The sequence below is a fragment of the Helianthus annuus genome, chromosome 6, assembly GCF_002127325.2.
Source record: "Helianthus annuus cultivar XRQ/B chromosome 6, HanXRQr2.0-SUNRISE, whole genome shotgun sequence".
Classification (NCBI taxonomy): domain Eukaryota; kingdom Viridiplantae; phylum Streptophyta; class Magnoliopsida; order Asterales; family Asteraceae; genus Helianthus; species Helianthus annuus.
In genome coordinates, this window is record NC_035438.2 from 18,177,652 (window position 1) to 18,321,830 (window position 144,179).

Here is a 144,179-nt window from a genome sequence, read left to right on the forward strand (position 1 = left end):
ACGTCTTTTATAATATAGACATAATACCGGGTGTACGCCTACACCCGGGTGTCAAGGTCGTGGCCATTTCGTAAAATGATGCCTAGGATATCCGGGACATGGTCATTAACCCCCCAAAGGCTTTTAAGTAACAAGACTGTTTAAATGAGCCGATCAACTTATTCAATTAACCACCTAAGCGATGGAAGATTTGATGCTCAATCAAGCGGTATTTTATATACCGTAACCCAAGCCCGTATAAGGGAAAATAAGTTAAAAGTATTTACCTTTGCAAGTATTGTCCTTAATCGGTTAAATCACAGATATCTTTTACTGGGGCTCCTATTCTGGAACGAAGGTTTTAAAATAACCTATTAGAATCCTAACGGGTCTTTATATTAGCCGTAGCCTAGACCGGTTAGTTTCGAGGGATAGATACGGTTTAATCGCGTGAAAGGCGAAAACCGAGAATGGAATGTGATTCTGACCCAACAAGTTCGGAGACTTGTTTTATACGGGTTTAATATTCACACTCTGAATCTTGGGGTCAAATGATATGGTTTGACCCGTATCGGCTAATTTATGTAAACTAGTTACATAAGCCGAACCATGCGCGCAATAGGCGCAACGGGTAACCGCAGGAGTCCTACACTGTTTTCCTAAGTCAATATACTTTAAAGAGGTTGTGGTATCAGTAGGATACCTTCCATAATGTCCGTAACGAGTTTTAGTTCATTATACGCCCCGTAGGGGTTTTCCGGTCATTTTAAAGACTTTTAAAGGGATTTCTGAGGTCTACAGGAAACCTGAGTTTCCCGATCAGTTTAATAAGTCTAAAATATCTTATTTATTATTTAAAATCAGTAGCAACTGGAATCGGGTCAAAAGACCTTGTAGAACTCAAGTTTTGGCCGAAAAGGGCATATTCGGTATTTACCGAACCGTAGCCATAACCGCAGGTTATGAGCAGGTTAAAATTAATTAAAAATCTTTAAAAATCCCAAAATATTATTTTACTACAGTGGGTAAAAGTTTTGGTGACGAAATCTTGGTTTAGGTAGGCGTTATGCTAATTGCGCCGTTTATTACAAAAGTTTCTTATAATTGCGCTATTTAGCATAATTCCCATTCTAGACCTCGGATTGGCGTGAAACTTTAGGGACATGCTTAGAATTTAGTAAGCAAGATTATGGCCCCTTCACGTGTCCGAAATACTCGTTTTATTTTAAAAAGGGCGTTACAGTCAACTTTTAAGTAATTAACGGAAATGCGTAAAGGACTCGGACAAACAACGAACCGGTCACAGAGGGTGATACCGTCACGTGACCTGGTCCTAAGAGAGTCCTAAGGCATATCTACATTGCACTAAAACGGGTCAGAACTGAAGTCAAATCAAAAGTCAAACTTTTGCGACATTCGGCTCCGAACCGGGTCAATATGGCAAATGGCCGAATCAAACGAGTTTAGACAAGTTTATATACTTAATATCATGTTTTATGAGTGTTCAAACAGGTTTCATATCATCTATATTACAGATTATGCAAGAATCGCAAAAATGACTTTCTGTTGACTTTTTAAGTATACGTTTGACTCGACATTTGAACTAGTTAGAGTGGTGATCAGGGGGAACCCTTTTAGAGGTTTATTACCCACATAAATACCAACACATAACTACTTTTGATTCGAGAATTCACTGGACCATTCGTGATTTATCGCAAAGTCAATCGTTAGTTACGACGGATTGACTTTTAGGCTAAACTAAGCAAAAACAAAGTCACAGAAGGTTTGGCTTACTTACAGAGACTTGTGCACGACTTAGGAATGCTAGAAGAAGACTTGGGAGCTTCAGAAATGAGCAGGAGGTGTGTTTTGAGGTGTGGTGAACATATGCACAATGTAGCCTATTTATAGTGAAAGAAAGGCCTTAAGATCCTTACAACTCAGCCTACAAGTGAGTATGGATGATGGGCAGGTGGCCTAGAGTGCTATGGGTCGAGTAGGGGGCACCCATACTTCATTGATTGTTCACAATTTCGTTTTGAAGCCAAATCATTGAATCTGCCCATACATTCTGCATCTGTGTGTCCCACGCGACCCGCGTTAAGGTTTCATGTATCTTGGCCGCGGGTCGCCTGAGTTCTAATATCAGGACACGTATAAATAGATGGCTCGCGGCCCGCGTTAACTTAACCATATCTCTTACGCGGCCCGCGTTAGGTTAAATTTTCAAGATTTCTAAATCTTTTATAATCATTGCGAAATCTTTGCAATTAATAACGAAATCTTTGGTAATTAATAACCTGACCTTTCGGGTTTGAAGGGGTAACTTTGCGATTTGGCCCTTGATTATTTACAACTAAGGGCCTCGTGTTATTTACCCGCATTGTTAAGTCCCCGGTTAGTTTGTTAGTTATCTGGAAAGCCTTAACTTTCATTGTTGACGCTTTTAACCCTTCTCGTACAAATTTGATCATATCTTTCTCGTTTTAAAACGGAACTTCGCGGAATTTATATAGTACATTCTAGTGAGCGTATTCTACTGTTACAAAGCCTCGGGTACGTCAAAGGGTCACTCAGAGGTATAATTAAACATGTTGACACAGTTAACCCCCGCAACTTGTAATCTCTCACTTTCTTCCGCGTTTCGCTTCCGTACGATCCATGATTTATTCGTTTGAAGGTACGAGCATCGTTTAGGGTTACTATACAGTATACTTACCCTTGTTTGACATTTATAACCCTCGAATTTACACACTTTCAAGGTTTGTCAACTTTAGTCCTTTATTTAATATTAAATGCCACGTGTAAACTCAAGACACGTGTCAATACATTATTGGACACAAAATTTTGAGGTGTTACAGAAGCCTAATAGCTCATGCTCTTACAAAGACCAGAGAGGTACCAGAAAGACTGCTACAATAAGTTGTAAAAACTCTCGAACCTCATAGTACAAGTATGGAGCTAACAGCACATGTATGGGAAGATATCTTCATCACAATCTCACCGAAGAAAATAAGGGAATGTTTGGAACTACCCTTAAATCAAGACTATGAAGAAGCACCACAAAGAGAAGACATGTTTGAACAACTTGATGCTGTAATGGGATGTAAGGCAAAGATTTCAAAAATCAATGAGTTTAAGAGGAACAAACTACCTGCCTTCTAGCAAGTGTTAATGGAAATACTGAATAAGTGTTTATCATCCAAGATCGGAGATACAGATCAGATAAATATGAATATTCTAACAATCATGTTCAACCTCATAACTGGGTTGAATATTGATTTTGGAACAGAAATATTTAAACTGATCAAAAGATCAATTCTGACCAAAACTGGAAAGATAGATTCACATCTACCATTCCCCAGATTTCTGTCCATCATAATTTCTGATGCTTTTTCTGAAAGAAATATACAAACTCCAAAATCAAAATTTATGTGGAAATCAGAAATTATGAGACCTTGGAGTGTTGCAGGGTCATGGAAGTCAGATTTTGATGTACCTGTTCTGCCAGAAAATATGATGGATCTGATACCAGAAAACTCATCATATAGAGCAGAATATCTGAGAATGTTAAGTAAACAAGCAGAAACAAAAGAAGGATTTGAAAAAGTGTCACCCATGGAGCATGATGCAGAAGAATCAAGCACACCAAGAATAGAGCAATAGGATGAATCTGATCCTCATCCAGCTGATAAAGATGTGCATATGACTGATGCAACAGCAGAACATCATGCAGAAGGCTCACATATGGGAGAAACAGGTGCAACAAAATCTAAACTCAATATATTTTATACCTCTGAAAGTGATTCTGATGAATCAATTCAAGGAAAATATGAAATTTTACAAAGAAGCACTGTTTTTTCAAAACAAAATGTGAGTGAAACAAAAGACCCATTTTCTGAGTCAGACTCTGAGGAGGAAAATATGGTACAATAGGTGGAGATCAGTCTACTGATCAAGGAAACCTGGATGAGAAAAATAAAAGTTTCTTAACAACTCATGGAGAACCTGAAAGGGTTCAAGGATATGAGGAAAACCAGGACTTGAATTTGTTTCAATTTTCTGGTGAGGGAACAGAGAATTTGGATACCTCCAATCCTCTTAACTTTAGAACATCAGAAAATGTGTTTTCTGGTGGTGTTAGAAGAGAAACATCTGTTGTTTCTCCTATTTCCCAAGAACAACCATCTATGTCCCCTGAACAAATTCATAAAGAACTTGAAGATAAAGCTGCTACTGAGAAAACAGTCATGGAGAAAAAGCTTGATCTGATACTGGAAGAAATCAGAAATCAAAAATCAGAAATCAAAGTTCTATCAGAAACTGTCAAAACTGTGCAGAAACAAACAGAAGAAAATAATGCAGCTCTCAAAGAAATACAAAAGTCATCAGAAAGCAAAGGAAGTTCATCAGAAATGGAGAAAACTCTCAAAGAACTACATGATATCAAGAAAAAGATGACTGAGATTGCAACTGCAGGAGAAAGTTCAAGTTCAGGAAGGCTTCTTGAAGAAATACAACTTCTCAGAGCCAACAACAGCAGCCTGACTGAGGCATTTGAGAAATTGATACTGGAATTAAGTGAACAAAGAAATAAAGAAGACCAGGAGTTTCAAAAGATAAAGAAGCAAGAAGAAACAAACACTCAAGCTCTTTCTAACATTCACTTGCTAGTAAAAAGATTGCAGTACAATGTTGCCACACTGGCAAAAGTCAATCTTCATACACTAAAGACTCCAATTCCACAAGAAAGACAAGCAACAGAGACAGAAAGTCCTCAACATCAACCAGAAACCATCCAACAAGAACAAATCAAGCAAACAGAAACCTTAACAGCTCAAAAACAAAAGCAGACCATGGGTCCACAACCAGATAAACAAAAGTTACCCATGGGTCCTCCACCAAACATACCAAAGCCAGACACTTCAAGAATCCAACATAAAGAATATACTCCAGCTCAACCATCTTCTACAACCATCACTGGAGAAACAGAATTTAGCATAAGGATTGACACAAAAGAGAAGAGAATAATGGAACATGAAGTGACCTCCTCAAAAATGCCAAGAAAAATAAAGAGAATAGATTCAGAAGGCAACATCAAAGAATCAGAAGTGCTGGAAGGTGATCTACACACAATCATGTATCCAGAAGAACATCTGAAGCACTACTATTGGAAAGGTCCAGAAGACAACCCAACAAGGCCGCTCTCACCAATGAGTAATGGTATTCTTGAAGAAAGAAATAATGGCAGCTGGGTAATATTGCACAACAACTTGACCAATCCAATAGTATCAATTGAAAGAGTTGATACTTTGACTACTGGAGGAGGCATATTAGGGAATGAAAGTCAAAACAAGTACACCCTTGTCAGAAAAGACAAAGATGTTCAAAAGGTTACTGATGCAGACCTGGCTGATAAAATTCATCCAATGGACATAGTCAAGATGAAGAACATCATTGATGAATGGAAAGGTGGTTTAGTAGTAATCAGGAGAGCCCTTGACAGTCTTAAAAGTGCAGGAGCGAAATTATACAAAAGAGCAGCATTAGCAGACTTCGATCTGTGTATCAATTTCGAGTATAGCACTAAAGTGTTAATACCTCCACCCAACACAATGATTCCAGCTGAAATCCCTTCAAAGTTAGCAAGAACTGGAGCAATCTTTGATATACCAGAAATATGTGCAGTCTTCAAAGATGCCCATGCAGAGAAAGCTCTATTCAGAATCAGTGAAATTTGCAGGTATTCAAACCAAACTTTAAAGTATATAAGAAACTGCATAAATGACAAACAAGAGCAGCTCAAGAAGAAAGGAAAGAACAATGAACAGCTGAGAAAGAAAATTGAAGATTGTATTGAAGATTGGATGGAAGCAAGAGAATGGTACAAATCAATGTACAAGGCAACTCAAAAGATAATTGATCACAAGAAAAAGCTGAAACCAGGAGACAAACACAGAGGTGGAGTGAAGATCAATTAAATGAATTGATGAGATATTGCTGTTTTTGAACAATGTTTAAAATTTGTTTTTTTTTTCTGTTTTTGAACAATGGTTGGATGGTCTATGCTTTAAGTTTTATGTTTTATGCTTTATGTCTGTGAGACATAGTCACTTGATCTTTCTTTTTCAAGAATTAGTTAAAAGTTGTTTACATTTGGACATAGAGATAGTTCATTTTCTTACAATAATTATGGGGAAACTGTTAGGAAACTTTATTTGTAAGTATTGAAGAAAATCTCAATCAATTGGATCTCTGAAGAAGATAACAGTCCTGAAGATCACAACAAGATGAAGAAAAACATATAGGACAACTGAAATGCAAAGTATCTACTACAAAGAATCACAAGTTGATCAAGAGTTGATTTGGATTATCAGAGAAGGTCATTTCTGATGGATCTGATAATATTTCTGATGAAATATCATCAGTTTCTGACAATTCTGATCATCAGACTTTCTGATGATTTGTTCACCAGAATTTCTGATGAAGTGGTTTATCAGAAATTCTGATGAAAGCCCCACTTGTCTAACAATCACAACTCTATCCTGCCACCCATGACCGAAGCATGACATTATTGGTTTTCATGATTACAAATGCAACTTGAACGATGGATTCAATGAATATGTCAAATTGCTACTTTACGCATGACTTATTGCATGAATAAACAATTGTTTATTCATGTCCACAGCCGTCTATAAATAGAAGGCTCGAGAGGCAGAAGATACTTGAGTTTGAAGCTTAGCATTCATATACAAACACTCAAACTCCACTGCTCTTCTCACCCACAGAAATCAAGATTCATTTGTATTAGATAATAATCTTACAATCACCTTGTTAAACTAATTTGTTTCAAAGTGATATAAACTTGATAATTCTGTAGGTCTTGTTTCTTGAAAGTCTGATTTCTATTTCCGCACATCTTTTTCACATATACTGAAATCACTTGCCATATTACGTAAAAAGAAGTTGTTAAGGCCATACTGGGTCCAACAAATCTAACACTAGTGTATTTTACGATTTGATGATGTAAATCAATGGCCAGGATTTGTTCACCCAGTTCACAAATACACTAGTGTTCACTCTAGTGTGTGTGTGTGTGTGTATATATATATATATATATATATATATGGGTTGGTTAACGTACAATTGGGCTTAACGTACTATGCATACGCTGTGAATATATAACATGTGATTTTGTTTTTTTAATCAACATGCGATTTTGTTATTCTTTTTCAACATGCGATTTGTTATTTTTTCCAACATGCGATTGTTTTTTTTAACTCATGCGAATTTACCCCTATCTAAAAAATTGCATGTTGTAAGTACAAAATTCACATGTTATATATTCACAGCGTACGTTAAGCCTAAATGTACAATACATTTCTCTCTCTCTCTTTATATATATATATATATATATATATATATATATAGGGTAATGCTAGACAAAAAACCCTCAAATTCTTAGAAAACTCTGGAAACCCAAATCTCCCCCATTTTTACCCAACCTCCCGACATTTTTTTTTTTTGAAAAAAATTACACATGTAATATACATGTTTTAGAGTGTTTTGGGCAAAAAAAAAAAACAAAAAAGCGCCGAAGGGATTTTTTTAAAAAAAAATAAACAAAATTCAGTGCCTAACATGTGTTAGACAAAAATGCTGAAAGTTGCTGAATTTTTTTTTTAAATTATCCCTTCGGCGCTTTTTTGATTTTTTTGGCCCAAAACTCTTAAAAACATGTATATTACATGTGTTATTTTTTTCAAAAAAAAAAATGTCGGGAGGTTGGGTTTTCTAGGGTTTTTTATATAGATAGGGTTTTCTATCTAGCCCTACCCTATATATATATATATAGGGAGCCGCTAAAATGAAAACCACCTCCAGTTGTAAGAACCATGAGAACCACTCTCCACCAATCATATTTTGCCAACGAAAATGGTAGTTTGGTCATTTACCCCAAATGTCTAATCTCACACTCTCTCTTCATTTAATTCATACACTCTCTCTCTTTATTTAATGCTCATAATCTCTCTCTCTCTCTCTCTCTTCCTTTTTAAAATCATCTGTCTTCTTCATTTTTCTCAAATCTCCACCTTCATCTTCATGAGAGAGAAGACTCCACCTTCATCTTCATTTTTCTCAAACCTTCATCTTCATTTTTCTCAAACCTGCAACTTCATTTTTCTCAAACCTGCAACTTCCTTTTAAGCTCTCGGTCACCTACCGTCTCTTCCACCACAGAAACCCCATCACCGCTCTCATCCGCCACAGCCCCACCCCCGTCTTTGCTCTGTTCATTTTTCATTCTCTCTCAACCGCCGATCAGATCCATCTCTCTCCTTGCTCACTTACCGGAATTCAGATGTTTTCTCAGATCTCTCTCTCCTTGTTCACCACCGGAAATCTGGTGGTGGTAGTAGGCAGAGATCGGTGATGGTGGTGGTGTGGGGTAGAGGTGGGCGACGGTGGTGGTGGTAGTGGCGTTAGGGTTGGTGGCGGTGGGGGGTTTTTTGGTGGTGTGTGGCAGAGGTGGGTGACCGGTGGTTTGTGGGGAGAAGGTGGTGGGGCAGGTGGTTGGTGGGGAGACGGTACCGGTGGTCATCGGTTCAAGGTGTTCATTGTTTTGTTTGGTGTCCATTGTTCTGTTTGGTGTTAACTGTTCTGTTTGTTCACCGGAAGGTGGGCGACGGTTGTTGGTAGCGGTGGCGGTGGCGGTGGCGGTGGGGGGTTTTTGCTGATGCTTTTGAATGTGATCTAGCATCCATTTTTTATGGGTTTAGGTTATTTTTCTGATGATTCTTGGTTCGATGGTATTTTTGGTATATGTTCTTGATTTTTGGTATATGTTCTTGATTCTTGGGGGGTTTGACTTTCTGGGTTTGATTCTGTTGAATCTGGGTTTGAATGTTGTTCATGTTGAATCTGGGTTTGAAATGATGTTATTGGGACCTTTTTTGATGCTGTTGAATTTGGGTTTGAATGATATTCTGTGATTCTTGGTCTGTGTTCATGATTTTTTCTGGGTTTAGTTGAATCTGGGACCTTTCTGTGTTCATGATGTTTTCTGTGTTCATGTTGAATCTGGGACCTTTTCTGTGTTCATGTTGAATCTGGGACCTTTCTGGGTTTAGTTCGTCTGTGTTCATAATTTTTTCTGTGTTCATGTTGAATCTGGGTTTGGTTGAGAATCTTTGTTCATGTTGAATCTAGGACCTTTCTGTGTTCATGTTGAATATGGGTTTAGTTGAGAATCTGTGGGTTTTAATACCATCGTTGGGGTGGCGATGATGCAAAAAAAAAGCGTAGATTTTGATGACGATGGCGCGAAAAGGACGGCGGAGGGTAGGGTTTTTGATCCTACAACCCCACTTTTGCAGTCTCTTGATTATCGGATAATCTGAGCCAAACCCTTTTTTTTTTCGATATACACTTTTGTTTTTTTTGTTGTTGTTGGTTTTTTATATTCTTTCCCCCGTCGATGACGATAAAAATCTATCCGAGACACCTACCGACTTTGCGATTTATGGGTGCGTTCGTCTTTGCGTAAACAAGTTTTCGTGTAAAAAAGTTTTTGTGAAAAAAAAAGTTCAACCGTAAACTTTTACATAAAACGTAAAAAGTTTAACGTAAAACTTAAAAATGTAAAACGTAAAAAAGTTTAACGTAAAACTTAAAACTTAAAAAGTTTTACATAAAACATAAAATTTAAAAACATAAAAAGTTTAACGTAAAACGTAAAATGTTTTACGTAAAACGCAAAACGTAAAACGTAAAACCGAAAAAAACGTTAACGTAAAAAACCCGGGGCGTAAAACGTATAAAACCGACACGTAAAACGTAAAAAACCGACGCATAAAACGTAAAAAACCGACGCGTAAAACGTAAAAAACCGGGGCGTAAAACGTAAAAACTGACACGTAAAACGTAAAAAACCGACACGTAAAACGTAAAAAACCGGGGCGTAAAACGTAAAAAACTGACGTGTAAAACGTAAAATAACGTTAACGTAAAAATTGGCGCGTAAAATGTAAAAAAAAAAACGTTAACGTAAAAAACCCGGGGCGTAAAACGTAAAAAACCGACACGTAAAACGTAAAAAACCGACGCGTAAAACGTAAAAAACCGACGCGTAAAACGTAAAAAAACCGAGGCGTAAACGTAAAAAACCGACACGTAAAACGTAAAAAACCGACGCGTAAAACGTAAAAAACCGGGGCGTAAAACGTAAAAACCGACACGTAAAACGTAAAAAACCGACACGTAAAACGTAAAAAACTGGAGGCGTAAAACGTAAAAAAACCGACGTGTAAAACGTAAAATAACGTTAACGTAAAAATTGGCGCGTAAAATGTAAGAAAAACGTTAACGTAAAAAACCTGTGGCGTAAAACGTAAAAACCGACACGTAAAACGTAAAAAACCGACGCGTAAAACGTAAAAAACCGACGCGTAAAACGTAAAAAACCGACGCGTAAAACGTAAAAAACCGGGGCGTAAAACGTAAAAAACCGACACGTAAAACGTAAAAAACCGACACATAAAACGCAAAAAACCGGGGGCGTAAAACGTAAAAAACCGGGGGCGTAAAACGTAAAAAAAACCGACGCGTAAAACGTAAAAAACCGGGGCGTAAAACGTAAAAAACCGACGTGTAAAATGTAAAATAACGTTAACGTAAAAATTGGCGCGTAAAATATAAAAAAAACGTTAACGTAAAAACGGCGCGTAAAACGGGCCGTATGAACGGCGTGTAAAAAACGGGACGCTAAACGGCGTGTTAAAAAAATGGCGTTAAAAAACGGCGCGTAAAAAACGGCGTTAAAAAAACGGCGCGTAAAAAATGGCGTTAAAAAACCGGCGCGTTAAAAACGGCGTCAAAAAACGGCGCGTTAAAAAAACGGCGAAAAAAAACGGCGCGTAAAAACGACGGTTGAAAAAACCCGGCGTGCAAAAACCGGCCCGCAAAAAAAATTGTCTTTTGTTAAAAAATTTTGAATTTAAAAATGTTTTTACTAAAAAAATCTTTTAAAATGATAAAAAGTAATATAATAAAACTAAAAAATAATATAATAAAACAAAAAAGTAATAAAAAATATTTTTTAGTAAAAAGACAAAAAAGAGTTATTTTACTTAAATACTCTTTTGTATTAAAATAATAAAGACATAATAAGACAAAATCTATTTAATATTAATTTTTGTTACTTTTAATCTCATCCATTAATCTTGTTGATCCAAAGGCTAGAAAGTGGTTTCCATGGTTTTTACAACTAGAGGTGGTTTTCATTTTAGGGATCCCCTATATATATATATATATATATATATATATATATATATATATATATATATATATATATATATATATATATACACACATATGCATACATAAGGGAGAGTTTAAATGAGAACGCTAAATATCGGGAGAACCGTGAGAACAATGAAAAAACCACGAGAACTTGGTCAAAAACACTTCAAATTCAAGATTTCTTTTTACACTTATCATTCTTGTTCGAATATAATGTTAGAAACTAACTTTACACGTTTAAATTTACATGAATTCGTAAATAATTTTTTTTACACATGTGGGCTTTTCGAAAAACCGCTAGAACTGGATTGGGTTTAAACTTTAAATATCATACATAAAAACCCTATTAATTTATTGGGCTTTTCGAAGTAGGTTTGTGTGGACATAAAAGAATAGTAAGACTGCGGGGTGTGGGAGGGCTTGGGTTGACAAGTGGCGAAGTGGGATCCATATTGTGTGGCTTCGCTGGCGTGACTTTTGTTGGGTGTGGGGTGGCGTGGCTTCGGCTGGCATGGCCAGCCATGTGGCACTGCTATTTTTTTTAACTAATTAAAATTTCATTTAATCAAATTAACAAACTAACTAAAAAACTACATAAAATTAAAAAAAAAAACAAGTATATTAAAAAATAATAATAAAACTTCATCATTTATCCTTGTTATATTTTTGCAAGATCTTTTTTTTCATCTCCAACGTCGTTGCCAATTCTGCGCCGCTAAGGTGATCGACGTTCATGTCGAGAAACTTCGTATCCGCAAGTTTTTCTTTGTGAGATGCCTTTGTTTCGGTTAAATGGATGCATTGTAGAGGATTAAGTAGGTTGAATTTATAAAAATATAGAGATTGAAGAAGGTGAAAAGTAGAGAAGTGGTAAAAATTTAAAAAAATAGGTGCGTATTTATAAGTTTGAAAAATAAATATATTTTTTTTAATCTAGCCGTTACCCAACGGCTATCCCAAACGGTCGAATTTCCTAGCCAATCCCAGCCAGCCACATTGTCGCCCCACGCCAGGCTTCAAAGCCACGCGAGAGGGGCAACACTGCTACCCATGCTGGCCTGGTGTGACTAAAGCGGCATTGGTTGGCTTCCCAAGCCCCAAACCCAAGCCACAACCCACGGTCTAAGCAAATGTGGTAAGTTGCGTGTAGCAAATTCAATGTTATGTGTTCATAATTTGACTTGTGATGTGAAATCGTCAAGGTTATTTCCGTTTAGTTTCGATTATTTCGGTTTTTTCTCACCCCTAATATAAGTAATTATCTATATTACAATTTATCAACCTATTTGAATAGTACCTTTTATTAACCTATTTGAATAGTACCTTGACTTTTTTTATGTTGTATTTTTGTTTTTGTATCTTTATATACTTTTATTCTCAACTTTTAGAATTGATGTTTACAACCCTTAACTTTTAAAGACTTTGTGATCGAGTTTTATGTGTTTTTTTATGTATACGTCGGTATAAATTACAGTTAATTTATGTTTCCACGTAATTTTTTTCCTGAAACGAGCCGGGTCAAATATTATATGTTCTTATGCTTATTATTGTTATGTATGTTTTTGGTTAATCTACGTTTTCGCGTAATTTTTTTTTTCTCGGAAATGAGTTGGTTCAAGTATAATATGTTTTCGTGCTTATTTTTATGTATGTTTTCAGTTGGTCTACGTTTTGATGTATTTTTTTTGGAAACTAGTCGGACCAAATATAATACGTTTTCATTAGACGATATAAATTGGATGTACTTTACGTTTCAACGTAGCGACAACGCGCGTGACAACTTACTAGTTTCATACAAAAACTAACTAAATAGTTAACGACCATAAGGTTCTTTGATTAGAGCAAACCACAGAGACGAAAACTACACTTTACTCTTTGGTAAATCACAAGAACTAGCTGCGTAATTCACATGATTTTTCTTTTAAAATTATTTTTCTGGCTGAAGAGTGTGGTAATAACCCTCATGACCCTCAACATAGGTGTCGTGTCACCCACCATCCTAAACCACTATCCTAAGGGTGTGATTATGATCCAAACCATTATCTCTTTTATTATTTTAATATATTTTTGTCTCAAAGTCATCAAACGGAAGGCCGTGTTAATCGTGGTTTAATCCACGCCAACCACTATCAATCAACGAGGAGGCTGGTATAACCTTCCATTCATATTCCTACATGGCGAATTATGTTCCACCCATTACTCTCGCACCCTTTAGCGGTTACGCATGTGGACGAATAAATACAAAACCGGGTAAACAAGGATCATTTCATATCCACATCGAACGGTTACCACTCCTGAAATTCAAACCGTGCGAACAATACATCACTACACCCTGTCGTATATAAGTAGGGCTACACACGCATATCTCCACCTACCTCTGCTCCGCCGTTTCCCTTCTTACACCACATTTCTACAACCATAATGGCGGCGGCAACAACCACAACAACCTTCTCCACCTTAGCCCCCACCACCTCCTCTTCAACCACCACCGCATCTCTCAAGGCCGCTCCCAAAACCCTAGGGTTTAACGTCGGACTTTTATCCTCCAAAACTGCATCCAAAACCCTCAGAGCTCGCTCCAATGGCGGATCTGGATCTGCTCTCGGAGCTCGTATGGTTTCAGCTCCAGCAATAACCAAACCTACGCTTCTTGATTTTGAAACCTCCGTGTTTAAGAAGGAGAAGATTAACCTTGCTGGTCATGATGAGGTTATTAGTTTTTATTTCTCTTTTTGTGTGTATATATATATATGTATGTATGTATCTAATATATGTTTCATTGATTGTGTAGTATATTGTGAGAGGAGGAAGAGATTTGTTCCATTTGTTGCCTGATGCATTTAAAGGTATCAAGCAGATTGGTGTTATTGGTTGGGGCTCTCAGGTTTGTTATTTATATTTATATATTTATATTAAGCTTGTTAATTTAGGGCTTGAACAAATAACAGTAATAAGTTCCTTTCTTTTATGTAGGGTCCTGCTCAAGCTCAAAATCTTAGGGATTCACTTGTAGAGGCAAAGTCTGATATTGTAGTGAAGGTAAGTTTGGATTTTTATTTTTTATTTTTTTGTAGTGGTAGATTGCAGGTGTTGTGTGTTGACTGTTATTGTGTATTGTGTTTTGGAATAGATTGGCTTACGAAAGGGTTCGAGTTCGTTTAACGAGGCTCGTGCTGCTGGATTTACTGAAGAAAGTGGAACCCTTGGAGATATTTATGAGACCATCTCTGGCAGTGACCTGGTTCTGTTATTGATTTCTGATTCAGCTCAGGTTAGTCGATTCGGCCCGTTTTGACTGTTGTATAGTATGTTAAGTATACGGTCGTTGTGCTAATGTGATTTTGTTGTTATTACAGGCGGATAACTATGAGAAAATCTTTTCACACATGAAGCCAAACAGCATACTCGGACTGTCCCACGGGTTCCTTCTCGGTCACCTGCAATCAGCTGGTCTTGATTTCCCGAAAAACATTAGTGTGGTTGCTGTGTGTCCCAAAGGAATGGGTCCATCTGTCAGGAGGCTGTATGTTCAGGGAAAAGAAATAAACGGAGCTGGAATCAATGCAAGTTTTGCCGTTCATCAGGTTGGTTTTCTTCCCTCATTTTGTACATATGTTGTAACATATTTAAAAAAAAAAGAAATGATTTATGAGTAGTCAAATGTATATGTGTGCAGGATGTTGATGGAAGAGCCACTGATGTTGCTCTTGGATGGTCGGTTGCTCTTGGTTCACCCTTTACATTTGCCACCACACTTGAGCAGGAATACAGGAGTGATATCTTTGGGGAGCGAGGTGAGCGTTTTGAAAACCAAGGTCTTGACAGTTGACATATTCAATATGATAAATATATTTTCTTTATGTGAATATTAGGTATTTTACTTGGTGCGGTGCATGGTATTGTGGAGTCTTTGTTTAGAAGGTATACAGAAGGCGGGATGAGCGAAGAATTGGCGTACAAAAATACCGTAGAGTGCATAACTGGCATAATATCGAAGACAATATCGACTCAGGTTTATGATAAAATAATCGAACTTTAAGCTAGATTATTTGCACATTTATGCGGCTTACATTTTTGTTTCTTAAAACGTCTATCTAAACAGGGCATGAAGGCTGTATACGATTCTTTAACAGAAGAAGGCAAAAAAGAGTTCTTGACCGCATACAGTGCGTCTTATTATCCTTGTATGGACATTCTGTATGAGTGCTATGAGGATGTACAAAGCGGCAGTGAGATACGAAGTGTTGTTTTGGCTGGGCGTCGATTTTATGTAAGTTTGTTTTATATAATATTGATTTTTTTTGTTTTCCCATAACAAAGAAATGATGATGAAATAAACGTTTTGATTTCTCTTTTTCAGGAAAAGGAGGGTTTGCCAGCTTTCCCTATGGGAAAGATTGATCAGACCCGGATGTGGAAGGTAGGTGAACGGGTTCGTGCTACCCGACCCGCAGGCGATTTAGGCCCGTTATATCCTTTCACCGCTGGTGTCTATGTTGCACTAATGATGGCTCAGGTGAGGCTAACTTGAGTGTCTAATACATACAATCTTAGTGATCGTACAAATCTTTTCTCTTATATAAAACAATTGGTTTAAACTGACAGATTGAGGTGTTGAGGAAGAAAGGACATTCTTATTCCGAGATCATCAACGAAAGTTTGATCGAGTCAGTGGATTCCTTGAACCCGTTCATGCATGCTCGAGGAGTGTCGTTTATGGTTGACAACTGCTCAACAACCGCACGGTTGGGATCAAGGAAATGGGCACCACGTTTCGATTACATTGTTACCCAACAAGCTTTAGTTGCTGTAGACAACGGGACCCCGCTAAACCAGGACCTCATTAGCAACTTCTTTGAAGACCCGGTGCATGAAGCTGTCAAGGTTTGTGCAGAGCTGAGACCCACGGTTGACATCTCGGTGCCTGCTGATGCTGATTTTGTCCGACCTGAGTTGCGTCAATCTAGCAACTAGAGATGGTGGTGGTTCATATGCAGGTTTGGTTCTATGATAGTTTAAGATCAGTGCAGACACTATGTCTGCTTTGCTAGAGTGTTATGCAAAATGTTTGTTATGGATGTTGTGATCGGATTTTTGGTGATTTTGAATAATGAAAGTTATTAGGCCTTGCGGTCATTATGTATGAAGTGGTATTCCCATGTTGACCAGGTAGAACTTGGCTAGTTTAAACGGTCCGGTTCTTGGTCCTGATAAACTAGGTTAATTGTTTTTGGGCCGGTTCTGGTCCAAAACCCGATGGCAGCCCATATAACCCGACAAAACCTGGTTAAAATTCAAAACCCAGAAAAGTTGCAACTTATATGCAAGATCCTGGGTTGACATGAATCTCTCAGCATTATAAATTTCTTCAAAACCCCTGAAATGTATCGTATCAAAGGTGGAAGTTCAATCAAACCAAGTTCAATCAAACCAAGCCAATTGACCTGTTGGTTTAGTATGGCTCGACATGGTTTGAAAGTTATGCTGTTCGAAAATGGGTCATGGTTCTAGTTCCGCTAACCTTTTATTCCCTTTGCTCCCAACGATCTCTGGCAGCACACGAGTTGCACCAAGATGGTTAGCAACTAAATATCGCATTAGCAATCTCATCATACCCGAGTGATATTAAACCTAAAAACTTGAATTAAACATGGAAAGGTAAACTTGATTAATCGATCCAGCCCTGTCCCGTGAGGAACCTGACTCGCCGAATCTGTTAAACCTGGGACCGAACCATTGACTCCTAGTCCAGTTCTCGGTTATCAGATTTGCGCTTTCAACCTATTGACGGATCAAACCAGGTTCGGGTCAGAATGGATTCGGGTCGACACATGTTCTGAGCAAAGTAATTCAGGTCAAATTTGGTCTAGCCAAAAGGGAGCCGGGTTGAAATGAGCCGTCTTATATTAAATTACCAAATAGGTTCACCTGTTGTATATTTGTTATGGTGGCAACAGTGGCGGTGGAAGATGGGGGCGGCAATAGCGGTGGTTGACGAACCGGTGGACAAGGTGACAGAGAACATTAAATTCTCAACTGTTCTTGTTTTGGGAGTTTTGTTATGTTTTCCTCTTTCTGCTCTTGTTTCTTTGTTTTGTCCAGTCACGACCCAGTTTGGTTTTTATAAAATGGTTCTAAATACGAAAAATATGGTTACGCTATTCCATTTGGACAATGGGACTCTTTTTATGCTAACTAGTTTTATAACAGTTGTCCATTTTGACCCGTTAACTAATTTAAGTAGAACCAAATCTACCAGCTGACTAATTTGAGGTGACCCAAATGAACACACTGTACACACATACATTTTTCTTTCCCAAATTAATTCATTCTTTAAAGAGTTAAATGCCTGGTTGGTCCCTGTGGTTTGTGAAAATTGCAGACTTGGTCTCAAGGATTCACTAATTACACATTTGGTCCCAGTAGTTGCAATTTTTAAACTCGGGTGGTCCATAACGCTAACCTATGTTAAATTTCTCAGTTAAGTGCGTGTGAAATGATTAAATTACCCCTTAACTAAAAAACAAAAAATACCAATAAAATTATCATCCTCATCTTCTTCACACTGCTATCCCATCAGAGAACTACCCACCGTTGCCACCACAATCATCTTCTTCACAGTGCTCATTTATTTTGGACGATGTCATGTGTATATTTTGACTGTTTTAGATTGGTTTGTTTGGTTACGTATAATGTATAATGTTATAATATCACACATCGTGAATACGTCAACATAAAAAATAATACAAAATTACAACTACGATACGACACGATGCGCTACAATACGTCACGATAAAATATTAAAAAGTTAAAAATGTGATACGATACACCACTATACGCTATAATACGATACGTAACGATAAAAAAAAATAAAAATTTTAAAATTCATTAAAACAAAAATAACCAACAATAAACACCAATAACCAAACCCAAAACACCAAAACCAAACCCAACACACCAAAATTCAAACTTAAAAAATCAGGACCTCAATACGGATCGTATAGCCCTATACGATCCGTATAAATCAGCCGCCAGACATACGTTGACCCTGTCAGTCTGCCATGTATTAACTTTATCCAATACAGATTGTATAGGTCTATACGATCAGTATTAGAATGTCAAAGTGTCAGGATAGATTCCCCGGTGTGCGAATAGAACCTCCCGGCTCAGAAACACATGATGTGTGCTCTTTGGCTAAGTAATGATTATTGTTGACAAGAAGGAAGAAATAAGAGTTCTTTTTGTGTCAATCAAACGTGTCCAAGTTGTCTTTGTCTTATCATCAACAATAGTAAGACAAAAATTAGTGGGGTGTGGTGTCTTATGTGGACCCCACAAATCCATTGATATCCTTTTTTAGTGTTGCAATTGTTAATATGATTGGCAAATAACAACATAGTTGGTCACTTGTTTCTTGTTTGGCCTATGCAATATGTCCAATTCATTGTCGGCAAGTGATCCGTGGACCATATTTATTGAGTTAGTGTCATTGTTTATTATATAGAAAAAGATGGTGTATAATAAGGAAAAGAGTGAATTGCAAGGATTGTCCTTTATCTTTATACCTATTTGCAGGCGTTGTCCTTTATGTTTAAAATTGACGAGTTTTGTCCTTTATGTTTTCAAATCATACACGTTTTGTCCTTTAGCCCTAACCCAGTTAGTTTTTTCTGTCAAATCTGGTCATGTGCAATGCACATTGTCTTTTCACCCTATTCTTTAAAAATACATAAAAAAGAAACAAATATTATCCTTTCTCTCACTAAACCTTCCTCATCTCTCACTAAACCTTCCTCATCTCTCTAACCAGATCAAACGACACCCAACCCATGAAATCATCTTTCATAAGATCTTTATCCTTCACAGCAACCTCGAGCATCGTCGACTGGATCCTATCTCGAGAAAAAGCAAACACTTGGTTCCACTCCGGGTTCGATCTGAGTGCTTCTAGCCCGTAATCAAAAAGTAAATCAAAACCCTAAATTAAAAACACACAAAACATCAGAAAAATACTAAATTTCAGCTAACTAAATCAACCCACTAGAAAAAAAAAATCTTTTTAAAATAATAATAAAGAAGAAAACCCTAGAATCACAAGAATGCATGAATCTTTAAAGAATAATAAACTTACACATATATATTCAAGAAAGAATATAAACAGAATGTGTATATACTATATACCTTACTGAGAACAATAATGAAAGAGAGATCCCAAGATAGATCTGAGTGGATTCTTGATAAGATTTATAAGTTTAATCTAGTTTTTTTTTTTTTTTTTGATTTCTTGAGGGTTTAGATTCATGGGAACATGGCAAAGATTTGAGAGGAAAAAGGTGGAATTGTGACAGATGTTTTTAAAGAGAGAAACAAGGTTCAAGAGTGAGAGAAAAGCGGAGGAAGAGGGTGGTGGTGGGTATGTCTATCTCTGTTCTTGTCTCTTTAAGGAAGAGTGTGGATTTGGGGGTAAATGATGGTGGTTCGGGAAGTTAGATCTGGTTAGAGAGATGAGGAAGGCTTAGTGAGAGAAAGGATAATAATTTTTTTATGTATTTTTAAAGAATAGGGTGAAAAGACAATTTTACCCTTATGTGCATTGCACATGACCAGATTTGATAGAAAAAACTAACTGGGTTAGGGCTAAAGGACAAAACGTGTATGATTTGAAAACATAAAGGACAAAACTCGTCAATTTTAAACATAAAGGACAGCGCCTGCAAATAGGTATAAAGATAAAGGACAACCCTTGCAATTCACTTTAAGGAAAAAATATGTTTGTATGCAGTAATAAAAGACCACTAATAAAGCCTATTTTTTGTTTTTATTTATTGTACATAGAGCCTGGTTAGATAAACATCAAGTGTCTTGTTATTTTTGATAGATTTATTTATTTATTTATTTATTTTTGTACAAATCCTTGATTATTTGTATTTTGTCAATATTTAACACAGAGACGCTTACAGACGATTTTGTTCGGGTTTGAAGTTCCATTAAGTTGTACGTATAGGCTTTTTATTATGTATAGTTAGTTATGTTGCCTTTAACAGAGCTAAGGTTTAAGAGAATATGTATTTGGAAATATAAACTTTAAAGTTAAACCGTTTGGGTTCTTATGCGTTAATACGTATGGTGCTTCCTTAAGTTAAGCCTATTCCGATGAAATAAAACAACCTATACGATCCTTACTATGTGTTCAAGTGTACAAGTCGTCTTGTACGTTTATGTGTGACTTGAAGTTACGTTTGAAACTCAAACACGTCGTGGTAACAACGATATCTTGGTGCTTCCTCTAAAACTCCCACCAGATTCAAATTATAAAATCTTCAAATAAAGCATTTCAACCACTCTTTATAATGATCTCAATAAACATATAATAATAAATTAACAGAAAAACAAAGACATTGACCATAAAAATTGACAAAAATATTTAAGTTGAAAGTGGGCAGCCATTGAAAAGATAAAAACCACCAAAATCACACACATTTCCATCACAATAACAAGGACTCACCAACCATTTCTCTGCAGCTTCTCTATATGCATCACTCCACTTCACTGAAATTAAGAACCATTGATTAAACTCACACCAACTAATTAATGACCAATTTGACTTTTTAAAATCAAACCTATACATCTTTGACTTAAAGACAAACACTTGTATCAAAATATGAACCACCTACCTCTGCATTCTCGATCTCGCCACCAGTTTTAGTAGCTCCATCTTGCTTGTGTGAATCATCTGTAAAACGGAAAAACTCGAGTCAAAGTTGCATAACTAATGGTTACGCAAATCACATAACCGAATGCTTACCTCCTTCCTCGGGAATATCAGAGGTCCACAAGGTGAGATTATCCCTTAGAAGTTGCATAATTAATGTACTGTCTTTGTATGACTCTTCATTCAAAGTATCAAGCTCGGATATCGCTTCATCAAACGCCTGTTTGGCTAGGTGACAGGCCCTAAGCACAATAAGCAGTTAAGTGCATGTTAACTAATATTCAAAAACAATGTTGGTACGAATCAATTTAAGTTGAGCAAACCTTTCGGCTGAATTTAGAATTTCATAATAGAACACTGAGAAATTTAAAGCCAGTCCTAGTCGAATAGGGTGTGTCGGAGGCAATTCAGCTTCTGCTGTACTTGTAGCTGCCTGAAAGCATTACAAAATAATGTAGATATAAGTAGAGTAAGAGAGTGTATCTTGAGTGCCCAAAAATGGTGGATACATAGCTTTATTCACATCTTTGACCAAACAGTTGAATATTGTCTAACCCGTAAAGACTTGACATAACCTCAAATAATAAAGGACCAACATTTACTTTTGAATGGGTTGATGTCGGTTATGTTTTAGCTCTAACCGGTCAAATGAGTAAAATAAAAATATCTCGCTTTAAATGCCTATACCTCATACGCTTTCATTGAAAGATCTGCAACCTCTTTCTTGTCATTACCAGACTTAAATTCTGCCATATATCTATAATAATCCCCTTTCCTGCAGAAATAAAATCGATATCAGAATAACCATATTACAAAATCATTAATATGCAAGGATATGCAGCAGTTATCAAGCATGTTTTTTTTCTTTCTAAAACTACTAAAATCCTTTTCTGCCTTTTCATTTCAATATTAGCCTTTGTTGATCCGTCAAGCATCGCATTATATATTTCATCGCATGTCTAATCTAAACATATAATCAATAACCGGTCTCTTTACCAAGTTAGAAATTAATTATGTAACTGTTAAACTCACATCTTGTAATAGAACACATTCGCTTCACCAGAACTACCACAGGACGGAATGAGATGATCATCAATCACACTCATAATATCACTGCAAATAGTATCGAGCTCTGATTCAACCTTCTGTCGATACTCCTTGATCCGCTTCGCATTTTGATCATTCCCTCTCGATTCCTCTTTCTGCTCTATGGATGACAAAATCCTCCACGAAGCTCTTCGAGCACCGACCACATTTTTATACCCAACGGATAACAAATTCCTCTCCTCCACAGTCAAATCCTCACCTATCTTTGCAACCTTCTTCATTGCTTCCACCATCTCTGTCAATATCAAGCATAATTAGTTAGATCACAATCTCGAAAGCCACTTGTCAACTTTAATATATCACATTAATCAAATTGTTATATTAAAAAGGAGAGTGCTGGACTAATCTTGTGTAAGTTTGGGTAAAAAGTGACCGACTTACAAAGTTCAGGTAAAAAGTGACCGAATTACAAACCTATGGATTTTTTAGATAGTTTTTATCGTAATTTGAATCAAATAGTTTTTCTTGGTGATTAAGTTGTGAGACTCATAAATAGAGGATTTATTTGTAAACTTAATCGTACCAATTAACCGATAAGAAGCGAGTTTTTGATTCTATCGTTTGTTTACGTGCGGAGCCAGTTCTAACAATCGATGCAGTTAATGCGGTAAGTTATCGGATATCGATTGAGGACCGATATTTGAAATATAGGTTATCTCGGTGAGATATCGGTAATTTTAATATAATGCAGAATTTATATATAGCAATTTAACACCAATAATTCAGTGATATATCAGTGATATATCGGTCAAATATCGGTTATATTGGTCAATATCGCCGATAATATCGATACCGATATTTTTACTAAGGGACCGATATATCGCCGATATTAACTGCATAGATAACAATTAGTGCTCTAAACTTTCCATCTACCTAGGTATTTGATCAACAGGTATCACAAAACACATTAAACACAAATCACTAACAGAATAATCGAACTATATACACATAATCCGGATTATTCACTTAGCCGAAGTAAGACAATCAACCAGTATTAACAACTTTCTTATGCTAATTAACTAAATCATGCAACAATCAAGCTTTTGTCATCTATTACTTAATATAAGCAACCTATCAATATTAAAAAAAATCAAATTAATCAAATCAGTACATTATAAAACACAAATTTGAAATCGGATAATCGAATTATATACAGTTAATCTGGATAACTCAATTACGATCCGGAATAAGACGATCAACAAGTATTAACACATTTCTAAAGCTAATTAACTAAATTATGCAACGAGTAGTAACTAGAAATGACTAGATCAAGCTTCTGTGATCAAATTACTTAATAAGTTTTATTGTATCAACTGGAAATGAATAAAAGTATATAAAACGCAAATGTTATGTGAGAAAACTGTTGTTGATAGTGCGATGAGCGGATAAATCGAAGGAAAAAGGTTGACTGACTGACTAACCGTCGTAACGTTCGGCTTGCTCGGCGAGTTTAGCAGTGTAGACGAAGATCTGACGATCGGAAGAAGCCATGGGGATGGATCTGTGAGATGTGAGGAAGATGAAGTGGTTTTGTTAGGTATTTGTGAATTGAGAGTGTGAAAGAGAGACAGACAACAATTCGTCAGCGCACAGGAGAGAGACGTCGTGACGGCCATATTTATGAATTTTCTACTTTTGAAGGTTTGGAGGGATTTTCTTTTTACATTTTTAGTAGTATAAAAATATTATATTATATTGATAATTTTATTAAAAAGTACGTATTGTGATGAGTGAATTGTCGTGTTTTGCTATTTTTTCATCTTTAGTTCTCAACTTTTTAAAATAATTTTTTTTGTTTATTTGCTCACTTGTCACTCGGGTAGTCTCTAAATTGGATGATTGTTTGTTCAGTTAGTTTGTGTGAAATGTCGTAACTACCCTTTATATATATATAAACAAAAATTTAATTAATAAATAGTGTGGGGCCTACCATTATTTATTAATCAAATTTTAGAATAAAAGAATGTATATTTAAAAGATATATATTTTCAAACTTAAAACTGGTTAATAAAAAATGGACTTTTTAAACTTTTTTAGTTGAAAAATCCATATCAATATTTATATTTTTGATATCATATTAAAAATTAAAAAAACAATGAAACCTAATACATCACATTGATAACATGATAACCTCATAATTACAAAGCATTAATATAAAACTTCAAGAATTTTAGGGGATGACAACACTCAACGATTTGGGTTTCGAGTACCCCAAGTTAGGTAGTGGGTTAGGGTGGTTGTTACCAATTGAAAACTTGTGTGGGAAGGAAGAGATAGAGAGAGTAGTGTTTAGGGAGTGAGATGATAGTAAAAAAACGTCCTTTATGTTTACATCATGTTGCAAACTATGTCATTTGTCTTTAAAATATGCTAGAAACATACTTGATGTTTGCAAATCCTTACATGTTTATTTTTATTGTTAAATTAGGTCATGTGTCCTTTAGCCCAAACCTTGTTTTTTTTCATTGTTAAATTAGGTCATGTGGCCCCCACGTGAGGGCAAAAATGACTTTTTCCACCCCAACCCATATATGTTTGATCTTTTACCCCCTCTCTCTTATCCTCAACCCAACACCACCAATCACCACTTATCCTCTACCCATCACCACCAAACACCACCCCTACCCACACCTTTTTATCCTAAGATCTGGCGAGCACCAATCACAACCACAACCACACCCTAAAAACAAACTTGGCTGTACAACAAAGGTTACCTTCAACGAAACCCTAAAAATGAACTCGGCCCTTTAATTGGGTACTGATGCTCGATGCTCGAAAACACCACATCTAAGCCGTCGTTGGAGATACTACATCCAAGCCATTGTTCTGCAGATCCAAGCCATTCTTCTTCCAGATCCAGATGGAGGGTGGCGATATGAACCAGAAGGTGGAGATAGAGGGTCACCAACAATGGAGGGTGCGAGCTAGGGTTCCGCCGCATAATTCGACGACGACAATCATAGTTGTAAAACAAGGTTTCCAAGGCCGAGTACTCCCCAAGTAGTCGTTACAAGGTAGGCTGGCGAGGCGAATTTCTCTGACTTCGCCTAATTACTCGGAATCGATCAAACGCGGCCAACCTCGGCCAAAATCAGATCTAGTAGGTCAATTTGGGCCGAGTTTGACTTAAAAAATAATAAAACATAATTTATATGAGTATCATATTAAATAATGAATATCATTTTTACGTATTTTGTTATAAACATTAGTAAATTTATGCTATTAGACTTATATTTAATTTCCGAAAACTAATTTCTTTATAATTTAACATGTCCGAGTACTCCCCGAGTACTCTCCGCCTATGTCGAGTACTCTCAACTCCCCGGTCGACCGACTAGGGAGCGCCTAGCGACTTTTGCAACCATGACGACGATTCAGGATGCCACTAGCAATGGACGGGTGGGCGTGGGGGTTCTTGGTCCCCGGGAGTTTGGCAGTGGTGCTTTACAGGAGAAAAGACTGGGTGTGGCAGGTCAGTGGTGATAGTAGGAGTAGGTGGTGATGGTGGTGGTTGTAGTGTAGTTAGAGATGGAAAGAGAGAGTTTGGGGTTTATATACGTGTGTTGTTTGTGTATATATATTTATAAACGTAATTATTTTTTTATTAATTTTTAGATTAGATTATGATTATTTATTTTAGTATTTTGGGTAAAATGACCAAAACACACTTATGTGGGGTCTATTTGGTTAGATTTAACAATGAAAACTAACTGAGTTGAGGCTAAAGGACATAACATGCAAAGATTTGCAAACATCGAGTACGTTTCTTGCATATTTTGAAGACAGAAGATATAGTTTGCAATATGGTGTAAACATAAAAGACAATTTTTGTAATTTACTCTAGTATAAAAAGTTGGGGTCCATGGTTTACTGTAGTGGTGCAACTAATAATGTGTTTTGGGGTAGTTTAGGGTAAAAGTGAGTTAAGAACGCGTGATTAGTGGAATTTCGAGTACATTCGGGTTCTGCCCCGACCCTCTTTGAGAAACAAAAAAGTTTTAATGACTTAATTTGAACCGTTAACAAACTTGATTACATTTAACAAACTTACCCACTTATTTTATTTTAGGGTTATTGGATTTTATCACCCCCAACTATTGGCTATTGGCCGCTGCCACCCTCAACTATCACTTTGACGCCCGTCACACCCAACTTAACACTTAGTGTGTTCTGTCACCACGCCGTTAACTGATCACTAACTTTTGATCCTGTTTTTATACTTTTGGGGGTGTCATAGGGATCTTAGGAAAGTTTTAGAGATCTTTGGACACCCCGAAAAGTATAGTAACAAGCTCAAAAGTTAGTGATCAGTTAACGACATGGTGACAGAACAAGCTAAGTGTTAAGTTGGAAGTGGCGAACGTCAAAGTAATAGTTGGGAGTGGCAGCGGCTAATAGCCAATAGTTATGGGTGATAGAATCCAACAACCCTTTATTTTAATACATGCTTTTTGAATATTTCTCCCATGCCTTATTGCGATTCTAAGTACATCATCAGTCAAATAATTTAGAAAAGTTGGATAAACAAGAATTAGTATTCTCCCAAAATGGCAGGACTTTACTGTGTTTTTAAATTAAAGAGCATAAAGTACGTTTGAAGCCATCCTATCATCCTATGTTTGTGAAGGGTGATGGTATCTACACATCCCCTAAAATTTTTGTACATCCCTCAATAGAAACCATATAGGCCAATACGCTTCCCATAGGGTTTGAAGCATTAAATGCGACACCAATAGGAAGCGTATTGGGCAATACGGTTCCTATTGGTAAAATATTCTCTGACGCAAAACTATACAGGTCTAAAAAATGACCCAATATGAAGTGTATTGCCCAATACGATTCCCATAAGTTTAATAGGAAGCGTATAGGGCAATACACTTCCCATAGAGCTTGGGTTGGTGAACACATTAAATCAATAGGAAGCGTATTGGGCAATACGATTCCTATTGGTATAATAGGACCCAAAGTATAGGAAGCGTATGGGGCAATATGGTTCCCCTAGAGCCAATGTATAGGAAGCGTATGGGGCAATATGGTTCCCCTGGTCCCCTAATCTGAATCCTTTTTATAAAAATGTGTCAAAAAAACATTTATACATTATTTGTATAACTTAAATTCTTTTCATTTTAAATTTGCAGATATGGCGTTAGATGATGAGATGGATGGCGCGTAAGATTTCGATCCATGGGCCGGTGACGATTGTTCACGATATCCATATATGTAGGTCCGTTTTTGGAGGATCGATCACGAAACCAAATCACTTGTTTATAACAAACACAGTCACGAGTGCGGAATCCTCGTGACGATGGCAAACCAAACACATAATATATAACAAGAACACGAAGTAACCAACGATTCACACAGTCTATTGATTAAAACAGATGAGAACAAGCATCAAACACATACACACAATGTTTGAATGTAAACTCACAGTAGGGTATGCTCTCATATTTCACACAGAAACCAAGTGTGGTTTATATAGGCAGCCCAGCCCAAGTGTCGACAAAAGACACAATGGGCCTGACGAAATACCAAGGTCGACGAAAGACAAGGTCTTTCCTCTGTCCGACCTTTCCATGCAGGTATGTTATTTTGTTTTATTTCATTTTCTACGAACAATTTTAATGTTATGTAATGAGTATTTTGTTTGAATTTTTTATACGCTCCAGGCACGTCCTACACCCGGCACAGCCCATCACCCTCTACTAGGCGTGGCCCGAACTTTACAGAGGAAGAGCTCACTGAGTCTGACGAGGAGTCTGACGAGTATTGATGATGATGGTGATTTTTATTATCATATTATGTAGTACTCTACGAACAATTGAATTTAATTTTAAGTATTTGTAATATTTGTTTAATTTGGATATGTTTAATTTGTTTGGATTGCTTAATTTCACTACGTCTTTTATAAAATTTATAACAAAAAAACTAACATCATTTTATAACAAAAAAAACAACTTAATTAATGTTTAAAAAAATAAAGTTCAAAAAGATACTAATAACAATATGCTGTTCTTGCAAAAAAAATTCCTCTAGGGAACGTATGGCCCTATATGATTCCTTGTCTTTTGAAAAAAAAAATCATTAAGGGAGCATATGGCCCTATACACTTCCTTTTAGCTGACCTATCTTTTGAAAAGTTTGGTACACATATAGGAAGTGTATTGCTTAATACGCTTGGACCCATAGGAACAGTATTGCCCTATACGCTTCCTCTGGTCTCCTAATCATTAGCTGACCATCTTCTGAAAAGTAAGTTTGTACTTCAAGTACACATATAGGAAGTGTATTGCTCAATACGCTTGAACCCAGAGGAAGCGTATTGCCCTATACGCTTGCTATAGGGTTCAAGGGATGTGCAAATAACCAAGGGGGATGTGTGAATAACCAATCTCTTGTGAAGACATCCTTGTTGTCTTTATAAATACTCAAAATAACTTTTTTTTAACCTTTTACTTACTTTATTAAAATATTCAAAATATAAAGAGTAAGAGGATGTTTGGCTAAGTTTTTTCACACCTTCTTATAACTTATTGACTTTTATAAAAAGTTAATAAGGAAAAAAGTGTTTGACAAACTCAAAATGACTTTTTAAAATGACTTATTGTATAGAGAGAAAAAATTAGTTTTAAAAAGTTAGAACATTGTGACTTTTTAAACCTCCTTAAAGGGTGTTTGGTATTGCGTTTTAAAAAAAACAACTTATTGACTTAGGGTCTGTTTGGTATGGCGTAATGGAATACATGAGGGAATGGAATGGAAGAGGTAATGGAATGGACAAAGGAATGAAATGGATCATTCCATTCCATAGTCTTGTTTGGTTACCACGCAGGAAAGGAATAAATCATTATCTTGTGTTGTTTGGTAGGTAAGAAAAGATGAATGAATTAAATCGGCGATGGGTGGTAGCGGTGATCAGTGGCGGCTAGTGGCGGTGGCAGTGATGGGTGGCGGTGGTCGGTGGGTGACGGGTGTTAGCGATGGTAGCGGCGATGGTCGGGGTTGGCGGTGGTCTGCGGTGGCAAGTGGGAGCAATGGTGGTGGCGGCGACGATGGGTGGTGGTGGTCGACAGTAGCGGGTGGTGGGCGCGGAGGATGGTGGCGGTGGTCGGCGGAGGGTGGCGGTGTTCGGTGGTTGCGGGTGGCGGCGATGGGGGTGTCGACGACGACGGTGGGTGGTGGTGGTCGACGATAGCAGGAGGTGGCCGCAAAGGGTGGTGGTGGCCGGCGGAGGGTGGCGGTGGTCGGTGGTGGCGGGTGGCGGCGATGGTGGTCGATGGTGGTGGCGACGGGTGGTGGGGGCGGCGACGCCGATGGGTGGTGGTGGTGACGGTAGCGGTTGGTGGCAACGGAGGATGGTGGTGGTGGTCGGCAGAGGGTGGCAGTAGTGGTCGGGGTGGCGGTGGTTTGCGATGGCGAGTGGCAACGGTGGTAGTCGATGGCGGTGGCGGCGGGCGGCTGAGGACAGTGGTGGTGGTTGGTAGGAGTTGGTGGCGGGTGGTGACGACAGCAGGTGGTGGTGGTAGATGGTCGATGTGATGTGCGGTGTTTGTGATGTAGGCTGAGAGAGGGAATGGAATGGAAAAAAAAACAGGGGGAGTGGATGGAATGAATTTGAGGGAATGTAATGACTTATGTAATGGGTGATTCCATTACGTTGACCAACCAAACACACTTTTTTTCATTCCCTCGTAATAGTTCATTCCATTCCACCTCCCATTCCTGCATACCAAACACTACCTTATTGATTTATTGGTTTTTCCTATCACATAAGCTAATCCAAACATTTTTTTTTAAAAACTTTTTTTCAAAAAGTGATAAGTCAATAACTGCTTTAGAATTGAAATCTTAGGAGTCAAATCCATAATTTAACCCAAATCATATTGATCACCCATGTAATTTGCTCAAATATGATTATATGATATATATTTTAATTTGCTCAAATATGATTATATGATATATATTTGGTGAACTTTTTAGTTTTACATTTCCTCACTAATTTTTAACACTTTGTTTCTTTTTTTATTTACCGAAATTTCTTTAAAATATGCAAGATTTTGTAAAGTGATCTTTTACCATATCTATTTTCTCTTTATTGATCTTGTATCTCTTCACTTGTTATGTCACTTTTTTTACCAGATCTCTTTTCTCTTTATTGATCTTGTGTCTCTTCACTTGATATGCCACTTTTTTTAGCAAGACTTTTTGTTTACTTTGTTAAACAAATTGAAAGTTTGAAGTTTGAAATTTTATCTTGGCAAGACATCTACAGTCAAGCCATAAATAGGCCGTGTTGCTTTGTTCTTTGTTTCTTTCAAATTAGCTTAATTTAGAGGTGCGATCGTCACATAGCCAATCATTTCATCATGTGAACGTCTTATCTGCATTGTTTTGTATTAATGTTTAATTCCTTAAAATCTAAAAAATAGACTCCTAAATTATGATGGACCCATCCTGAGATCCAATAGGAAATAACCATGTGTTTAAAGAGTCTACACATACTCTATATTTGTTGATGCGACTGAATTTAGACTCTACAAAGTAAATGCGATGAAGAGTCTATGGAGTTTAGACTCTGCATCTAAACTTAGCCACTTCATTTTATTCCATAGACTCTACATGATTCAATTTGTAGAGTTTAAATTCAAACGTATCAACAAAATAGAGTATATGATAGCGTTTTTCCTCTTATATTTTCTCATATGATTTTTAAACGGGCATAACCTTTTCATACGCTAATATTTTCTTTTAAAAATATTACACCAAGTTAAAAAGAATAGATTTAAAAAAAGGGTCTACATATTTACACACCTTATTGCCTATTTGGACACCCTTCAAGACGCCTCGTATAGACCTATACGAGGCGTATAGCCTTTTTCAATTTCCAAGAGAATCTCTGATTATGTCATATTTTGTCTTATTTGCTTCGTATACGCCTCGTATAGGCCTATACTGGGCGTCTAGGGGAAAAAAGACCATTTAGCCCCTGATTTAGGCCTATACTGGGGGTAAATTGGTCTTTTTTGCCTCTCTTATATGCCTAGTATAGGCCTATACTAGGCGTATATAAGGGTTTTTTTTTTTTTTTTTTAACAAACATTTTAACAATATTAATCGTTTTAGCAAAACTTTTATACAAAAACAAGTTTTTTTATTTTAAATAATTAATATTAGGACCCCTAGTTGGTTTTTTTTTAGTTGAAAAATGGATGTTTTGGTAGGGTAATTTGATTGTTTTTGGAGGGTGATGTTTTTTGAGTAAAAAAATGGGTGTTTTGGTGGGGTAATTTGAGTTGTTTTTTTAAAAAAAGTTTTATTGTTTTTGTATAAAAGTTTGCTAAAACGATTAATATTGTATAAAATGTTTGTTAAAAAAAAAAAAAAAAAAAAAAAAAAAAAAAAAAAAAACCCTTCAAGACTATACGAAGGGTCCAAAAGACCATTAAACCCCTGAATTGCCCCCAATATAGGCCTAATTCAGGGCTATAATGGTCTTTTGGACCCCTCGTATACGCCCAGTATAGCCCTATACTGGGCGTCTATTATTATTTTTTTTTTCTTTTTTTAATATTTAAAAAGAAAAAACAAAAAAAAATAAAAATAGACGCCCAGTATAGGGCTATACTGGGGCTATACGAAGGGTCCAAAAGACCATTAAACCCCTGAATTGCCCCCAGTATAGGCCTAATTCAGGGGTATAATGGTCTTTTGGTCCACATAGACGCCCAGTATAGCCCTATACTGGGCGTCTTGAAGGGTTTTTTTTTTGTTTTCTCTTTTTAAATATCAATAACACTAATATTAACTATAAAAAACTCATATTAATTATAATAACACTAATATTAATTATAAAAAAACTCATATTAATTATAAAAAACTCATATTAATTATAATAACACTCATATTAATTATAATAACACTAATATTAATTATACGATGCCTATACGAGACTTATACTATACTATACGATACGATACAACACGATAGGCTTATACAAGACCTATACGAGACTTATACTACACTATACTATACGATACGATGCGATACAACACGATACTATAGGATACGATACCACATCCATAGGCCCATACAATGCCTATACGAGATTTATACTACACTATACGATACGATACGATATGATACGATACAATACAATACGATACTAGACTATTGGATAAGATACAACACTCGTATAGGACTATAGGTGTGGTTTAGGTCCCGTTTAGGCCTATAGGCTTATACAAGACCTATAGGGGCCATATACTAGACTTATACTATACACTATACGATACGATACAACGCCCGTATACGTCGATAGGCCTATACAAGACCTATAAGGGACCTATACTACACTATATGATACGATAGTATCGTATTGTATCGTATAGTATGGTATCGTATTGTATCGTATAGTGTATAGTATAAGTCTCGTATAGGTCCCATATAGGTCTATAAAAGTTTGCTAAAACGATTAATATTGTATAAAATGTTTGTTAAAAAAAAAAAAAAAAAAAAAAAAAACCCTTCAAGACGCCCAGTATAGGCCTATACGAGGCATATAAGGGGCAAAGGGTCACATATGAGGCCTATACGAAGGGTCCTATACGCCCAGTATAGGCCTATACGAGGCGTCTTGAAGGGGTCAAACCAGAAGTGACATGAGTCAGGCACTGATTTTGATGTAACCCTATACGCCTCGTATAGGCCTATACGAGGCCTATACGAGGCAAAGGGTGTCTAAATAGGCAGATAAGGTGTCCAAATAGATTGACCCTAAAAAAAATGTTATCATATAAAAAAGTTATGTCTAGTTAAAAATCGTTGAAGAAGATAAAAGAAGAAAAGGCTACACAGACTCTTCCTCCATGTGATGTTTATATGTGTAGACGTTTTGTATGGTGATTTTAGGCAAGTAAATATCTATTTTGGAGATTTTCCGAATTTCAAAATGTTAAATACCAAAATTCAAGAATTCAAACAAAACAAGAAGAGCTGTTGCATAATAGAAGAACGATGCATACCAAATTAATATCAAAATATAAATCAAGACAAAAAGCAAAGAATCTCATAACAAGATTGAAGCCCAAACGGCCAAACCTGGCTCAGGTCTAACTAAAATCAAATGCTGAAGAACAACAAGTCAATAAGTAAATAATATGCTTGTGTATATATATATGAATAGAAAAACAAAAAATGGATCTTTAAAGAATGTTATATGACAGATAGCCGGTGCAGCAGCATGGACAAGGCCACTGCAAATGCATGTTGACATTACCCTTTGAGTAGTAATGGTTCTGAACAAAGACACATTTTATTTATAACACTTTTAAATGCACTGACCACAGTCAACCAACTCGGTCAAACCCATGATCGACCACCTCCACATACATGAACATAATGCTCTGAATATATAGATTATATATGTATATATACACGCATACATATCGAGTCACATGATCAGTCGATATAGACAAGTCTCAAGTTATTGTTATAAATGTGACAACTCATTCACTCATAATACTTTTCATTAACTTCATAGCATTTACTTTCTTTCTACATATATTATAATTCAATCCATGTTCATAAAACCATTAATCAGTATTATTTTCACTGATAAAATATTCATGGCAACAACTGATGTGACATGTATATCAATATCAGTACCTAACTCAATAATGCTGAAAATATATATGCATATAGTTATTGTGAAGTTAATCTACTAGTAAGTTTGCATGCAAAACTATGTAGTTAGTATCATAAATAAGGTTTGAGATCTTAATTATTCTCATAAGTTTACGGTTCAAATCAAATAATCAACTTCTTATACATAAATCCAGTGTTTTACAACTGGACTGCTAATCAACTCGCTGGTAATACCAACTTGAAAAACCCCTAAGATTTAAATATATATTTTTCTCTATATGCAAAAACGGTTCTAGATTTTTATCTAAATGACTAAATATGTGTGTATATATGTGTCATTTTACAATATTACTTACAACTACCTTGACATCACTTGAATTATACAAAGGATTTACTTTGTAAAACTAACCATCCAAAAACCAATAAAAACTTCAAAATTACATCGAGATAGAAGGTAAAGAGGCAATAAGTTGCGTTGCTACCCCTTTTTAAATAGCAAAACTAAGTCTTTTAAAAACTACATCAATAGATATCGAGGTTATAACATTACTACGCATGACCCCTTTGAACTCGACTAAGCAGGTCCATAGCCTTGACTCAAGGAAACCACACATTTACAAAACACTATTTTATCATTTGTTATAAATTTGTATTATTAATATAACATGCAACCACAAATAAACAAAAACAATGAGTATGAAGTAGTAAAGAAATCACTAAATGAAATTTTAAAAGAAAAAAACTTGAAATCCCACCCAGTATAGCGATAAGTGATAATTGAGATAGTAAGGTGGTGTTTGTTTTTCTAAAAAAGGTCTGTGCAGGTTCTTCTATCTGCGCCGTGCAGATCACGCGCATGCATTGCTATCTACAGACTGTTTGTTTTTCCGAAGACGTTTCATTAAAAAACGTTTACACGAGCTTTTCTTGGAACAGACTTGGCCCAACCACTTTTAAGATCTTCTAAGGTCTACAGAAACACCACAACCCACCACCACCGTCCACCACCCACCATCATTACTAGAAAAGATCCCATTTTCCTATAAATTTTCTACGAAATTTGGCGTAGGAAATCCAACATTTTTCTAATAGTGCACCGTCCACGTCCCCCACCCACCACCACCACCGACCAGCACCACCATCCACCACCCACCACCACTGTCCGTACACCTTCACCAGTTTATTTTAAAAGTCTACATACGTTAAAAAAAACAAACCAGTCATCTTCTTGCAGACTGCAGAGGTTTGGTCTATCTCTTCTTCTACAGATGTCTGCAATATGATCCGCATATACCTCTAAAAAACCAAACAACACCTAAGTGGACTTAACCGAACCGGTTATATTGTTCCGATCAAGTCCGATCGGTTGGCTCTGAATTTACAAATAGTAATTAATCTGAATTGAAAGTGTCAAATTCAATTTCATGCTTACAGGAAATTAAACCTTTTTACATTTAAGATATTTTTCCAATTAAATTTAATGTCTATGACATCCATGCATGATTTTTATCGACAATATTGTCCGCTTTCTTTTGGTACATAAAGATATATATATTTTAGACATTTTTTAACAATTGCAAAAAAAAAAAAAAAAAAAATTATTATTATTACCTACTTCTAAAATCAACGTAAATTTATTTAAAATGTTCACATCAAAATACATTTTCATCCACTCATTCATAACAACTATCTATACTGCAAAAGAAAGAGTTACGTTTCATTACATAGCAGATTAACCAAGACATTTGACATAGAATTCATGTAAAATATATAAAAGTGGACGACAAATAATGGGGACATAAGAAATTTAACCTCGAGACACATAGTCAACAAGAAAAAAAATGCATAACAAACACATAAAACCAGTAAATACTAACACTCAATTAATTAACTGCAAAGACACAAATGCTATATAATATATTAGACTCTAAGCTTCATATGACCCTCATTAGCAAGCTTGAACACCCTAGCCTGAGCCGCGGCAGCCTTGTTGGAGCCGACTGCAGCCACGAAACTGTCTTTCACATGGCTGGTTGAGTAAGGGAAGTTCTTGTTGACCATTGAGTTTAGTAGTGAAGCAGTTCCTTCCCTGTAGAGTGCACCGAAGCCGTCGGTTCGGGTGTTTGATAGTGCTTGCAGCAAGTTGAGTTGTGATCCGGTTCCGGGAAGTGTTGGTGTACCGAATGCTGAGCCCATGGTTGTTCCCCACCACCCAAACAAACCCCATATTATCCCTGGGTGGTTCCTCCAGAAGCTGCAGTTTTACAACAAAAATGTGTTAAGAAAAACTCATGACCACCGTTTAAAGGTAGTGGGAGTGTGGGACTATGACATAAGCCCTAAACTTTAAACTTCCGTTCCACGAACCCTCAAACGGCAGTTTAAAAGTAAGGGCTATAACGTAACCCCTAATCTTTAAACGGCCGTTTGGTGAGATCTCAAACCGCCGTTTGAAAATGTGTGGGATTAGATTGTCAGTATCGTGTCTAAAGTAGACACTAAGAAAATTTTCATAAAACATATATATGCATGTTAGGATATTACTATATTAGCTCAGTTGAAGTGAAAATATAGCAACTTACTCGCATGTACCACCAATGGGGGGTGTGTTGGGGTCAAATGGAGGTGAGCTAGGAGTGGTGGGAGGAAGTACGACTGGTGGTGAATAAGAAGGGACAGTGGGAGTGGGTGGTGTGCCACCACTGGATGGTGGGTTGTAGTGATATCCACCGGTTGGAGGAGATGGTGAAGGGTTGTGATGGTAAGGAGGAGATGGTGAAGGGTTGTGATGGTGAGGAGGAGAAGGATCAACATGCTTGGGTGGTGTAGGGTTTCCACAGTTGGAAGGTGGGCTTCCTCCATGGTGATGATCACCACCATGGTGAGGTGGTGAATGATGAACCGGTGGTGGGCTTCCTGAGCCATGTGTAGGAGGTGGATAAGTGTAGCCACCTGCAATATATCATGCAAAATAAAAGTGTCAAGACTGACACTGACACGCATAATTACAATAAACCCTAACTAATATATTATATCCGAGACATACCTGTGGGCGGAGAAGGGACAATAGGCGGAGAAGGGACAATGGGTGGTGAAGGGACAACGGGTGGTGTTAGGGTAACCGGAGGAGATCCGGGATCGATTGGAGGAGTTCCGGGGTCGATTGGGGGAGTTCCGGGGATGACCGGAGGGAAGTAGAAGAAGTTCTTTTGATCATGAAAGGATGAAGAAGAGACGGGTAAAAGCAAGGTTTGGGAGATCAAAGCTGCAACAAGACTCCAAACAAGCAAACAAGGGGTTTGAGTTGTTGTTGATCTAGCCATGATTGTTGAAAGAGGAAGATGGAGATGGTAGTGAGTGAATGAGTGAGAAAGGGTTTGGGTTGATTTATATAAAAGATTTTGGAGTTATGGATGAGTGAGAATGGGTAGTTGATGTTTTGCAGTATGCATTTACGATCCCATTTATTGCTCTCCATGAAAATTCAACTAATGTTTTCCCTTTAAGTTCTCATGTATTTCATTCACTTAACTATTCTAGTTAAATGGTTGATTTTGTTGATTTGACTAGCTAGCTAGTTAGAAATCAAATCATATTCGAGTCGTAGTCTTGCTCATACAAGTCACTATATGGCGCATGCTATTGTCTGTTATTAGCTATTTTACCTTTTTTTTTTTCTAACGAGAAATTTGGACCACTAACGAACCACTAGAGTATTATCGTGGCACCAGCAAAACCACCCGATCATATCCATCTCCACTAGCCATAATGTATATACACCAATTCAGGAGGAAACCCAATAAATATGGGAAAACTCACGTGTTAGCGGGTTCTGCAGGTGAACGGGTCGCGGGTCAAAGTTGCGGATCTGTTCACGGGTTTAACATATTTTAATATTGTTTTAGTTCACATGTTTTATTAGAGTTTTAATGGGTCAAAAGTCGTGGACTTGTTTCTCTAGCATTTTAGGCTATTCACGTAGGTAGGTTACCTTTCTTTAGGATCAAGTTTGATTGTTTATTATTTAACATAAACTTTGTAATCAATGAGATACACCCATATGTTCATTCGACATAAAGCTTTCACCTTCATTGTTACTATTTTCTCGTTTTGCAAGATTACATCCATAACATATACCTGAGTTTGTGTATTGAGTGTGTGTGTTGCAAGGGGCCTGGACCAACATTTGGTATCAGAGCCTAGGGCTCCTAGGAAGCGGGTTTGAAGATCGGAGGAAGCCTCCGCCACCGGCGGGTGTGTCAGTCGGTGGAGGGCAGGAGTGAAAGAAGGGATGTTCGCCACTGTTTTACAGCAGAAAACGGAGACCGGGAGGTGTTTCGGTTTAACCGTTGTCGTGGTGGAAGAACTGTTTGAGATGACGGGTTGACCGGTGATAAACATAGGCAGTCCGTGGCTGTTAGTGGTGATCAAAGGAGGAAGAACGGGGTTGTTCAGTTGTCAGTTGCGGGTTTGCGCAAATGGTATACAACCGGTGAAAGAAGAAGGTGAGAACGGGTGCCTTGATCGGCTTGGTTCGTGATAAGAGGAGACCGGCGTGGTGCGTGAATAGTGGGCATAAAGGATCCGTCAAAGCAGGTGACTTTGGATTCGTCTCGTTTGGCAAGGCGAGAAAACAGAATAAGCAGATGGCTTTGTTTTCTTTGTCGGTGGAGTGGCCTCTTGGAACAGGTGAAATCGGAAGAAGGTATGGTTGTCAAGACAAGAAGAGGATGGAGAAATTACACGATATTAACATTATGGCGTTGGAGTTCAAATCGGGTGGCTTTGGATGTGACCGGGTAGAGGTTGTTGATCCGTAATAAGTCAAGATGTGAATGAACGGTTCCAACGGGAATGCATGTGAGATGTTACAAGTGTGGTGGTTTTAATTCGGGCTGAACCGGGAGACTTTGGACGTGATCGAGGTAAAGATCGGGTGTCCGGTAGAAGTCAAGATGGTTCAGGAAAAAAACAGTGATTCGGGTGTCGTAAATGAGTGGTGTGAAAAAACCGATTAAGGGGGTGATTGTTGGATTAATCGGTTGTTTACGGTTCACGGTTCACACGGGTCACGTGTTAGCCAAGAACCTTCTAGTTTTGGCACTGCCTTGCTCACATTGGCACTGCCTTGCTTCATTTATCTGATCACGACCTTGTTCTTAGACATGTTCTAGTTGTTCTGGATTAGCTAAGAACCTTCTTCCGGTTGCATAGTTAGTCATTGATCACCACATTGTTGTCGTTTTCTCTCATTTTGGATTGTGTATTCAGACCTTAGCTAGACAGCTTCTCCACCACACACGTGGTAGTTCACATCAGTTGTACTGATTGTCTATTTTCATTTCTTTTCTCGTGAGACTTGGCATTCTAGGCTAGGTCATCCGTCTGATGATGTTTTGTCTAGATGTTCGTCTTTACAGTTGACAAACAAAACAACACATAAACATTGTAATGCTTGTAGTGTTTCAAAATCGACTAGATTACCATTTACCTATGTGGTATCACATTCCATTATGATTGTTTGGGTGCCTCACATGTTATGTCCAAAGATGGAAACTGATATTTCATTACTTTCATTGATGATTTTTGTCGATTTACATGGTTGTATCCTTTGACCTATCGTTCTCAAGCGGTTTATTGCTTTCGGCATTTCAAACCGCTTGTTGAGAACCTCCTCTCATGTACCATCAAGAATCTTTTATGTGATGGTGCTCTTGGGCTCATTCGTGGTTCTATGGCTCGTTTTCTTACAGATTCTAGCATTGCTTATCGCATTTCGTGTCCCTATACTCCCTAACAGAATGGGCTTGCTAAGCGGAAAAACCGCCATCTTTCTGAGGTAGCTCGAGCTTTATTGTTTTATGCTTGGTTACCGAAGAACTTCTGGCATGATGCATATGCCACCGCTGCTTTCCTTATTAACCAGTTACCAGATGATGCCTTGTTTTGATAATGTTTTGAATTTATTACTTGTGTTAATGGTTGTTAATTAAAGATGCCAAAATGGATGTATGCTAAATACATGGCACTTATCACTTAATGATTCAATGATTCACATAGTATCAATACCACTATATACAAGGTTCGTCAAGTTTAAAGATCAACATGTCTCAATGGATAAACCAAGACTATGATGATCAAGATTGGAAAATGATTTAGAAAAACTTATGAAGTGCAACATATCACCACTTAAAATAATTATCAAGTTCAATTAATCATCAAGGGCAACAAATCACCAAGTGTAACATATTGTCAAAAATTGTCATTTGCAAAGTTGAAAGACCAGAGCAACAAATGATGAAGATTCAAAGTCTACAAGTTCAAGAATGAAACAATCTTCAAAGATCAAAGAATTATATATCAAGAAAATTGATTGGGGGGTTAGAGATATAATTAATCAAAACTTAATTACAAAATAATAAATTAATCTTTCTAATCTTTACTAGCAAAATCCCAATTGAACTAAACAAGTTGATAATCAATTCGAGGGATTTTGAATTTTGAAGATGGAAGAGTTGTTGGTTTCTTTTCATTTGTGGGATGTAATCATGGTGGGAGACAAAAGTTACAATAAATGTAAAGAAAACGACCATGCTTTACCGAACAACCGTCATGCTTTGAATTAGAGATTGAAGATTAAAGATCAAGAGAGAAAAAAAATAAGTTGTGGTTCACTAGTGTGATTAGTGGTATATATATTTGTAAGGGGTCTCACCTATTGATTGGTGATTGTTGTAAAACATTACTTAGAATATAGTATTGGGAGATTGTTCACCATTGTGATAGAATGGTGTTTAAAACCGTAAAGCTGGTTACTTGGTGTAGCTAGTGAAGAAGGTGAACGCTACCTTAGACTAGTGAAAGAACGTAAAGTATAACAACACTCGGTAAAACCGACACCCTCATAACAGTTCTGACACCCTAATATATCTTTAAATGTATCAATATGTCTTTATATGTACCCCGTATGTGAAAACCGAGCCCAAAATAGATAAAATAAAAATAAAATAAGTTTATTCAAGTTGAGGCGGGCCACATAGACCCACCCCAACCTTTTACGCGGGCCGTATGAAGGTGTAACCGGATTCCTTTGATTTCTTTAGTTTAGGCGGGCCGCGTAAAGGTAATTGTTAGTTGATGCGGGCCGCGAGTGTCTCAAATGGTGGCGCAGCCCGGTGATGACACGTGTCATCATCGTGGCGGACCTACACGCTGACCCAGCCAAGCTATGCGTTGACGGGATGTTGACGCGGGCCGCGTAAAGCCTTGCCTTATCTTACGCGGGCCGCGAGAAAGTCAAGATCAGACCCTATAAACAGAGGCCATCGGCTTCAGTCGACAATTCGTTCACAATTCACTTCTTAAATCACAATTTCTGTAGTGGCGTTACTATACCCGGGCATTATACCCCCTAAAATAGCGAGGTTCTGCTATGATGTAAGTATTATAACCCCTGGAGACGTATTAGATACGCTGCTCGATTGATCTAGGGTTCCGTAACGGCTGTCGTGGTTCTGCCCGACGTAGTCGTTGGAATGCCGTCTCGGGGAGGGTATTACTAATGTTAAAATGGGTTATTATACTAACACATGTGCATTTGTGTAAATTATAGATATTCACCAGGAAACCCTAAAGAATAACCTAAAACAGCAATGCGAGTAATCTCCTTTTTGCAAACTGTTTTTACAAAACCTTAAATACCTTTTCATGCGAATGACAATTATTGAGTATTTGTAAGAATACAATTATCGTGGGTATGTTGGGGTTTTGTATACAAAATTTGTTACAACCTGGTTAAGGAGTAACATTTCCACAAGTCGGGTTCGACAGTACCAACGGGTGATAATTGATATAACTTGGAAACAAATGTAATTGCGGGATCGCCCTCAATACTGTTCACTGTGAATTTTATTTAAACCTGATTAAACTGGGATTCACTCACCAGTATTTCCCACTGACAAAATGTTTTTAAAACGCGTTTCAGGTAACAAAATGTGAAAGCCAAATAGAAGGCAGCTGGACAGCACTGGAGGCTTGGAAAAGTGGCAATAAAGTTACCTAAAAATAAAATGGATGTTTTTATTAAATAAATAGGATTTATTCCTATGAAACGTGTGTATTGAAAACTTGGGTTTTTACCCATATGTTTAATGTTATAAAACATGGTGGTTTACTCTGATTAAATATTTCCTAACTACGGTCCTGATGAAAATTTCCGCTGCCAAATTGGATAAATAAATGTGATACCACCGAAACTGGCTTACGGCCGCCCGTTCCCGGGAACTAGGGACCGGGGGTTGTGACATAAAGACATACTATAGTGATAGTGGGTTGAAGAAGGGGACCACTACCTTGAATTAGTGAAGGAAATTGGTGATGTCTTCCATCTAAGATATGGTTTTTTTAGCGGAAAAACTCTTGATGAGAGGACGTAAAGTGATTTGTTAGCATCCACCTGAACCTCTATAAATTGGTTTTGACTTTCTAACCCTTAATTCTTTACTTTCGTTGTTAGGTTTCAAATAAGCGTAAACCGGTTAAATTAGTGAGTAATCGAAGAATACCTATTCACACCCCATTCTGGTTTTTCTACAATTATTTTCTGCAACCAAAACCCAAGTCACTGACACATTTTAAGTCTTATTATGGCGCATGAGTATACCATTAATTTTACAAATGTCTTTAACACTAAAATAATAATTTGCTATGACCTAATTTGAGTTTATGCAATCAAAACCAACTTAATCACACATTTTGAGTCCATGGCTCATTAGGAAATGTGCAACAGTTAAATTCACCAAATCCAATAAATATATAGGAAATACGTAATGGTGTAGGTTTGGACCCATGACATGCCACTAACAAGTATATGAGTGATCAACCATTAGACCAAAAAAATGTTGGAAATTTTGTATAGGAAAATGATTTTTTCCTATTTTGGACTAGAAATAAACATAATAAAATGAGCGGGTTTTATATATTTATTTGTGGGTTTGTGTTCTATGTCGGAAGAGCTTCGCAACGAACTAAACCACGTCCAAAACGGAGCTAAGATGAATGAGATATCGATGCTCAAATTTGGTGTTTGAAACTTGAATGCTGAAAATGTGGGAAAGTGGCACCTTGTCCCACATCGGATGAGAGATGGAACTAAAAGGGGTATTTAAGTAGGATCTCTTCATTCTTATTGTTTCATGGAAGCACTCACTAGTATACTCGCGAGCACTCGCACACACGCGCGCGCGCGTGGCGTGGGCGATGAGGCGCAATGTGTCGCTTTGATGGCGCACTTTGCACTTCGCACGCTCGCATCGCCGCGAGCCGCTTGAGAGCCGCCTTTGTATTTTTGACCGCGCGCGCGTGGTGAAGCACAAGGGTTGCAAGGACCAAGTGGTTGGTGATGTGGGATGCATGCGCATGACGTGGCAGTCATGCGCGCACGCGCACGAGTACACGTAGGCGCGCGGTTGCGCGCATGGTGCATGCGCACTGAGGTGACGTGCGCGGCGCACCTAAGTGAGCCAAAACGCCGTGACTGTGTGGCGTGCTCGTAGAGGCTCACAGGTGACGTGGCACACGTGCGCATGCGCGCATGGACCTGAGTGAGTATGGCGCACGCGCGCATGACAGTGAGCCAAGTGGACGCACCGCGCATGCGGGTGTAGACCTGCGCGCGCACCAGTGTATCTTGCGCGCGCGCACGCGGAAGCTTTCTGCTGCAGTTAATGCTAGTGCAGTTACATTCAGCGTTTGAAACTGACGAAGTTAATGCGTTTGACTGAGAATTAAGTGACGAATTAAAGTGCATTAAAGACGTCTAATGCAGTTTAATTTTCCATTTAATTCGTTTTTCAGTTTCGCCTAGACCTGCAACTATAAATAGGGTGCTACCCTATTGCAGAAATAACACCGAAAACACAAAAAGCTATCTTCTTCCTCTCTCACAAAAATCTATATCTTCTTCAAGAGTTCGAGGTACACCTTCGGGTTGGAGTCAAGACCGGCAGTGCAACTGCTTGCGGCTGTTGTATCCTGGAAACAAACGTGTTCTCCTGGGAGACACGAAATTTGTTTTAAGGGACCCGTGTCTAACACGATCCTCAGCCAAGAACAGTTTTTCTGTTCGAGTTTTCTGTCTTTGTTTTTCCTTTTTTCAGTTGTAATTGTATTTACTTTCAGTTGTAATTCTGTTATTGTTCTTGTATTTCAAGTTAATAAATTATTTTATTTATTTTACGCGATCGGATTCCTATAATCTTAAAACAAATTTTTTAAAAACACCGTTCGTGTAGAATCACAAACATATTCTGCTGTGAATTCGAACCAGTTTTGAATTCATACAGTTGTGTTTTAAAAAACAGATTTTCTTTTCTCTGTTTTGATTCAAAGTAGCGACTTTGTCAAAACAGAACTCTGTTTCTACTCCTTTCTGTCGCTGAGTTCTAAAAACCTATTGTTGTAGTCTTCAAAGTTGGACTTAGAAGCTACACGGCTGGTTTTTTCGCACTCATAAAATAATAAATTAGTGTATTTATTATTTTGAAAACAGTTTTATTAACTTGTTTTCTTGGAACTTTTCAGAATGTCGACTGAAAACATGAATACCAGCAACACTAATGTTGTCGTTGGAACCCCTGCCAACACTGTGGGAGCGTCCACAGTGGCAAATCATGCTGAACGACCCGAGAAGTTCTCGGGTCTCCACTTCAAAAGGTGGCAACAGAAGATGTTCTTCTAGTTGACCACCATGAATCTTGCGAGGTTCTTGACGGAGACCGTTCCCCAACCTGTGGAAGGGGAGACCGATGCTCAGGCTCTGAGCGCGGTAGAGGCGTGGAAGCACTCGGACTTTATATGTCGAGGCTATGTTCTCAACGATCTCTCGGATGCATTGTATAATGTGTACTATAATATCAAGACTTCCAAAGAATTATGGGAGTCCTTGGATAAAAAGTACAAAACGGAGGATGCGGGAACAAAGAAATTTGTTGTCGCCCGTTTCTTGGACTTCAAGATGGTTGATAACAAGACTGTTATGAACCAAGTCCAAGAGTTACAGATTATAGTTCATAACATCCACACTGAGGGTATGGTACTCAGCGAGATGTTTCAAGTGGCAGCCATGATTGAGAAATTACCTCCTGCTTGGTTGGATTTTAAGAATTATCTTAAACACAAGCGGAAGGAAATGACGATTGAGGAACTTGTCGTCCATCTTCGTATAGAAGAGGACAATAGGGTGGCCCAAAAAGGCACCATTTTGCAAGCTTCGGCTAAGGCAAACATGGTGGAAGTTGGGGAGTCCTCAAAGGGCAAGAAGGGCAAGGGTAAAAACAACAACAAAGGGAAAGCAAAGGTTAACAACCTTGGACCGAAAAAGGGGGCTGTGAAAAAGAAGCCTGCGCCTTTCCAAGGTACTTGTTACAATTGTAACGAGACGGGGCACCGTGCTAACCAATGCAAGAAACCAAAGCGTGAGCGTGCGCATATGGTTGATGAGGATGGTATGCCTCTGATTGCAATGATAACCGAGGAAGCGGCTATGATTGAAGAAGTCAACGCAATGGGTGAAAACCCAAAAGGATGGTTCGTTGACACGGGTGCAACCCGCCATGTTTGTGGAGACAAGGCTCTTTTCTCTACATTCAAGGAAGCGTCGGGTGAAGAAAAGCTTTATATGGGAAATAAAGCTACCGCTAGCATCAAGGGGGAAGGCACTGTCATCCTGAAGATGACGTCTGGCCAGGAGCTTACTTTGACCAACGTGCTTTATGTCCCAGAGATAAGGAAGAATCTCGTGTCGGGATGGATGCTCAACAAGTTTGGATTTCGTCCAGTGTTTGAATTGGACAATTTTGTCTTGTCTAGACGTGGAATGTTTGTTGGAAAGGGTTATTGTCACGACCCCCGACCCCATCCTGGCCGGAATCGGTGCCGTGAGCAGTCCAGTGGTACCGGTGATTATTTTGAAAAACATTGCAGCGGAAATTTCATCAGGACCGTGAGTTAGGAAAAATATCAGAGTTTAGAAACACCGGATTTTATTTAAAAAGATGGAATAAATTCCATGTTTTACAAAGGTAGCTTTTAATAAAAACAATATTTCTTAATTTGAAAATAAGCCACTTCTTGAAGTCCTTCAATGTCGGATCCAATCCTTACTCCAATTTATTGTAATTACCTGAAACGCGTTTTAAAAAGATTTTGTCAGCGGGAAATACCGAGTGAATCATTCATTTTACTAAAACGACACATTAGTTATAATTTACAGTGTTAAGATCTTTTACAATGTTTCTGATATCAACCAACTACCCACAGTACTTTACCACTCGACCCATTGGCCCACCTGTCTAATGGTGTCTGTGATTATGGTCATATCACCCAATGGCTGCCCCAATGGTGAAGATTATCAAGTAATGTGCACAATACCCCACATACCGGCTGTAACTTGGTGATTACATAAACTTAATCACTGTAAGTTATAATTCTGAAAATAATTTGGAGTATTGTAAACAGTTAACAACTCACAAACTGTGAGAAAAGAGTTTATAAAAGAAGAATAACTCACAAATCAGCATGCAGGATTGAGTTAACAAACTTCCTGATTCTACTTCTTTCGATAATTAGGCATGCACTTTATTATTCTGGATCTTCTGATGATTTTATAGTTTGTTTGATTGTAAGGGTGTAGTTGGGAGTATTCTTGGTAGTTTAACAGAATGGAATACGTATTGGTGCAAAACCCAAATCAAACCTTAACGGTAGTCATGAGATTCGAACCTTAACGAATTTCACAAAAACCGGGTTAATGATCAATACAGCTTTTACGATAACTCACGAGATCAAGTTCTCACAACGAACGACCAAGTGCGATACTTAAACTCATTCATCGAATTAACGACGAACGACAAAGTATAATACTTAAACTCATTCATCGAATTAACGACGAACGACAAAGTATAATACTTAAACTCATTCATCGAATTAACGACGAACGACAAAGTATAACCCTAATGTGGGCGGTACTTAAACATCCATTGGATATATTGATCACTCGGAAAATGAATCGTAATAGCGATTGAGTGATTATTGGCTAGAACACCAACGTATAGAGAGAAGAAGAAAAGAAATGAGCAAAGAAAAATGAATCCTAAGCTTCTTATTTATAGCAAGCAGGCAAGCACCTCAATTCATATTCTGGTCGATAAGTTGACGTGCCTACCTACCTGCTTGACGTGCTAGCTAGCTTGCTTATATATATTAATTCAGCTGCTTCACTCGTTTTTCTTGCATAACTTTTAAAATATAACGTTTTATAAAACGACGAATATGTCTTTAGAACGAGCATATTTTTATCTACGTTTTAACCTAAGTTTCATTAAAAACGGAGTAAGGAAAAAAAATAATATATTTTATTATTAATATTAAACGTTCTTATACGACCCCATATATATCTATTTTTAATAGACCTTACTTAGCTTAATTAATCTTGTTAGCTTAACTAATATCGATTAACTGATTAATTAATCATACTAAACTTAATTAGGGTTTCCTTATTGCATAATTATCATACTAAATATTAATTTTAGTGAGGGTTGTTACATCCTCCCCACCTTAATAAAAATCTCGTCCTCGAGATTTGAACTATGATATTTTCTTGGGGTTATGTTTCTTCTTTTAATTAAGAGGAATAATGTAGCGTGGAATGGAATTAAAAGATATTTTGAGGGGTATGAACATTTTTAAAAATAAAAATGATTTATAGAAACAATTGGATTTAATATTCAAAATGAACTTACTTTAATCAATTGAGGGAGATTCCGATTCGATAAATATCTATTTGTGAATGGGAGTATGGAAAATGATTTGTTAATGATTATCCGAAAATCAGTATTGTTTACTTAAATGGTACTGGACAACAGGATTTAGTGTATTGTAATCTGAGTACATAATTGTACCAAGAATATGACAAATCAAACGAATGACTTATGAATAGGGTTTAACATAGGCTACAGCTCTATTCGGATGCTACAAAGTTTTTGTAATGATTGAAAGAATTCAATAATGATGACCGAATAAATTCACCGTTTTCGAAATTGTGAGTTTCAAGGAAGCGAATCTAGATATTTTAAAAGATGAAATGTTCAAACGAATGAGATGAAATGGTATAGTTTTTCAAGGTGATTGGGTTCAAGCCAAAAGATATATGATCTATAGAAAAATGAATGTGAAGAACTTTTTTTTTTTTGGAATTAGTAAAATTCTTTGTCAGAAGAAAACTTACCTTGATTGGTACCTAAGGAAGACTTAAGATTGACCGGTTCAAAATGAAATGAAAACATGAAAATGATTCGTCAAATATTTGTAAGAAAATCAATGTGTTGCGATGGGTGATTTGTAAGAATACATGAAAAGACAATAAAGTTAGAGAATTTTTGTTTTAATACACAATTGTATTCAGATCAATATGTTTGATTAAAGATAGGTGATACTTTGATTTATTAAATTCCTTTTCCTTTTATGTTATCATAAGATGGAATAATAAATAAATATAGATAGGTTTAAATATCAAAACCCGTGGTAACTTTGACAATATACTGATATATGTTTTATAAATTGGTTTACCCAATATTCTATAACTTACGATTATTATTTTTAAAATCAAGTATGTTTAACTATAAGATTTTATAATAGGGTATTTTAAATCATAAAAGTAAAATAATAAATGTTTACTCTAATATCAAGCATACTTAAATATTGGGTTGCGTAAATGACATTTGATATTTTAATATGTATATATTATAAAAGAATATTTCTATAAGTATTTAATAGTTGTGAAATATTAATCAAGATAAAAAAAAATTATTTATAACATGTCTTGGTTATGAATATTTAGACGATTATTTAGATAATTTTATTCGTTCCTTTATTTGTTTTATGAAAATATGTTTTCTCTTTACAGTACGAAGTATATATATATATATTTCTATATATAGAAAATATTTTTACATATAATTGAAATTTATTAACTAAGTATGATGACTTAATTTATATATATATACTAAATAGTTATTATCATGGTTGGATATTGGTTAGTGCTGCCTTGTTTAAGCATAGGTGGCCAGTCCATGCCTAACTAAGGCTAGGCTATTCAATACATGCCCCTGATAATAACTCTAGTATCTAAAAATAATATTAACACTATTACTATTAATATATTATTACTAATAATAAAACTAATATTAATTATCAATAATAAATGCATAAACTTAAATGAGAATATACTTTAAACAAAAATATAATTTCTTTTCCTTAATGGTTTTAAAAAAAAAAAATTTAATTACAGAAATACTATATTGTAAGTTTCTATATATAATCAATTAAGTTTATACAATGTTTTTCGATTAATGATGATAAGGTAAGAAATATCACGAAAGACTCGATTGGTTGTAAGGACTACGGAATTTAGGACATGAAATGGTGGATCATTATTTTAGCATATAATTGTGTTAAGATTGCTTTTATAAAACAAATCAATAAAGCGGATTCAATATAAATAAATAAATAATTAAATCCTAGATTAGCGCAATCTTCAATTTTGTGAAAATGTCATTTACAAAGTGATCGTGATTAAAGAAATAATTCAGTGAAGTCGAAGGCCAAGAAAGCATGTTATGGTTCAAGAGAATTGAAGTGCTTGTCGGGACTATTTTGAATATGATGGCTTCAATCCATCATATGGGATTTTGAATTGAATACGTAATACGAGCAAGTTCAAACAATTGAACTTGGTGTAAACAAAACGAGTTCATGTATTAATAAGAAATTTTGGATATGGTTACAACAAAACCCATGTATGCTAAAGGAAATTGAGTTTTTTAAGAAACTTATTGACTCGATATCAAAGAGTCAACGTTTTGCAATAACCGTGGTTTATAAATGCAAAGATCAAGTATAGTAATACGATATTTGAACTTTTGATAAAAATAATAATTTGGAATGAAGCCCTCCAGTGGTCTTTATAAATCAAACGAACCATATGCGCAACAAATAGTGCATGTGTAAAGTGTGGATTTACCAAGAAATGAAATAGATCAATATTTGCTATTATGAAAGAATTCTTTATGGTATGATGACCATTAAAAGAACAAGAAAGTCAACTTATTATAGGCAGAAGTTAGAATTGCAACGAAAGAAATATAAGAACTTTATCTGAAATCTCGTGTGATAACCGTTGTTACGTGACAGTACCAAGGAATGTCGAATGAAATGAAATGAAATGAAATAGGGTATTTGCAAAACTATATGACTTCTTTTGTAGTGCTAATAATTATGACTCAGGTTAGACTATGCACTGATGTTTGTGAAATATTGTACCTCAGCGAGATTTTGATCGGTTATAAGATCATGTGGCAAAATACCGCTTTTTGATTAGTAGTACTTTCACCGACGAAATTAATATTGGTGTCATCGTGCCTAATTTATATTTTTCAAAGGTCTTGCCTTGGAAGTTTGTGTGTGATAAACTTTGACGTCTGTGGACGTATAATTTAAGTTTTATGTGTTTTCTTGTGCATTAGCACAACTTTACATGCTTCTTACTTGCGTTCATAATTTATGGCGTTAATAATTTATGGTAACGCATTGGTAATTCTTATATTTTTGATGGTGTCCTAACTTAATGGGTTTCCATTTATTATTATTGCTCGAGTTACGAGGTAGATGATCAAACAAAATAATGTTGGATATCGATATAGGTAAGAGATTTTTGATAAAGGAATCTAGATTTATTATTGACACATATACTTGTGCTTTATCCTTAATTATCAATTGTTATGGCTTTTGAAATTTCTTATAGATATACATATCTATATAATCATATATTTCACATGCTGTAATATACATACCCTTTATAAGGTTAATGTATTTAACAGATTCTTATTTTCAAAAACAAGTCTGATATCAGCCCATGATACTTATTTAGGGAAATCTTGTCACTTGTTTGACATTTTATATACCCCATCTTACCCGGTTCGCGCCGGAGAGGTAACCTCAGTATATCCGGACAAGCTGGAGAGTCTGCTACTCTATACCCAGTTTTGCCGGAGAAAATTTTCTATTTCCCATAAATAGTATCTTTTCAAGATTTTAAAAGTGCCTCTTTTATTAGGGCTTTTATCCAGAATTAAGAAAATTTGTATTCCCATAACATATCTTTTATTCTTGACCAAGTAATACCAAGAAACAAGAATAAATAGCAATTAAATGCTATTGCCTGCTAGTCGTTATTCTTATTGAATACCAATTATAATTATTTATACTTACATAAGTAATTTTATCTTGAAGCTTATATTAAGACAAAATTCTTAAGTTCGAGTCTAAATATCATTCAGAGTGCTATCAGATAATATTAAGTTTCTAACTTTCCGTTTAAGCTTAGGTATTATTAACACCTAATTGCTTTAAACAAGTGGCTTAGCTTATACTAAAGCATCTTTTCTTATGTTCAAGTCTAAAGGCTATCAGATGTGCTACCAGTTAATAGCAATCTCCTAACTCTTTTATTTAAGCTTAAGTATTGTTATCACAACACTTATAGGCTTAAAGCAGTGGCTTAGCTCTGATACCACCTTCTGTCACGACCCCCGACCCCATCCTGGCCAGAATCGGTGCCGTGAGCAGTCCAGTGGTACCGGTGATTATTTTGAAAAACATTGCAGCGGAAATTTCATCAGGACCGTGAGTTAGGAAAAATATCAGAGTTTAGAAACACCGGATTTTATTTAAAAAGATGGAATAAATTCCATGTTTTACAAAGGTAGCTTTTAATAAAAACAATATTTCTTAATTTGAAAATAAGCCACTTCTTGAAGTCCTTCAATGTCGGATCCAATCCTTACTCCAATTTATTGTAATTACCTGAAACGCGTTTTAAAAAGATTTTGTCAGCGGGAAATACCGAGTGAATCATTCATTTTACTAAAACGACACATTAGTTATAATTCACAGTGTTAAGATCTTTTACAATGTTTCTGATATCAACCAACTACCCACAGTACTTTACCACTCGACCCATTGGCCCACCTGTCCAATGGTGTCTGTGATTATGGTCATATCACCCAATGGCTGCCCCAATGGTGAAGATTATCAAGTAATGTGCACAATACCCCACATACCGGCTGTAACTTGGTGATTACATAAACTTAATCACTGTAAGTTATAATTCTGAAAATAATTTGGAGTATTGTAAACAGTTAACAACTCACAAACTGTGAGAAAAGAGTTTATAAAAGAAGAATAACTCACAAATCAGCATGCAGGATTGAGTTAACAAACTTCCTGATTCTACTTCTTTCGATAGTTAGGCATGCACTTTATTATTCTGGATCTTCTGATGATTTTATAGTTTGTTTGATTGTAAGGGTGTAGTTGGGAGTATTCTTGGTAGTTTAACAGAATGGAATACGTATTGGTGCAAAACCCAAATCAAACCTTAACGGTAGTCATGAGATTCGAACCTTAACGAATTTCACAAAAACCGGGTTAATGACCAATACAGCTTTTACGATAACTCACGAGATCAAGTTCTCACAACGAACGACCAAGTGCGATACTTAAACTCATTCATCGAATTAACGACGAACGACAAAGTATAATACTTAAACTCATTCATCGAATTAACGACGAACGACAAAGTATAATACTTAAACTCATTCATCGAATTAACGACGAACGACAAAGTATAACCCTAATGTGGGCGGTACTTAAACATCCATTGGATATATTGATCACTCGGAAAATGAATCGTAATAGCGATTGAGTGATTATTGGTTAGAACACCAACGTATAGAGAGAAGAAGAAAAGAAATGAGCAAAGAAAAATGAATCCTAAGCTTCTTATTTATAGCAAGCAGGCAAGCACCTCAATTCATATTCTGGTCGATAAGTTGATGTGCCTACCTACCTGCTTGACGTGCTAGCTAGCTTGCTTATATATATTAATTCAGCTGCTTCACTCGTTTTTCTTGCATAACTTTTAAAATATAACGTTTTATAAAACGACGAATATGTCTTTAGAACGAGCATATTTTTATCTACGTTTTAACCTAAGTTTCATTAAAAACGGAGTAAGGAAAAAAAATAATATATTTTATTATTAATATTAAACGTTCTTATACGACCCCATATATATCTATTTTTAATAGACCTTACTTAGCTCAATTAATCTTGTTAGCTTAACTAATATCGATTAACTGATTAATTAATCATACTAAACTTAATTAGGGTTTCCTTATTGCATAATTATCATACTAAATATTAATTTTAGTGAGGGTTGTTACAGTTATGCCCTAAATGGAATGTTCAAAATGAATGTAATGGTTGTAAACCAAAACAAGAAAATGAATGAAATTTCTACTTCTTCTTACATGGTTGGTCTTCTAATGTTTGGCATGGTAGACTAGGACATGTAAATTTTAATTCATTACGACGTTTAATTAAATTAAACTTAATACCAACATTCCATATCGAGTCCAATCACAAATGCGAGACATGTGTTGAATCCAAACTTACGAGATCATCGTTTAAATCGGTTGAACGAATAACCGAACCCCTTGATTTAATTCATACCGATGTGTGTATTTAAAAGCGGTTCCCACGCGTGGAGGAAATAAGTACTTCATCACGTTTATTGATGATTGTACGAAATATTGCTACGTGTATTTACTTAAAAGTAAAGACGAAGCAATAGAGAAGTTTATCTTGTACAAAAACGAAGTTGAGAATCAACTTAAAAAGAAGATAAAAGCTTTGAGAAGCGATCGAGGAGGTGAATATGTTGCACCTTTTGCGGATTTATGCGCAAAAAGTGGCATTGTACATGAGTGTACACCTCCTTATTCTACACAATCAAATGGCGTTGCGGAACGTAAGAACCGCACATTGAAAGAAATGATGAACGCCATGTTGATAAGCTCGGGAGTGAACCGAGAAATGTGGGGGGACGCCATTCTCTCAGCAAACTATCTTTTGAACAAGATACCGTTGAAAAATAGGGACGAAACTCCATATGAGTTATGGAGAAAAAGAAAGCCATCGTACAAATACTTGAAAGTGTGGGGGTGCCTAGCTAAGGTGATTGTACCACCTCCTAAGACTCTTAGGATAGGACCCAAAACTGTTGATTGCATTTTCATTGGATATGCACATCAAAGTAGTGCGCATCGTTTTCTTGTACATGAGTCCAAGAATCCCGATGTACACAAACACACTATCATGGAGGCAAATCCTAACATCGTCTCATATTTTGAAAATGTGTTTCCTATGTTAGGTCAAACACAAGCGACTTCATCAACAGCGGCTGATGAAACGGGTCCAAGTTCCTCTACATGGTTAGATGAACCAGGTCCAAGTTCATCTACATGGGTAGATGAGGCAGGTCCGAGTTCGTCTACGAGATTAGATGAAACTCGTGAACGACCTGAGGTCGAGGAGGGTGAGTTTAGATGAAGTAAACGACAAAGGGTTAAAAAATCTTTTGGTCCAGACTTCATGAGCTATATGGTTGAGGGTGAGCCCAATACCTACCGCGAGGCGGTTACCTCCGCAGAAGTACCTCAATGGCAAGAAGCAATTAAGAATGAAATTGATTCTATATTGCAAAATCATACTTGGGAGTTAGTAGATCTTCCACCTGGTTGTAAACCACTTGGATATCGTTGGATATTCAAAAGGAAGATGAAAGCTGATGGAAGTATTGATAAATACAAGGCAAGGTTAGTGATCAAAGGATTTAGACAAAAGGAGGGTCTAGATTACTTTGATACTTACTCGCCTGTAACGCGAATAACCTCTATACGATTGGTTCTTGCAATTGCGGCTCTAAGAAATTTGGAAGTTCACCAAATGGATGTAAAGACCGCATTTCTAAATGGCGATTTAGAAGAAGAAATTTACATGGAACAACCTGAGGGTTTTTCCGCCCCTAGAAACAAGGGTAAAGTATGTAAATTGGTCAAGTCTTTGTATGGCTTGAAGCAAGCTCCAAAACAATGGCACCAAAAGTTTGATCATGTCATGATTGACAATGGTTTCAAAATAAATGAGTGCGACAAGTGTGTTTATTTTAAAGACACACCAAGAGGTTATGTGATTTTATGTCTTTATGTAGATGATATGCTTATCATTGGGAGTGATGATAATATGATCAAATCAACAAAAGACATGTTGAAAGCAAGGTTTGACATGAAAGACATGGGTCTCGCGGATGTGATTCTTGGAGTAAAAATCACTAGAACCCAAAATGGTCTTGTGTTGAGTCAATCTCACTACGTGGACAAGATCCTTGGGAAATTCAATTCGGACGATACGAGTATAGCTCCAAGTCCAATTGATAATACCCAACGCCTAAGGAAGAATAGAGGCGAGAGTGTTTCTCAGTTAGAGTACTCAAGGATCATTGGTAGTCTAATGTATCTAATGACATGTACTAGACCCGACTTAGCGTATGCTGTGAGCAGGCTAAGTAGATACACCAGTAATCCGAGCGAGGATCATTGGAAAGCTATCACGAGGGTGCTCAGATACATAAGATACACGAGAGACTATGGATTCCATTATACCCGTGATCCAGCAGTGATCGAAGGATACACTAACGCGAACTGGATATCGGATATAAAGGATCACAGATCAACAAGTGGTTACGTGTTTACACTTACTGGCGCAACTATAGCTTGGAAGTCTTCCAAGCAAACGGTTATAGCGAGATCCACGATGGAATCCGAATTCATCGCTTTAGATAAAAGCGGGGAAGAGGCGGAGTGGCTACGTCAATTTGTGGAAGATATTCCAAGATGGCCAAAGCCGTTGACGGCGATCTGCATACATTGTGACAATCAGTCTGCTCTTGCTAGAGCACAAAGCATGATGTACAATGGCAGATCAAGGCACATTCGACGTAGACACAACACGGTACGACAACTTATCTCAACGGGTGTTATCTCAGTTGACTATGTGAGGTCAAATGAGAACATTGCGGACCCGTTAACAGAAGGCTTAAGCACAGATAAGGTGTATAGGTTGTCAAGAGGAATGGGACTAAAGCCTATAGATGAAGGGAATATGAGGGAAACCTAACCTAGTTGACTGGAGATCCCAAGATCTAGGTTCAATAGGCAAACTTAATCATAAACCCAAAGGGAGTCACTGTGGGGGGTGCCCCAAATTTCAATAAAGGGAGTTGTATACTTCCTAGTCCATTCCAATCAGTGACATGAAAGAAAGGTTAAGCATGTTGAGGTAAAGGATTTTGAGGAAATCCAAATTAACCATGATGCTTTTAATGATCTAGAGGAATCACCTATGTTAGAGAGAAGTGGGGTCGCTTCGAATGGATTTGTGGGGAGGCGCAAATCCTAGAGCTCTCGCGGAACCAGGAACGTGTTCCATGACCATGAACAGACACAACCATGAGGTCTTAACTCGACTAGGGAGAGTATTGTGTGAATGTATATTGTCGCCTACATAAATGGGGGATTGTTCAAGGACACCGCGTCTACAAGACCCTAGGAGGCTAAGTATGCTTCACAAAAGGAGGTTCAAAGGTTACACCTACCTATCTTGCAATGCTCAACTGTTGAACGTGTATCGTTGAAACTTGATAGATCGATTTCTATTCATGTGGGGGATTGTTGGAAATTTTGTATAGGAAAATGATTTTTTCCTATTTTGGACTAGAAATAAATAAAATAAAATGAGCGGGTTTTATATATTTATTTGTGGGTTTGTGTTCTATGTCGGAAGAGCTTCGCAACGAACTAAACCACGTCCAAAACGGAGCTAAGATGAATGAGATATCGATGCTCAAAGTTTGGTGTTTGAAACTTGAATGCTGAAAATGTGGGAAAGTGGCACCTTGTCCCACATCGGATGAGAGATGGAACTTAAAGGGGTATTTAAGTAGGATCTCTTCATCTTTATTGTTTCATGGAAGCACTCACTAGTGTACTCGCTAAGGGTGCGGAGCACCCTAACTCGCACTCGCACTCGCACATGCGGGAGATATTTTTCCCAGCTGTTGCCGAAATCGATAACACATGCCCGAAGCATGTCTTCAAGAGTTTGAATAGTGCGCTCAGACTGCCCATCCGTCTGAGGGTGACAGGCTGTGCTCATGTCTAATCGTGAGCCAAAAGCTTTGTGCATTGCTTGCCACAGTTCTGAAGTGAATCGTGCATCACGATCCGAAATAATAGAGGTTGGCACCACGTGCCTTGAAACAACTTCCTTGAGATATACGTCTGCTAGAGTGGAGAACTTATCCGTTTCCTTAATAGCTAGGACGTGTGCAGACTTCGTGAGTCGATCCACGATCACCCAAATAGTATCGTTCCCACGCTGAGATCTAGGTAGGCCAGTAACAAAATCCATGAAAATTTCCTCCCATTTCCATTGTGGTATCTTTGGTTGCTGAAGTATGCCTGATGGTTTCTGATATTCTGTCTTAACTCTCGCACACGTCAAACACTTGCCAACGTAAGTTGCTATGTGGGCCTTCATGCTAGGCCACCAATACATAGTTATGAGATCGTGGTACATTTTATCCGAACCTGGATGTACCGAGTAGCGAGACTTATGAGCTTCGTCCATTACAAGCTCGCGTAAGTTGCCATAAAGTGGGACCAAAATACGCCCTGTTACATAATAGGCGCCGTCTTCCCTTTGTTCTAATCGTTGCCTTGAGCCGCGTAGGGCTTCAGCCCTGACATTTTCTGGTTTCAATGCTTCGACCTGAGCATCTCGTATATGTGCAGGAAGACTAGACTGAATAGTAAGTTGTAGCGCGCGCACGCGTCTAGGCGTAGTGTCCTTTCGACTGAGGGCGTCAGCCACAACATTGGCTTTGCCTGGATGGTACTTGATAGCACATTCGTAATCATTAAGTAGCTCGACCCATCGAAGTTGCCGCATGTTCAATTCCTTCTGCTTGAAGATATGCTCGAGACTCCTGTGATCGGTGTAAATAGTGCACTTGGTACCGTACAGGTAGTGTCGCCATATCTTAAGCGTGAAAACAACAGCTCCCAGTTCTAAATCGTGCGTAGTATAGTTCCGTTCATGAACTTTAAGTTGCCGCGAAGCGTAGGCAATGACTTTATCCCTTTGCATCAATACACAACCAAGACCCTGTATTGATGCGTCACAATAATCCACGAAATCGTCTGTGTCCTCTGGCAATGAGAGGATAGGTGCGCTGCAGAGTCTATCCTTTAAGTGTTGAAAAGCTGCTTCTTATGTATTACCCCATCGATAAGTAACACCTTTCTGTGTCAGTAGTGTAAGCGGCTGTGCAATCTTTGAGAAGTCTTTAATGAACCGTCTGTAATAACCCGCCAAACCCAAGAATTGGCGTATTTCCGTTGGTGTACGTGGTGCAGGCCAGTTCCTGATCGAGTCTACCTTGGATGGATCAACATGTATCCCATCCTTGTTTACCACATGGCCTAGAAAGTGGACTTCACGGAGCCAGAAGTCGCATTTTGAAAACTTGGCGTACAGTTGTTCCGCTCGAAGAAGTTCCAAAATTAGTCGTAATGCTGCTCGCGTTCCTCCTGACTCTTGGAATAGATCAGGATGTCGTCGATGAAAACAATGACGAACTTGTCTAGATAAGGCTTGCACACTCTGTTCATAAGATCCATGAAGACTGCCGGTGCGTTTGTTAACCCGAATGGCATGACAAGAAACTCGTAGTGGCCGTAACGAGTTCTGAATGCTGTTTTGGAGACGTCCTCATCCCGGACTCTCAGCTGATGGTAGCCTGACCTCAGATCTATCTTTGAGTAGTAGCTCGACCCTTGTAACTGATCGAACAAATCATCAATACGTGGCAGAGGATAGCGATTCTTCACAGTCACCTTGTTCAGTTCGCGGTAATCTATGCACATACGGAATGTACCGTCTTTCTTCTTCACAAATAGTACTAGAGCTCCCCAAGGCGAAGAGCTAGGACGAATAAAGCCCTTATCCAAGAGCTCTTGCAATTGTTTGGACAATTCTTCAAGTTCAGTGGGAGCTAAGCGATACGGTGCATGAGTTATTGGTGCTGCTCCTTGAGCTAGTTCAATCTGGAATTCGACCTGGCGATAAGGCGGTAGCGCAGGTAAATCTTCAGGAAACACCTGAGGAAAATCGCGTACAACTGGTATGTCCTCTAGTCTCTTTTCTTTCATCAAAGCGTCTGTAACAAGTGCCAAAATGGCAGTGTGGCCCTTTCGCAAACATTTCTGAGCCTTCAAAAAGGAGATGATGCCAACCACGGAACCATTCTTGTCGCCTTGAACTTCGAGAGGTTCTTTACCAGAACGGGGAATACGAACGATCTTCTCCTTGCATAAGATCTCTGCTTGTTGCTGGGATAACCAATCCATACCAATGACGATGTCGAAACTACCCGAAACTATAGGAATGAGGTCGATGGAGAAAGTCTGACCGGTTAAGACGATGTTACAACCTTTGACTACATGTGTGGCCTCTAAACTTTTACCGTTGGCTAACTCTACGACATGTTTGGTGTTTAAGGGTGTTGGTGTACGTCTTAACATTTGACTAACTTTTAGAGACACATAACTGGTATCCGCACCCGAATCAAACAATACAGTAACATAAAAGTCGTCGAGAAGAAACTTACCCATAACCACGTTAGGATCATTCCTTGCGTCACCCTGCCCCAGCACGAACACACGACCCCTAGCATCGTTGCCATTATTATTCCCCCCATTGTTGTTCCCGTTGCCCTGATTGTTGTTATTGTTGTTGTTCTGGTTCTGGTTTAACTGGGGACAGTCACGTTTGAAGTGGCCTTCAGCACCACATTGATAGCATCCTCTGTTGCCACGCTGTTGTTGCTGCTGCTGGTTTCGTGGAACAGGTGGTTGTTGTTGCTGGTTCTGATTCGCAGGTCGTGAGCTCCTGCAATCTTTAGCCTCATGACCCATCTTGAGGCACCGCTGACAATGACCCTTGTTGCACTGGCCGTTGTGGTGCTTGTTGCAAGTGTTGCACCTTGGGAGGTTTCCTCGATATCCACCCTGTCTTTGGTTACCCGAAGATTGTTGCCCAGGGCTTTGGTAATTATCAGTCTTTCGCTGCTGAACCTGAGACTGAGCTGTAGCTGAACCTTTGCTGGAATCCCCATCCCATTTCCGCTTGTTGTCACTGGGAGTAGCGGAAGTAGTAGCATCGGTAGCGCTGATACATTTAGGCAGCCTGTTCTGTTCCACTGCCTGATCTGTGAGGCGATGAGCAAGACGTTAAACATCCTGGATATTATTATGGTTGGCCGATGTCACGTGGCTTTGGATTTCTGGTGCCAGCCCTTTGAGATACAACTCAATACGTCTGATAGGAGGGTTTGCCATCGTTGGACACAGGACGGCCAGCTCGTTTGACCTTTTAGTATATGCCTCAATTTCCGACCCAGTCATCTTCAAATGAAAGAACTCCACCTCTAACTTGTGGATGTCGTCACGTGTGCAGTATTCCCGTTTGATCAGTTCCTTGAAATCATTCCAAGGGGTGGCGTTAGCAGCTGCCAGCCCTAAAATCTGAACTTGCGCATTCCACCAAGTCAGCGCAATGCCTTCCATAGTACCAGTGGCATACTTCACCCTGCGAGCCTCAGGGCATTCACACATCTCAAATACTGACTCGAGCTTTTCAAACCAATGGATGAGTCCCACTGCTCCCTCCGTGCCACTGAACGTGCTTGGACGACAGTCCATGAAATTCTTGAAAGTGCAAACAGGTGGCTGAGCGGGTTGACCTGTTGTATCAGAATAGGACAAGGTTAAACACAAGAGTTGGTTTAGGAGTGTAGGATCTAAAGATCCTAGTGTGAGTTACGACTGCAGGGTATACCTCCTGCTTGTGCGGCTGCAAGTGCCGCAGCAACTTGTTCGTTAATGAGAGCCGTCAACTGAGCTTGTGTCAAGTTAATGCGTCCAGCCATGATCTTCATAGCAAAGGTAACTTAAGTGAGAGAGGTTCGCGAATAGTGCGATGACAGAAGAGAGTAAGCACACAAGTGTTCTCAAGCAATAACGAATAGTAGGCAATGTAATCTAAGCATACCACGAGCAAAGTTCTATGTAATCTAGCAAGTAGGCAATGTAAACATGAATAGTAGTACCTAGTGTTGAGTCTTGCACGTGGAGCGAAGCGTCGTTGTGGATCGTTGAGCATTGTGCTGGTTATAGTCTGGTTTTAATAAAAACGTTCTTTCCCTTATTAAAACCAAGTTCTCTATAACCAATGGCTCTGATACCAATCTGTCACACCCCCAAAATCCACACGCGGAGTATTACCGCATGGAGGCGTGACATGACCAGGATCAAGCCACCAATCATATTGAACAATGTAAATAGTAAATGTAATTCAACCAAACCAATATGAAAGGTGTTCAAAACATAAATATAATATCAATGTTTAGCGGAAGCATAAAAATAAATCCAACATAAGTATGAGTATGAAATGTCATAATGTTTAATCAAAGCATTCACGATCCTTGTCCACAACGACCGCGCCTCCCAGTGCAAGCTCCAAGTGTACCTAACGACCTGCAAGGCATGTAACAGAGGGTCAACAACTAGTTGAGCGAGTTCACTGTGGGTTGTTTAGTAATAGTGTTCATTTCGTAAAACGTTTGTTTGTTTAGTAACCCATGTATATTTTATAATTACATCGCGGCCCTCCAAGCATGTTTGCGAAGATTAGTGGGGGTTTCCCATGTATTGTAGACTAGTTTTATTTGTATCGCGGCCCTCCAGGCATGTGTGCGAAGTTTAGTATCAGTATCGCGGCCATTCCAGGCATGTGTGCGAAGATCAGTATCAGTATCGCGGCCATTACAGGCATGTGTGCGAAGAGTAGTGGGGGCTTTCCCATGTATCACTAGTCTAGCAGTATCTATAAGTGACCTTTCCCAAATGAGGTCAGTAGTGCGTAATTCCCATAACCATGTAGGTACAATCAGTCAATCAATCCCATTCCCTACCCCGGGAATCCCATGCCTTAGTAAGAGTGTGAACTCACCTTGGTTTGCTCGGCATGCTAAGTTAAGTGCTCAAGTTAATCAATCAAGTCCTAAAGTACGCCTGTGTACATAATCAGTTTGTATTCACGAAGTTTGCACATAAGTATAATCACAGTGGACAATGCATCAACAATCACCGAGTAGCACAATGCACGAATGCATAATCATACAAGTCATGCACAACAATTAACCTCAGTTAGTTAATTCAGTTAAGTCTTAACAGAATCAAATCGAATTAAGTCACTGTGCAGTTTACCCATTCGGCGAAACACCCTCTGTTTCGCCGTGAATTCCCTTCGACGAAACACCACTGTTTCGTCGTTATATTCCTTGGCAAAACACACATTCGTTTCGTCATGACAGGCCTCGACGAAACACCCCCTTGTTTCGTCATATTCGTTTCGTCAGGATGTGCGTTTTGTCTACAAATGTCAGTTACGTCGCCAACATGTCAGTTACAAACATTAACACAGAAACCCTAATTGTCGTCATCATCAAGTAGCAATCATACGGGAATCATTAGCACAGAAATCATCATCTAATCATCATGAAATCATAATCATACTAACGTTTATCATGATTCCTAGTTTATGAGTACCACAAAACGATTACCATACCACATCACATCAACGAATTCTATTAGCATACTATCATGCATTCAGATTACACTAGAAACATTTAAACACGACAGTTCCCGGACATCGTACAATCTAGTTCATCATTCAATACAATCCACGTTTCAATACATAGAACTTGTAACTGATTAAACCATACATTACGAATCCAGAATCATCATGCACCTCTATTCATATTCATTCCAGAAATCAAGCATAACACAACATGTATAAAGGAATCAAAGGACAAAGAAACTGATTTAACGAACACGCACTAACCGAGATATCCGGGACGATAGTTTGATCGCTAGAGAGGGCTTGGGAGAACACAGAGCTGCCGACACACTTAGGGGTTTCTAGGGTTTCGACTTTTGCCAAAAGGTGTGAAATAAGAAGTCGTTTCACGTTAAATATCCGTCGTTACGTATTGGGCCCGAACTGGGCCATGGCGAAACTAGGCTCGGCGAATCACCTGTTTCGTCGGACATGCTTATGACGAAACAACTCTGTTTCGTCAGCATGGGGTATGGCGAACCACACTTCTGTTTCGTCGTATGGGTTATGGCGAAACACACTTGTGTTTCGTCGAGTTGTTCAAGTCTTAAACAGTTTACAAGTTCACAAACCAAAACACTTTATATAGATCACATAGCATATCAAACAATCATCTGAATTATAATCCAGTGTATAGTTACAAAGCAAACAAGTCAAGCAAGTAAACAACTAAACAGTCAACGTGCAATAAATGCGAGAGTGGAATCTCGGAAACTCGAGTTGTCACATGCAGTTAATGCTAGTGCAGTTACATTCAGCATTTGAAACTGACGAAGTTAATGCGTTTGACTGAGAATTAAGTGACGAATTAAAGTGCATTAAAGACGTCTAATGCAGTTTAATTTTCCATTTAATTCGTTTTTCAGTTTCGCCTAGACCTGCAACTATAAATAGGGTGCTACCCTATTGCAGAAATAACACCGAAAACACAAAAAGCTATCTTCTTCCTCTCTCACAGAAATCTATATCTTCTTCAAGAGTTTGAGGTATACCTTCGGGTTGGAGTCAAGACCGGCAGTGCAACTGCTTGTGGCTGTTATATCCTGGAAACAAACGTGTTCTCTTGGGAGACACGAAATTTGTTTTAAGGGACCCGTGTCTAACACGATCCTCAGCCAAGAACAATTTTTCTGTTCGAGTTTTCTGTCTTTGTTTTTCCCTTTTTTCAGTTGTAATTGTATTTACTTTCAGTTGTAATTCTGTTATTGTTCTTGTATTTCAAGTTAATAAATTATTTTATTTATTTTACGCGATCGGATTCCTACAATCTTAAAACAAATTTTTTAAAAACACCGTTCGTGTAGAATCACAAACATATTCTGCTGTGAATTCGAACCAGTTTTGAATTCATACAGTTGTGTTTTAAAAAACAGATTTTCTTTTCTCTGTTTTGATTCAAAGTAGCGACTTTGTCAAAACAGAACTCTGTTTCTACTCCTTTCTGTCGCTGAGTTCTAAAAACCTATTGTTGTAGTCTTCAAAGTTGGACTTAGAAGCTACATGGCTGGTTTTTTCGCACTCATAAAATAATAAATTAGCGTATTTATTATTTTGAAAACAATTTTATTAACTTGTTTTCTTGGAACTTTTCAGAATGTCGACTGAAAACATGAATACCAGCAACACTAATGTTGTCGTTGGAACCCCTGCCAACACTGTGGGAGCATCCACAGTGGCAAATCATGCTGAACGACCCGAGAAGTTCTCGGGTCTCCACTTCAAAAGGTGGCAACAGAAGATGTTCTTCTAGTTGACCACCATGAATCTTGCGAGGTTCTTGACGGAGACCGTTCCCCAACCTGCGGAAGGGGAGACCGATGCTCAGGCTCTGAGCGCGGTAGAGGCGTGGAATTGTATTTACTTTCAGTTGTAATTCTGTTATTGTTTTTGTATTTCAAGTTAATAAATTATTTTATTTATTTTACGCGATCGGATTTCTATAAAAAACTGGTAGTGTTAAACTGTGGTATCCGTAGCCGGCTTTTTTGTAGGTGCTATCGTTTGGAAATACATGACGGCACTTGACTATTTGATACAAAAAGCACATACATTATCTTTACTACTGTTATGTGACGTTGTCACCTAAACGTATGTATGCTCAATTTGGTCTCTCTCTCTCTCTCGTCGTTTCTTTTTCTAAATGTGGTGCACGGTGGGTTCTAGGATAGAGGAAGGAGTTAAGGTGGTGGAGATGTTGATGGTGGCGGAGGAGTAGGTGGTAGCGGCAGATTGTAGGCGGAGAGAAAAAGAGAGAGAGAGAGAATAGTCTAAAAGGATGTTATTTTAACCATAGGTGCATTTCACTCTTTAAGTTTAGTCAAAATTCTGCCCCTCACTAGAATTGATAGGTGACTTCACCATTTACTTTTACATTCTCATAATAAGCATGATTATGAATATTAATAAACGTGTTATAAATAAATAAACCAGAAGATAAAAGAAAGTTACATACATGAATGACTGTAATAAAAACCAACATGCACATGAGTTATGTCAAGATTTTCGCAAGCAAAATTTGTCTTTTCTTTTATATTTCTTGAAGGATTGTCGGTAATGTATTACGAGGTGTTCACTCATACGAGATCTATTGATTTTCACATTCATATCACTAGCTAGTATATATTGTCTGTTACACTTTTATCATTTCCTGTCTTGGTACTTCTTGTGTCTGATCATAAAAGGTCATAGTAATTACCTCAAACGCGTCAATGACTACAACATCTATATTTATTAGTTACAACTATATATTGTCACATTTGCTGGTGGGCATGAAGTGAAATCAAACGGGTGGGTTTCATTGTTATTTATCATAATCTTATTATTTTGTTCTAACACAAACAATCATCAATATTAAATATTACTCATAATAAAAGATCTAGTTTCAATATGATATTAGTTGATAGCCTTTTGGTCTAGTGGTATTAGGTGTTTATCATCATCGAAGTGGTGCGAGTTCGAGTCTCATAAATTAGGTAATGAGTGAAATTTAGGAGTAAATCTTAGAGAAGATGTGTTCGCCGTTAAAAAAAATATATAATCCGTAAGAGTATCAAAACTTCTAATATCAAACTTTTGTACATAATTATTTCAAATCGAAAAGTGGAGTTTTTATTCTAAAACCATGCTTATGGCTAACTCGGTGGTAGAGGCTTTTGTCTCTTGGTGAGAAAAATATGATTCAGTTTCTAGCATAGAGTAGATTGGCATTAGTTGATGTAATTTAGGAATAAGATTATTATAAAGTTAAATTTTTTTAATCTAAAACAGATACGAGCCTCAGGCTAAACTAAACAATGTCAAATTCAGAGACTTTTCTTTAATAGGGCTACTCTTTGAAAATGTTCCATAAACCACATCAAAAATGAAAATTGTTGATTAATATATAAACCCATATTTGTGTGCTTCGATTTTATTAATACTAGTCAATATATTTCATTGATAGGTTTCTGAATTATTAATGTAGTACATCTCCTCAATCATAACAATTTTTAATAACTAATTGGCACTGGCCTTTCGGCCTTCTACATTATTGATAATTATCCTATTTATTTTTTAGTAAACAATTAAATTAACTATTCTATTATGTTATGCAAGATGTAGGAATCATGGACCACCTACCACGTTTCCTTTCATAACTAGTACACAAAAGTAAGACATGACAAGAGTAAATGCCTTCTCACATTGCTACCGACCACCAAGAAACAAGCAGGAGTGGAGGACCTAATTAACTAGCATGCTAAAACTCAAAAACAAATTAAAGGTCAAGATTTTTCTTTAATATGTAGCATATAATTGAAACTTAGAACTGAATGTACGTCAATCATTCGTGACAATGTTGGCGTGGTTTGAAAATAGAGAAGGGTGAACGATGAACAAGAACGTAATGTGACCTTTTGAAGTTTATGAACTTCACAATTGTGATTGAAGGTAATTGGTATATAGTGTAATCAACGAGTCTCACAATGAGATGAATGAATCTCAAGGAATATGTAAATGCGACTTACAAAACATGAGGAGAGATAGAAATATTGATATAAAGGTTAATGAGACTACATTAATATAAATATAATTGACGGGTGATAATGACCCTTTTGTTGATGTTGCACAAATGCTAAGATGATATGCATTCATTTGTTAATGAATATGGATTGAATAGCTAACACATGGCTATATGTTCTTTTTTCTATATATGATTAGTTATATTGAGTATGTTGTATTGATTAATTAATGAGGGTGAGTTTGGGACTATTTTGTACATGAAAAACACTTAAATATTTGTTGCTGCCTATGACATTATAGTCAAGTGGTATTTTTGGGTGGGATTAATGTTGTAGAAGGCGTTAGGCGCTAGTCGGGCGGTGAGGTACCGCCTAGTGATTAATCGGATTGGACTTTTTAAGTATAATTTTACAAATTTATATATATATATATATATATATATATATATATATATATATAGAGATAACTTTATACTTTTTATTAATAAATTTACAGGTTTAGGAGATAACTTTATATTTTTTATTAATAAATTTAAAAGTTTAGGAACCATATGTAAACTAGTGAAAGATAGAAGGGGTTAAATGTTAAAATACCTAAACTTAATATAACCTAATCCCTACCCACGTTCATTATCAGCCGCCTCCTACCCCCATCTCATGGATGAAGGCGGAACTGGTGGTGTGTGGTGGTGCTTTGGATGAAGGCGGAGCTGCTTGGTGGCTGGTGGTGTGCGAAGGTGCTTGATGCGGCCCGATTTATCTTCTAGGAGCTGGTGGTGCACAATAGGTTATAACTAAAATTGATGCGTCGGCTGTAATGTTAACGATAAAATAGGTTTATAACTAAAATTTGAGCTTTAAACCACGGGCCAGGTTTCAAAAATTGGGTTTATTGGGTCAAAAAACATGGGCCCGATTAGTCCGATTTTGACCGACTTTTACCGATTTTGACTTTGACCGATTGTTTTGACCGACTTGGATAAATTTAGGCGTTAAGTCACCGATTAGCGCCTAGGCGCCGATTAATCGGCCGCCTAGGGCGATTCTGCAACCTTAGGTGGGATAAGTCTTAGAGACCATTAGGTTTTGGGTTCGTTCGATTTCCATCAGGGGTTTTCCCCAGATTTATTGGATTTCCTCCAGAATTTGTGTATATGCATTATTGTCTAGTGAAGATTGATATAATCGAGTGGTTCCACTGGTGACACGATAATACTCCAGTGGTCTGTCAATGATCTAAATTTGTCGTTCAAAAAAAAAATTTGCTACAGGAGCAGTCGTAGTATACGTCAAATGGAACATTATAAAAAGGTTTACGAGAATTCGTTGTTACATGTCACATAATTATAAACTCGTGGTGCGTAGTCATATCACAAATTTTGTAATCTTCACATTATATATTTCGCTTCGCACTGGATCCGTCCTCTCTCTATATATACATTTACAATTATTTTATTCACCATGAATATGTTATAATATTTAGTGGTTCTACAAGTAGCAATACATTATAGTTCTAGTAATCCATTATAGAGTTATATTTCAAAGGACATATCTAGTGGTAAGTTGTCTCCCTTCTATTCTAGAGGTGATACTCTTTATAAGAGGACACGGGGTGGTTCCGTTATACCACCACATCACTCGTTGAACTATCACGGAACACCGCCGCCGGTGCCCCCATAACGCGTGAACAATAAAACGCGTTAATGTTTGAAAAATTCGACCGTTTGAATGCATAATTTGACCGTTTATGTAACGCCCTGTGTTTTGTACTTTCTATTTATAGCTTGTCTTACTCGTGTTGCTAATTTTGGAAGCTTTGTATCATTGTACTCGTTCCTTCTAGTACTCGTTGTAAACTCGAGATTTTGATCATGAATGAAAACTTGCATTTCCTTGTTACATACTATACATACACCATAATACGATTAATCATGAGATCATTTGATACTTCTTTGTGATACTTACAAACATGTTACATACTTGTACATTACACTTTTTGCCTAGTTAAATCATGTTTTATTTCATATTTCACCTTGTTACAAGTTAGGGGAAACATTGTTGCATATTATTACACAACTTAACTAATAAAATTACTCATTATAATGTTTTAAAAAAATAAAAAACTAAAGAAACATGGCAGCCCAAATTCAGCAAAATTCAGCCCCATATAGTTGGGTTTTGTGGGCTAGTTTCAAGGTGTAACCCCTTCTAAACACTTCCAAAGCCCAACCCATTGAAACCCTAATCCTTCCCCCTATAAATACCACTTATAACCAGCCTCCCTACCACTTTTGCAACACTAAAAACTCTCAAAACATCCTCCAAACCGTAGCTGAAAGCAAAGGTTCGAGTAGATTGACACCCCTTCACGAAAATGAGCATAACTCACTCAATTCTTATCCGATTCACTCGATTCTTTTTCCTACTTGCTTGTATAATCATGGGGTTCGATTCCTAGACTTCTCCTTGGAGAAATCAGACCTGGAAATGCCCCGAAATAGTCCATAAACTTTCTGTTTGTTTTTATGTTCATCAAAAACTTGTTTAAATCTATGCAACTTGTGTCCAACACATCTCATACCTATGTCCTAATGCTTACAACTTATCCCATGGTTGGTTAAGCTTAAAAACAAGGTTGAGACATCTAAATCAGAGGTTAAAACCTCATAAACTTTCTGTTTTTAATTAGGGTTTTACCCACAAGTAATGTTCAAGTGTGAAACTTGTTGAATGTGTGATGGTTGGATTAGCTTGGGCTATCCTTCATAAGAATCCACTCATTACTTGATGTTTTGCTATAGATTAGTTGTTGTTAATACCTTGATACTTGTATGTTCATGACCCTCCTTGTTGTTTATAACAACAAGTGTAGTGGTGAACAATAGAGGTGCCTAAATGGAAGCTTGTTCTTCCTACCTCATGTATGTATTCTATGACACAAAGAGGTACCTAAATGGAGACATTAATCTCCTACCTCATGCTTGAATCATAAGACTTGTAAACTATATAATATCTAAGTTATTCTATATGTATACATCTAAGTAACTAAGACTTGATGATGACTTAATAGTTATTTGTTAAGTGGACGTTACATCATCTATGACCATGCCCTTGTTACGACTCTAATGGATCTTAGAATCCATGAAATCATACCAACTCTTTTGAGTTTCAATAGTGTCAAGAACAAGAGTTATGCGTACAAGATGATTATTTTCACCTATGTTACTTTCTATATATTAAAAACTCCGAATCTATAATCTTCCGTTATACGCCAAACTCACACACCTACGTTTCCTTGTGTAGAAGGACAAGGTGCTCCGAACTAATTCATCTACAAACTTGCTCTCGGAATTTCAAGTCACCACTTGTAAACCGTGAGTATACTCGTATTTCCCCCTTTTTTACTTTTACCACTTTTGGGGTGTAACATGTTTACCTATTAACTTACACATGAACACTTTGTTAAACACATGAACGTTCCTATAACATGCTTGTATACGTGATGACTTGATACTTTAAACTTGGGTTATTCTTATGTGTTGAACTTATCATTAACTTCGTACGAGCCAAACCTTGACATATGTAGCGCTATAGGATTAACGACCCGCCCGTAAACTTGAGGTTATGTCTTGAGCATATTGCGTTTTCTTGGTTTGATATGTTAGACACATGCCATATTTAAGGTTTATCTTGAATCATATGCTTGCCATGAGGAATTGATCACACTTTTTAACTTATGCTATGTACGTACCAAACTTGTATACTCGCCTTTGCTTTTGCATTGAATTGTATTTTTAAACATGTTACAGGTTGATGATGATGAAATGAAAACGGATAGCAAAGATGCCTAAATACTCACTTAGACGTTTAGGTTTAAAGTGTTGTATCAATTTTGTTTATGTTATGTTGAACAATGTTGTTATTTGCTTTTCTTGTAATGTTTTGACATTTATTTTGGAAATGAAATTTGGATTATTAAATTATTGTCACAAATAGCGTTATGATGTCTCGAGCAATCTTCACACTTCGTCTCATCCCGATGTTTCCGCCATTGGTTGGGGTGTGACAGATTGGTATCAGAGCCATAACTATAGGGAATTAGGAAAATTGCCATGCTTTTGCCCTAGTCTATAGTTTTAGGAACTTTGTCTCTTATTTGTTGTTTAAAACATTTGTGCTCTATCTTACATGCTTCCTAGCTACACTTCTTGTTAATAAATTTATGTGCCTTTCCTAAGGCTAACACGAATACACTTTTGCTATTTTATACTCTTGTAACATCAACGAGACAACTTTACCAAAATAGGCGTGAAACCCACAATTTGGTAAACGACTCTCACTCTACCTTTAATCTATTTTTGCACGAAATTTCACCATTAAGCTAGGAGTGACATCCACAACTTAATGGTAATTCCCATTTCAACTCTAGTGGACCCTTGTCAAAGTGTCAAAATTTTATTTTGGCCGACAAGTACCAACCACATTTAGGGTACGAAATCGTCAAGTTAGGGGTGAAACCCGCATCTTGTCGATTAAGTCCCATTCCTTGATTTTTTTTATTCTCGCCAAAGTCCCGAATGTTCCAATCATTTAGAGATGTGTAGTAACCGGAAGGGTAAGATACCGTTAATCGCTTCTCGACGAGAGTATCTTACTTATAGGCCAAAGCACAATATCTCTAAATCGAAAGGACTTTCGACCCACTTTGGAATTGTCGACGTTTCTCTACCCGAAACATTCCTATGTTTTATTGAGCCTCTCTTTTATGTATCTCAATTTATATGTGATTTTATACTTGAACGTTCATTCATTTCGAAATGTCGTTTTAATCATGTCGCACATTATCGCAATCACAAACAATAATAATTCTCATGAACCAACTAAATTTATATTTTCCTATTCGCAACTTATGTGCTATACATGTTGAATGTGTGTTGGAAACTTATGCTTTATGTGAACTTTACTTGGTACTTGAACATCTACTTGCTTTGCATACACAAACCTTGTTTTCAATTAATGATCAAAGTCTCATCCTTTCCCTTCTCTTTCAAATCTTTTAGATGTCTTCTAGTTCATCCAAGAAACTCAAGTCAAAGAAGGGTTCGACCTCCTCCGCCATGTCCCAAAAGGATTGTATGAAGTTTATGGCTAAACAATTTGCAAAGGTCCTACCCGACATTGTTAGCAAGATCCAAACCGATTCACCCCATGGTTCGGTTGACTCAAAGGCCGACAAACCCAAATCGACCTTCCAATTTAAGCACTTCATGGCTTGTAAACCCTTAGAATTTACTGGCAAGAATGGCGCTACCGCCATGATGAACTGGTTTGATGCCATCGAGCTTACCTTCTTGCAAAGTGGTTGCCCTGACGAACTAAGAACCTTGAATGCAACCGGTGTGTTTCGTGAAAAGGCACTTGAGTGGTGGACAACTGAGCGTAACAAGAGAGGAAACGAGGTCGCACACGCTATGCCGTGGGACGATCTCAAACAACTTATGAAGGATCACTTTTGTCCCCCTCACGAACTCCAAAAGTTGGAAAATGAATTCTGGAACCTCACGCAAAAAGGGAGTGACATGGATGGTTTGATTACACGCTTCAAGCAGCTTAGTGTTCTATGCCCTGGTCAAGTAGAAACCGCCCCCAAAACCGTGGCCAAATTCATTCGTTGTGTTGCACCTTCTTTAACAAACCATCTTGCATCTGCCAACCCTAAAACCATTGAAGACGCGTACCGCATAGCTACCGAACTTAACAACAATTGTGTTCTTCATGGAACCTTTGACAAGGTTTCAACAAAGAATGCGCACCAAGCCACCATTGACTCCCCTAATGAGTCTAAACCCTCCCAGCAATCTAAGAGAAACCAAGGCAAGAAGCGGAAGGCTTCAAGCCAAAACTGCGCGGTCGTCACTCCGCCAAACCCACAACCCCTTCAAACTGTGCCTGCTTTCGATGGTGAACGCAAGGTTTATACTGGAACGCACCCAAAGTGCGACAAATGCCGATATCATCACCCCCCAAACGCTCATTGTCGAAAGTGTGACAAGTGTGGCCGGTATGGGCATCTCTCGCCATACTGTCGTATCCCCCCACAGGCCTACCAAAACCAAGCTCTTTTGGCTCCAAATCAAGTCGCCCCTGTGCGAGCATGCTTCACGTGTGGTGATACCAACCACATGGCCAATGTGTGTCCTCAACGATATCAACCACAACAACCTCGACAGCAACAACCACAGCCACAACCCCAACAACAACAACAGGTTCAAGAACCCGCTAGGGGTCGAGCTTTCCTTCTCACCACAGCTCAGGCTCAAAATGCAAACGACGTCATCACTGGTACGTTTCTCATTAACCATGTCTATGCTTCATGCCTATTTGATACTGGTGCCGATAAAAGTTTTTTGTCGTTAGAATTCGAGTCTTTGCTCAAGTGTAAACGCTCTAAGTTGCCAAAATCTTTCGCTGTTGAAGTTGCTAATGGTAAAACCGTCAAAGTCAATTCTGTTCTCTCCAATTGTTCACTAATCCTTAACGATCATACGTTCTCAATCGATCTCATACCTATGCAAATGGGTAGTTTCGACGTCATAGTAGGTATGGACTGGCTTAGGCGAGTTCGTGCTGAAGTTGTCTGTTCTGAGAAGTTTATTCGCTTGCCTCTTCCAAATGGTGATTCTCTACACGTCTATGGTGAAAAGCCTTCTCAAGGCCTTAAGCTTATGTCATGCATCAAGGCAAACAAGTGCTTACGCAAGGGTACCTTCGCCTTTCTCGCCCACATCGTGGAAAAGAAGGATAAAGGCCCAAGCATAAGTGACGTTCCTGTTGTACGTGACTTTCCGGATGTATTTCCCGAAGACCTTCCTGGTCCTCCTCCTGCTCGTTCTGTCGATTTTCGCATCGATTTAGTGCCTGGCGCTACGCCTGTCGCTAAGTCCCCCTATCGTTTAGCACCCTCTGAGATGCAAGAGCTCTCGAGTCAACTTCAAGAGCTTCTTAACAAAGGCTTCATACGCCCTAGTACTTCTCCTTGGGGCGCTCCCGTTTTATTCGTCAAGAAGAAAGATGGGTCCTTTCGTATGTGTATTGACTATCGTGAGCTCAACAAGCTTACTATCAAGAATCGATACCCTCTTCCTCGCATTGATGACCTCTTCGATCAATTGCAAGGCGCAACCTGCTTTTCAAAGATCGATCTTCGTTCTGGGTATCATCAACTTCGAGTACTCGAAGAAGATGTGCCTAAAACCGCCTTTCGTACGCGTTATGGTCATTATGAGTTCGTGGTCATGCCCTTTGGTTTGACCAACGCACCTGCTGTCTTTATGGACTTAATGAACCGCGTGTGCAAAGCATACTTGGACCGTTTTGTGATCGTCTTCATCGACGATATCCTCATCTATTCCAAGACGCAAGCAGAGCATGAGCAACACTTGCGCCTTATTCTTGAACTCCTTCGTACTGAACACCTATATGCCAAATTCTCCAAGTGTGAATTTTGGTTACAAGAAGTTCAATTCCTTGGTCACACTGTCAACAAACTTGGTATTCACGTTGATTCCGCAAAAATCGAAGCTGTGAAAAATTGGGTCGCACCTAAATCTCCGTCCGAAATCCGTTCGTTTCTTGGTCTTGCTGGTTACTACCGTCGTTTTATCTCCAACTTTTCGAAAATCGCTGTTCCTTTGACCTCCTTGACTCAAAAAGAGAGACCTTTTGTTTGGGGTCCCGAACAAGAAGAGTCTTTTCAAACGCTCAAGGACATGCTTTGCAATGCTCCTATCCTAACGCTTCCTGATGGTAACGATGATTTTGTCGTGTATTGCGACGCTTCAAACCTTGGTCTTGGTTGTGTCCTTATGCAACGTGACAAAGTTATCGCTTACGCATCGAGGCAACTCAAAATTCATGAGAAAAACTATACTACTCACGACCTTGAACTTGGTGCGGTCGTTTTTGCATTGAAGATTTGGCGACACTACCTTTATGGTACTAAATGTGTAGTCTTCACCGACCATAAGAGCCTTCAACACATCTTCAATCAAAAAGAACTAAACATGCGTCAACGTCGTTGGGTGGAATTGTTAAACGACTATGACTGCGAAATCAAATACCACCCGGGTAAGGCGAATGTAGTAGCCGACGCCCTGAGTCGTAAAACTCACGTCCAAAGTATCCGTTGTTTCCAACTCGTCCACGATCTTCAAAATCGCATACGTAACGCCCAGTATACATCCGTTAATGAGGGTAACCTCTACAACGAAATGCAATGTGGTGCTGAGAATAGTCTTGTGTCCAAACCCGATGGTATTCTATACTATCTCAATCGCATCTGGATTCCCAATCGTGACGATCTTCGCAATTTCCTGATGAAGGAGGCCCATAACACGAAATATTCTATTCACCCTGGTGCCGATAAGATGTACCATGATATGCGTACTTCCTATTGGTGGCCTGGAATGAAGAAGGATATAGCCACCTTCGTTTCTAAATGTCTTACGTGTTCCAAAGTAAAAGCCGAACATCAACGTCCCTCTGGCTTGCTCGAACAACCAATAATTCCCGTTTGGAAGTGGGAGAGCATTGCCATGGATTTCATCACTAAGCTTCCTCGCACTACAGCTGGTCATGACAGCATATGGGTCGTCGTTGACCGATTGACCAAATCAGCTCACTTCCTCCCCATTCGTGAAGACTTCAAAGTCGAGAAATTGGCTAAGGTCTACATGAAGGAAATCATCTGTCGTCATGGGACGCCCATTGATATCATTTCTGATCGTGATGCTCGTTTTACGTCTCGTCTTTGGGAAACTTTTCAATCTGCTATGGGTACTAAGCTTAACCTTAGCACCGCCTTCCATCCTCAGACTGACGGTCAAACCGAGCGTACTATCCAAACCTTAGAGGATATGCTTCGTTCATGCGTAATAGATTTTGGTGGCAACTGGGATACATACTTGCCCTTGGCTGAATTCTCGTACAATAACAGCTATCACACGAGTATCCAAATGGCTCCTTTCGAAGCATTGTATGGTCGCAAGTGCCGTTCGCCTATTTCTTGGCACGAGATTGGTCAAGCCCAAATCACCGGTCCCGAGCTTATACAAGAGGCTACGGACAAGATTTTACAGGTTCGAGACAACTTATTGAAAGCCAGGAACCGACAGAAGAGTTACGCTGACAAAGGACGCAAACCTATGGAATTCGAGACAGGTGACAACGTGCTTCTCAAGGTATCCCCTTGGAAAGGCGTGGTTCGATTTGGCAAGAAAGGGAAACTCGCACCTCGCTACGTTGGTCCTTTCAAGATTCTCGAAAGGATTGGCAAGGTTGCGTATAGACTGGACCTGCCTGAAGGACTCAGCAATGTACACCCTGTCTTCCATGTGTCCAACTTAAAGAAATGCCTAGCTGACGAAGGACTCCACGTTCCTCTCGAAGACTTGCAAGTCAACGAAACACTTCACTTTGTAGAAAAACCGGTCGAAATCATGGACCAAGGAACCAAGCAATTGAGGCGCAGTCGAATTCCTATTGTCAAAGTTCGATGGGAAGGAAAACGTGGCGCTGAATTTACTTGGGAGCTCGAAAGCGAAATGAAATCGAAATATCCTCATCTTTTCCCTGAGTCTTCCTAAATTTCGGGACGAAATTTCCTAAAGGAGGGGAGACTGTAACGCCCTGTGTTTTGTACTTTCTATTTATAGCTTGTCTTACTCGTGTTGCTAATTTTGGAAGCTTTGTATCATTGTACTCGTTCCTTCTAGTACTCGTTGTAAACTCGAGATTTTGATCATGAATGAAAACTTGCATTTCCTTGTTACATACTATACATACACCATAATACGATTAATCATGAGATCATTTGATACTTCTTTGTGATACTTACAAACATGTTACATACTTGTACATTACACTTTTTGCCTAGTTAAATCATGTTTTATTTCATATTTCACCTTGTTACAAGTTAGGGGAAACATTGTTGCATATTATTACACAACTTAACTAATAAAATTACTCATTATAATGTTTTAAAAAAATAAAAAACTAAAGAAACATGGCAGCCCAAATTCAGCAAAATTCAGCCCCATATAGTTGGGTTTTGTGGGCTAGTTTCAAGGTGTAACCCCTTCTAAACACTTCCAAAGCCCAACCCATTGAAACCCTAATCCTTCCCCCTATAAATACCACTTATAACCAGCCTCCCTACCACTTTTGCAACACTAAAAACTCTCAAAACATCCTCCAAACCGTAGCTGAAAGCAAAGGTTCGAGTAGATTGACACCCCTTCACGAAAATGAGCATAACTCACTCAATTCTTATCCGATTCACTCGATTCTTTTTCCTACTTGCTTGTATAATCATGGGGTTCGATTCCTAGACTTCTCCTTGGAGAAATCAGACCTGGAAATGCCCCGAAATAGTCCATAAACTTTCTGTTTGTTTTTATGTTCATCAAAAACTTGTTTAAATCTATGCAACTTGTGTCCAACACATCTCATACCTATGTCCTAATGCTTACAACTTATCCCATGGTTGGTTAAGCTTAAAAACAAGGTTGAGACATCTAAATCAGAGGTTAAAACCTCATAAACTTTCTGTTTTTAATTAGGGTTTTACCCACAAGTAATGTTCAAGTGTGAAACTTGTTGAATGTGTGATGGTTGGATTAGCTTGGGCTATCCTTCATAAGAATCCACTCATTACTTGATGTTTTGCTATAGATTAGTTGTTGTTAATACCTTGATACTTGTATGTTCATGACCCTCCTTGTTGTTTATAACAACAAGTGTAGTGGTGAACAATAGAGGTGCCTAAATGGAAGCTTGTTCTTCCTACCTCATGTATGTATTCTATGACACAAAGAGGTACCTAAATGGAGACATTAATCTCCTACCTCATGCTTGAATCATAAGACTTGTAAACTATATAATATCTAAGTTATTCTATATGTATACATCTAAGTAACTAAGACTTGATGATGACTTAATAGTTATTTGTTAAGTGGACGTTACATCATCTATGACCATGCCCTTGTTACGACTCTAATGGATCTTAGAATCCATGAAATCATACCAACTCTTTTGAGTTTCAATAGTGTCAAGAACAAGAGTTATGCGTACAAGATGATTATTTTCACCTATGTTACTTTCTATATATTAAAAACTCCGAATCTATAATCTTCCGTTATACGCCAAACTCACACACCTACGTTTCCTTGTGTAGAAGGACAAGGTGCTCCGAACTAATTCATCTACAAACTTGCTCTCGGAATTTCAAGTCACCACTTGTAAACCGTGAGTATACTCGTATTTCCCCCTTTTTACTTTTACCACTTTTGGGGTGTAACATGTTTACCTATTAACTTACACATGAACACTTTGTTAAACACATGAACGTTCCTATAACATGCTTGTATACGTGATGACTTGATACTTTAAACTTGGGTTATTCTTATGTGTTGAACTTATCATTAACTTCGTACGAGCCAAACCTTGACATATGTAGCGCTATAGGATTAACGACCCGCCCGTAAACTTGAGGTTATGTCTTGAGCATATTGCGTTTTCTTGGTTTGATATGTTAGACACATGCCATATTTAAGGTTTATCTTGAATCATATGCTTGCCATGAGGAATTGATCACACTTTTTAACTTATGCTATGTACGTACCAAACTTGTATACTCGCCTTTGCTTTTGCATTGAATTGTATTTTTAAACATGTTACAGGTTGATGATGATGAAATGAAAACGGATAGCAAAGATGCCTAAATACTCACTTAGACGTTTAGGTTTAAAGTGTTGTATCAATTTTGTTTATGTTATGTTGAACAATGTTGTTATTTGCTTTTCTTGTAATGTTTTGACATTTATTTTGGAAATGAAATTTGGATTATTAAATTATTGTCACAAATAGCGTTATGATGTCTCGAGCAATCTTCACACTTCGTCTCATCCCGATGTTTCCGCCATTGGTTGGGGTGTGACAGTTTAACAACGGTTATATTGATTAAAAAAAAAACCCTTTCAAACCATTTATCTATTTATATATCTACATTTTAACCATTTTACACACATCAATCTACATATTTTATACCAATTTAAACCCATTTCACACAATTTTTATATCTTTCTCAAATGGAATTCCCTACGGATTCGACGTTTCCGATGTCTAGCGATACCGATTCCGAGTCGTCTTCCGACAACGACACGCTAAACTATTTTGTGTCGGTGTATAACGAGCTTGATGCCGAGTCGTCCCGCCCAAAGAAGAAGATGGTCGACCGTGATCGTATACGTGCCAACGAAGTTTTGATGAACGATTATTTTGTGGAAAACCTGCTATACAATGCCGAAACGTTTAGAGATCGGTTTCGTTTACCCAAAGAATTATTTTTAAAGATTGTTGGAGACATCGAAGCAAGCGAGGAATGGTTTCAAGAACGTTACGATGCGAGGGGCAAACCAAGTTTCATGCCGATACAAAAATGCACGTCCGCCATTCGCCAACTAGCGACAGGTAACCCACCCGATCAATATGATGAATACCTAGCTATGTCTGAAAGAACTTCACGTGAATGTTTGCAATTTTTTTGCAATGCGGTCATTAAGTAGTATGCTAACGAGTTTTTACGTAAACCGACGAGCCACGACATCTCACGTATTCGGACGAGGAGTAGGTTTTTTTTTTTTTTTTTTTTTTTTTTTAAATTGTATGTTTCTAGTATGTTAAATTGAAGTAGTATGTTTTAAATTTAAGAGTTAATTGCTCAGATGGTCCCTGTGGTTTCATGTTTTTTCACGTTTAGTCCCCACCTTTTGAAAATAGCATGTATGCTCCCTATGGTTTGTCATTTTGTTACTCAGATAGTCCCCCAACATATACTCTGGGGACTATCCGAGTAACAAAATGACAAACCATAGGGAGCATACCTGCTATTTCCAAACTAACTGACATCTACTCAGGGATTATCCGAGTAACAAAATGACAAACCATAGGGAGTATACCTGCTATTTTCAAAAGGTGGGGACTAAACGTGAAAAAACGTGAAACCACAGGGACCATCCGAGCAATTAACTCTAAATTTAATGAAATTTTTAATTTTAGTGTTTTATTGTTAACTTCTAATTTAAAATAAAAAATTAAAAAAATTAGTGAAATTTATAATTTTGTTTTAAAATAAAATTAAAAATTTCTAATTTTAAAATGAAAATTAAAAAAAAATTGAGAGTGATAGAATTCCATCACTAGTGATTCCACCCCCCCTACATTTCTATCACTAGTGATAGAAATTTGGTTGATGACATGACATGATATTATTGGACAGTGAGAGTGATAGATTCCATCACTAGTGAACCACCCCTCCTCCCCTAAGAGGTGCCGGGGTCGTACGTGATACTATCACGGGAACACTCCACCACGCGTTAATGTCCACCGCCACTAAAACATATAACGCGTTATATGTTAACGAAAATCCATTTTCGTTATATTTTCAACGCGTGATGGGTTGGTTTTGTGAGTGGAATTGTTGGTTGGGGGAAAATTGTTGGGTGTGGTGATGAGTGATGACCAATTGACCTCCCCCACTAAAAAAGGTTGTGAGTAACGGAAAAATGGTCGATGACATGGTGGAACTTGATTGGTGCTTGTGAGTGATAAATTCTATCACTAGTGAACCCCCTCCCTCCCCTAAGTAGGTTAGTTTACCGTTAAAAGAATACATTATAGTTCTAATATATAATAGCGATATCCACATGATACACTTGTGTTCTGTGTACTCTTCCAGTTTCCCACCCGCTATGTTTTTGTTATAACAGATTTTGCCTTACAAAGAAAACATAATGCACTTGTACTGGGAAAAAACTCATCTTGCATGTATACACGCAAAATTAAAAATATAACGAAAAGTTGGCTCAGCACAGTGGTAATCTTGCATCACCTTCTGCTCCTCACTACCTCACAGAATCCAAAATATATATTATTTTTACGTATCAATCCGGTTAATTCGGAATATACACGTACAACCATATGAATAGAAACAAAAATAAAAAATAGAAGGATGTTAAATAGGGCAGGTAAGTAGGAGTGTGTAGTGTACGCTGGCAATGGTATTACTATTGCAGGAAACTTCATGTGCCCACTGTCACTATATTTTATAATAGCTCTGAAGCTGAACTACTTTTACTGTTACAGGATTAATGTTTTGTGTCGAATTCAAACAAGCTCTCTTTAATTGCCCCTTGGTCTTCCAGAGGTCCCATATATATAGAGATACTCATTTCCATTTACTCTCCCACTTCCCCAACTACATATATAAAACTTCATAAATTAATCTTATACTTATATTTATACATTGAGACTTTATATTCAGTAGTGTATATTGTAGTTGCAAAGATACATTTTTTATAGCTTTCATATTAAAGGATGTGATTCTCAAATAAAATTAAGAAAAAAAGAAAAAGCAATGATCTTAACAACATAGTATAATGTTGTTTGATGGTTTCTATATAAAAGGTGAAGGGCATTAAAAGAAGGAAGATGAGAATCAAAATTCCTATGGAAAACCTACTGTGTTTATTCAAACTGCCAATCAAATTAAGATGCAATCAATTCTCCAACAACGTTTTCTCATGGTAATTAAGAATTATATTTCTTAAACTATCCTAAAATAAAGACCTTTTTTAATTAACACTATGACACCCATATGATTATATTTCATAATGAAAGGACTTCAATACAAGAACCAACACAGATTAATAGTATGTGTAAAATAGGAATGAGATGAAATTAGCGGGTAAGCCGGCTAGAATCGAGAATATCACAAGCGAGATCAAGGCTTTAGGTTTTTTATGGTTCTCCAATAGGTCGAAACATAAAAATGTTATGTGAGAGAGTTGGTGTAAATTTGTATTTAATGTAGTTGTCTGTTGTGTTGGTGCCGGCCTGGTTTTGGGCCGGTTTGTTTATAATGAAGTTCACTTTTCAAAAAAAAAAAGTATGTGTAAAATGATTTTGACAAAAGACAGAAACGGGTTTGTAAACCCTAGACAAATGTAGAAGAAAGAGATAAAAAAAATTGAGTTTTAGAATTGTTTTCTCTGGTCTCTTGACATCTGAGATGAGCACCATCATTGTATAGTTGATGAACACCGACTTTACTCAAAACACTCTTGGAAAGAACCAATCAAAGCAAGCTAATGATACGTACCCGCAATGTTTACATCGATCTCATTCATACAAACAACTCCATGTGAATGACACATGTTATTTAATTGTCATGTTTTATTATTTAAGTATTTTGTTTTGCAATTTGTAGGACTAGTTGATGTTCCATGATCTCAAAATAAAGGAGTAGCGGGTATCCATGATTCCCTCATTCCAATTTCATGGGTAGTCGGTTATTTGATTTCATGTAATTCCTATTTAAGTGGTTTTGTTTTGGTAATGAGGATATGCTGAAAAAATAATCTAATATCCCCTTTAAATTGCTTTCTTTTTTTTTGAACGACCAACAAGTTCTCCAAATAGGTTATTAGCGAAATTCTGCGCTGTTTTGGCCTTTTTAAATAATTTGTTGGTTGACCTCCCTTAGGCTACACGGTATGGGGACGTCCCCACCCTGTCGAGCCCCATCGGCCCCTAGACGTTCAAGCCGTTGTCACTATGGTGGACGGTGGTGGTGGGTGGTACACATGGACGGTGCGTGGTGGAGGTGGACGACGGTAGTGGGTGGTAGACGTGGACGGTGGGTAGTGGTAGTGGGTGGTGGACGGTGGTGGTGGGTGGTGGACGGTGATGTTGGGTGGTGATATTTAATCTTCTGCAGACCTTAGAAGATATTAGAAGTGGCTGGACCAAGTCTGCACCAAGAAGAGCTCGCGCATACGTTTTTTAATGAAATGTCTTCGGAAAAACAAACAGTCTGCAACTGGTAATGTCTGCGCGTGGTCTGCACGGCGCAGACAGAAAAGCCTCTGCAGTTTTTTTTTTTTAGAAAAACAAACACCACTTTAGTCAACATCATGCACACATTTACGTGGCACACAACATAAACTTTTTTTGGTAAATGAAATCTTGGAAGAAAATATAATAAATTTTAAAAGTCAGCCAACTTCCCAGTACAGATCATTGTTTGAACCAGTGCACCCGATAACCACCCAGTTCAAACTTTGGCTTTGGACATTTATGCATGCCTAAAATGTTATCCAAACTATTATGTTTATAGTAGGGTCTACATATTTACACACCTTAATGCCTATTTCCACACCTTTCTAGACGCCTCGTATAGGGCTATACGAGGCGTATAGGGTTGCTTTTCCCGACCAGCTTTTGCACCTCGTACGTCACATCAGTCACATCAGACGGGGAGTCTAGGCCTGTACGAGGGACCAATACGTGGGTGTTTAGACGCCTCGTATAGGCCTATACGAGGCGTCTTACTGACTGATTTGACTATGTGTCTGACATGTGACTTAAAGGCATACGGGGGGTCTAGAACTATACGAGGCGTCTATATCTCACATAAAGTGCAACATACAATGCATTCTTGGTCCACACCCGAGCATTCAACAAACACACATTCTGTTTGTTCTTGTATTTATTCGAAAGACACTCTTGTTGTTTGCATTTGCGTTCTTATCATCCCGGAGTGTTGAAATGTCATCATATTGGGACGACAACTATGTCTTCGGGCAGTATTCTAGCGACAACTGGGTGCACGAAAGCGTTTCGGTAACAGTTATTAGCTTAAATGTGTTAATTACTTGTTGTTTTAGTTTATTATTTACTAATGATGATACGATTGTCTATTTTGGAGGAGTCTGGCGTTCCCGATTGTAATGAGCAAGAGGAAGTTGTGTCTAGTATACAAGGAAAACAAAACAGACTGTTTCTAGATTTGAACACGCATCCTCTGTTGATGAAACAACCCTTGTAGATGACTCATACCATGCTGGTGGATACGGAGGAAACGGTGGTGTACGTCCACAGATCTTTTTTTCTTTTACTGTTTGTTATATAGGAGGCCGTGCGCACTAGCACACGGTCTAGCCCAGTACTACGCCTCCGCACATCACCGACAGGAGCGCGGATTTTTGTATGGCGGCGCGTACGTGATCGTCATTGCCCGTTCTTTGGGCATCGAACCGGAGCAGGACCCACATCTACGGACGCCGCTAGTCATGCCGACGCGGATGGGTTTTCCATCGCTGTGGGGGATGATGCTGATCAAGAGGTTCCCCGTTGGCCCGCGGTTTAAAAACCGCAACGGGGGCATATGGAGAGAGGAGGCCCTACCAGAGCAGTTTGAGCCAGTGTATCCTCCGGTAGATCCTGCGGATGCAGTGCCCGTGGAGGGCCCTCCGGTGGATTTAGACGGTGCAGCGATTCCACAGCCACCGCCACCTCCCGGGGCGCCTCAGTTTCCACGTCACGTTATTCCAGGTCATGCCCCAGGAGCTGCGCTACATCCGGAGGTACGAGCCGAGCTTGATAGGCTCAACGATTTGGTAGGTTGGTTGGTTCGGGAGGCGCAGGATAGACGAGAGAGAGAGGGGTTACCCCCGATACCGTTTCCACCAGCTCGAGCACCACATCAGCAGTAGCAGCCGCAGCAGCCAGATCCAGATTCGGATTCGGATTTGGATGCATAGACCTTTTGTTGTTTTTATTTTTGTTATGGATGTACAAACTTATCTTATATATTTTTGTTATGGATGTACAAACTTATCTTATATATGTCATATGTATGTTTGTTTTAAGTTATTCGGTTACTTAATGATTGTTGTCTTAAATTGATATAATACAGAAACAATATATGTTTTGAATATAACATGGAAACATTATAACCCCTGAATATAATACGGAAACAATATTTGAACGAGATAAAATTTTAATCGGAAGAATAATATTTAAAAAAAGTAAAATGTTAAAAACATTATAATATTTAATCGATATAATATATTTAAAATAGTTGTTAAAAAAACAAAACTTTTTTTAAAACAAAAAAAATTTCGTTAAAAAAAACACATCCTAAAAAACTATCAAAAAACCATACCAAAACCCACCAAAACACCCCTTATTTCAACCAAAAAAAAAAACCTAAGCCCTAGATGCCTCGTGTAGGGCTGTACTATGCGTCTAGGGTTTCTTAAACTTTGTGCCTGACACCCCCTGAAGACCCCTTGAATTCAGTGCCTAGACGCCTCGTATAGCCCTATACGAGACGTCTAGGACACAAAAAGTGTGAAAATAGGCGCAGAGGGTGTCCGGATAGTCCAAGCCTTATAGTATCCATTCATGATTTTAGTCACAACATGTTTTAGTATTTAATATTCTTTTTAAGTAGTTCAAAATAAACCGTCTCATTTATATTGAGAAGACGATTATTTACTATGAGTTGATTTCCAATGATAACATTGATTAACATTTAATATAGTTGGTATTAGTCTACAATTTATTGGAGTAATGATAATTGATACATATCCTTAATAAATGAATTTAATCTATTGAATGTTAATTATATATTATCTTTTTCTTTCTTTCATATGAACCTAACTAAACTTTTATCTCGCCACAATCTGCAAGATGAAGACACAAACACATACAACCCCATATGTACACCAGAACAAGAGCAAAATAAAACCAAGAGCTACAAAACATCACCGAAAGCAGTTTACAATCAAACTTTCGCCACATCTCCCACGTCAAAGCTCTTGCGCCCGATTGATGTTTGATCCATGGAAAACTTATTGTCACTTTCACCTCCTCTATGATACTTGACGCCGCTACCCAGTGGCGGAACTAGAACATTAACTCAGGAGTATCCAATTTTTTTTTTTTACCGTGCAATCATACGATATTAAAAAAAACAACAATAAATAAATAAAGTAAAACAAATACCTAATAGGTTTTTCATCTTTTTTTCATAGCTTGAAATCATTCTATCACATCGTCGTCTTTTACTTCACGTAAAAAATCCTTTTTGACCGCACAAACCATAGCATTGTTCAAAAATTCCAGGCCGATTCGATTGCGTAAATTCGTCTTGACAAGCTTTAATTTCGAAAAACGTCTTTCAACGGTTGCGGTTGCAACCGGTAAAAGCAAAGCTAGCTTACCCGATAAACTGAAGGACAAGAACTATGCGTTCCCGTTTCAACCATAACACGCGCAAGATCACTTATTCCATTCAAGTTTTCAAAGTTATCATCATCGCTTATTGTGTGACGAAATGACTCAATATCGCCCAAAACAGTCCCTATTTCTTGTGTAGTAAAATCATCCGGGTACATCTTAGCAAGTCAGCAAGCAATCGCTTGTTTGTGTGGAGTCTGGACATCGACAGCAGCAAGCAAAACTTCTGTCGACCTTTGATATCCCCTGAATCGTTCAATCTAATGCGCCTGCCGCCCATTCAATCTAATGTATTACTATTGGGCTATTATTTAACAGGGCTTATTATTGGTTTGTAAAAATTTTTTTGAGGGGTGTCCTCGTAGTTGTTTAGGGGTGTTCTTAGTATAAAAATCGAAAAAAATAAAAAATTTTACACTACCAGAAAAAAGTTGAGCCGTAGCCCGTGCTACGCCTGGACCTTCTTTAGGTCCGCCCCTGCCACTACCGCGCATCATGATCCTACTTGTCCTGGGTTGATACTATTACATGTGTAACGTGTTGCTTACTTGCTTACTTATGAAATCTCTATTACTGCCTTAAGCAAGTTGGACACAATTTCACTTAAATGACAATATGTATATGAGGACACATATTAGTACATAATCATTTTTAAGTAAACAAACACATATGTACTTGTAAATAGTGCTTGACATTTATATTGAAAGTTAGAAAGAGTGCGCGATACATAGTTACATAGTTGATTTATGCATCAAATTTAGGGAAAAAAAACTTACAAGTATTTCGGCTAATAAAGAGGCTCCTGTGAATTTTCTTACGGACCACCCTATGAAAGGGAGATCTACTCTGTGACCAGCGGATCTGCTCGTCATTGGTTGGGCTAGCGGGAAACATGCTTGTGTGGACTTCACGGGGGTTTCCCCTCTGGTTGGTCTAAGGGAAAACAGGTTCGTAGCTGGACAAGCAACAAGAAATGCAGAATCGAAGAAAGTTGATAAGCACGCTAAAGCTTGTGTAGAGGACCGACATGTTTTTGTCCCTTTTGCCTTTGACACATTTGGTTCCCTAGCGCCACAAGATATCCAATTCCTGAACAAGGTCCAACGGGTTATCCACAGCAATTGTTCAGCCTCATGGGGCAGGGTTTCGTCTTTGGTGGATTAGGGTTTGCAATTCAGAAAGGGATGGCGACGCAACTTGTTGCCCGTCTACCTTCTGTTTTGATGTAACTTGGCATGTATTTGTTTTTTTCCTCACAATTCCCTACTTAATTGGTTATGCAATGAAACAAGTTAATTTGTACAAATCAAGAATGAAGATTAAATAAATATTGTGTTTAAGATTAAAACAAAAATTTAAAATAATTATCTAACTCTTTTTCTAAATATAAAACGATCTAGAAAGGGTCTATAATTTATGAGCAGGAAAAAAGATAGTAGAGGATTTAAGTCCCGTTGGAATAAAAGATGTAGATTTAGGAGTGGGATTAGCATGTGTACGAGTGTTTTCTAAAAAATCCCCCTTTATTTGTATTTTTTTAACTTCACCCATATGACACATTATGGCTAAAATAACAACCCATATGACACATTAAAAAGTAAAGGGGTCGACTTACAATGTGTACTACAAGATACTATATGTGAGCACACACAATACATTAAAACTTAAATACTTACATCAGTCATGCCATTACATCATTTACAATGTGTACTACAAGATACTATATGTCAACCATTGAGTATGTGGAGTAGAGTAGTCAATTTCAAACTCTTTACTTATGTACGAGTTGAATTATTATATATTTAATCTCTAGCGAGTCAAAAAGGTACCTCTTGTACCCTAGCCATCGCAAAGCAGGAAATGATACAGTTTCTATGAATCTGACCTCACCGTTGCAAAAGTTACCTATTTTGAGTTGAACCTTTTTAAGGACTTAAAAAAAGCTAGTAAAGGAAGAATTGGTTACCAACTTTTTATATGATGAATGCATTCTCTCCAAAAGTCGAGGTTTGTTGCACGTATTGGCTGTAGAATTCTTATGGTTATCTAAGTAGCAAGATACCATCAAACAGTTTATACTAAATCAATATTTGAAAAAAAAAAATAAATTAAAAGTTAAAAAACTTGGTGCTTACCACGCTATTTGGGTATTTACCCATCTGGTTAATCAATTGGGCTTGTTGAATTCGGATATAAGGAACCACAAAATGGTCTAGTTTCTCCACACGTACTTGGATTCTCTTCACACAAGCCCATTTTCTTCACACTTGGGCTCTTACAATACACTATTTTTGGGGTGGATCCAAACAAACTAATTAAATTTTGTTGTTTAAAGATCGGACCCATGGACTTGATTTTATTGTAGGCAAAGGATCTCTCATTAAGAGATTTGACCTAACATATTGATAAGGCTAGGAGATCTGGTATACAGCTCCTGCCACATCAGCTCCGTTGGCGCCTTTTAGCGCCCCCACCCCATCCCTGCGCGCCAAAGAGGGGGCGCCATCGTTGCTCCGCCAGCCCAGTAACGAGCGTTAAAAGGAATAGCAGGTAGGGCTCATTCTTTTCAACCAATCAAATCTTTTTTCTCTTATTTAATTTTTTTGTATTTTGTTTAATAAGGGGCTTTAAACCATTGCATGCAAGTTTAAGGAGCGCTTTAAAACCCCCTATGTGACATGACACTGATTTGATGCTAATATGCCGTGATAAAGACCCTAGGGGCTTTATACCACATCCTTCAGCCCAAGTGTCATCTAAACCCACTAAAATTAGATTTATTAGGTTTGAAAAATGCGAGAATTCATTTAAAGTAGCACAAGAACAAGCAGGTAGCCTAAATAATGCATCAAATTAACTAACACCACATAGAGATCAACTTCTGGTAATACTCAGGAGACACATAGTTAACTTTATGGTGAAGGTTAAAAATCACAGATCCATCAATTTTAGGCTGTGGGGTATGGGGCGGGGGTTTGGGCGTGGGTTGGGAGAAAACGCCCAAGCCACCACCCCGGGTGGGCTTGGGTTGGGGCGTGGCCCTTGGGGCCTGGGTTTCAAGCCGGGCGTGGAGCGGTCTTGACAAACTAACATGGCGGGCTCTCAATGACCAAACCAAAATAGCCGTTGGCCAATGGCTATGTTAAAAAAAAATTATAAACGTTAGGAATTTTTTTTTTTTTTTTTGTAATTTTCTTGGAGATGAGAGAAGAGATAAAAAACAAATATAAACGTTAGGAATTTTTTTTTGTAATTTTCTTTATTTAAAAATATTAAAAAAATTAAATTTGTTGTTTTAAAAAATATTCAAATAGCTCAGCGGGTCAGCCCAGCGAAGCCCACCAAACCCACGCCCCAAACCCCCACCCCACCATACCGTGTTGAATGTGGGTCAGCCCATGTCTGCCCCCCCCCCCCCCCCAAGCCACGTGTCAACTCATGCACCAACCCAAGCCCAACCCCCGCCCCACCATACACCACGTTCTTACTGTAGCTTTCTTTTAACTCTCTGCACATATCAGCGGCATTTTTAGAAAAAAATTGACCTTGATATAACTCCAGGACAACAGAATAAAGTTACACCTATCCCATTGATTTGCCAATGCTTCATTATTAGTTTGTTTTTAATTTGTAAGGCAAGAATCATAGCATTTGACCAAATGACAAAATTTTTTAGTTCCAGTCAGTTTCACACTAATAATGGACACATTAGTAATATGAGAAGGATGCAAGTAGAACGGATTACCAAAATCAAGATTACTAATTAAAATATCATAATGTAAACTAGAGGGACGAACTATGTAATTTAGTAATTTACTCTCAAACAAAAAAAATAATAAATAGTAATAAGAAGTATGCTGCATTATTAGGGTTACAGAAAATAATATTATATACTTTGTTTGGACGCCAATGGCCATGCTGTGGAAAAAATCAAAATCAGCGCTTCGATTATGTGATTCATGTTCTATTAGTAATTCAACAACAAGAAGTTTTCTTGTGTCGATCGTGGGGAAAACAGAGGATGAAAGGAAGGCTCTTTTCGAAGCGGATAACATTAGAAAAGGCAGATCCTTCAAGACCGTTGAAGAGAAGGTGTTGAAACTTTATACTATTGGACCTGTCATTCTATTGGGTTGTATGTTGGGCCTTATGATGTGGGCTGTTTGTTACTAATAGTTGAAGTTGTTAGTCTGTTGTAACAGATTGATTGGGCTAGATATTTTGGAGGATGCATGTTGTAACTTCCAGGGGTTGCGATCGTCATTCAGAGAACTTGTGGTGCAAAGTGTAAATTGTTCAGTGTTGGGATATAAAAGGCTTTCTCTCTCTCATAATGCAGATCATTCATCACACAAGTTGTTCACATCTTCTTCGTTTAGATCTAGGGTTTCTCTGTGAGAGTTTCAGTTGTATTTGTTCTTGTTGAGATCTCTCACTTGTTTTTGAGAGATTATTCATACGGTTTGGTTGGTGATCATCATCTGTAGATGATCATCAGATTTGTTTTGTACTTTTGTATTCGTTAGATCTTACTATTGTAAGATCAGTTGGGTTTTGGGGGGTAATCTTTTTGGTTTGGGTTAAATAAGATTTTGTCACCGTTTTGTCGCTAGATCTGTGTTTGATTATGTTGTGTTGTGATTGAATCATCTTCAAACCATGATTGTTAACATGGTATCAGAGCTTTCAAGCTCCTGTTGATGGTTTGTTTGTATATCCGCTGCATTTGATCTTATCATTTTTGATTGTTGTTTTGTCTTTTTTGTCTAGGGTTTCTGTGCTCGGAAACTCCTGTTGATAACAGATCTGATTAGATCTGTTTATTATTGGTGGTGTTGGACAAAACCCTAGCTTAGGGTTGCTGGTTGTTGGTCTTCCTTGATCAAGACTTCTGTGTTGGTCTCTGAATCCTTAGAAGATTCAGGGCAAACTAACCAGAAAGGTTATCTTGTGGTTTTCTTCTTTACCAGATCTTGTAGTTCTTGAAAACTACAGATCTGGTGTTTGTTGAAGATATTTGCACCCGCTTTAAGATCGTTCTATTCTCTCTATTTTTTGTTTCTGTTGTTGGATTAGTTGAAGTCGGGGTAGTGAGGACCGGCACTTTTATTTTGTTTGTGATCTCTGTTGTTTTCTAGGGTTAGAGTGGCTCCTGAGTAAAGGCTTGTCCAGGCACCTCTGAGTGATGAACCTGGAATCTGGTCCCTGACTCAGCTTCGCCCGTTGTTGATTGCTATTCTGTGCATTATTTGTTGTTTGCTTGTATTGTCTGTATTATCTGCTGGTTTTTTGTTTGTTTGCTTGTCTGTTGTCATTATGACTGGTGGTGAGGGAACTTCTGTTACCCTTATCAGTAAGTTGGACATAGGAGACCCTCTTTACTTGCATCCCAGTGACTCTAGTGCCCTAACTGTAGTTAACATAAAACTGAAAGGTACTGAGAATTATTCTGTGTGGTCCAGTGCAATGAAACTTGCACTGGAAGCAAAAAATAAGTTTGGTTTTATAAATGGTAAATGTGAGAAACCTAAAGATAATAGGTGCTAGCTGGTCAATGGGATAGATGCAATTCTGTGGTGTTGACTTGGTTGTTGAATTCTGTAGCTGAAGAGTTGTTTTTAGGGCAGGTCTTTTCCAAACTCGCTTCTGAAGTTTGGACAGATCTGAGAGAAACTTATGACAAGGTTGATGGTTCTGTTGTCTATGACTTATATAAAAGGATTAATTGTATTTCTCAAAATGGTACGTCTGTGGCTGAGTATTATAATAAGTTGACAACTATGTGGAAGCAGTTTGATGCTATGGTGCATCTGCCTTCATCTTCTTGTCAAGCAGCCAAAGACTACAATGATTTTTCTACATTAATCAAGTTAATGCAATTCCTCATGGGTCTTGATGATGTTTATCAACCTGTGAGGACAAATCTGTTGACAAGAGAACCATTCCCTTCTGTTAAGGCTGCATATACCTTGATTTCTAGAGAAGAGTCACATGGACTCTCAAGTAGTGGGTCAAAGGGTCAGTCTGTTTCATATGTGGCCAAGACTAACCAATCTAATCAAAACACAGCTAGAAGAAATTTTAGAGGACCTAACTCAAACTTAAAATGCACTCATTGTAACATGTTAGGTCATACAATTGATAGATGTTTTGAAATAATTGGTTATCCTCCTGGTATGAAAAAGAGAACTAGTGGGTCATTTACTAGAAACAACAGTGGAAATAATTCTAATAAATCTAGTATGTCATCTGGTCCATCTAGTTCTGCTATGTCTGCATTACCTTTTACTCCTGAGCAGATTGCAAAATTAATGAGTTTAGTTGGTGAAAAATCTGATGGGGATCAAGAGAAGTCAAATATGGGAGGTATGTCTGCTTGTGTGTCTGAATTTGTTAGTTGTTCTAGCAGTGTGAGTTTTAGTCATGATTATAACTGGGTTGTTGATTCAGGTGCTAATCAGCACATGATTAAGAGTGATAAAGATATGTTTAATTGTGTTGATGTTTCTGAATGTGGTTTAAAAGTTGGTCATCCTAATGGGACTAGTGTTAGTGTGCTAAAAATTGGTGAACTTAGGTTGATTAATGATGTGGTTATTAAAGATGTGTTCTATGTTCCTGATTACAGTGTTAATCTTTTGTCTGTTCACAAGTTAGCTAAAGATAATAAAATACCTATGTTGTTTAATGAAAATAATTGTATGTTACAGGATTTGAGGTCAAAGAAAATCCTGGTGATTGGTAAACAGGAAAATGGGCTGTATTTTATAGGTAAAAATGGTAATAATGTGAATATGTGTTTCAATAGTGTTGTTAGGTCAAATTTATGGCACAGTAGGTTAGGCCACCCTTCAGATCAAGTTTTGGCTGTTTTAAAAGATAATTTGGGTGTTAGATCTATTGAACATGAACCATGTGAGGTATGTCATAGGTCTAAACAAGTTAGAGTTCCATTTCCGTTAAGTGAACACAAGTCTAAAGAATTAGGTGACTTAATTCACTTAGACTTATGGGGTCCTTACAAGGTGACTAGTTATGAAGGATATAAGTATTTTTTGACTGTGGTTGATGATTTTTCAAGGTCTGTGTAGTGTTTTATGCTTAAAAGTAAAATAGAAGTTTTTGAAAATTTAAAAGAATTTTATGAACTTATATTAACTCAGTTTAAAAAGAAAGTTAAGGTGTTTAGGAGTGATAACGGTACTGAGTTTATAAATAATCAAATGTCTAAGTTTTGTAAGGAAAAAGGCGTAATACATCAAACTTCTTGTGTGTATACCCCACAACAAAATGGGGTTGTTGAGCGTAAACACAGACATCTTTTAAATACAGCCAAAACTTTGATGTTTCAGAGTGGCCTACCTCTAAGATTTTGGAGTGATTGTGTGCTAACTGCTGTTTATATTATTAACAGGCTGCCGTCATCTGTGTTAAATGGGAAAAGTCCATATGAGCTTATGTTTAACTTTAAACCCTCATTGTCTCATTTTAGGAATTTTGGGTGTCTTTGTTTTAGTACCATTGTTAATGAACTTGATAAATTTGCTTATCATGCTGATAAGTGTGTTTTAATAGGTTACTCAAATGTGAAAAAGGGGTATAAACTTTGGAATTTAGATGAAAGTAAGGTGTTTTTTTCAAGAGATGTTAAATTTTATGAACATGTTTACCCTTTTAAATCAAAACAAATGAATAATGATGTTGTGCATGATAAGAGTTTAAATCTGTTAAACTTTTTTGATTTGTATGAAATAAATACACCTGAAGTTCCTTCAATTCCCAATGATGAAGAGGGTGCTAATATATCTCATGGCATGGTCAGTGATGATCAGCAGCCAGCTCCCTCTGCATCTGCCACTCCTGGACATGCTGACTTAGGTCATAGTGTAGGATCTAGTGTAGAAGGTAGTGATAGAGAGGAGTCTGGCGAGGCAGAGGACACTGTCATGTTAGAAGATGAGATTAACCCATCTGAGGGGACCACATTAGGTCTTAGAAGGTAGAAATGTGTCTGTTCCTAAGAAGTTTCAGGATTTTGTGTTGAACAGTAATGTGAAATATGACATTAATAAAGTGGTGAATTATGCATTCTTATCTGCTGATAATGTTAGCTTTATTAGTAAACTAAGTAAATCAACTGAACCAAGTAGTTATGTTGAGGCTTCAAGAAATCCTAAGTGGGTTGAGGCTATGAACCTTGAAATGGAAGCCTTAATGCGAAATAACACTTGGGAACTTGTTGATTTACCTAGTGGTAGGAAGCCTATTGGCTGTAAATGGATTTACAAGATTAAATACAAATCTAATGGTGAGATTGAGCGTTATAAAGCAAGGTTAGTTGCTAAAGGGTATAACCAACGGGAAGGACTTGACTTTGGTGAAACCTTTTCACCAGTTGTTAAGATGGTTACTGTAAGATGTATTCTGAGTTTGGCTGTTCAAAACAGTTGGTCGTTATACCAGTTAGATGTTAATAATGCGTTCTTGTATGGGTCAATTTCAGAAGATGTATATATGTCTCTTCCAGAAGGTTATTATAGTAAAAATGAATCCAAAGTTTGTAAGCTTGTCAAATCTTTGTACGGGCTGAAACAGGCCCCTAGAAAGTGGAATGAGAAGCTTACTGATGTCTTACTTGGTATAGGGTTTGTTCAAAGTTCTTGTGATCATTCGTTATATGTGTTATCTAAATCTTCTGTGTTTGTTGTGTTACTCGTGTATGTTGATGATATTATAGTTACTGGTAATAATGATGCTGAGATTAGCAAAGTGAAAGGTTTACTTAGTAATAATTTTCAAATCAAGGATCTAGGGATTCTTAAGTATTTTCTTGGATTGGAAGTTGTATATGATAAGATTGGGTTGTGTTTAAATCAACGAAAATACTGTTTGGAGTTGTTAGCTGAATTTGGGTATCTTGGGTGCAAACCTGTAAATACCCCAATTGAGCTAAGTCATGTTGTGAATAAACGTACTGATAGTGATAGGGAAGAGTTAATAGATGTTACCAATTATCAAAAGTTAATTGGTAAGTTAATCTATTTGTCAATAACTCGTCCTGATATTAGTTATGCAGTGCAGTATTTAAGTCAGTTTATGCATAAACCATTGACTGCTCATCTAAAAATTGCTCTAAGACTATTGCGATATCTAAAACTTAGTCCAGGGAAAGGTTTGGTGTTTAAAAGGAGTAGTGATTTTGATCTATCATGTTTTGCGGACTCTGACTGGGCTAAGTGTATAGATACTCGTAAGTCGGTCACTGGTTTCTGCATATTTTTAGGTGAAAACCTTGTTTCGTGGAAAAGCAAAAAGCAATCCACTGTTTCAAGGTCAACCGGGGAGGCTGAATATCGTGCTATGAGTTCAGCTACATGTGAACTTGTTTGGATTGTAAATGTGCTAAATGAATTAAGTGTAGCATGTAAACTGCCTATTCAATTGTCTTGTGATAGTAATGCTGCTATGTCAATAGCTGCAAATCCTGTGTTCCATGAACGTACAAAGCACTTTGAAATTGATTTATATTTCCTGAGGGAAAAGGTGTCAAATGGTTTTATAGTTACAAAAAGGGTTGAATCTGAGGATCAAATGGCTGACATCTTTACCAAAGGATTAAGTGTTACCCAACATAATGATTTCTGTAAGCAGTTGGGCATGTTAGACTTGTTTAAACCCAATTGAATGAAGGGGGAGTGTTGAAACTTTATACTATTGGACCTGTCATTCTATTGGGTTGTATGTTGGGCCTTATGATGTGGGCTGTTTGTTACTAATAGTTGAAGTTGTTAGTCTGTTGTAACAGATTGATTGGGCTAGATATTTTGGAGGGTGCATGTTGTAACTTTCAGGGGTTGCGATCGTCATTCAGAGAACTTGTGGTGCAAAGTGTAAATTGTTCAGTGTTGGGATATAAAAGGCTTTCTCTCTCTCATAATGCAGATCATTCATCACACAAGTTGTTCACATCTTCTTCGTTTAGATCTAGGGTTTCTCTGTGAGAGTTTCAGTTGTATTTGTTCTTGTTGAGATCTCTCACTTGTTTTTGAGAGATTATTCATACGGTTTGGTTGGTGATCATCATCTGTAGATGATCATCAGATTTGTTTTGTACTTTTGTATTCGTTAGATCTTACTATTGTAAGATCAGTTGGGTTTTGGGGGGTAATCTTTTTGGTTTGGGTTAAATAAGATTTTGTCACCGTTTTGTCGCTAGATCTGTGTTTGATTATGTTGTGTTGTGACTGAATCATCTTCAAACCATGATTGTTAACAGAAGGAGAATGTTTTTCTGACTTGGAAGTGTATCAGGCTCATTGAACATCCAGACCCCAACGATAAGCTAGCCTACCGGAACCTCCAAGTCCGAACCAAACGGTAAAGTTTGATAATAAGAAAATAGAATAGAGAGGTTTTGGGTCTAAACTGCTTAGAGCTTCAAATGAAATCACCCATTGTTGACATCAAACCTCAAAATCTCAAATCATAGGAGTCAACATTTTGATCATATTTACTTTTAATGTGGCTTGTTTGCGTTATTATTTGAGAAATTATTACCATCTATTGTGATCTGCATAGCTGCTTTCTTTGTTTTCATTGCAGGGTTGATCAGGATTGAGATGACAGTTCTTTGGATTCTCAGAATATGCTTTGGACCTTAATTTATTTTCGTTAATGTAAGACCCGACTAAATAAAACGAGTTTAGTGACACAAAAACTAGCATTCCCGAGACTCATTTAACAGGGGGAGGGGAGGGAAAAGAGATGAAAATATGAAAAACCATATTCCCGAGTTTCATTTAACAGGGGGAGGGGAGGGAAAAGGGAAGAAAATATGACCATATATTCATCCTCCCAAATTGGAGAGATTAGGAGAAAATTTTCCTTCCCCTCCCCTCCCCCTGTTAAATGACTCGGGAACATACAAGAATTTACGAGTTTACAAAAATCTTCATGGTTTTAAGACCTTACAAGGTCATAATATTCAAGTCATCATACTACTAGTTAACTTTTAAAACATAGTTTCGTGCGTTTACATATTACTAAAACAAAATAGACAAAATGCGGAAGCTTCATTTGGTGCGTTCGGTTCTTGATGTATGCTTGATCACCATCCGGGTTAGGACCATCTTCACCTACGGTCAAAACCATTAAAAGTATTAGTTTGACACTTTAAAAGTCAAGTATAAGCAAGTTCCATATTCAAACAAGTCAAAAACAAACAAAATTTGAGATCTGATGCGATCGCGCCGCGCGACAGGGTTCGGAGACGGCCGTCGCGTGCCGCCACCACCGTCGCGTCGCGCGACGGTGTCTTCGTTTGTCCGTGGTGTAGCGCCAGCAAGTGATTTCGACAGAAGGTTGTTATTTGGAGCTGCAAATTCAGCCCAACACCATTTATCTAAATTCCAAACTTTAAATTGGCATAACTTTTGACTCTGGCGTCCGTTTTAGCCGATTCTTTTTCCTACGCGACCGTAATTTAATTACGGACGCGTTTGTCAACACGTTTTGCATAAAAATATCATTTCAAAAACAGTTGTCCTATAATTTGTCTCTTGTTTATTTGACCCATTTGTTTACAAGTTCCACAACATGTATTATTATCATCATAAACTTTTAGGCCAATGCACCCGTTTCTACGTTTACCAAATATGAGCTTTTGCTCCCCTCCCGAAGGATGCTTATGCAATAACCATCATGCTTATTTCCAAGAATTTAACCATGCCTTTCGGAATCATTTGACGAGCGAATGTTCCGAACAATAATCCCTCTACAAGGGCTCATGCTTTTGCAACGGATTTGCGTGTCCGTTACACGACCTACGCTTGATATATAACCAATCACAAGTGATGGTTATTAATTTCTATGTTTGTAACACAACTTGCTTTGACCCGTTTGGATGCCGAATGGGTGTCTCCATTGCTAAACACATCCAAACTCAATTTCTAACTCATGTTTTGACCCGTTTCACTTATCTAAGGCACTTTGTCACTCCCGTGACTTAACGGTTTTCCTTGTTTACCAAATTTCAATGTAACAAAGTAAGACCAACAATTAAACATAATGTAGCGAAACTATAAGTCGCGTACCTTTAAAGCGCACCCTTCAAGCGTGTATCACCTCCGGCTTGTCCTGTAACACCCCAGTGTTTCGAAAGTCAAAGTCAGTCAAGATTGAAGTCAAAGAGAGAAAAGATTGCTAATTGCAATCTGTCTCTCCTTGCTCAATCCCTGTTTTGACTTCTTTGACTGTAGATAGTCTATTTTATGTTTTACGTTAGTTGTATTATGTGGAGTAATTAATTACAATCGCAGTAATCGCATGTTTATCGCTACGAACCGCTTTACGACTATGAATGATAGGAAGTAACAATGCGATAAAGTTAACTAAACGCTAAATGAACTAATCTAATCAACATCGCGCTCGCAACTCGAATTACGCAATTTGGTGGTTGTTATATGTGTGTATGTGCCTTATGTGTTACTTGTGCATGTTTATTTATGTTATGTGTGGTAATCAATCGAAACGCAATCGAACTCATCGCAATCGAATCGCAATCGCAATCGCAAACCGAATACAAAATAAGGATGAGTGTATGTTGATATAGTACGATAATTAGTGGAGAAGGGATAGTGCAAGATATGAATAGTTGGGATTATAAGTAATTTGAATAGTAAACTCTATCGCATCGCAACGCTCGCAATCGAAATCAAAACAACAAAACTCGTTGCACCGAACACTCAAACCAGGCAACCGATCGATCCGCCAACCAGCCGATCGACCAGCCTTCCGATCGACCAGCCGTCCGACCGGACAGGCTGTCCGATCGAGCTGCCTGGCCGATCGGCCAGCCCTTTCCTCTATTGGAACTCTATAAATACTCCTGTCACTTTCATTCTTTCTACTTTTGGAAACTCTCTGACCGAACAGCACGCTCTCCTCACCTTTTCTCAGATTTCTCTCGATTCCGGTAAGATTTCATCCAAAATCTTGTACTTTCTTGATCTACACGCACTCCTACACCTTTCTATCTTTTGAATCTTAACTTTTAACCGTGAAATCACTAGATTTGAGGTGTTCTAGGATGATTTCATCATGGTGTTCTTGAAGAACTTCATGTTTTGGCCTCAACCCACCAAGAACAACTTAGATCTAACCGATTTCCATATAAACAACGAAGATCTTTCATAGATCTAAACATATTCACGGTGAAAAAGGATTGAGAGAATGTTTCTAACCTTCTTTCAATTCTTTTACAGTCAATGCCCTCAAAACCAATAGAATCGGAACTTGTGCCGACTTACTGCTGTCCGAACGGACAGCCACCCGAACGGCCGGTCAGCCGAACGGCTTGCACTATGGGACCCACACTTAACCAACTTCATCTAAAGTTTGAGTATTGAACGAACTGCTAACCGATCGGACTGCTATCCGATTGGATTACTCTTCGGATAATCGGATCATGAGATACTTGAGCTTTAACACTTAATCGATTTTCAACATGTTCAATGCACTAGGAATGCCACCCGATCGAACTGTTGTCCGATCGAGTGACATCCTGCTGAGAACTTGTTCTCGCTGAAGTACCAGCCGAACGGGTTGCTGACTGATCGAACGACCGTCCGATCGACCGACCTGAAAAGTAAGGATACTTCAATGTTTTCAAATGCTACAACAAAAACTTCAAAAGCTAAACCATCATACACAAACACATCCTACTCAAAGGAAGAAACAATCCACTCGAACAGTCATCCGATCGGACTACTGTCCGACCGGACAACTGTTCGAACGGACTGTCACACGCACGGCCAGCCGACCGCTCGGACAGCTGACCGACCCATCAACACATGTTTCCGTTTTACGCATTACTTATCGATGTACCATCGAACTATTCAGGCTAACCTTACTCTCAAGCGCTCTCTTCAATCCATCAACCGCTGTGAGTATACTCGATCCCTTTTTGCTTTAGGCACTTTTGGGTGTTACATACGTTACTTATACAAAATCACAATCGAACACACTACACAATACTTTAAACGCTAACCGTTACCGCATGTATTACTTGACTTAATGAATGCTTGTTTGTTATGTTTACACATGGAATGCCGTCTACCTGCCTTAACGACGATAGTACTATAGTTTGGACTCAGCACCCATTCACACGGGTAGGGGCGGACCTAGCATTCAACCAGCCCAGTCACGGGACAGGGCTCAACTTTGAACCGGTAGTGTAAATTTATTTATTTTTTTTTGATTTTTATACAAAGGATACCCATAAACAACTACAAGGACACCCCTAAGACCACCCGTAGTGGGGAAGAAGAAGATGATTTTGGTTTTTGATAAATTACACATTCACCATTTTTGCAGGTTGTTACAGAAAGGAAGGTTGAGGAAGATGAACTCTTTTTCTTAAACCAAAAAAAATAATTATTTATTACTTAGATTTGTTTTTTCTTTCTTGAAAGTTGGAAACCAACCCACGTGGCTCACTATTATTCATTCGTTTATATATATATATATGTATATATATTTTAAAGAAAGCTCTCTTGATGTATGGAGACAACTATTCTTTAGGAGATTTTTATTTTATTTATTACTTTCAGTTACAATAATATTTATTAATTTATTTATTATCTACGCCAATTTTAGAAAAATGTCCATTTTAAAAAATGATTTCAAGCTATAAAAAAGAAAATGACAAATCTATTAGTTATTTGTTTTATTTTATTTATTTATTGTCGTTTTTTTAATATTATATAATTGCACGGTGAAAAAAAAATTTTGGGACACCCCTGAGCTAACGTTCTGGTTCCGCCACTGCACACGGGGGTTGTTAAGGACAATTATTTGCATGGATTACGGTGGTGATCATGTATTACGAACTGCCTTGGGCAGTCAACCCGCAGTTATTAGTATCGATAGATCCATGTCGATAATCAAGATGCTTTGTTTTCCTCTGTGTACGTGCTGGTTATGCGTAAACTATTTCGAACTCTATATGCTATTATCAAACTTGTATGCTCACCTTTACACTATGTGTATTGACTTTTATTTTAACGTATGTGACAGGTGTTTAGGATGCTTATCTGCTAGGAAAGCGAGGCTATAATAAGTTTCTAGAGGCCAACAAATAGTTGTCTGTACTAATATAATCAGGAGTCTCTAGAAGCAGATAAACAATTGCTCTATTTGAAAATCTGAGTTGTCGGAATAGAACTATTTGCCTAGAATTTGTCTGTAATAATTTGTTTACCTTTTGAGGCATGGTATGGGACATGTTACTTTAAATTGATTGGTAATGATAATTGTTATGGAAACTTCTGGACAATTTGTTTCGCTCAGTGCCATGCCCCGATGATTCTGCTATCGGTTGGGGTGTGACAGATTGGTATCAGAGCCATAACTATAGGGAATTAGGCAAGACTCGACCTAGTCCGGGCCGATGTCTTAGAGACCTAGTCTATAGTTAGGACCCAATAAACCGACTCATGCATGTCCAGTAGGGACTATGTATAGGCTTACTGTTATTCTTCGCCATTCTCGCCTACGCTACACTATCACTTCACTCGAATTTTCAATAACGAAGAAGCGATAAAGTCGAGATTAGGTGTGAAAACCGCAAACTCTCGACTAAAATTTGCTTGATTAAACCGCAATTTACTTATCAACGAGGAGAATTATGCCAAATCAGGAATGAAATCCATATTTTGATGAATAATCTCCTCTATTCTATTAAAAATAGGAATGAAGTTGTTAAGCCAGGGGTGAAACCCTAACCTTGACGACTTGTTCCGACCCTTATTTGGTTTTTACAAAACTCTCACCAAAGTCTTGACGGACTCCAACGACCTGAAGTCACGATATGGCCAACAGGATGCGTGCCAAATGCCCAAGAATCGAGGCAGGAGCACGAACCTGAAGGTCAAAATGTGTACAACAAGTCTTTGAGAATAGTCGAACCACTTTGGATAGTCAATGTCTAATAGCCGCAGACGATCCACTTCCCGATTTTTATGTGTTTCGATTCTGAGCCCGCAAACTGCTGACTCTGATGACTCGTTGATTTTTATGTGTTTATGTGCATTTACCTGTTTGTGTGTTTAAATTTTGGAAACTTGTTCGATTTTTGCTCCCACTACGATCGGCACGCACGAGCCGCATTGCTCTTCTATCTCAAAACGTTAACAAATCGTTACTGCTATAAGGAAACGTTGTACGTTATGATGCTCACCATACTCTACGCTTATGCTATACTAATCGCTGCGTTAAACGCGATCACTATAATCGAACAATCACAGGCCATGAATGATAGGTTTCTGTATTCTGACTGCATCTAGTGACTAAGTGCGTATGTGCTTCTGTGTTTCTATACCTCTGTGCCCTACGTGCTTACGTGCTTATTTGCTTATGTGCTTACGTGAATTTGTGGTTATGTGCTTACGTGATTATGTGATACCTATTACGCTGTGTTCCAAAGCTTTAGTAAGTATTAGACGTGTGAGATGAGATCTGATTATGATGTGTCTGAGACCTATGACGATGTCTGTTGCAGACAATGTCAATTGGACCGTCATTAGGATCCCGTCACCCACTTTCTCGCCAAGAAAAGAGAGACAGACGTCTTGCTGCTATCATCGCTAAACAAGTAGCAAAAGTTGTGAGTGATGTCTACGAGAACGTCAGCAAATCATCCGAGGAGTCAAGAACCGAAGCTCCTAAAGCTGCCCCAAAGCTGCCTTCAGTTTCAAGCAGTTCAAGGCTTGTGGGCCAAAGGAATTCACTGGCGACGAAGGCCCTACAGCGTTGTTCCAATGGTTTGATTCCATTGAGGTAACTCTACGACAGAGCGGTTGCCCTGACGATCTCCGCACTCTAAACGCTACCGGCGTCTTCCAGTCCCGCGCACTAGACTGGTGGACGGCCGAGAGAAACAAACGAGGGAATGATGCAGCCTACGGTCTGTCGTGGGACAAACTCAAGGAGGTCATGCTGGAAGAATTCTGCCCTTCTCATGAACGCCAAAAGTTAGAAAATGAATTCTGGCACATAAAGCAGAAGGATGGAGAAAACGCTGCTCTAACTGCTCGATTCAAGCAGCTCAGCATCATATGCCCTAATCAGGTGAAGTCTTCTGACATGGCAATCAAGAAGTATATTCGAGCCCTGCCTGACTGTGTTGCAGATTTCGTGCAAGCGGCTAAGACTAAGACGGTCGAAGAGACCTACTTGCTGGCCGCTGAAATCAACGACAAGCGGGTCAAGGCTGGTGTCTGGGATAAAACTTCGAAGCACCTGCATCAAGCTACCACCGCCACTCCGACTACCGAAACCGCCGCCGCTCAACCGTCAAAGTCCTCACGCCGAAAGAAGAAGAACAACAACAGCAGCTCCAGCGAACTGTGCTGTCACTACCACTGCTGCTCCTCTCCAAGCCTTACCGGCCCAGCAGCAGCACCATCACCGTCCAGCACCAACTACTTATGCACCGCCAGCAAAACGTGCATACACAGGCCCCCACCCGGTTTGCCCAACATGCACTTATCATCATCCGGTGGGTCTTGCCTAACGTTTCTGCACCCACTGCAACATGTACGGCCACTTTACTGTCAACTGCCGTACTGGTCCCCGTAACACCACAGCTCCTGCCACTACTCATCAAGCTCTGCTCCCAGGCCTGCAAGGTCATCAAGCGGCTCAAGCACCCGCGGTCAACGCCCGAGTTTGCTTCGCATGTGGTGATCCTAACCACTTTGCAAACATGTGCCCGAACAGGGTCGTGAAGCAAGAGCCCCAGCAGCAGCAGCAGCAACAGCCTCAGCAGCAACAACAAGCCGCACGCGCCAGAACTTTCAACATCAACGTGCGCCAAGCCCAGACTGACAACAATGTGGTCAATGGTACATTCCTTGTGAATGGTATTTATGCATCATGTCACGGCTCCCGACCCTACTCTGGACGGAGCCGGGGGCCGCGGACCAGATTTTAATGGTACCCGTGGTATTATTATGCGACAGCGGAAGTCTTTTATTACAGGATCTTTTCACCGGAAAATGCTCGTTATTAATATATTACACAAAGTTTAAGGGATAAATCCCATAATTTACAATAAGTTGATTTCACACAGAAATCTTTATTTTCCAAAACACGTTTTATTGATTTATTCACACTGAGCCACTTTTCTGAGCTTGATAGTGCTTTACTGCACTTTTCCTGGATCACACAGATCACCTGAAACATGTTAAAAAAAAAGTTTTGTCAGCGGGGAAATACTGAGTGAATCATTCAGTTTTCCAAAACGACCTGTTATTTATAAATTACAGTATTAAGGGCGATTACAATGTTTTTATCAACCAATTATCAAGAATGGGTATTTGTCACTCGACCGGATCTGTGACTGTGGTCATACCACTATTGGGTCCCGTCGCCCCAATAGTGACGAATATCAGGCTCACTCACCTAGAGTGATAAAAATAGTAATGTGCACAATACCCCACATACCAGCTGTAATTTGGTGATTACAAAGACTTAATCCCTGTAATTATAACCTTTAAAATAATTTGGAGTTTTGTAATACTTACTCACAAACTGTGAGAAAACAGTTTAAAAAGAAGAATGACTCACATTGCAGATTAACGAGCAAATAGATAAGCCTACTGATTTGCCTTGATTATACCTAGTTTAACATAATGCACACACAGACAGGTTAGTAACTAATACAGCAGTTACGTCAATTCACGAGATTAAACCTTCACAACGATTAATCAGTGCAATACTCGATAATTCAATCGGATTCACAACGAATAACAGAGCATAGTCCGAATTCGAACAGCACTCTAATATTCAAGTCGAAATCACGACGAATAATCAAAGTACAAGCTCAATTGAGCAGCGCCCGGACTATCGTTGGATAGTAATAATCGATCGGACGTTGAATCGTAATAGCGATCGAGTTATTACCCTGATTGCGGCAGTGTTTCGTGATCGTGTGTGTGTGATTGTAGTATAACAGTGCTATCTCGACGTCTACAGAAGCTATTTACGTCGTTGTAACCTCTCAGTTTTCATGCCAACTCCTTACGGTCCGTAAGGGAACCCGGTCTGCTTACGGTCCGTAAGGCTATCCCTTTACGGTCCGTAAAGGGTGCAGCCTACTTCCTAGCCTAGCTGAGTTCGGTTGTAGCTTAGGTGATTCAACAATTTTAACAAATCAGAACTGAGCAACGAATTTATTAAGATAATTACCAACGAGGTTTTGCCTCCCTCGAGTTTTAGGGGCCCTGATCCTGATTCCGATTATTCCGGAAATTTCAGGGTTTATGCCAAACTACTTGGGTGTCTTAATTAAGGTTTTCTTATTGGATAATTATTATCCTAATTACGGGTTTTATTGACAGTTGTTACATCCTCCCTACCTTAAGAAAAATCTCGTCCTCGAGATTTACTGGAATAGATGAGGATATTTTCGCTTCATTTCTGATTCCAGCTCCCAAGTGTATTCTGGCCCTCTCTTTGAATTCCACTTGACTTTGACTAACACCAGTCTTTTATGCTTGAGGAATTTGACTTTTCGGTCTTCAATTTCTAATGGTCTCTCTACGAATTTCAATTTTTCATTTACCTCTACTTCCTGAAGAGGGACTATCAGGGATTCATCTGATAAACATTTCTTGAGATTGGATACATGAAATACATCATGTACTCCAGCCAATTCTTCTGGTAGTTGTAACCGATAAGCTACTGGTCCTATTCGTTGAATCACAGGGAATGGTCCAACGTATCTCGGACTTAGCTTTCCTTTCTTACCGAATCGTACTATACCTTTCCAAGGAGAAACTTTTAAAAGTACTTTATCTCCGACTTGAAATTCTAAAGGTTTGCGACGATTATCTGCATAGCTCTTCTGACGATCTCGAGCTGTTTTCAGTCTTTCCTTGATCTGAGTTATTTTGTTAGTAGTTTCTTGTACTATTTCAGGACCTGATAATTGACTTTCTCCGATTTCTGCCCAGCATACTGGAGTTCTGCATTTGCGTCCATACAGTGCTTCGAATGGTGCAGCTTCGATGCTTGAATGATAACTATTGTTATAGGAGAATTCTATTAATGGCAAATGGCTATCCCAATTACCACCAAAGTCAATTACACATGCTCGGAGCATGTCTTCTAATGTTTGTATTGTCCTTTCACTCTGTCCGTCTGTTTGTGGATGATATGCAGTACTTAGATTTAGTCGAGTTCCCATTGCTTTCTGAAAACTTTTCCAGAAATGAGAAGTAAATCGACTATCTCTATCCGATACGATGGAGAGTGGGACTCCATGCAGGGATACTACTTCGTCCACGTACAATTGCGCTAACCTTTCCATGCTAAAGGTTTCTTTCATTGGTAAGAAATGAGCTGATTTGGTTAATCGGTCTACAATTACCCAAATTGCATCATTACCTCTTTTGGTTTTGGGTAACTTAGTAACAAAATCCATTGTTATGAGTTCCCATTTCCATACAGGCATTTCTAACTGTTGAAGTAATCCTGATGGTTTCTGGTGTTCAGCCTTAACTTGTGAACAAGTTAAACACTTGGATACGTATTCGGCTATATCCTTTTTCATTCCTATCCACCAGAAATTATTTCTTAAATCTTGGTACATCTTATTGTTTCCTGGGTGCATGGTATACCTAGATTTATGAGCTTCTTCTAGAATCTTATTTCGTAACTCTCTTTGTTTAGGTACCCAAGTTCGTTTCTTATGGAATCTCCAAATTCCATCATTTCCTTGTTCTAGTTCTTTCAGGTAACCTTTCATTCCTTCCGCATCATCTTTGATTGCTATTTTCTGAACTTCTTTGATTTGTGCCATTAAATCTACTTGTAGATTCAACCTCAGAGCACGGACTCGTTTCTGCTTCTCATTGTACTTACGACTTAAGGCATCGGCAACTACATTTGCCTTTCCTTCGTGATATTGAATATCACAGTCGTAGTCGCTTAGTATCTCCATCCATCTTCTTTGCCTCATGTTTAATTCTTTTTGCCCAAATATATATTTTAAACTTTTATGATCTGTATAGACAGTAAACTTACTTCCGTACAGATAATGTCTCCAGATCTTAAGGGCAAAAATTATGGCTCCTAATTCTAGATCATGAGTCGTATAATTTTCTTCGTGCTTTTTCAATTGCCTAGAAGCATACGCAATTACCTTCTTACGCTGCATCAGCACACATCCATAGCCTAATTTTGAAGCAAATATACTTCAAAGTCTTCTGTTCCTTCGGGTAACGCTAAGATTGGTGCATTTGTCAACCTATGCTTTAAAATCTTAAAAGCTTCTTCTTGTCTAGGTCCCCATTCAAACTTAGCAGCTTTACAGGTTAACTTGGTTAAAGGTACGGCTATCTTAGAAAAATCTTGGATAAATCGTCTATAGTATCCAGCTAAGCCTAGAAAACTTCTTATTTCCATTGCTGTTTGTGGGACTTTCCATTTAGTAATTGCTTCTATCTTAGCAGGATCTACATGGATACCTTCTTGATTTACCACATGTCCTAAGAATTGTACTTCTTGCAGCCAAAATTCACATTTCGAGAATTTGGCATAAAGCCTTTCTTTTCTTAACAAGGTTAAGAGAACGTGTAAATGCTCACAATGTTCTTTTTGGCTTTTGGAGTAAATAAGTATATCGTCGATGAAAACGATTACAAATTTATCCAAGTATGGTTTACAGATTCGATTCATCATGTCCATGAATGCTGCTGGGGCATTCGTTAATCCAAAGGGCATGACTGTAAACTCATAATGACCATACCTAGTTCTAAAAGCAGTTTTAGGTATGTCTTCTTCTTGCACTTTCAATTGATGGTATCCGGATCTTAAATCTATCTTTGAGAAATACCTAGCTCCTTGTAGTTGATCAAAAAGATCATCAATCCTAGGTAATGGGTATCGATTTTTAATCGTAACTTTATTCAATTCTCTATAATCGATACACATTCTCATCGATCCATCTTTCTTTTTCACAAACAACACTGGTGCACCCCATGGGGATGAACTAGGTTGTATGAATCTTTTGCTTAATAATTCATCTAATTGCTTTTTCAATTCTAGCATTTCGGTAGGTGCTAATCTATATGGTGCTTTAGCTATTGGTGCAGTACCTGGAATTAAATGAATTCTAAACTCTACTTCTCTATCAGGTGGTAACCCAGGTAATTCTTCTGGAAAAACGTCTGGGTATTCTGACACTACCGGGATGTCCTGAAGTTCCTTATCTTTAGTGTTAATGATTACCGAAATCATGTACACCATTTCCTGCTTTCTTGAATAACTAGCCAATTTCATTACGGAAATGAATTTCAGTGGCTTTCAGGGTTTATCTCCAGTAATTAAAATTGTTTCTCCGGAAGGTGTTTGAATTTCTACAGCATTTTTATCACATAGGATTCGAGCATGGTTGGCTATTAACCAATCCATTCCTAACACGACATCGAATCCGGCTAAATTCATTGGTAACAAGTTTGCAGAAAACTTATGGCCTAATAGTTCTATTTTTCCTTCTTGCCAGACTTTATTTATTTTCACAGAATTTCCTTCTGCGGTTTCTACTGTGAAGATTTGCCTAAGAGTGGTTAAAGGTAACTTAAGATCTTGACAAAATGAAGTATTTATAAAACTTTGGTTCGCACCAGAGTCAAATAATACTTTGGCAAACACATCATGTACTAGGAACGTACCAGCTATCACATCTGGAATGAGTTCGGCTTCTTGAGTGGTTAGCTGGAATGCACGCGCATTTCTCTTGGTTGCTCCTTCAGCTGGTTTGGCTTGGTTGGCTACAGGTTTAGCTAATTTAGGACATTCAAATTGGAAATGTCCCCTTTCTCTGCAATTATAACAAATTCTTGTTTTCTTCCTGCAGTCTTCTTCCCGGTGACCTTTTGTCTTGCAAAAATTGCAAACCATGTTGCATTCTCCATAATGCTTCTTTTTGCAAATTTTGCAGAAAGGAGATGATGAAGATTGCCCCGTTCCTCTTTTCTTGGTATTACCCACACGAAATCCTTGGGTAATCTTTTGAGCTAATTCCTTCTTGCGATCTTCCTCTCTTGTGCGTACCAACTCATCCGTTAGGATATTAGCTAATTCTACCGCATCATCAATAGTACGAGGTCTCGCAGCTTTAACGATGTTTCGGATTTCACTAATTAACCCCCAGATGTAACGAGAAATAAGTACCGGTTCTGGCGAAGCCAGTGTTGGCACCACCCTTGCGTATTCAAAGAATGTCGAAGTATAGCCCCGGCAATCTACCCCTGTCATACGGTGACTTAGGAATTTGTTTGCCATTTGGTCTTTTTCATATTCGGGACAGAATTTTCTTTCTACAAGACTCTTAAATTCTTCCCAACTCATGACATAGGCTATCCTTCTTCCTTTTGCCTGGAGGACCGTGTTCCACCATTCTAGCGCTTCTTCTTTGAATAGATTTGATGCATACATCACCTGATCCTCTTCAGCACATTTGCTTATTGCAATTACTGCTTCGGTTTTCTCTAACCAACGCAGTGTTGCAGTTGCCCCTTCGTTACCTGCAAATTCAGCGGGTTTGCAAGCAAGAAACTCTTTGTAAGTGCAACCAGACGTTGCAGCTTTTATTCTTTTTAGAAGTGGGACTTGTTGCGGATCATGATCGTTATGATTGCCACCTCCATTTATGCTGTTACTGCCGTTATCTTCCAGAGTACGTTTACTAGGATTTAATTGTTGTGGTTCGGCAGGTTTATGAACAGCAGCTAAAATTGCTGGAATAGCCTGGGCTATCCCTTGTGCGATAAAATGCTCGATATCTTGTCGAGTTATATATTGATCTTCTTGTTCTTGCTCAGATTGATTTACTTCATTAATTGGTTCATTGTTAGCGTTTTCCATCTGCTAATTGGTAGGAATTATTAGTGTCTAACTTATTACTAACAAAATTAGCACGGATGAACACATAAATTATTACATCATACAAACATAACCAAAATTGTCGATTTCTCGACTTTCATTTTGTCATTGTATATTGTATATGCCTCCGTACACACCGTATCTTACAGAGTTTTATTGCCCATTTTACAGAGTTTTAAGTTACTATTTACACTAGTATACAATACGGGTCCCTGCCTTTTTCGTTAGTTTGACTGACAGTCCTAATAACGATGCTCCCTCTCGTCGTACTTCCAAGTTAGATGCTCTCCCATTTCCTTGATCCTATTACCCGTACCTATCAGTTCTTCACCGAACTGACGGAGTTCAGCCAGGTTTTCATTACTCATGGGAGGATTCGGGATTGGTTCTGGGTCAAATTGTGGAAGGAAAGTATAAGGACTATTGACTATGTTTTGGAATTGCCAGTCGTTTGTCCACCATTCTTCCAGTTCACCTAGTGGTCGGGTGTGGATTAAAGGTTCAGGAATAGTTGGTGCTACGTTTAAGGGAAATTGGACTGTAGCCGGGTAAGGATACAAATTAGTACGGATTGGGCTTATGACTTCACAGTTTCCTAATAGACGGTCTATGTCGTCTTGGAACGTGATTTCTTCTGGTTGTTTAGAGCTTTCGCCAATTTCTATACCCTTTTGCTTAAGATCTATCCCTATTTCCTTTTCTGGTGGTTTCGAACTTTCTCCAGTTTCTATTTCTTTTCCCTTGCTCATGATCACAGGATTTTCTATTTTAGGGAGTCTCCTAGTTGCTGGTTTCCTACGGCGTACTTTCCTCCACCCTACGTATCTTCTCTTCTTTTTAGGTTTGGCTTTTTCCAGCGGTGGAGCTTGGAATTCCACAGGTTCTTCTATGTCAGCAACATAACCAGTAAAGTCGTAAGAGACTTCGATAGGCACTGGATATAAGTTGAGATTCTGAAATGCTTCCGATATCTCACTCATGCTGCATAGTATATATGCAAAAGACAAAATGCACTGTTAAAACTTTGGAACAAAGTTTAACAAACAACACTGAAGTTTTATTGCATACCAATTTATACAGAAAACAACGGAAATAAACACACTGGGATTTTATTTATTTACGGGATAGTGATTTTTCTATTAGACTCGATTCATTGGAAATTTAGAGGTTGGCATTTTCTGCTACAGTAGCTAGCATATAGAGATTTGCCCATTTCCCGTCTATTTTATCTTCCCACGGTGCACTATTACCCAATTCTTGGACTTCTGGTTTAAACCTAACTCTCTTGGTTCGGGGTTTCTTGTTCTCCTGACTCTTTTTAAATATCGAATCCCTTTTCTCTGGGGAAAGAGGATTCTCGTAGTTTGCCTTGCGGACAAAGATTCCTTCTTCTAGGTTTACTGGGGTTTTAGAAGAAGACGCAACATCTAGTTTGTGGTAGATAGTAGACAGCTTTTGTTTACCCATACTGTAACTAACAAATAATCAATTAATAAAACATATAATTACAGAATAACAACTAGTAAAATTAAGTATTTTGTCAAATACTTAATTTAGTATTAGGCTTAATCAGCGGCTCCATCAGTGGCTCAATAGTTATTAATTCTTAGCTCTGATACCACCTTCTCTGTCACGGCTCCCGACCCTACTCTGGACGGAGCCGGGGGCCGCGGACCAGATTTTAATGGTACCCGTGGTATTATTATGCGACAGCGGAAGTCTTTTATTACAGGATCTTTTCACCGGAAAATGCTCGTTTTTAATATATTACACAAAGTTTAAGGGATAAATCCCATAATTTACAATAAGTTGATTTCACACAGAAATCTTTATTTTCCAAAACACGTTTTATTGATTTATTCACACTGAGCCACTTTTCTGAGCTTGATAGTGCTTTACTGCACTTTTCCTGGATCACACAGATCACCTGAAACATGTTAAAAAAAAGGTTTTGTCAGCGGGGAAATACTGAGTGAATCATTCAGTTTTCCAAAACGACCTGTTATTTATAAATTACAGTATTAAGGGCGATTACAATGTTTTTATCAACCAATTATCAAGAATGGGTATTTGTCACTCGACCGGATCTGTGACTGTGGTCATACCACTATTGGGTCCCGTCGCCCCAATAGTGACGAATATCAGGCTCACTCACCTAGAGTGATAAAAATAGTAATGTGCACAATACCCCACATACCAGCTGTAATTTGGTGATTACAAAGACTTAATCCCTGTAATTATAACCTTTAAAATAATTTGGAGTTTTGTAATACTTACGGTCCGTAAGGCTATCCCTTTACGGTCCGTAAGGGAACCCGGTCTGCTTACGGTCCGTAAGGCTATCCCTTTACGGTCCGTAAAGGGTGCAGCCTACTTCCTAGCCTAGCTGAGTTCGGTTGTAGCTTAGGTGATTCAACAATTTTAACAAATCAGAACTGAGCAACGAATTTATTAAGATAATTACCAACGAGGTTTTGCCCCCCTCGAGTTTTAGGGGCCCTGATCCTGATTCCGATTATTCCGGAAATTTCAGGGTTTATGCCAAACTACTTGGGTGTCTTAATTAAGGTTTTCTTATTGGATAATTATTATCCTAATTACGGGTTTTATTGACAGTTGTTACACATCATGTTTGTTTGATACTGGAGCCGATAATTGCTTTGTGTCGTTCGAATTTGAGAAGCTCCTAGTCGTAAGCGATCCTATCTCTCCTCGACATTCGATGTTGAAGTTGCCACTGGAAGAACTGTCGCCGTTAATTCTGTTCTTCGTGATTGTACTCTTGAGCTCAACAGTCACATCTTCCCGATCGACCTTATTCCAATGCAACTCGGAAGTTTCGACGTCATAGTAGGCATGGACTTTCTTCGCGAAAACCATGCTGAAGTTGCATGCTTCGATAAGATGATTCTGCTTCAAAAGGTCTCAAGCTCATGTCATGTGTCCAAGCTAGCAAGTATCTCCGCAGAGAATACAGAGCTTTCTTGGCTAACATTGTAGTAGCGGAGGAGGAAAAGAAAAGGAAGATTGAAGTAAAAGACGTCCCTGTGGTCCGTGAATTTCCTCAGGTGTTCCCTGATGATCTTCCTGGTTTACCTCCAAGTCGTATATCGACTTTCGTATTGACCTCATTCCTGGAGCCAACCCTTTTGCCAAAGCTCCTTACCGACTTGCACCGTCCGAAATGCGTGAACTCTCGAACCAACTCCAGGAATTACTTGAGAAAGGCTTTATTCGCCCGAGCACCTCTCCTTGGGGCACGCCAGTCCTTTTCGTCAAAAAGAAGGATGGGTCGTTCAAGATGTGCATCGACTATCGGGAATTGAATAAGCTAACCATCAAGAACCGCTATCCCCTGCCTCGCATTGACGATTTGTTTGATCAGCTACAAGGTGCTACGTGTTTCTCGAAGATCGATCTACGCTCAGGCTATCACCAGCTACGCATTCAAGAGAAAGATATACCCAAAACCGCTTTTCGCACTCGCTACGGCCACTATGAATTCGTTGTTAGGCCTTTTGGTCTAACCAACGCACCCGCGGTTTACATGGATCTGATGAATCGCGTATGTAAGCCATTTCTAGACCGTTTCGTCATCGTGTTCATCGACGATGTCTTGATCTATTCAAAGTCGAAAGCCGAACACGCGCAACATCTACGTTTGGTTCTCGAACTACTCCAGGGGAATCAACTCTATGCCAAATTCTCCAAGTGCGAATTCTGGCTGGAGGAAGTTAATTTCTGGGTCACATCGTAAATAGTCAAGGTATTCATGTCGACCCCGCGAAGATTGAAGCAGTTAAGAGCTGGATTACGCCTAAGAACCCGTCTGAAGTCCGTTCTTTTCTCGGATTAGCGGGCTATTATCGACGATTTATTAAAGGATTCTCAAAGATCGATGTGCCGCTTACCGCTCTCACGCATAAAGACAAGCCTTTTGTTTGGGGAACCGAACAAGAGTCTGCCTTCCAAACCCTCAAGCACATGCTCTGCAATGCTCCTGTTCTCGCATTGCCCGATGGAAACGATGGCTTCATTGTCTATTGTGATGCTTCCAACCTTGGTCTTGGTTGTGTTCTTATGCAACGGGACAAGGTTATAGCTTACGCAACTCGTCAGCTCAAAATCCACGAGAAGAACTACACAACCCACAATCTCGAGCTAGGCGCGGTTGTTTTTGCGTTAAAGATTTGGCGACACTACCTATATGGTACCAAGTGTACGATCTTCACCGATCATAGGAGTCTATAACATATCTTTGATCAGAAGGAACTTAATATGCGTCAAAGCCGATGGGTAGAACTTCTCAACGATTACGACTGTGAGATTCGTTATCACCCAGGCAAAGCAAATGTTGTTGCCGACGCGCTCAGCAGACGGAGTTATTTGCTCAGCATCCACAATACCCAAGCCCAATACGATCTCGAAACTTTCATCCGTGAAGCCCAGCATGCCTGTTTTAATGAACGCACCTTGAAGAAGGAGAGAATCCATCACGATGGAGCTCAGCTCGTAAGTAAATCCAATGGGATTTTCCATTTTCTGGACCGAATTTGGATCCCTAAGCGGACCCAATCGCGACAGATTTTGATGGACGAAGCCCACAAATCCCGGTATTCTATTCATCCCGGCCGACAAAATGTACCAGGATCTTCGTTACAAGTACTGGTGGCCGGGTATGAAAAGGGATATTGCTCTCTACGTTGGGAAGTGCCTGACTTGTGCTAGGGTCAAGGATGAACATCAAAGGCCCTCTGGCTTACTCGAACAACCCCCAATCCCTATGTGGAAGTGGTTGAGTATAGCTATGGACTTCATAACAAAGCTTCCGCACACGTCATTAGGTCACGACAGCATTTGGGTTGTTGTTGATCGTTTAACCAAATCAGCCCACTTTTTGCCAATACGAGAAGACTACAAGGTAGAATGATTAGCCCGAATCTACACCGACGAGATCATTTGTAATCATGGGACGCCTTGCGACATCATCTCTGACCGTGATGCTCGGTTTACCTCGCGACTGTGGGAAACGTTTCAAGCCGCTCTTGGTACTACGCTTAATCTGAGTACCGCATTCCATCCTCAAATCGACGGTCAGACTGAGAGAACGATCCGTACTCTTGAAGACATGCTCCGTTCGTGTGTTATAGACTTCGGTGGTAATTGGGATAAATACCTGCCGCTAGTCGAATTCTCGTATAACAACAGTTATCATACCAGCATCCAAATGGCACCATTCGAGGCTTTATATGGAAGAAGATGTCGATCGCCTATTGTATGGCACGAGATCGGTCACTCGCAACTAACCGGTCCTGAGTTATTGCAAAAAACGACCGATAAAGTCCTCCAAATTCGAGACAACTTGTTGAAAGCTCGAAGTAGACAGAAAAGCTACGCCGATAGACGATGCAAGCCCCTTGAATTTGATGTTGGTGACTACGTATTCCTAAAGGTATCACCTTGGAAGGGTGTGGTCAGATTCGGCAAGAAAGGGAAACTAGTGCCTCGATATGTTGTACCTTTTAAGATTCTGGAAAGGATCGGAAAAGTCGCCTACAGACTCGAACTACCGGAGGAACTCAGTAACGCCCACCCGACTTTCCATGTGTCAAACCTCCAAAAATGCCTGGCTGAGCATGATTTAATTGTACCTCTCGATGACCTTCAAATAAACGAAACACTACACTTCGTGGAGAAACCCGTCGAAATCATGGATCACCAAACCAAGCAGCTCTGACGCTCACGCATTCCTATTGTGAAAGTCCGATGGGAAGGCAAATGAGGCGCAGAGTTCACTTGGGAACTCGAAAGCGACATGAAGACGAAGTATCCGCAGTTGTTCGTTACGGCTTCAGCCTAATTTCGGGACGAAATTCCCTAAACAAAGGGAGGGCGTAACACCCCAGTGTTTCGAAAGTTAAAGTTAAAGTCAAGATTGAAGTCAAAGGAAGAAAAGATTGCTAATTGCAATCTGTCTCTCCTTGCTCAATCCCTGTTTTGACTTCTTTGACTGTAGTTAGTCTATTTTATGTTTTACGTTAGTTGTATTATGTGGAGTAATTAATTACAATTGCAGTAATCGCATGTTTCTCGCTACGAACCGCTTACGACTGTGAATGATAGGAAGTAACAATGCGATAAAGTTAACTAAACGCTAAACGAACTAATCTAATCAACATCGCGCTCGCAACTCGAATTACGCAATTTGGTGGTTGTTATACTTGTGTGTGCCTTATGTGTTACTTGTGCATGTTTATTTATGTTATGTGTGGTAATCAATCGAAACGCAATTGAACTCATCGCAATCGAATCGCAATCGCAAACCGAATACGAAATAAGGATGAGTGTATGTTGATATAGTACGATAATTAGTGGAGAAGGGATAGTGCAAGATATGAATAGTTGGGATTAAAAGTAATTTGAATAGTAAACTCTATCGCATCGCAACGCTCGCAATCGAAATCAAAACAACAAAACTCGTCGCACCGAACCCTCGAACCAGGCGACCGATTGATCAGCCAACCAGCCGATCGACCAGCCGTCCGGCCGGACTGCCGTCCGATCGGACAGGCTATCCGATCGAGCTGCCTGGCCGATCGGCCAGCCCTTTCCTCTTTTGGAACTCTATAAATACTCCTGTCACTTTCATTCTTTCTACTTTTGGAAACTCTCTGACCGAACAACACGCTCTCCTCACCTTTTCTCAGATTTCTCTCGATTCCGGTAAGATTTCATCCTAAGTCTTGTACTTTCTTGATCTACACGCACTCCTACACCTTTCTATCTTTTGAATCTTAACTTTTAACCGTGAAATCACTAGATTTGAGGTGTTCTAGGATGATGTCATCATGGTGTTCTTGAAGAACTTCATGTTTTGGCCTCAACCCACCAAGAACAACTTAGATCTAACCGATTTCCACATAAACAACGAAGATCTTTCATAGATCTAAACATATTCACGGTGAAAAAGGACTGAGAAAATGTTTCTAACCTTCTTTCAACTCTTTTACACTCAATGCCCTCAAAACCGATAGAATCGGAACTTGTGCCGACTTACTACCCGATCTGTGGTCATGTTCGCTCAAGATCCGGATCCTATCCACGAGGTTTACCGATCTCGGGTTAAACGTGAACCACCGTCTCGAACAGTTCACTAATCGGATTTGGGTGATTCCTGTCCGGTCAGGAGAACAAAATATTGACCAGGTTCCGCTGTTTTGACTCGTTATCAAAATGCCTCGATAAAAACGACAAGCAAATGCCGTCCGATCGGACTGCTGTCCGAACGGACAGCCACCCGAACCGCCGGTCAGCCGAACGGCTTGTACTGTGGGACCCACAACACTTAACCAACTTCATCTAAAGTTTGAGTATTGAACGAACTGCTAACCGATCGGACTGCTATCCGATCGGATTACTCTTCGGATCATGAGATACTTGAGCTTTAACACTTAATCGATTTTCAACATGTTCAATGCACTAGGAATGCCACCCGATCGAACTGTTGTCCGATCGAGTGACATCCTGCTGAGAACTTGTTCTCGCTGAAGTACCAGCCAAACGGGTTGCTGACCGATCGAACGACCATCCGATCGACCGACCTGAAAGGTAAGGATACTTCAATGTTTTCAAATGCTACAACAAAAACTTCAAAAGCCAAACCATCATACACAAACACATCCTACTCAAAAGAAGAAACAATCCACTCGAACAGTCATCCGATCGGACTACCGTCTGACCAGACAACTGTCCGAACGGACTGTCACACGCACGGCCAGCCGACCGCTCGGACAACCATCCGATCGGACAGCTGACCGACCCATCAACACTTGTTTCCGTTTTACGCGTTACTTATCGATGTACTATCGAACTATTCAAGCTAACCTTACTCTCAAGCGCTCCCTTCAGTCCATCAACCGCTGTGAGTATACTAGACCCTTTTTTGCTTTAGGCACTTTTGGGTGTTACATACGTTACTTATACAAAATCACAATCAAACACACTACGCAATACTTTAAACGCTAACCGTTACCGCATGTATTACGTGACTTAATGAATGCTTGTTTGTTATGTTTACACATGGAATGTCGTCTACCTGCCTTAACGACGATAGTACTATAGTTTGGACTCAGCACCCGTTCACACGGGGGTTGTTAAGGACAATTATTTACATGGATTACGGTGGTGATCATGTATTACGAACTGCCTTGGGCAGTCAACCCGCAGTCATTGGTATCGATAGATCCATGTCGATAATTAACATGCTTCGTTTTCCTCTGTGTATGTGCTGGTTATGCGTAAACTATTTCGAACTCTATATGTTATTATCAAACTTGTATGCTCACCTTTACACTATGTGTATTAACTTTTATTTTAACGTATGTGACAGGTGTTTAGGATGCTTACCTGCTAGGAAAGCGAGGCTATAATAAGTTTCTAGAGGCCAACAAATAGTTGTCTGTACTAATGTAATCAGGAGTCTCTATAAGCAGATAAACAATTGCTCTATTTGAAAATCTGAGTTGTCGGAATAGAACTATTTGCCTAGAATTTGTCTGTAATAATTTTTTTACCTTTTGAGGCATGGTATGGGACATGCTACTTTAAATTGATTGGTAATGATAATTGTTATGTAAACTTCTGGACAATCTGTTTCGCTCAGTGCCATGCCCGATGATTCTTCCATCGGTTGGGGTGTTACATGTCCGCTTGACGATCCGGATTCTTTACCTAAAGAGTTCCATTCACAATCAATTTAGAACTCTTTTATAACCAACAACGGACAATTCATTAAGATATTAAATCTGCGTTTTTGTCCGATCTTTAACTTTTTATTCCTCACTTAGGCATTTTAGCAAACACCTAGCGGGTCAGATTTTTACATAATCATTACTAGGTTCATGATTTGTTATTTGCATCTAAATCGACTTCAATTTAGCAAATCTATACTAAATTTTAACATCACTATTTCAGAATTTACCACATAATTCAGATTTCACTAGAATAAGAATCATCATCCTAGTTTTTATTAGTTTCTACAAACTAACCTATCACCTACAATGGTGATCACAAACCCCACAAGTATGATGCAAGGTTTTTACAAGAATCATCTAGGGTTTAACTCTAGACATCATATTTCTTCTAATCTCATCCATGCATCATATATTCAAGCTCAATTTTTAATTTTCTCAATTAACCTAAAACTGAACAAGAATCAAAATACCAAAATTTTGCATACCTTTTGATCCCTACAACGAGGTGATCACTAATTCGTGTTTGAAACTTGATTTAGAGCAGATTAGAGGCTTCAATTCGTGAATTTTGTGCGAAAACTAGGGTTTGGGGGAAGCTCCTGGTCGCCCCTGTCTTCTGTTCGATCCAAGCAGACACACAAGTGTGTGTTTGGTGTGTTTGTTTACTAATCTAGCAATTAAGTTTCAGATTTGACTAGTTTGGTCCCTCAACTTTTATTTAACCTTAAGTTTAAGTGTTTTAACCCTATTATAAGTTACTTCAAGACTTGTAGCTAACTGGGTTATAGGTTCCTAGTTAGTTGATTCTTGTTTGATTAATACTTTATAATAAAATATAAAGTTTTATATTTTTGGGGTGTTACAAGTCCCCACCCCCCTTAAAAAGGGTTTCGTCCCCGAAACCGAATAACGTACCAAATAATGTAGGGTAGAGCCGTTGCATCTCCTCTTCGAATTCCCATGTGGTATCCGAACCCTTCTTGTGTTCCCATTTAACCTTTACTTGATTGATTTTAAGGTTTTCACTTTACGATCCAAAATCGCAATCGGTTTCACCACATAGTTAAGGCTATCATCCACCTCGATGTCGTCGTAGTGGATATAGGTTGTTTCGTCCGCTAGACATTTCCGAAGATGTGACACATGAAATGTGCTATGAATTCCGCTTAATTCCTCCGGTAGTTCAAGGCGGTATGCTACCGTTTCTACCTGTTCGACAATCGTAAATGCCCCAATAAATCTCGGGCTTAATTTTCCTCTCTTTCTAAACCGGATAACCCCCTTCCATGGGGATACCTTAAGCATGACCTTGTCGCCCACTTGAAACTCAATCGGTCTCCTTCTTTTGTCCGCATACGACTTTTGTCTATCTTGAGCCGCTTTCAAGTGTGCCCGAACCACATCAATCTTTTCATTAGTGGCTCGAACTATATCTTTATGGCCGAGTTCACGTGGACTGATGCGTGTGTAGTGCGATATATTTTAGATGTATATTTAAGCCCTTTTTACACTTTTAGCCAAGTTTTAAATTTATAAAAACATGATATTTACTAACACTAAACACACATATGGGCAAGTGCACCCATCGTGGACGTAGTATAGTGTTGGTAAGATACCGAGGTCGTCCAAGGACACAAGAGCTTTTAATACCGGTTTATCCTCAACGTCTAATCAAATCAAAAAGTGAGAAAAATGTTTTAATCTAAGAAAATAAAAACTAACTAAATGCTGAAAAATAAAATAAAATAAAAACAGATAGACAAGATGAATCGCTTGGATCCGACACGTGTATTAGTATAACCTTTGATTATTTTCGCACTTTTGCACTTGTTTAAGAGATTATCTTAGTTATTGTAGTAGGCCCCTCTTTTGAAGGCGACGTTACCCTCAACCCAGTAGTTTGAGTCAGCAAGGATACAATCCTAAAGGGTCGGATTATTGAAAGATAATGAATTAAGTTATTAATGCAAATTGTGGTAGGCCCCGCTTTTGGCGGTGACGTTACCCTCGGCTAAGTAGTCTGAGTCAACAGGGATACAGTCCTAAATAGCCGGGTTATAGTATTAATAGTAGTTAACTTATGAGGGGGTCAAAGAGTTTGGATCCCCGCCATCCAATACCTATGGGCATTGAAGGAGATCCTACTAAATTTGACCCAGGTCCCAAGCAGGACCTCTAAACGCTGAACAAGGGCAAGACCCTTACCAAACCGTTCCCTTAACCCCCGACCAGGTAGCCAACATACCTCCATATAGACCGTGGAGATATGAATGGTGAAAATCTTTTATTTTATATAGACAGTAAAATAACGCCAAGACACTACGGACAAACGATAAGGAAAGATCACCTTCAACATAAGTAACTAGTTATTAAAGTCATTAATACAAAACCAAATAAAAAGTGCAAAAGATTAAAAATAAAAAGTATTATACTAAACACTTGTCTTCACCAAGTGATGTAAGAGACTTAGGCAAACATGGCCTTGATTGTCAAGAACTCTTACGATCAATCTTGGATCCCGAGACGACTCACACACTCTACGATGGACAATGGATGATGGCGGTGGATGATGGTATTATGGTGGTGGTGGGTGGTGGATGAAGTGTGAGAGAGGTGGTGTGCCAAGGGATGAGATGGAATGAAACCAAGCACTCCTATTTATAGGCTGAACAGAAGGCTGGGCACGGCCCCGTGTCCGCTGGACACGCCCCCGTGCCCGTCTGACACTCTCTCTCCTCATTAATTGTAATTCGCAATTACAATTAATGCGCCTGCTGTACTTTCACCACGCCCCCGTGCCCGCTGGACACGGCCCCGTGGTGGGCAATGGAAGCTTCTATAGGTTTGTCTTTTATGCTGCTTCTTGGGCACGGCCCCGTGTCCGCTGGACACGGGGCGTGTTCAGTCTTCTGCTTTCTCTTCTTTGCCTTGGAGGATGCCGTTGAGGGTCCGGGCAGTCTACTTTTATTCCTTTTCTTGTATTTATGCTAGAATTAGTTGTCTTTTTGCTTCTTTTGTGAATTTGAGCTCATTTCATCCTGAAAATACAAAAGAAAGACAAAAACACTCTTTTTCCAACATTAGTACTTAAAAAGGGTTAGTTTTATGCCTTAATTGATGTGATTTATATGTTGCATTTTACACACATCAAATACCCCCACACTTGAACTTTTGCTTGTCCTCAAGCAAAACTCTTTAAATGTGGCTTACACTCCCAAATGGAATGGGTAGAAGAGAAAGTTTTTGGCTTGTCCTAGAGTGTCGGGAATCCAAGATCTTTGTAAGTTTTATTTTTATTTATTTACAATCCTATTCGTTATGATTTATTTAGAACGTTTCATAAGATAAATTACTTATTCGGGCATAGCATGCCTTATTAAAATTCCATTTATATACAAGTTCACATACCTCACGGGAGATCACTCAACACTCGGCCGAAGGTGTAATTTTTAGTGAATCACTCGAGAGCGGCATGGAACTTACGCCTTCCATAGGCTTGCCAAGCAATCAATCCTCCTCCTTTTTAACTTTTTACCTTTGTAAATATCAAGAGGACTTTTTGGGCGAAGGGTTAGGCTTGGGTTAAAGGTGGGTGGTTGGGTTAGTGGTTAGTAAAAGGGCGGAAATCGTAAAAAGCTTCGGTTTTCGTGACATACCTTGTTTTTAGTGACTTTTTATTTTGAAGTATTTCTCCAAACAAGCTTTTATATAGCTTTTGTTTGTTTTTGACTTCATCATCATTTTTTTTAAGTCACATAAAATGGCGAGCTTACGAAAAACCGAGCTTGTTACTAAAATAAAGGGTGAAAAAAATAAAAAAGGTTTTTGGTGGGTGAAAAGGTTTTGGGGTAATGAAATGAAAGGTTTAGGCTCAAAGGGGCTAACTAGGGGGATTTTGGGTAGGTGGTAAAAAAAATGAAAAATAATGGTGTAGAAAGAAAAATATGGTTAGTCCTAATGCCTCCATCACTTACTTACTTGGGTTTAAGTTGGTAAGGACCGGGAATGTATCGTCGTGGCAAGTTCTAGAGTTGTAAGAACCAAGCGGCTATTCACACAAGAAAAGAAAAATGAGCATTTAGTCTAAAGATGTATATTTGTATGCTCAATAAAGGCTCAAAACTCACTTTTGTGGGAATGGGTTTTTAATGTGATCAAGTATATATAATCGAATTTTTAACTAGACTTGTTATGCCGTTTCGTAATTTTCTTATATTGGTTCTTTATTATCACGACGCTATCGGTTGTAAATTTGTAAAAATATAACCTTTTTAGAACTTGTTATTTCCAAATCAAACCAAGACAAGCAAATAGTAAAAAAAAACGAAAAGTTTTTGAAAAAATTTGGGGTGTTTAGCGGTTCCAATAGAGTTTTGTGTAAGGCTTGTAATTAGGATTTGCAAAATTCAAGGTTTTAGCATCCCCCCCCCCACACTTAAATTACACATTGTCCTCAATGTGTCCCAAAAATAATATTTTCGGTTGATTAGAATGTGTAAAAGTGGGTTAAAAAGCAAAGATTTATGTTACTGGCAGTCTGGACACGGCCCCGTGGCGAACTGTCAGTAATGAAAACTTACAGAAGATGAACACGGGGGCGTGTCAGTTGGACACGGCCTCGTGTCTTGCAAATAATTGCAGGTCAGTAACCAAACAGCAGGTCTGGGAGATGAACACGGGGGCGTGTCGGTTAGACGCGTCCCCGTGTGGACAGTCTGTGATCCTGAAAAACAGGTTTTGTCTCCCGGTTTCTCCATTTTGGGGCTGCAAGTGCTAATGTTTAACACTCTAACCCTTGCATTGTACCTGTTTAATCACTCAATACCACACCAAACAAACATAAACCATCCTAATTTACCAACGTTAGTTGTCTCCAAGCATAAAGTGAAAATAAAACGAAAATAAAAAACAGTTAAAGAAAGTAAATTGTTCAACAAGCGGCACGCAGGCCGTAAATTGTTCGATAGAGAAGGGTGCTTAAACCTGTGGGCTCATCACCAACCTGCCCCTTGTTCCTTCAAACGTCCATGTCTTCACCGCTATCATCACCTCCATCCCCATGCCCCGCCATGTACTCCCGGATGCTACCGATATCATTTTGTATATCGTTGATGTTGCGCTCAATAGCTCCAACCCGGTGGTATGTGTTGTTGGCGAGGTTGTAGGTGTTCCTGGTACACATGAGGTTTTCCTGCAAAAGATCATGTAAGCTTTGAAAGTTAGGAAAACCGCCTCCTTGTGAGGAGGATTGACCCGGATCGCCATGGGGTTGGTACTGATAGTGGGGAGGTGGTGCATGAAGAACTAGAGCCTCCTGCGGGTTCCATGCATAGCCTTGTGTTCTTTGAAAGCTCACCGTCCCGTCTTCCGCCTCGTAAAGTAAGTTCATGGCTCGGCAAATGTGGTAGTCAACTCGTCCCGACCATGGACTCCTTTCAAAGGACCTTGGGATTCTCGTGAAATGCTTGAAAAGACGGTACACCCATCCCCCGAAGAAGATAGGCGTAGGAGCGTGAGCAAGGCGATTGATGTGCATGTTTCGTAACAAGAGATATGGAACATCGAGAGGCTTCTGGTTGTGGATGCAGTGAAGGACAACCAAATCTTTCAACCCTACAACACCACTACTGTCGTGACGCTGGTTCAGCGAGTAGGTGAGGAGCCTGTGAATGTAGCGGTAAAGCGGGTCCCTCAGTTTGGTACTCTTGGTGCTGCTAGGGTTGTAAATTCCTTCACCGATCTGAGCCCATGCGGCTTGACGTTCAGTTGCATCCAAGTCTCGTAATCCCCCGGTATTCTCCTCATTCCCCGATTCTTCTTCCCCGTACAGTCCTATTATAGCTCCAAACTGTGCCATGGAGATCGAGTACCTTGTCCCGCCACATCGAAATGCAACCCCTTCATTGTCAAACGGGTCACACCTCGAGGTGAAATTGAAAGTACTGTAGAACTCCATGGTGCATTGATGTACCGACCGAAGCCGAGTGTTCAATGCAACTGCTAGTGGCCCTGTCACGATGTTGTTGAATCGGTCAAGTTGATTCACCATGGTTAACAAGTCGGTACATGCCCGCCTAGGGTACTCCTCGGGTCTTGTTTGGAGTGTCTCATATCGTGCCCTAGCATCGAGTTCGCTTGCGTTGAACCTTGTGAACTTTGACATCTGAAAGAATACTCCAAAAGTTAGTACGAAACAAAGATATTTGGGGTGAAACTGCAAACAGTGGGCTGGACACGGCCCCGTGTTCAGCGGACACGGCCCCGTGTCCAGGCGTCTGTAACCCAAAAAGTTCATTTTTCGTCCCGGTTTCGAAAACCTGAAAATTTTTAGCCCAGTAGTAGCGGTTTCCCCCGAAAATGAAACCCTAAGTGTCGTTTTTCCCAAAATAAACCGTTTACCCTTTCAATTTCGTGTTTTTCGGTTCAAAAACAAGGGTTTGGTGTTTTAGTGGGGAAATCGAACGAATCTATCAACAATACATGTTTATTTACTTCCTACTACACTAATCTAAACTACTACTAACAGATTTCATCAAAAATTTGAAGTTCGATCCGGATGAACATGAAGAACCCTAGATTTTTCCCCAATTTTTGATGCTTTAACTGCATGCAAGTAACTAATCTAACTACTAAAGATGATAGAATCATACCTTGATGTTGTTAAACTTGGTAGTGACGTCGGAAATTTGCGGAAAATCGCCTGGAACCAGAGCGTTTTCGGCAATACGGGGCGTGTGGAATGAGGTAACTGTTATGAAAAGAGGGTTTTATCCCGACAGTTGCCTCGACACGGCCCCGTGTCCAGCGGACACAGCCCCGTGCCGAGCAAAGTTTTTTGAATTTTTTTTTATTTGCTCGTGTGCATGCCCCCTTATTTCCGAAAATGGCTAGAAGACTTACCGGTTTTTAAACGTACACTTACTTGTTCGTAACATGTCAGGTATGACTTTATTCGTTAACCGTTTGAAGTGAGATCTCCTCTTCCTCATCCTCAATAGATCCTCGGTAGAGTTTTAGCCGTTGGCCATTGACTTTAAATGGTATCCCATTTCGAGTTTTAATTTCTACTGCACCGTGCGGAAAAACATGGGTGACAGAAAAAGGTCCTGACCACCTAGATTTTAGCTTACCAGGAAATAATCGAAGTCGCGAATTAAACAATAGAACCTGATCTCCTACCCGAAATTCATTAGATTTAATATATTTATCATGTAAATTTTTCATTCTTTCCTTATAAATTTCGGAGTTAGAATATGCATAATTCCTTAGCTCGTCTAATTCATTTATTTGACAAAATCGATTTTTACCGGCAGTTTCTAAATCTAAGTTTACGTTTTTTATTGCCCAGTAGGCTTTGTGAGCTATTTCTACTGGCAAGTGACAACTTTTTCCATAGACCAGCTTATATGGGGTTGTGCCTATAGTGGTTTTATAAGCAGTTCGAAAAGCCCATAAAGCGTCGTCTAATTTGTCGGCCCATTCTTTCTTATTTATTCCTACGGTTTTTTCAAGTATTCGTTTTAAACCTCGATTAGTCACTTCGCCTTGCCCATTTGTTTGAGGGTGATATGCTGTTGAGACCCGGTGATAGACCCCATACCTTGTTAATATTTTTTCGAGTTGATGATTGCAAAAATGGGTACCTATATCACTTATTAAAGCCTTTGGTGTCCCGAAGCGAGAAAACAATTTTTTCAGAAATTTTACCACTACTCTTCCATCATTTGTTGGAAGAGCCTCGGCCTCTGCCCATTTAGACAAGTAATCGACTGCCACAAGTATATATTTGTTTCCCTTTGAAGGTGGGAAAGGTCCCATGAAATCGAGTCCCCACACATCAAAGATTTCACAAACGAGAATGCCATTTTGAGGCATTTCGTGTTTGGAAGAAATATTACCTGATCTCTGGCAGGCATCACATGTCTTTACAAGGTTTTGTGCATCCTTGTAAATGGTTGGCCAGTAAAATCCTGAGTCAAATACCTTTCGTGCGGTACTTGCGGCACCATGATGTCCTCCGTATGGACCTTCATGACAATGACGGAGAATTCTTCGTGCTTCATTACCATGGACACACCTTCGGATGAGCTGGTCGGCACACATTTTGAAAAGATAGGGGTCTTCCCAAAAGTAATGCTTTACATCAGCAAAGAATTTCTTTCTTTGATGATGTGGCCATCCCTTGGTGACTATACCGCTAGCTAGAAAATTAGCGTAGTCGGCATACCATGGCTCTTGTCTACTCTCCATCATTTCCAAGGATTCTGTGGGAAATTTCTCGTTGATTTGCTCGTCTCTGGTCGTTTCCAAAGCTGGGTCTTCTAAGCGTGAGAGATGATCTGCAGCAGTGTTTTCTGCTCCTCTTTTGTCCTTGATTTCGATGTCGAATTCTTGGAGGAGTAGAATCCATCTGATCAAACGGGGTTTTGCGTCTTGCTTCTTGAAGAGGTACCTGATGGCTGCATGGTCTGTATAAACTACAGTTTTAGAAAGAACAAGATAAGAACGAAATTTATCAAAAGCAAACACCACTGCTAGTAATTCTTTTTCTGTAGTTGTATAATTTTCTTGTGCATCATTAAGAGTTTTACTAGCATAATAGATTGGGTGGAAATGCTTTTCTTTTCTTTGTCCCAAGACTGCTCCAACAGCAAAGTCACTTGCATCACACATGATTTCGAAAGGAAATTTCCAATCCGGCGCTATCATGATAGGTGCCTTGACTAGCATTTCCTTGAGGGTTAGAAATGCTTGATTGCATTCCTTGTCAAAGATGAAGGGTGCATCTTTTTCAAGTAATTTTGTTAGAGGCCTTGAAATTTTTGAAAAGTCCTTGATAAACCTTCTATAAAATCCGGCATGCCCTAGGAAACTTCTGATTGCTCTTACAGAGGATGGAGGAGGTAATCGAGAAATAGTTTCTATTTTTGCTCGATCAACTTCCATTCCTTCGCTTGAGATTTTGTGACCGAGTACTATTCCCTCTGTTACCATGAAATGGCATTTTTCCCAGTTAAGGGCGAGGTTAGTTACCTCACATCGGGATAGCATTCGTTCAAGATTATCGAGGCATTGGTCATATGAGTCTCCAAAGATGGAAAAGTCGTCCATGAAGACTTCCATTGTCTTTTCTATCATATCATGGAAAATGGCCACCATACAACGTTGGAATGTTGCAGGCGCATTACATAGACCGAATGGCATGCGTCGATATGCGAAAGTTCCGTAGGGACATGTGAAAGTTGTTTTCTCTTGGTCTTCTGGTGCTATCGGTATTTGAAAGTAACCTGAAAAACCATCTAAGAAACAATAAAATTTATGACCGGATAATCGTTCTAACATTTGATCAATGAAGGGTAGAGGAAAGTGGTCTTTCCTTGTTGCTTCATTTAATCGCCTATAATCTATACAAACTCTCCATCCTGTGACGGTTCTTGTTGGTATTAATTCATTTTTCTCATTAGTTATTACCGTCATACCTCCTTTTTTCGGGACTACTTGAACTGGACTTACCCACGGGCTATCGGAGATAGGGTAGATTAGTCCAGCGTCAAGCAGCTTGATGACTTCATTTTTAACTACTTCTTGAACATTGGGGTTCACTCTTCGTTGTGGTTGAATTACCGTTTTGTAGTCATCATTCATTAAAATTTTGTGCGTGCACATGGAAGGGCTTATTCCTTTAATATCTACAAGCTTCCAAGCGATCACGTTTTTGTGTTTTTTAAGTAGATTAACTAATTTCTCTTTTTCTATGTTATTTAATTTAGATGAAATAATTACAGGTAAACTACCATCTTTACCTAGAAAAGCATATTCCAAACCTTTAGGAAGTTCTTTGAGCTCAATGGGTGGGTCTTTAGAAGACACCTTATTTTGTGGCTCATCTAGATTAAGAACCTTAAAGGTTTGTTCTATGGCTATCTCTTCTTCGACAAAGTGGTCTTCTTCGTTAGTTGTATCGGGTGGTTCAGCTTCATCTTCAATTAGGGGGTCATTATTGCCAAAAGGATATTTCATTGAACGCTCAAGATCTATGCTCCTTTTGAATGCCCCTAATTGGAGAGGTAGATTGTTGAATTTCCGGTTTTTCAATGCTTTATGAGTTTCTACAAAAGGTTTTCCCAAGACTAGAGGGGCGTCATCAAGGATGACGAAGTCGGTTGGGATTACCAATTGATTTGTGTGAACCAAAACATCTTCAACTACACCGATTGATTTTATCACTTTTCGATCGGATAGAAAAATGGGAATTTGAAGTGGAGTAAAATCACTAATACTTAATTTTTCAAAAATGTAGTTAGGCATTATGTTAACACAAAGATCCTTATCAATGGTGATGTTACTAATAAATGAATTTTGAAAGAAACATGGAACCGGTGCAATGTTAATTTCAAAAGGGTCTTCTTTTATTAGCGAAGTTTGATCATTAGTTAACTTAACACTTACCATTTCTTTGATTTTAGCACTAGTGTTTAACTCTTTTAAAAACTTAGCATGAGGGGTTACTAAACAATGATTTTCGAAAGTAGGTGACAAGAGATTAATTTCTTCAAAATTAGACTCTTCATGAATTTTAACATTATCGGACTCACCTTTTTCATTGTTTAACTCATGTGTCGGTTTCTCACTTTCTTGTTCTTCCATTTTTACATTTTCAACTATCTCTACGTTATTATTACAATTCAATTCTTCTCTTGCGCGGGATTCCTCTTCCCTTGCGCGAGATTCTTTTATGTAACGTTCGATAGTTTTAATGTGTTCTAATATCCTATTGGTCACTTCGGTGAGAGAAAAAGAATTTGGATCCTCAAAGCTTGAATCCGGTTGTTCGATCCTTGGCTCCTCATAATACTCATATGAAGTAGATGGTTCACACCATTGTTCTTCATTGTAAGTATATGATGGATAAAGGTCGAAACTTTGTTCTTCATAGTACTCATATGAGGTGGGTTGTTCACGCCATGGTTCCTCATAATAAGAGTATGAAGGTGGTGGCTCATATCTTGAGTCTTCAAAGTATGAGTATGAAGGCTCATACCTTGGTTCCTCAAAATATGAGTATGAGGGAGGAGGTTCATACCTTTGGTCTTCATAGGATGTGTATGAAGTTGATGGCTCGTACCTGGGCTCCTCATAGTAGTTGTATGAATTGGATGGTTGATATGAGTTATTATATTGAACCGAGCGTGCGTTACGACAATTAGTGCAATAATTACCCCTATAATCATCCTCATCATAGGTGTAGTTGTAACCTCTTGAGTATTGATCCATAAGAATCACTCAACAGATCACAACTGAGTCTCGGGACCAGAAAACAAAAATAAAGACGGAAACAGAAGCTGGACATGGCCCCGTGTCTGGTGAACACGGCCCCGTGGTCAGGGTCTGTATCTGGGCGTTTTAATTAAAGTTACTGGTCACGTTGAGCACGGGGGCGTGTTCAGTGAGCACGGCCCCGTGTTCAGACTCTGTATCTGGGTATTTAACTAAAAATATGCAGCACGGGGGCGTGCTCAGCGAGCACGGCCCCGTGTTCAGGCTACTGTAAATGCAAACTAAACTAAAATGCAGAAAAATGTGCGCGCGTTTTAAAAAGGTTTTGAAAAACTGATTAGGCCGTTGATTTTAAGCTTTCTTAAAATCCTTGTGTCCCCGGCAGCGGCGCCAAAAACTTGATGCGTGTGTAGTGCGATATATTTTAGATGTATATTTAAGCCCTTTTTACACTTTTAGCCAAGTTTTAAATTTATAAAAACACGATATTTACTAACACTAAACACACATATGGGCAAGTGCACCCATCGTGGACGTAGTATAGTGTTGGTAAGATACCGAGGTCGTCCAAGGACACAAGAGCTTTTAATACCGGTTTATCCTCAACGTCTAATCAAATCAAAAAGTGAGAAAAATGTTTTAATCTAAGAAAATAAAAACTAACTAAATGCTGAAAAATAAAATAAAATAAAAACAGATAGACAAGATGAATCACTTGGATCCGACACGTGTATTAGTATAACCTTTGATTATTTTCGCACTTTTGCACTTGTTTAAGAGATTATCTTAGTTATTGTAGTAGACCCCTCTTTTGAAGGCGACGTTACCCTCAACCCAGTAGTTTGAGTCAGCAAGGATACAATCCTAAAGGGTCGGATTATTGAAAGATAATGAATTAAGTTATTAATGCAAATTGTGGTAGGCCCCGCTTTTGGCGGTGACGTTACCCTCGGCTAAGTAGTCTGAGTCAGCAGGGATACAGTCCTAAATAGCCGGGTTATAGTATTAATAGTAGTTAACTTATGAGGGGGTCAAAGAGTTTGGATCCCCGCCATCCAATACCTATGGGCATTGAAGGAGATCCTACTAAATTTGACCCAGGTCCCAAGCAGGACCTCTAAACGCTGAACAAGGGCAAGACCCTTACCAAACCGTTCCCTTAACCCCCGACCAGGTAGCCAACATACCTCCATATAGACCGTGGAGATATGAATGGTGAAAATCTTTTATTTTATATAGACAGTAAAATAACGCCAAGACACCACGGACAAACGATAAGGAAAGATCACCTTCAACATAAGTAACTAGTTATTAAAGTCATTAATACAAAACCAAATAAAAAGTGCAAAAGATTAAAAATAAAAAGTATTATACTAAACACTTGTCTTCACCAAGTGATGTAAGAGACTTAGGCAAACATGGCCTTGATTGTCAAGAACTCTTACGATCAATCTTGGATCCCGAGACGACTCACACACTCTACGATGGACAATGGATGATGGTGGTGGATGATGGTATTATGGTGGTGGTGGGTGGTGGATGAAGTGTGAGAGAGGTGGTGTGCCAAGGGATAAGATGGAATGAAACCAAGCACTCCTATTTATAGGCTGAACAGAAGGCTGGGCACGGCCCCGTGTCCGCTGGACACGCCCCCGTGCCCGTCTGACACTCTCTCTCCTCATTAATTGTAATTCGCAATTACAATTAATGCGCCTGCTGTACTTTCACCACGCCCCCGTGCCCGCTGGACACGGCCCCGTGGTGGGCAATGGAAGCTTTTATAGGTTTGTCTTTTATGCTGCTTCTTGGGCACGGCCCCGTGTCCGCTGGACACGGGGCGTGTTCAGTCTTCTGCTTTCTCTTCTTTGCCTTGGAGGATGTCGTTGAGGGTCCGGGCAGTCTACTTTTATTCCTTTTCTTGTATTTATGCTAGAATTAGTTGTCTTTTTGCTTCTTTTGTGAATTTGAGCTCATTTCATCCTGAAAATACAAAAGAAAGACAAAAACACTCTTTTTCCAACATTAGTACTTAAAAAGGGTTAGTTTTATGCCTTAATTGATGTGATTTATATGTTGCATTTTACACACATCATGGACCCACCTCACCCCAACACACCGGGGTCCGGCACTTCCTACCGTACAGCATTTCGTACGGTGCCATCCCGATATTAGCATGGTAGCTGTTATTGTACGAAAACTCGACCAGCGGTAGATAAACATCCCAACTACCTCCGAAGTCGATTATACATGCCCGTAGCATATCTTCCAATGTTTGTGTTGTTCTTTCACTCTGTCCATCCATCTGAGGATGGTACGCGGTGCTGATGAACAATTTGGTTCCCGCCCTTGGAAATCTCGCCAAAAATTCGAAGTGAATCGGGTATCCCTATCGGACACGATGGATACCGGTACTCCATGGCGTGCCACTATCTCATTAGTGTAAACTTCAGACATCTTTTCGGACGTATATGTTTCACGTATCCGGATAAAATGAGCACTCTTGGTTAGTCTGTCAACAACTACCCATATAGCATCAAAATCGTGGTTCGTCTTTGGTAGTTTGGTTAATAGGTCCATCGTAATATGTTCCCATTTCCAAACCGGAATTTCTAACGGTTGGAGTTTACCGTATGGTTTTTGGTGTTCCGCCTTGACTTGTAGGCATGTCAGGCACTTCTCCACGTGTTTCACTACATCCCTTTTCATTCTGGGCCACCGATAGTTTTGTTTCAAGTCGTTATACATCTTGGTCGCCCCTGGATGAATGGAATAACGGGATTTGTGAGCTTCATCGAGTAGGAGCTTTTTAACTCCACATGTGTTAGGAACCCAAATTCTATCGAAACGTGTTTTCAATCCGTGGTTGCCTTCCTCGAGATCCTTGAATTGGCCAACAATTCTCTCCTTTTTCCAGTTCTCCGCCTTTACTGCTTCAACTTGTGCTCCTCGGATTCGTTCAAGTAAGCCCGAGGTCACAGTAAGCTGCATTGATTGTACTCGTATCGGGGCATAATCTGCCTTTCGGCTCAACGCATCTGCCAATAAATTGGCTTTCCCGGGGTAATAGTGTATTTCACAATCATAGTCCTTGACCGTTTCCAGCCATCGCCTCTGCCTCATGTTTAATTTCTTCTGATCGAAGAAATATTTTAGACTTTTATGGTCAGTCAAGATGGTACATTTTACCCCATACAAGTAATGTCTCCATATTTTTAAGGCAAATACCACTGCTGCCAGCTCCAGGTCATGAGTCGGGTATTTCTTTTCATGGATCTTTAGTTGCCTCGATGCATAAGCTATGACCTTGCCTCGTTGCATTAAGACACATCCGAGCCCTGAATGCGACGCATCCGAATACACCACCATGTCATCAACTCCTTCCGGTAATGTTAACACCGGAGCGTGAGTTAACTTTTCCTTGAGTGTATGGAAAGCTCTCTCTTGTTCAACGCCCCATACAAATCTTTCCTCCTTGCGAGTCAATTTGGTCAACGGTAAGGCAATTTTGGAGAAATCTTGTATGAATCTCCGATAATATCCCGCAAGCCCTAAAAAGCTTTGGATTTCTGAGGAGTTCATTGGAGTGTTCCATTTTGACACGGCTTCTACTTTTGACGGATCCACTAGTACCCCGTCGGCACTAATGATATGCCTGAGAAACTGCACCTCTCGTAACCAGAAGGCGCACTTTGAGAATTTTGCATACATCTTTTCTCGTCTGAGTGTCTCTAACACTTCTTGCAAATGGTAAACATGCTCGGCTTCATTCTTCGAATATACTAAAATGTCATCGATAAATACGATTATCGACTTATCCAGCATAGGTTTGCAAACACGGTTCATGAGATCCATGAAAGCCGCGGGTGCGTTAGTCAACCCAAAGGGCATCACGAGGAACTCGTAATGCCCGTACCGCGTACGAAAGGCCGTCTTTGGTACGTCTTCCTTCTTAACTTTCAATTGGTGATAACCCGATCTGAGATCAATCTTTGAGAACCAACTCGCCCCTTGCAGCTGGTCAAACAAGTCATCAATTCTTGGAAGTGGGTATCGATTTTTCACCGTGAGTTTGTTTAACTCTCGGTAGTCGATACACATGCGCATACTGCCGTCTTTCTTTTTCATGAATAGTACCGGTGCGCCCCACAAGGATACACTCGGTCGGATAAACCCCTTGTCGAGCAGTTCTTGGATCTGAGACATCAATTCTTGCAGCTCCGACAGCGCGAGCCGATACGGCCCTTTAGCCACAGGTTTTGCGCCCGGAATCAATTCGATTCCGAACTCTACTTCCCGTTCTGGTGGTATTCTCGGTAAATCTTCCGGGAACACATCTTTATAATCGCATACCACCAGCACATCTCCGATTTTGAGGGATTCTTTCTCCGACTCACTTACGTATACCATATATGCCTTGCATCCATGTTTCATAAGTTTGTGAGCTTCTAGCATTGTGCATACCACCGGGTTACCGCCTTTTTCACCTTATATCGTAACATGCTTTCCGCTAGGAGATGTCAGTGTTATTTCCTTTCGGAAACATGCCACCTTGGCGTGGTATCGGGACAACCAATCCATACCCACGATCACTTGAAATTCTCCCATCGACATTGGGATCAAGTCTATTGTGTATTCTTCGTTGTCAATGCTCAATTTACAATTTTCACATACATCACAAACGATAAAACTCTTGTTATTACCTATCTCTACTTCTAAAGGCAAAGTTGGTTTTGTTAGAACAAATGAAGGATGTCGAATAAATCCATATGAAATAAAGGATTTATTCACTCCCGTATCAAATAATACACGTGCAGGAATCGAGTTTACAGCAAATATACCTGAGACCACTTCGGGTTCAACTTTTGCTTCTGCGGCAGTCAAGTGGAAAGATCTTGCCTTTGCTTTTGGGGCTTCGCCTTTCGTGTCTTGCCCGTCTTTCTTTCCAATTAGTTCCGGGCATTCCGACTTTTTGTGACCCGGTCGGTAGCAATTGTAGCAGACCGTCACTTTTTCCGGGCATGATGTAGCCATATGTCCCGTCTTCCGACATATGGGACAAGGTTTATCCTTCAAGCGACACTCGCCCTTATGACCTTTTCCACAAATCTTGCAACGAGGCGACCCGCCTTTTACATCAGATTTCTTCCCAGTTTCATTCGTTCGTGCCTTCTTGGTAGGGCTTGGATTTACAACATATGCCCTTCTTTCACCCCGTTCCAACTACTTTTTCAATTCAATCTCCCATTCCCGAGCAACGTTTTTGATCTCGGTAAGGGTCTCATATTTTGAAGGAGTCATAAACTCCCTATACTCGGTGCTCAACATGTTATAGTAATAGTATATCTTCTGTTCTTCATTCGTCACCAATTCATCGCAAAACTTCATCTTATCCATAAACATTCCCGTGATCTTGTCTATGGACTCGCCCTTGTGCCTAAGTTGCATGAACTCTTCCTTGATTCTATTAATGACCGCCTTGGGACTATGATGTTTAAGAAACGATGTCTTAAACTCCTCCCATGTCATGGCCTTAGCCACTTCGCTTCCAATCTCTTTCTTTTTGTTATCCCACCAGTCTTTCGCTTGACCCCTTAATTGACACGTACCATAGGCTACGTAGTCATCTTCATCACAATGGGTCCTCTTGAATACCCCCTCGATATCGCTGAGCCACCGTTGGCATACTATTGGGTCAACCTCCCCATTATATACTGGCGGTTTGCACGCCATGAATTCCTTGTATGAACAAGGCTTTCGTCCTCCGGACTTTTCTTTTGCTAAATTAGCGTTATCTTCCAATTTCTTGATTCTCTCGTCTACTATCGACAGAACCGTGTTTTGAATTTTATCAATAAAACCAGATAAATTATTTTCGATTGCCCTTCCAACCTCCTCGACAATCACTTCTCTCATTTGTTCGGTGACTCTTGGCACCGCATCATCATTACCTCCATCCGCCATCTTTAATACTGAAATGTTAACATCAACCGTTAAACATTTCATTTATAACATATGGTTTACTTGTTTTGGTTTAAACAAGTTCATAACTTGATTCAACCGTTCTTGTTTCATGCATTTCCCGTGTTTGAGTGAGCTTACACACTCTTTTCGTGCATATTAGTTCATGTTTCCTTTCTATATTCTCTAAATCTACTTAAAACAATTAACTCTTACCGGATGCTTGATCAAGCTTGAACCAAACACAATTTATTGACAACCCTTAGCTCTGATTACCAACTTGTAGGACCCGACTTAATAAAACGAGTTTAGTGATTAAAAAACTAGCATTTAGTACAAGAATTTACGAGTTTACAAAAATCTTCATGGTTTTAAGACCTTACAAGGTCATAATATTTAAGCCATCATACTACTAGTTAACTTTTAAAACATAGTTTCATGCGTTTACATATAACTAAAACAAAATAGACAAAATGCGGAAGCTTCATTTGGTGCGTTCGGTTCTTGATGTATGCTTGATCACCATCTGGGTTAGGACCATCTTAACCTATGGTCAAAACCATTAAAAGTATTAGTTTGACACTTTAAAAGTCAAGTATAAGCAAGTTCCATATTCAAACAAGTCAAAAACAAACAAAATTCGAGATCTGATGCGGTCGCGCCACGCGACGGGGTTCGGAGACGGCCGTCGCGTGCCGCCACCACCGTCGCATCGCGCGACGGTGTCTTCGTTTGTCCGTGGCGTAGCGCCGGCAAGTGATTTTGAAAGAAGGTTGTTATTTGGAGCTGCAAATTCAGCCCAGCACCATTTATCTAAATTCCAAACTTTAAATTGGCATAACTTTTGACTCTGGCGTCCGTTTTAGCCGATTCTTTTTCCTACGTGACCGTAATTTAAATACGGATTCGTTTATCAACACGTTTTGCATAAAAATATCATTTCAAAAACAGTTGTCCTATAATTTGTCTCTTGTTTATTTGACCCATTTGTTTACAAGTTCCACAACATGTATTATTATCATCATAAACTATTAGGCCAATGCACCCGTTTCTACGTTTACCAAATATGAGCTTTTGCTCCCCTCCCGAGGGTTGCTTATGCAATAACCATCATGCTTATTTCCAAGAATTTAACCATGCCTTTCGGAATCATTTGACAAGCGAATGTTCCGAACTATAATCCCTCTACAAGGGCTCATGCTTTTGCAACGGATTTGCGTGTCCGTTACACGACCTACGCTTGATATAACCAATCACGAGTGATAGTTATTAATTTTTATGTTTGTAACACAAGTTGCTTTGACCCGTTTGGATGCCGAATGGGTGTCTCCATTGCTAAACACATCCAAACTCAATTTCTAACTCATGTTTTGACCCGTTTTACTTGTCTAAGGCACTTTGTCACTCCCGTGAGTTAACGGTTTTCCTTGTTTACCAAATTTCAATATAACAAAGTAAGACTAACAATTAAACATAATGTAGCGAAACTATAAGTCGCGTACCTTTAAAGCGCACCCTTCAAGCGTGTATCACCTCCGGCTTGTCCGCTTGACGATCCGGATTCTTTACCTAAAGAGTTCCATTCACAATCAATTTATAACTCTTTTATAACCAACAACGGACAATTCATTAAGATATTAAATCTGCATTTTTGTCCGATCTTTAACTTTTTATTCCTCACTTAGGCGTTTTAACAAACACCTAGCGGGTCAGATTTTTACATAATCATTACTAGGTTCATGACTTGTTATTTCCATCTAAATCGACTTCAATTTAGCAAATCTATTCTAAATTTTAACATCACTATTTCAGAATATACCACATAAATTCAGATTTCACTAGAACAAGAATCAACATCCTAGTGTTTATTAGTTTCTACAAACTCACCTATCACCTACAATGGTGATTACAAACCCTACAAGTATGATGCAAGGTTTTTACAAGAATCATTTAGGGTTTAACTCTAGACATCATATTTCTTCTAATCTCATCCATGCATCATATATTCAAGCTCAATTTTTAATTTTCTCAATTAACCTAAAACTGAACAAGAATCAAAATACCAAAATTTTGCATACCTTTTGATCCCTACAACGAGGTGATCACTAATTCGTGTTTGAAACTTGATTTAGAGCAGATTAGAGGCTTCAATTCGTGAATTTTGTGTGAAAACTAGGGTTTGGGGGAAGCTCCTGGTTGCCCCTGTCTTCTGTTCGATCCAAGCACACACACAAGTGTGTGTTTGGTGTGTTTGTTTACTAATCTAGCAATTAAGTTTCAAATTTGACTAGTTTGGTCCCTTAACTTTTATTTAACCTTAAGTTTAAGTGTTTTAACCCTATTATAAGTTACTTCAAGACTTGTAGCTAGGGGTGCAAATGAGCTGAGCAGCTCGCGAGCTACTCGAGATCGGCTCGAGAAAAAGCTCGAAACGAGCCAAGCCATATCGAGCCCGAGCCGAGCTTGAGCCTCAAAACAAAGCTCGTTTGTTTATCGAGCCCGAGCTCGAGCCTCACATGTGAAGCTCGTTAGGCTCGTCAAGCCTTATCGAGCCTTAGTGTAAACGAGCCGAGTCGAGCCGAGCTTATTTAAACTTGTTTACAAGCCGACCTCGAACCTAAAAATAAGCTTATTTAGTAAACGAGCCCGAGCTCGAGCTTTACTTATCGACTCGCAAGTCTAAAAAGTCTATTATTTATATTATTTTTATTTAATATACTAATTAATAGATAATAAACGAGCCGAGCCCGAGCCGAGCTCGAGCTTAATAAACTACAAACGAGCCGAGCTCGAGCTTTGAAAACAAAGCTCGAATCGAGCCGAGCTCGAGCCCGGGCTCTCATAAGTTAATCGAGCTCGAGCTCGAGCCTGGCCGAGCTCGGGCTCGGCTCGTTTGCACCCCTACTAACTGGGTTATAGGTTCCTAGTTAGTTGATTCTTGTTTGATTAATACTTTATAATAAAATATAAAGTTTTATATTTTTGGGGTGTTACAGGTCCCCACACCCCTTAAAAAGGGTTTCATCCCCGAAACCGAATAACGTACTAAATAATGTAGGGTAGAGCCGTTGCATCTCCTCTTCGGATTCCCATGTGGTATCCGAACCCTTCTTGTGTTCCCATTTAACCTTTACTTGATTGATTTCTTTGTTCCTTAAGGTTTTCACTTTACGATCCAAAATCGCAATGGGTTTCACCACATAGTTAAGGCTATCATCCACCTCGATGTCGTCGTAGTGGATATAGGTTGTTTCGTCCGCTAGACATTTCCAAAGATTTGACACATGAAATGTGCTATGAATTCCGCTTAATTCCTCCGGTGGTTCAAGGCGGTATGCTACCTTTCCTACCCGTTCGACAATCGTAAATGGCCCAATAAATCTCGGGCTTAATTTTCCTCTCTTTCTAAACCGGATAACCCCCTTCCATGGGGATACCTTAAGCATGACCTTGTCGCCCACCTGAAACTCAATCGATCTCCTTCTTTTGTCCGCATACGACTTTTGTCTATCTTGAGCCGCTTTCAAGTGTGCCCGAACCACATCAATCTTTTCATTAGTGGCTCGAACTATATCTTTATGGGCGAGTTCACGTGGACCCACCTCACCCCAACACACCGTGGTCTGGCACTTCCTACCGTAAAGCATTTCGTACGGTGCCATCCCGATACTAGCATGGTAGTTGTTATTGTACGAAAACTCGACCAGTGGTAGATAAACATCCCAACTACCTCTGAAGTCGATTATACATGCCCGTAGCATATCTTCCAATGTTTGTATTGTTCTTTCACTCTGTCCATCCGTCTGAGGATGGTACGCGGTGCTGATGAACAATTTGGTTCCCATTTGCCCTTGGAAATCTCGCCAAAAATTCGAAGTGAATCGGGTATCCCTATCGGACACGATGGATACCGGTACTCTGTGGCGTGCCACTATCTCATTAGTGTAAACTTCAGACATCTATTCGGACGTATATGTTTCACGTATCCGGATAAAATGAGCACTCTTGGTTAGTCTGTCAACAACTACCCATATAGCATCAAAACCGCGGTTCGTCTTTGGTAGTTTGGTTAATAGGTCCATCGTAATATGTTCCCATTTCCAAACCGGAATTTCTAATGGTTGGAGTTTACCGTATGGTTTTTGGTGTTCCACCTTGACTTGTAGGCATGTCAGGCACTTCTCCACGTGTTTCACTACATCCCTTTTCATTCCGAGCCACCAATAGTTTTGTTTCAAGTCGTTATACGTCTTGGTTGCCCCCGGATGAATGGAATAACGGGATTTGTGAGCTTCATCGAGTAGGAGCTTTTTAACTCCACATGTGTTAAAAACCCAAATTCTATCGAAACGTGTTTTCAATCCGTGGTTGCCTTCCTCGAGATCCTTGAATTGGCCAACAATTCTTTCCTTTTTCCAGTTCTCCGCCTTTACTGCTTCAACTTGTGCTCCTCGGATTCGTTCAAGTAAGCCCGAGGTCACAGTAAGCTGCATTGATTGTACTCGTATCGGGGCATAATCTGCCTTTCAGCTCAACGCATCTGCCACTACATTGGCTTTCCCGGGGTGATAGTGTATTTCACAATCATAGTCCTTGACTGTTTCCAACCATCGCCTCTGCCTCATGTATTTCACAATCATAGTCCTTGACATAGCGTAGTAGTTATTTGCAACGCATACAAAAGTCACAGTAGGAACGGCTTTAGTTAATGTTTGCTCCGCGCTTCATGGTTGGTTTACGTTACTCGAGCAGGTATGAAAGCTAGAGTTAGTTCGGTTATTTAATTTTGATATATTAATTTAGAAATCATTGTTAAATAATAAAAATAAAAATGAAAGCAAGAGTTGTTCACGATAAAACCATAGTTGCTCGGTCAGATCAGCTCGAAGGTTATGGTGTGTGTTCCTGTCACGTATCTTCGCTCGGATAACTTCTTTTTCAGCGTATGTGAGTAGTGGGTTCGTCGGTTAGTTACTTTCACCATAACTTTCTCCATAAAACACTCTACCCGAGTCCTCCAATATCATGTTATGCAAGATGATGCACGTATACATGACGTTTCTCATTTTACTTTTTTCAAGTATCCTCGATGGCTGGGTGATAATAGACCATCATTTTTTTAACACACCGAAAACCCGCTCGATATCTTTTCTTGCTGACTCTTGTTTCTTCTTGAAATACATTCTTTTCTCGTCATCTAGACACGAAAGAATTTTCACAAACGTCGCCCACTCCGGAAAAATACCGTCTGTGAGATAGTACCCATACTTATACTCTATGTCGTTTGCATAGAATGAAGTATCTGGTGCAACACCATCTATGACATCGTCAAAAAGATTCGAAGATTGTAAAACTGCGATGTCATTGTTTGCAACGTCCATGCCAAAGTACGCATGACAAATCCATAAATCTTGAGACGCGGCCGCTTGTAATATTAGGGTAGGACCATCGTGGTCACCACGATGGTGTTGCCCTTTCCAAGCGGTTGGACATGTCGCCCACTCCCAGTGCGTGCAATCAAGACCACCTAACATCCCAGGAAACCTGTGTATCCGCTGATGGGCCTCGTATAAAAGTGGAACGTCGCGCGGTTGGCATCCTCAAATATCGACTCCCGTACAGAAAGATAACACCTAATAAAATAGTGTTAATAAAAAAATAATAATAATAACAATAAAAATAATAAACTGTAAATAAAAATATAATAATAATAACAAACTTTAATTAAAAAAATAATAATAACAATAAATAAAAAATACCTTTACAGAAATTTTCAAGACAATAAAGACAGCTTCTGGCCGACGTCCTTAAATATTCATCCCACGCATCACTCGTTGTGTCGTACGCTAGTTGTCTAATTGCGGCAGTACACTTTTGTATTTCAGAGAAACTGTAATGCCCCAAAACTCGAAATTAAATTTTCTAGTATGTTACCATGTTTAATAGAATGAAATATAATAACTAGGTTATTAAACCTAGTTAATTGCCTAGCAAAACAAGTAAGGGAATGAATTGGATGACAATTGTGATCAAATAACAAACTTGAAGTGCTAAGATTGCCAAAAATGGGAACTTGAATTTGATTAAAACTAAAACCCAACACACACACTAGGTGTGTGTGCGTGTAAACGATCAGGAGAAAGGGGAAAGGGGTGCAAACCCTAATTCATAAAAGATCTTCAAATTGAAAAGGAAATTCGGCTCAAATCTAATGCATGGAGTCAAATTCATGATCATCTAGACTTCCAAAACATGAGGTAAGTTGTAGAAGTTAATTTAGTGATTTTGTATGAAGTGAGTTTATGATCAATCCATGAATTTGTATGAAATTAAGCATGTAGAGGTGTTAGAATCACCAAATAGAATTTGTGTTATGAACAATTTCAAGTAATTTGATGTTTTGACATGAAACCCACTTGGTGATGATGAAGATGATAACATGAGTGTATCACCCATGTCTAAATCATATGCAAATTCGATTGATTATGTTGTATGTGATGAATTCTTGTTCGTTGGGTTGAAGTATAGCATGAAATTTATTGATGCTTAGTTGTGTTGACGAATGAATGCAAGAAGAAGGAATGAAAGCATGAATGGGTTGTACATTAGGCTTAGATAGTAGTACACATACCAAGTGTTTGATGAAATGTCTAGGTGAAGTTAGAATGTGAGATTATTTGAAAAGATTTGATGAAACTAAATCTGTCCAAAAAGTTACAGCCGAATTTAATCGGCTGTAACCGGGCCAAATCTTGCAAGAAACTGATGTTTATTGAGTTTGTGATGAACTTCGAGGAAAAAAACTTTCAAACCCAACTGGAATTGCATTTTTTCGACGAAAAATGAACGTTTTATGAATTTTTCCGTATCGAAGGTTCAGGCTGCGTTTTCTGGCAGAATTTGCAGCCCATTACGAATGTTATAACTCAATTTAGGAATTGAGTTATGATCTCAAATTTTTACTGTAGATAGCTTCAGGAGGTTATGCAATTCACCAACTGGAATTATGTAAATCGGATAATCGAGGATCTTTAAATGAATTTTTCTGTGGGCTGCAGTCAGAAAGTGATGAATCTGATTGTTGCTTAGTAAATGATTTTTTATAAATCTTTGGCCAGGGATAACCCCTCCGAGGGGCACGTCACATAAAAAGATCGTAATTTTTACAAGCTCATAAGTACAGTAAACGGATGTCCCAAAACAGCCTATTTTTAGTGAATTGAGTTATGCATGTTAGTGAATGAATTGACTAATGAAAGTCAAATGTGGAATATGAATTTGATATGATCGTTAACATGTACAATTGTGTATGCTAACAAGAATGTCATTTCGATGACATGAAAGTATAGGAATCATGTCGAGACGGACTCAAGCACGAAAGGCTAAAGGGTCAAGAGGAGGCAAGGAAACGGATACGAACACGGATGCATAAGGTAAGTGATTTCCGGAATCACTTCTTAATTTGTTTAAGTAAAGTTATGTACCAGTTATTTAATTTAAGCATGATAATCGAAGTCAAATAAGGTTTGGTTGTACGAAATCGATGATTTTCGCTAGTAGACCGAACGGGTCAAAATGAGGTCTTATTGCTATACCGGAATGGTTGCATAAGTAATGATTACGGTATTATAATCGGGTAATGGGTAGAATTGCGTATAAGCACGCTAACCGAGAAATGAAGACGCGGGCTAATAGTCAAAGGACTCGGTTGTGAGTTATGATTAAATGGATAAACAATTTCACTTATGGAAATTGTACTACAAAGTTCAATTACGTATAATTGAATGGGATGAATGAGTTTAACACATACCGGGTATCGGGTGCATAAACCCCAAGTACGAAACTTCGATAATGTAAGACTTTTATAGCTATAATGTTCATGTAAGTCTTGGGTTAAAACAAGTTAGACATGTCTACTTTTGGGTTGAAAGGTTTGTGTTGTCGAAAGGTTGTTTATGAAAATGTTATGTTGTTAAAATGTTGTTTATGAAAGGTTTATGTTGTCGAAAGGTTGTTTATGAAAATGTTATGTTGTTAAAAAATTGTCAAAATTTATCAAGATTCTTTACTTAACATGTTGGTCGAATGCTTTATATTTGGGGTGTTATAGTAACTTATCCCGTGACCTTTAAAGAGTCCCGAAATGTTTTCCAAACTCATTGTAGAGTGTTTATGAGATACGATGAGCACGTACGTAAGTTTAAGAGGGAATGAAATAAGTCTAAAGGCACGTACAAGTATGGGTATGGATTTACATCCATGTTAGTAATGGAATCCATACGTAAGCATGTTTAGAAATGAATACGTACGTAGGACAATACGTATGAGACTTATTTATATGAATGTTTTTTATTGGGATATATGTTAGTATAATCATATGAGATTGTAAATAGTATGCAAGAGCTTGTATGTAGGCATGTATGTATGTATATATATATATATATGTGTGTGTGTGTGTATGTATGTATGTATGTATGTATGTATGTATGTATGTATGTATGTATGTATGTATGTATGTATGTATGTATGTATGTATGTATGTATGTATGTATGTATGTATGTATGTATGTATGTATGAATATATGTGTGAATGTACGTATG

At 38.8% G+C, this 144,179-nt stretch overlaps 7 protein-coding genes and 1 long non-coding RNA gene across 8 annotated transcripts; 4 read left to right on the forward strand and 4 right to left on the reverse strand.

Annotated features, from left to right (window-relative positions):
• The first annotated feature begins 13,553 nt into the window (after nt 1–13,553).
• LOC110864886 (ketol-acid reductoisomerase, chloroplastic) lies at nt 13,554–16,427 on the forward strand. The gene is made up of 10 exons (XM_022114039.1): nt 13,554–13,989; nt 14,072–14,164; nt 14,254–14,319; nt 14,411–14,551; nt 14,637–14,864; nt 14,957–15,074; nt 15,153–15,292; nt 15,383–15,550; nt 15,641–15,796; nt 15,886–16,427. The coding sequence occupies exons 1-10, from the start codon at nt 13,702–13,704 to the stop codon at nt 16,252–16,254; spliced, it is 1,767 nt and encodes a 588-aa protein (XP_021969731.1). The 5' UTR covers nt 13,554–13,701; the 3' UTR covers nt 16,255–16,427.
• A 2,531-nt stretch (nt 16,428–18,958) lies between these two features.
• LOC118479711 lies at nt 18,959–19,803 on the reverse strand. Its single transcript, XR_004860205.1, has 2 exons — nt 19,462–19,803; nt 18,959–19,258 (listed from the first exon to the last, which is right to left on the reverse strand). It is a non-coding gene; the product is annotated as an uncharacterized LOC118479711 (long non-coding RNA).
• A 780-nt stretch (nt 19,804–20,583) lies between these two features.
• Nucleotides 20,584–23,870, reverse strand: LOC110864887 (14-3-3-like protein D). The gene is made up of 7 exons (XM_022114040.2): nt 23,521–23,870; nt 22,025–22,334; nt 21,680–21,767; nt 21,316–21,425; nt 21,086–21,234; nt 20,955–21,013; nt 20,584–20,829 (listed from the first exon to the last, which is right to left on the reverse strand). Exons 1-7 carry the CDS (start codon nt 23,588–23,590, stop codon nt 20,827–20,829), a joined length of 789 nt encoding a protein of 262 aa, XP_021969732.1. The 5' UTR covers nt 23,591–23,870; the 3' UTR covers nt 20,584–20,826.
• Nucleotides 23,871–28,997: 5,127 nt separating this feature from the next.
• On the forward strand, nt 28,998–29,294 carry LOC110944468 (heterogeneous nuclear ribonucleoprotein A1, A2/B1 homolog). The gene has a single exon (XM_022186133.1). It carries the CDS (start codon nt 28,998–29,000, stop codon nt 29,292–29,294), a length of 297 nt encoding a protein of 98 aa, XP_022041825.1.
• Nucleotides 29,295–29,365: 71 nt separating this feature from the next.
• On the forward strand, nt 29,366–29,638 carry LOC110944467 (heterogeneous nuclear ribonucleoprotein A1, A2/B1 homolog). The gene has a single exon (XM_022186132.1). It carries the CDS (start codon nt 29,366–29,368, stop codon nt 29,636–29,638), a length of 273 nt encoding a protein of 90 aa, XP_022041824.1.
• A 5,836-nt stretch (nt 29,639–35,474) lies between these two features.
• On the reverse strand, nt 35,475–37,108 carry LOC110864885 (protodermal factor 1). The gene is made up of 3 exons (XM_022114038.2): nt 36,789–37,108; nt 36,325–36,694; nt 35,475–35,996 (listed from the first exon to the last, which is right to left on the reverse strand). The coding sequence occupies exons 1-3, from the start codon at nt 37,063–37,065 to the stop codon at nt 35,663–35,665; spliced, it is 981 nt and encodes a 326-aa protein (XP_021969730.1). The 5' UTR covers nt 37,066–37,108; the 3' UTR covers nt 35,475–35,662.
• Nucleotides 37,109–45,230: 8,122 nt separating this feature from the next.
• LOC110944466 lies at nt 45,231–54,250 on the forward strand. The gene is made up of 2 exons (XM_022186131.1): nt 45,231–45,633; nt 54,072–54,250. Exons 1-2 carry the CDS (start codon nt 45,231–45,233, stop codon nt 54,248–54,250), a joined length of 582 nt encoding a protein of 193 aa, XP_022041823.1.
• Nucleotides 54,251–140,689: 86,439 nt separating this feature from the next.
• Nucleotides 140,690–141,112, reverse strand: LOC110944458. Its single transcript, XM_022186122.1, has one exon. The coding sequence runs from the start codon at nt 141,110–141,112 to the stop codon at nt 140,690–140,692; it is 423 nt and encodes a 140-aa protein (XP_022041814.1).
• Between the last annotated feature and the right edge of the window lie 3,067 nt (nt 141,113–144,179).

Bases quoted from the DNA above. Each gene is read 5' to 3' on its own strand.
- LOC110864886 (XM_022114039.1), top strand. From the start codon at position 13,702: ATGGCGGCGGCAACAACCACAACAACCTTCTCCACCTTAGCCCCCACC. The intron at 14,320-14,410 runs GTAAGTTTGGAT...GTTTTGGAATAG, and splicing joins AGTCTGATATTGTAGTGAAG to ATTGGCTTACGAAAGGGTTC. The intron at 14,552-14,636 runs GTTAGTCGATTC...TTGTTATTACAG, and splicing joins TGATTTCTGATTCAGCTCAG to GCGGATAACTATGAGAAAAT.
- LOC110864887 (XM_022114040.2), bottom strand. From the start codon at position 23,590: ATGGCTTCTTCCGATCGTCAGATCTTCGTCTACACTGCTAAACTCGCC. The intron at 21,426-21,679 runs GTATAGGCATTT...TAATGCTTTCAG, and splicing joins TTTCAATGAAAGCGTATGAG to GCAGCTACAAGTACAGCAGA. The intron at 21,235-21,315 runs GTTTGCTCAACT...TATTGTGCTTAG, and splicing joins ATTCTAAATTCAGCCGAAAG to GGCCTGTCACCTAGCCAAAC.
- LOC110944468 (XM_022186133.1), top strand. From the start codon at position 28,998: ATGGGTGGTAGCGGTGATCAGTGGCGGCTAGTGGCGGTGGCAGTGATG.
- LOC110944467 (XM_022186132.1), top strand. From the start codon at position 29,366: ATGGTGGTCGATGGTGGTGGCGACGGGTGGTGGGGGCGGCGACGCCGA.
- LOC110864885 (XM_022114038.2), bottom strand. From the start codon at position 37,065: ATGGCTAGATCAACAACAACTCAAACCCCTTGTTTGCTTGTTTGGAGT. The intron at 36,695-36,788 runs GTATGTCTCGGA...GATATATTGCAG, and splicing joins TGTCCCTTCTCCGCCCACAG to GTGGCTACACTTATCCACCT. The intron at 35,997-36,324 runs GTAAGTTGCTAT...GTAAAACTGCAG, and splicing joins CCCATTGGTGGTACATGCGA to CTTCTGGAGGAACCACCCAG.
- LOC110944466 (XM_022186131.1), top strand. From the start codon at position 45,231: ATGGTTGATGAGGATGGTATGCCTCTGATTGCAATGATAACCGAGGAA. The intron at 45,634-54,071 runs GTTATTGTCACG...TTCCTATGTTAG, and splicing joins TGGAATGTTTGTTGGAAAGG to GTCAAACACAAGCGACTTCA.
- LOC110944458 (XM_022186122.1), bottom strand. From the start codon at position 141,112: ATGTTAGGTGGTCTTGATTGCACGCACTGGGAGTGGGCGACATGTCCA.